The sequence below is a fragment of the Sylvia atricapilla genome, chromosome Z (assembly GCF_009819655.1).
Source record: "Sylvia atricapilla isolate bSylAtr1 chromosome Z, bSylAtr1.pri, whole genome shotgun sequence".
Taxonomy (NCBI): Eukaryota; Metazoa; Chordata; class Aves; order Passeriformes; family Sylviidae; genus Sylvia; species Sylvia atricapilla.
This window is the reverse complement of record NC_089174.1, coordinates 74654955-74780356: the sequence shown is the minus strand read 5'-3', so window position 1 is coordinate 74780356 and position 125402 is coordinate 74654955. Positions and strand designations below refer to the sequence as shown.

General features: G+C 37.2%; 2 protein-coding genes across 2 annotated transcripts; both read right to left on the bottom strand.

Annotated features, from left to right (window-relative positions):
- Positions 1–4264: 4264 nt before the first annotated feature.
- On the bottom strand, positions 4265–79069 carry ITGA1 (integrin subunit alpha 1). Its single transcript, XM_066339078.1, has 30 exons — positions 78638–79069; positions 50054–50174; positions 47841–47953; positions 46720–46808; positions 46519–46633; positions 45729–45856; positions 39696–39844; positions 37805–37955; positions 36058–36223; positions 32465–32538; positions 31349–31493; positions 30035–30177; positions 27833–27976; positions 25319–25573; positions 24721–24851; positions 22626–22789; positions 22289–22425; positions 21242–21352; positions 20583–20668; positions 20262–20397; positions 19197–19277; positions 17379–17455; positions 16619–16708; positions 15473–15575; positions 13676–13789; positions 12619–12723; positions 11393–11497; positions 10654–10746; positions 9064–9180; positions 4265–8319 (listed from the first exon to the last, which is right to left on the bottom strand). Exons 1-30 carry the CDS (start codon positions 78663–78665, stop codon positions 8275–8277), a joined length of 3516 nt encoding a protein of 1171 aa, XP_066195175.1. The 5' UTR covers positions 78666–79069; the 3' UTR covers positions 4265–8274.
- On the bottom strand, positions 67860–72543 carry PELO (pelota mRNA surveillance and ribosome rescue factor). The gene is made up of 2 exons (XM_066339745.1): positions 71672–72543; positions 67860–70525 (listed from the first exon to the last, which is right to left on the bottom strand). Exons 1-2 carry the CDS (start codon positions 72395–72397, stop codon positions 70094–70096), a joined length of 1158 nt encoding a protein of 385 aa, XP_066195842.1. The 5' UTR covers positions 72398–72543; the 3' UTR covers positions 67860–70093.
- Positions 79070–125402: the final 46333 nt, after the last annotated feature.

The following is a 125402-nucleotide window of genomic DNA, read 5'->3' as shown; positions in this document are numbered from 1 at the left end:
CATATCTTCCTTCTAGACTTTCCTGTGTATGGGAATCACAATGACCAACTTCCAGTCATCAGTGGACCTTCTCAGCTAGCCAGGACTGACCATAAAATGATGATGAGTGCCTTTGCAAACTCTTCTGCCAGTTTCCTCAGTACTCTTGGGTGAATCCCATCTGGTCCTGTAGACTTGTGGGTGTCTGAGTGGCTGTCCTGGGTATAGTATAGGATGTATTCTATCACCATCTTCATGAACTGATGAATCCAATTGTTGTAGCAGTGTCTTCCCAGGCCCCCCTCCCTCTGGGGTGCCTTCTGTTACTGGCCCATCAATGCCTTGTGCATGACCCATAGATAACTCCCTCCAGGAGCTCTCTCTCTTTAATGGGCCATCAAGGACCCCCTGTATGACTCATCATCCCATTGTGAGATGCTCCGCCCAGGGGGAGGAGCCAAGCATTCTCACCTGGATATAAGCTGGGATTTGGGACAGTACAGGCAGCCCTTACCCACTGGATTCCCAGAGAATCAGACCTACCAGACCTGTCTACAGGATCACTGCTTCAGGAAGACCACCTCACCTGGACTGCTTCCATCACCCTGCTCAGGTTGTATTCTGATTCTGTCAGTGGTCTTTTTGTATTATTGCATTTATTTTATTTTACCTTTTCCCCCTTATCTTCTCCTTAGATTGTATTTCTGACTTGGAGCCTCTCACTCGTTTTTAGTTTCAAACCACAACAGTGGCCCAGCAGGTCACTGACTGCTTCCTCCTGGGTTGCAGGGGTCTGTTCTGCTCCTCATCCCTGTCAAGCAGCTCAAGGGGTTGGTTGCCCTGATGACCACCAATCTTTCTGTCAAAGACTGAGGCAAAGAAGGCATTAAGAAAATTAACCTTTTCCTCATCTTTGGTAACCATATTTCCCCCACTGTGTTCAATAAAGAATGGAGTTAATCCTTCATCTTCCTTTTGTTATTGATGGTTTTATAATACATTCCTTACCAGCTTGCAAAAATCTTATTCACCTTCTAAGAAAATTTGTCTTGGGGGGAACCAACAGGCCAGCCCTCAAGAAGTGGAATAAAATCTGAAAGGTCATAGAAGACGGTCCATCTGGTGAGAGAGGCCATTAGGCCATATGCAAAGGTGTGCATTTTGCACCTTTATAGATTTTATTTGGTTACTAGTGCTTTTTCCTCAGGTCCTAGGGCCAGTTCTGCTTGATATCTCCACCTTGATAAGTGGTTGGGTTCACTCAGTCATTTGCAGATGACACCAAGTTGGGCAGAAGTGTTGATCTGCTGGAGCACAGGCAGGCTCTGCAGAGGGATGTGGACAGGCTGGATCATGGGCTGAGGCCAGTGGTGTGAGGGTCAACAAGGGCCAGGGCTGGGTCCTGCCCTTGGCTCACAACAGCCCCAGGCAGGGCCACAGGCTGGGACAGAGGGGCTGGAAAGGACCTGGGGGTGCTGGTGACAGTGACTGAACATGAGCCGGGCTGTGCCCAGGGGGCCAAGAAGGCCAATGGCATCCTGGCCTGGATCAGCAATGGTGTGGGCAGCAGGAGCAGGGCAGGGATTGTCCCCCTGTGCTGGGCACTGCTGAGGCCACACCTCGAGTGCTGTGTCCAGTTCTGGGCCCTCACTGCAAGACAGACACTGAGGGGCTGGAGAGAGTCCAGAGAAGGGCAATGGAGCTGGGGAAGGGTCTGGAGCAGCAGTGCTGTGAGGAGCAGCTGAGGGAGCTGGGGGTGTTTGTCCTGCAGAAATGGAGGTTCAGGGAGACATTATCACTCTGTACCGCTGCCTGACAGGAGACTGTGGCCAGGTGAGGGTCAGCCTCTTCTCCCAGGCAGCCAGTTACAGGATGAGAGGACAGAAGTTCAAGCTGCTTCAGGGGAGCTTTGGGGAGATTTTTTTCACAGTCTGGATGGTTAAGTGTTGGACTGGGCAACTGAGTGAGACAGTAGAATCACCATCCTTGGAGGTGTTCAAGAAATGACTGGACATGGCACTTTGTGCTGTGCTTTGTTTGGTGTTGTCAAAGGGTGGACTTGATTATTGTGAAGACCTTTTTGAACCTTAATGATTCTATGATTCTAATAACTATGCAGTGGCAGCATGTTATAAGGCATATATTACTGTCTAATATTTTTTGGATCAGTACTACAGTAGTTTTCCAAATACTGGGAATTCATGATATAGGAGGCAAGACTCTGAGATAATTTTGGTAGTTCCTCCAAATAAACAGCAAAAAGCAATTCAGTAGTTTGTGAGATTCCTGAGAGTTTCAAAACCTTCATCCCCAGAACACAGGCTTTTTTTCTGGCTAACAGGAGCATTGGAAATTTTAATTGAACTTTTGCTAAAAGTTTTGAGATGCAACAGCATCTATTCTGGCACAGTGTAAAATGGCTGAGGCTGGAGTAATAGGCTTTTGTCAATGAGATTTTATGAGCTGGCATCCAAGAAAGTGAGTAATTAATGGCTATTAATTTGGACCACGAGAAAAGAATACTGAGAAAGATTTCTTTATGTGTTCTCCAAAATTATAGAAAGTAATTTACTTTTCTCAGACTAAGTCTACAGTCACAGAATTGCTAAACTTCATATGCTCTTCAGGGAAAACTGAGAATATCCTGTTTTTCATCTTAACCATTCTGATGAAGTGAAAATGTGTTGTAATGGAAAACAATAGGAAGAAACTTCCACTAGAGAAAGAGATTCTATTCCTTTACCCCAGGAAGAATAATAATACCCTGAACATGAATAAATCTTAAGGACCATAGGTAGTACTGAACCAGATATGTGAAGCTTTGCAATAAATATTAACTCCAGTATCAAATGAAGCTGAACTGCATCCAAGAAGCGTGATTTCACCACCACTGAAAGTGAAAGAGTGGTTGAAAAGGATGGACAAAGTGTGCCAAGACAACCAGCTCACTAGATCGGTAAGTTCAAGCTACTTTGAATACTTCTCTTCCCTAACCCATTTCTTTGAAAATTACCAGGAGATGCAACATTCAGTGAGCCCTTGAGGAATGTCTGTCCTTTCTGAGAATGCTCAGAAACTGAGAAAAGGAGAGCAGAAGGATAAGAGCATGAGCAGGGAAAAGCAGTAAACTAGCTCTATGCTCCACTGTGCTAGAGTCAGAATCAAAATCTGCCTTTCTCAGGTCTTTCACTCATTTTTTTTTAATTGAATGAACAAAATCCAAGATCTCTGTCAGCTGTCAGCCCTCAGTCTTTCTAACTAAAACACGATTTCACTGATAATAGCTCATTTTATCATCCAGTTCTTAAAACAGAATCCAGTTGTGCTGTCTAAACTGTGGTATCAGCCAGCTGTTACTGTTACTTCATCAGCACTTTAATCTTTATGACTCTTTATTGTTACAGGACTCAAACCACACCCACTGCATGCAATGGCATTATCTCTGAACTATAATGAAATTGGTGAAGTGCTAAGGCCTGCTTCTGATAAACACAATGAATTATAATCCTGTTCTGCGAAAATCACATATCATATTACACTTCTTCCTGTGAAAAAGTGATTCTGGTTATTCATTAACTCCACTGAAAAGCAAATTAAACCAACCAACCAAAAATAGAAATGGATCTTTTCCCCCTGATCTTCATTGAAATGCGCCCATGGACAATGTTCAGCAAACCCTTAATGATCAGATACATACAGAGTGTTTTGGTAAGCACTCCCCCATGACTAGACAGGATGTTGCCATTAGAGAACTGTGATTCAGCATCAAAGTAGTCTCTGATGAAAGAACAGTTGTTACATATTTTTTTTTCTAAAAGTTAATGGTGATATAAAAGGTATAATCTTTGTCTTCTAGGAAGTTTTGATACAAACGTTTACTAGGTTTAAGGAAATTAATGTGAATCATTTATAATTATGCAAGACCATGAACTATTTGGGTTATACTAATAGGTTACAGAGAAATCGCTGGACAGGACAAATTATTAGAGGACCAAATGAACGTGTCTTTTGAGTTATATTTAGTTGTCATGTAAACAACTCTCTGCCAGGAAGTCATATGATCTTCTAAAAAGCTTTCAAACATGGATATAAGCACTAAGTCTATACATCTAATGACAACGTATTTCTGACAGTTTGACCACATCAAGCTCTCCTGGATGTTATGCTGTGCAATAACGTCTCTGTAATGCCTTTCTATTGACAGGTAGATGAATCTGTTTTTAGGTACTGAGATGACTTAGTATTACCTTACATCAATAACAAGGAAACAAACTACACAGGAGACTTGTTAGACTCTTAATTTCTTTTTTAATCAATAAAGCACATGGAATACTTTTACAGGAAAAAGAAAATGCTATGCAGAATGCTGTGGTTTACTTAAACAGTATGTAAATCCCCGTTTATTCCTGTTAAGTGGTATAGGTAAGAGCAGTACATTCTGATTATCTTATCTGCTTTTATTTTTGAATGGGTCATCATCTATACAACAGGCAATTAAAGAAATTAACCAATTAGATTATGTGGAATTCATTAGATGAGTATGACCCTAACTCCAGCCTCTTGCTGCCAGGTGAGATGAAAAACCTTGGCTTCAGTTTAAGGTTAATTCCTCTGACTCAAGCTCTGAAGAAGAGGAACACCATGGTCAAAATGACTCAGCACAGGATATGTACTAAAGGGCTCAGGTCAGGGTATGTGGATTGTGTCTGTAGTAATGGCTCATAGTAATGAGTTAGAGTGAAACTAGACAAGCAAAGGAGCTGCCCACAGAGCACAAGCAGCTGCTCAAGGAGAGTGCTCTAATGGAGAGATGCTGTTTCCTAAGTCTTCTAAAATCATGTATGGGATCAGCAATCTCTAGAACAACCTGATATTGGGACAGGAGTGTGCAGAGAATCCCTGCCCTATAGAAGAGTAGCTTGTCCATTGCCACTAAATTACCTACTTCAGTGCTGAAGTTAGGAACTGAGTTAGGTGGGAACTTAAGTTGCCTAATCTCTGGTTACACACCCAATTTATTATTAATTTTTACACACTTGTGCTTCAACAAAAATTAGTTATCTTCATAGTTATTAGTCACATTACAAACCAATGTGTCTATTTTTAGGAATAAAAATGATTACATGCTGTAAAATTAGGTTCTGGTACCTTTAGTGCCTGCCGAATTTAAGTGAGATGTTCCTAATGTTTGCAATATTGCTTTGCTCAAGGCATCACTTTCAGTAGGTTTTTCTGTTGTATATTATGAAAAGCAGTAAAATACTGCTCTTCCAGTGCTGTGTGGAAAGGCTACTACGGACAAAAAGAACAAATTTACTAATTGCTAAGAATCGTGTAAGAATAATGTGCCATAGTGCTATCCCCTTGACATACTTGTATGTATGTATGTATACTTATCTTTTAAATAGATACTATAATTGAAAACATGATAATAGGACAAATGTGAAAGGAGAGAAAGCATCATGAAAAAGGAAAGCAGTGTGGTTATATGAAGCTTATTACTGTTTTTACAGTGCAAAGAAAGTTTAAAATGAAACAATGATCTTAAACATACTCTACAGTGATAAATACTACTTACTCATTTTTGCATAGTCTTCATCTAGGGAAATAGACTATTCTTTTGACTTATATATTTTTCAGTTAGGCTGAGGCTTTAAAATAAGATATGAGAAATCATGGGAAAAATGAAAAGCTCTGGTTAATAGCTTATCATAACTAAATAGTGAAACACTTAAAAATATGCTGCATATGAATTGTGTCTTACACAACTTGTGAGTAATTTATGAAGCCAGAAAAAATGACCTCATTGTTAACAAGCTGAATGAATAATAATAAATACAAGTATTTCTTCTGCTACACTTCCTATGTGTGCATAGATTAGTCACAATTCCTTCAAAATTCTGCTCCTTCACAGACTCATAAGAGGTTAACAACACTGCCTTTTCAGAGATACTGTGAGAAAAGAAATTACAATTCAGATGTGTTCAAATGCTATGGTGACAAGTGCTATCTAAATCCTTCAAACAAATGGGCAAAATAATACATTTCCCTGAAGTAAAACCTCCATCTTGCTTGGGACTGAAATCACTGCTATAATTATGAGTTTATCTTCACAGTTCAACAGATAGATTTTTGGCTTCTTTCAGAATGAATGAAGCAGGGTTTCTATCCACAATTCCTCTATGTCCCTTTTTTGTTTCCATTCAATAATGTGTTCTGTTTTCAGACCCCCTTCAGGCAGGGTGCCCTTCCAGCTGTCCAGATGAGCACAACAGCCCTGCCCCACTGTCTCAGCAGATCTCCCAGGCTCTGCAGAGCACAGCCACCCACAGTGTTCCCACGGAGGGCTATGCCCTCTCCTCTGAGTCACACTGCTACCTTCAGCAGACTGCTGCCATGAAATAACCACCTTTCCCACAGACACCAGGAGAAACTGCCAACGCTTTCAAACTCAATCCTTCTTGTTGCATTCACATAAGTCAGCCTTTCCAACGACTACTTACTCTAACTTAAGAACTAAATAAAAGGAACTGAACAGTGACAGCATCTTTCAAGCAATGAAGCACCTTCTGGAATACTTTTGGAGTTTTACTTGTCAGCATGTTCAACCAAATCTATATTCTCTTCTTGAAAAAGAAGTCTTTATAAAATTTATTATTATTTTTAAGATATTACTATAAAGACAGTGATAACCAAAAACATTTTTGAAAATTTGGTGGTGGTTTTTTGTTTTGTTTTGTTTGTTTGCTTGTTTTTTGGATTTTTTTGGTGATATTTGTCCTAAGAGGAGGAACAATTTTCCTGGCTTCCTTAGCAACAAAGCATTTTGGCCAACACCTCCTCAGCATTTTCTGATCTACTGGCAATCAATACTGAGTCATGCTGAGGCAGCATCACACTTTGCCAGCATGCATACTTTTTCTTCTGTTAAATTCATGTGGCTCCAAGAAACACAGGAAGCTCTCAAGGTCATGGCACAGCCATGAGCCTCAGGGAGAGATCCTCATGGGAGGAAGACAAGTGCGGGAAAGAAAAGGAAGAAACTGAATGATCTAAATAGAAAGAAAAAAAAATCTTAAAAAAACCCTTTTGCTATCTACATTTCAGTGTATTCTTATATAAACTTTTAATCTTTGACACAAAATAAACATCATTTTTAAGTGCTTATTTAGTATGCAAATTCTTCATCACTTCTTAAACTCCTAAGTAAAAAAGATGAGCTGTGACTTACAATACTAGAAGAAGCTTGCCAGTGCTAGATTTCCTATCTGTGCTCTTTTGATAATTTTCATTTTGTACACTTTAAATTCATTGGATTAAATAGCTACACAAGAAATTTACAGTGACAGTTTATGAAGCACCCTGCTGGCTACTCCAAGATATACAGCAAGAGTCAAACATTCAGGGTGCCTCTAAACATTTTCCACATAAATATGGACATTTCAATTTGCAGATACAATTATGCCCCTGCTTATTTGAGTACAGCGTGCAATCAGATTAGCTTGAATGATTTGCGCATTTTTAGGCCTGCCAAAAACATATTTCAAGTTCAAACAGTTACATGATTTAATGGATCAACCCTTTATGGTCCACTTGACCATAAAAATCCCTTTCTTGGAGTATCCTTTGATCAGCTGGACATGTTAAAATAAGCAGAAAGAGAAATCCGCAGTGTTTCAGTAATTTCCACCCAATTTTCTGGAGGTACTTCTGTCTTCTGAGTTGCCACTGCATCAGCACACAGAATTTGGTGCATTCTCAAAGTTCACATGTTCTGCCTTGTGAATTGAGAATCTGCTTCCACAGAAATGACATTAGGAGGGAATTTTGAAAATGATGCATTTTCCTTTTGAAAATTGTAAGGTGATAAAAAAGACTGGGATTGCTACATACAAGCAAACCTGCTGCGTAATTTGGAATGAAAAATTATTCCACATACGTAAGTATATAAAAATACGATTACAAACTTTCTGTATTCAAAAATGTTAGAATCTTTGAACTCAGTTACTCTCCAGAAATGAGTAAGACTTAAAGGTACATTCTTGAAGATCACAAAATGCTGCAAGGTTGTTTATACTTTTTTTTCATAATTCATTTACATGATTGGTTTTCTTCTTGTTTCTCTGTTTCTTGTGTTTTTTTTGGTTTTGTTTTTTTTTGTTGTTGTTTTTTTTTTTTTTTTTTTTTTTGTGCACCAGCATTTAGAAGGCATTGTAATCATTGCATCTAAGTCTATAATTTTACAGTAACATTTTGGTGGCAGACCTGAGCAAAAATTTCTGCTATTTTTTTTTTTCATTTTTCCATTTTCTTCTTTAATGGCCTTTTGAAAAATCCAGCCTGCAGGAAAGAAAAAAACAGTGACTAAAACCTGCTCAAAGCATACAAGCTGTACTGGTTACATTCTCGTGCTGGTTCTTACTACTATTTTAATACTTGCACTGTTGTACAAAGTTAATGAATATTTTACCATGACACTGTTTTTCCTGGAATGGAAAAACCAAGTACAGTTAATATATAGTAGAGTGATTGTTGAATCATTCTTTTGCTCCTGTATTGTCAAGGCTTAAAGTCCTTAATAGTTATTTTTGTTACTCATTTGACTAAATAATATTTTTTTTATAATGTCAACATTTTCAAGAGATTATGCATGTTGAAATTTATAAGCTGTAACCTAATGTAATGATGAACAAAATATTTAGCCTGGAAAAGAGTGCCCACTTGTGGCAAGATTTACACCACAGGCCCTAGCACCTCTTGCACAACAGGGAAAAACCTACTTGACAAAGGTCACAGCCAAAGCTGATAGAAAATTTCCTGAATAAACACTTCCTTACTTGTGCTAAAATATCTTCTTATTTTTCTTTCCCTAACATAACAGCAATATAGGTTTCAATCAGGTAGCACTGCTCGCTCCACCATCAGAAAAATGCAGTGTAATTAGCTATTTTGTAATTTCTTCAAAATTTCACACTTTTTATTAGATAAAGATTATTGTCTTTGAGGTTCTAGTTATGAGAAAGAAACGATGGACAATTTAAGCATATTTGTTTATGCTCCTGAAGACAAAGATGTGCAGCTTACCTTCCACAGAGCAAATATAAGCAGTGCAAGAATCAAGAGTCCGGCGAAGATACTCAAGAGGATAACCCATAATGGGACTGTACCCGGTGGGTGTTCTTTGGAAATCTTAATCATGGTCTGCAAAGAGTTCAGAACATACGCAATAAATAATCTGTCCTTCTAAATATATCAAAACAGCAGCAGTGATTGATCAGTATGTAGTGATTTTCCAGGGTACCACTTCATTTCACCTACAGGAATTAGTATGAGGGAATTAAGAAAATAATTTCCAGCATGAAGAGCTGTGTTTACACAATACTTTTCACTTTTGTAAGTGCATTCATCTATGAGAGTGGCCCTGCTACAAGTCAGTAGTCATTGTTTTAAAGGACACGGGACCAAAATAACGAGCAGTAGAAGAATAAGCTAAGGAGTTTCTTCCGTACACTCTTCCTCACTCAGTGCTGGCCTTCTTGAAAGATGGAGGTAAGAGTAAGTGTAAAAGCCTGTGTAGACACTAATTTGATTTTAAACACGGCATATCTGGTGTAAACTGAACAGAAGTAAGTAATGTTCACTTTTAAATAAATGTGGCCATGTAGGAGTTTGAATTAACTAAAGAATTTATTAGAGACCAATTTTATAGTTCAAAGGAGCACCGAAGAACTGAACGCTAAGCACGAAATTAGGCCTCTAAAAAAGGTAAATCTGAAATTCCTTGTCTCTCTTTATCTGCAAGCCTCTCAGCTGTGTTTTTACTCCTGGACTGAATTTTAATCTATCACTTAAAATAAATTTCTAGATAAAAAACCAGCTAAAAATGGACCTCTGATTTTTGCATTTTCAAAAATTTTTTGTGTAAGATGTAGTTCACACTTTTCTATATTTTGGTGTATTACTTTAATTACTTTTCTAAATTTTGGAGTATTAACAATAAGAACTCATAATAAGACCTTGGCTTAAAACAATGGCTATTGTAGTAAATAAGCTCCTCCACGTACAAGTTATCATAAAAGACCAATGTTAAAACACTATAAATGTTTGGAATTGAGAGTATCAAAAGGATGAATAATACTTCTAATAAAATTTAAGATGTTTCTCTTTATATCTGATGCCGCTACTATCATACATATATCACTACTATCTATTTCCTTTTCTAAGAAAATCATAGTGAACTTCTGAAAAATAAAAGATCCTGTTTCGAATATATATCCTGGGTAACAAAGTGGAAAGAGAGAATAAATAAATAAAAAGTAAAGAAAATACATCAATTTTAATTGATCCAGAACAATTTTCAAATACTGTTGATTCCTTAAAAGAATTTTAATTATATTTTTAGTTTACATAGCAGCAGGAAGTATTTATATTACAGCAAGCAGAAAAAAATCAGATAGTTCTTATCCTTACCTAGGTACATTGGTGGGTAATGGGCTTTTGGTGTTATTTTCTGACTAATTCTGACATTTCTACTGTAACATGACATCACTTCTGTTTAGAGTAGGATAACGCATTACCAGAGGTAACAATCAGTTCACCAGTAATGGGTGAAAATGAGTGATTCCATAGCACAACAAGTTCTATGAAGAACAAATACAATTATCATGTTCTTACCTCCAGTTTTTGATGGTCATTTCTCAAAATCAGTGATGAGTTCTCACTCCTAAGTAATGCTTTCACAACAAGGGTTAAACTGTGAATACTGGCCTGAAAGGAGAGAGTAGTTACTGTGATTTACAGTTAGGTATTTTTAGTAGAAAATTCTGTAGCAATAAGAAAGATGAAAGAAAAACTTAATGCTTAGGGGGATGCTGAAAAACATGAAACTAAGTGAAACTGCTCATGTATGTTATCTTCGGCACACACATTGTTGCTTGCAAGACAGCAATACTGCTTTGAAAGGGTATATTGCAGAGATTTCTAAGAAATATTAATTAATCCTGGAATACTACTGTCTCTCTTCTGTTTTTTGAACAAAAAAAATCCTTTTTAGAGTTGATAAATCTTCACAGCTTAAGACTTACTTAAAAAATATGTGCTCCTTTTTATATCTGCTGGTTCAGACTTTGTGGATGCATTAATAGCTATTAAAAAAGGACCACCAATACAGAATAAGTAAGGAGTCTTCTTATCATGGTTTTAAACTCCTGTTAAATTATTAGTACCTTCTTTAAGGATAAGAAAGTGCATGTGACACAGTTTTAAGGAAATTTTAAAATAGCAAAAGAAACTACTTAAAATGCTAGAAGGGACGCTTAAGAAAATGAAAGACATGCTTTTAATAGACATTAGAAACATTGGCTTAAGTTAGTCAATCCCAAAAGTATTCTGAATACAAATAGAATTTACATACTTTTATGATGGTAGGTTTCCATACTCTCAATGAAACATTCACTTGATATACATCAGATGGGATCAGGGCACAATTAATAGAGGCACAGCTGTATGTATCACAGTCCTGTTTAAAAGGGACCAGAATGAGGTAATGAGAAGAAACTTTTTACGTCATTAAAATAAAACCATGTAAGCTACTATATATACAGATCACTTGCTATGACACCAATAATAAACTGGTATTAATGGTATTAATTACCATAGCTTTTTATGCAAAAATGACACTGTAGTATATAAAACAGGTTGAGATATTTATGCTGTGGTAGAATACTCAGTTTTTGCAGGCTGGCAAGCCCTGAGGAATCTCTGCTGCTGCAGATACGGAGTAAAAGTCATCACAGAACTTCTAAGGGAGGCACAGCTTGTAAAAGCAAGTGTTTTTCTACCAACACACCTATGGCTCTTCTGCAGTTTTCCAAATCTTGGGACTCTGAAAGTCTTGAAAACCTGAATCTCTCAAGCAGGGCAATATGTGTGTGTGAAAATTTAAGTAACTTCCTAGTATCACTTACTGGCTGGGAGTACAGCAAGATTATACTGTAAAAAGTTAGAAACAGTCACTCAGCCTAGACCTTTGCCACCTCTGTGAAGGATGATGATAAGCATGGTAAAATACTGCTCCTGTGACATGGTCTCATTTGCACCAGAAACTCCACTTGCACCTCTGTGCTGAGAAAACCTTCTCCCTGACATGCCAACGTAACTACTGCAGCAAAGCCCCTTTGTGACTTCTTCATCTAAATGTGAAGGGCTAGTCCTTTCCAAATGGGATCATCAATAACAGTTGCATGAAAAATCTTTCAGGTCACATTTTAATGTATTTTCTACTGGATGTCTAAAGAAGTTGAAAGGGAGATAAGAAGCATTTTAAATATTACTATTTATCAATTACAATGGAAACATAGTAATGAATTATTCAGCTGCCATATGTGCTACTGCTATTTACCCATTTTTAAAATTAAATAAACCCTGAACAATCTAAATTCAGTTCTACATAGAATTTTGCAGCCAAATAAAAACCAAACCCTAGTCAATATAAAAAAAGTTTTCTAAGCTATTTAAACAAAGTGAGTTTCCACATTATACGGTTTCAGAGCAGCTCTTATACATCTTTTTCAGAAGTACTCTGCTCCAAGATCTGGATTATGTCTGGGGTGAATATATATACATGGTGAGTAGGCTTACCATAATTGTATCTCTTGTAGGTTCTTTTATTTTTGACAACACAAATGGCTTCCCGATGCCAATCTTTAAGGGATCTACAGGGTAACTTGGTTGGCAGATGGCATTCTGTAAGCAGAAATACAAATAATATTCTTATTGTTTGAATATGCAATATATTACAAAGAATTATCTGGAAACAAGTCAACATTAATAATATTTAATATTTAATAAGAATGATAATGTTTACTAACCACTAAAATAAAATAGCATATTGCAAGAGTGAAGAATAGGAAATTCAGATGTCCATGTACTGAAGTATTATTATTCAAACAGCACATGAAATATTTATGAGAAAATTTAACTTACCTGTTCTATTTAAACATCTGTACAAGCAAACAAGAGCTTTCTGCAAGATGACCATTATGTGAACCAGGAAGAGATGGCTATTAAATGAGCTAAACAGCTTTTGCACAGGAAGCCACAGAGGTTCTGCCCTAGCAAGCAGACAGGCAGGTTAAGTGCAGGATGTAGAATCCTCACTTGCAATATCCAGGGAGGGAGAGTGGATGCTGGAGCTTTGCTGGATCTCTGTGACTGCTCCGCAAGTAGCTAGGAAATCCTTTAGTGTCCTCAGGGTGGGAAGAAACTAGAGGGCTGCTAGTGCTGGAGAGCAGACATGCACTACAGTTAATTTCAGTACCCAAAAGAAGAGCAGTGACAGGAGGCTGGGCTCTAGATGTGCACAGCAGGATTCAAGCATTTGCAATAAGCACTGCTGACAATGAAGAGAACATGGGGCTCATATCTGAGTCTGGACCTCTCAGCACTTGCAATATAACAAACTAGCCTTGTTATAATGCAGTTATTTTTCAACATCATTTTAAATCTGCTTGTTTTCTTTTATGAAAATTTGTCCCTCTGTCTTGTTATCCACCTCTGTACATACTCTTAAAAAAGTAGCATCTTGTTATTTAGACCAAAAGCAATGCATAACCCCAAATGTTTGCAATTTACAGTTCCTTACAGCATAATTTTCAAATTTAGACAGATAATAAAAAAATAGAAATTCCTATCTTACCTGGGAATGTGACAATGCAGTAAGGTAGAGAAGAGGGTTTTTGGCAGCTGTTACATTTGGAAATAAGATCTGCAGTGTGAGGTTTGGCATTGGAAAGTGTTCACCTTTTTCAATCTATAAAAAAAGAAATATATTTTGACTAGTACTTTCCTAATTTTTCTAGTATTTGATTGTGAGTTTTTTCCTTTCCTGTGTTTTTGTTTTCTTTTGTTAATTTTTACATTTTCACAGTTAATTATGCAAAAAGTGCTTTATAGGGGAGAGAAGCCACTGTATCAGTGGTGGCTCCTGCTGGTTCCTCCTCAGCTGTGCTTAGGTAATGCTCTTGCGCTCACCTGTCCCTCTCCTGTTTTGTATGAGAAGACAACAGAACATATCTGTAAGCAGCAGCTCTTCCTGGAAAGGCCTGCTGTGACTGAGGATTGGGCAACCACCTAGATGGAATTCCTGGCAGTGGAACTGGTGATTCTGTCTCTGAAGTGGACAGACTTAATAATGCTCAAGAGCCTTTTAAACTTTTCCCTTCTGGCTACTTATTTGTGATTAGCTGCTTGCAAAAATGACAAGATCATATGGTATATGGTATGTTCTGCAATCCAGCAGCTTTTTGGCTCAGAAAACAGTTTGGCAAATTAGATGAGTAATGCCTTAGAAATCCACACCAGACAAGAAGAAAAGGTAGCTGAATAAAACAGTGGCCTAAAAGACTAGGGAAAACCCCCTTTGTCATTGCTATTTAGTGAGAGCAAGAATTTTACCATATCCCATTTTTTTACAGATGAAAGTTGATTTAGAGCTTTTTTTGTTTTTATATTGGACCCTTGTCCAGTTTTGGATTTTACAGTGGGAAGCAGGATGCTCTCAAGAAAACAAAATTCGGTTTTGTTGCAGCTTTGGATTGGACTTTTAGTCACAGAATCACAGCATCATGGACTAGTTTAGGTCGGAAAAGACCTTAAAGATCATCTAAAATTCCAAGCCCCTGCCACGGGTAGAGACATCTTCCTTCCACTAGAAGGAGATGCTCAAACTTGACCTTGAACACTTCCAGGGATGGGGCATCCACAACTTCTCCAATGCCTCACCACTTAATATCCAATCTAAACCTACCCCTCTTTTAATTTAAAAGCCATTCCCCCTTGTCCTATAATTACTTGTCTTTGTCAAAACTGCTTCTCTTGAAGCCTCCTATTAGATACTGGAGGGCCCCAACGAGGTCTCCACAGAGCCTTCTCTTCTACAGGTTGAATAGCCCTGACTGTTCCAGACTGTCCTCAGAGGAGTGGTGCCCCAGCCCTGTGATCACCTCTAAGGCTCTCCTCTGGACCCACTTCAGAAGGTCCATGTCCCTGTTTTGGGAGTTTTAGAGCTGGAGCAGTTTTTCAGCAGGGATCTCACAAGAGCAAAGTCCATTAAACATCCTTCCCATATGATTTTACTTTGCAGTATCCATTCAACTAGGAAGACCACATTCTTGGAGAACGGCATTTGCCTATTATAAACCTGACTTGATTTTGGAAATGGCTGCTCTAACCTGCAGCAGGGGTAGTACAAGTTCTCATTTACCAGGGCATTCTCTCTTTTCCCAGCTGAGGATAGAAGGTCTAAATTCCACAAGAACTACTCTGCAGGAGATGGACCATCTGACCCTCTAAATCACTGTATTCCAAATGAAGGAGGGAAAAAAATGTTTTAAGCACAAAATATGCACGTAGGGGGCTTAACATACTATATACCTGCTATTTATGTAATTCAAATTAAGATAGTGCCTATGTCATATTTTTTATTGTTTCTTACCCTATAATGTAGAGTAACTTCATCCCCGATCTGTTCTGTTGTGTTAATAGCAGTAGGGACAGTATCATTTGCTGCAATTATAACATGGTGTTCTTTGAAAACACTGTGGGTTAAGAAAACACACAAAAAAGTAAGTACATGAACTTCATAACCCCTCCCACCAGGAGTTATCAATATAGGTATTTTCATTATTTCATGAATTTCTGGACTAGTCTTGCAGTTAAGAGTGCATTGCTGCATCCACTGAAGTTCAACTGCTCTGTTCTCTGAATAGGTCTCACTTATTACCAAGTATATTTAGAATGTTTTGTTCAGATATAACTATGAAAAAAGAAAGTATTATTCTCAAAATTAATACATTAGGGTCTGATTTTTCTGTCCTTATGCTAGTTGTGTAGTCCCTTATCCCTTATTTCACACTGACATGTGAAATATCCTGACAGGCAGGATTCTGTAAAAGACAGAATCAAGCAAAAACAGAACTAAGTCAGCATGTTCCAAATTCAGCTTCATTCCCTATGGGAGAAATGCTGAAAGTGAGCCATGAAATGCATCCCAAATAAATTTTGTTTAATTATTTACACCTGCACACCACAAAATGTTATTTACCAATAATATACAGAATGCTTTTCAGGGATGGAATCTAACTGAATTCTGGCTGTTTCTGAAAATAAAATGTACTACAAGACCTGCATTAACGTATGAGCCCGAAATTAAAAAAGCAAATGCCCAAGAACCTAAAATTAAGGTTAATTTTTGAAGATGGAAATCAAACACCATGCCATGTAATATTACAGTGATACAAATTCATGGCCATCAGGAAGCTGGAAGTATCTGCTTTCTTATGTACTTGAAATATCTTTGAATGAATACAGCAAAATACAGGAACCAAGAAAAATATGCTGTTGTACTTGAAAACTGCAGACAAATTTAAATAGATAAAATAGAATTTCCTCAAGTTGAGGACAGTAGCTGCTTCATTATTTCATGACTTATCTTTTCACTGAAGCCCGTGCTTCTGCTTTATGAGCCTTGAAGCTGTTGTCTGTAGATTCAAAGCACGTTTCAAAAACAAAACAGCACTATATTCTTTGAACACCTGCAATTTACTGCACTTGCAAATAAAATACTGAGAAGTGTCAATACCTTACAAATATTAATCCTACTTCATATTTAACTGGAATTGTAACATGTCCTCTGTTGTCACTGAGGGTCTCAGGTGGTTCTTCACTGTCACTGAAACAAAACAACGTAACACAGATCAGACTGCTGCAGACACAACACAACTACTGGGTGGACAGGGATCTTAGAAAATGAAATACCTACTCTGGGTATGAAAGCAAACTACTCATTTCCAGTTAAGTACTGTCTTCTAAAAATAAAAACACTTCTTCCAATGACTAATGATTTAAGTCCTGCAACAGCTCCAGCTCATAAATGCATCTTTATTAAAATTACAGACAGCAGACGACTGAATGGAAACAGATCAGTTAAAAGCCACACCATCCCTGGATTTTGCAGGGCAGCAAACACTGTGGGCAAGTGCATTCCTTTACCCTATCAGGGACAACTTCTGCAATGCTCTTACTCTTCAAAGGCCAAGCTTTTTGTTAACTGTGATTCATGCTAAAATATGAAGTAATTCTCTAGGAGAAAAAACCTTTGCTAAAGGTAAAAGAACCAGAAATTATGACTCACTTTTGTAACTCTAAGGCTGTAGAGAGTATCAATTTATTTAGTCCACTCAATCCACTGCTAGACTGAATACATCTGTAAGGGTGCCAGCTCTACAGAAAATTTAATTCTTTGTTGTTTGTGAGTTCAGAAGCCACTTGTGTTTTATTATGAAACACAAAATCTTAGAACTTTCAGAAAAAAAAATCAGAAGGCAAAGGGTGCAACTAACCTTGTTGCATACACATGAATAGTAGCATTTTCCAGGAGATATGATGCGTTGAATTGGAATGATATTTTGAAGGAAATCTGTGTAAGAGAAATACATTACACATTTTGAAAAGAAAAAAAAAACCCCACCCTAACAGGGATTGTTATAATAAAAAATGTACAAACTTTTGCTTTTATCTAGGGAATTCTTATTCATATTTTACCAATTTTCTGTGAATCTGAATGAATCCACTATTTAGAAAAAAAACCAAGAAGGAAATCCAGTTGTTATCACTTATTAAACAGAACCCTCAAATTTTCACAAACCTCAAGAAAGAAATTTATGTGGTGTATTAGAAACACATGGCTAAATAGTTCTTAATTGAAAGCAATTGGTCTTACAAGCAATTAATCAAAACCTCTTTTTTCCTTCTAATGAGGAGGAAAAAAGCTTCAAAGCCTGGCTATTGCAGTGGAGATGAGCTGCCTGTAGAAGTCTGCTGGAATATCACTTAATATATAGTAGATATATATACTATATATCATTTAATATATATAGAATATATAGTAGAATACCAAAAAGAAATGTGTACAATGTAAATAAAGGAGAGACCACTAGGTATCAAAAAGATTTGCATTGTTATAATCAAGGCAAATCTATCATAATTTGGAATGACACAAAATTTAGGAACACTCTCCCAATGTTCTTCTTCATATCCTGACACTTAAGGTTAATTTTACATGAAGCAAACATTTTCTTATTTGTTACTGTATGAAATTTTCACTTAGATTTTTGCCTTTCCTTTTATGCATACAAATCTTTATTACAAAGTGGTCCACGGAAAGCTGTCCTAGATATTCATATAGCTTTAGAAAGGAATATATTAGGGATGTTTATCAGTGAAATCAGAGATGAATTGATTTCTGAATGCAAAGAAAACTGTGAAATTTCTAAATTTGGGGCTTTATAGCTACAAACAAACTAACAAGCAAAGCATGAAAGGAAAATGTGAAAAGTCCAGTAAAGCTGGGAATGGAACACTGTGGGCAGAGGCATTGGACAATACACTTATTTGGCTTCAAGAAGGTAACAGCTGACTTAATCCCTACAAGTCCAAGACACAAGCTGGAACGTTTGTGTGGGAGGCAGTGTAAGAACACATCTCTCATGATCCACCTTGTGCATGACAGAGAGGCAAAACAAGAAACTACCAGGAAAGACTGTCTTATTTGTATGCAAACTGATATTTCCCAATTCAAGACCTAAATCTTAAGCTAAGGCTTTTTGAAGTCTTAGCTTAACTAAAGCTCCCTCTCCATTCCAACAAGAGATACAGGCATCACTGGAACTGTTCAAGATGGAGTTTGATTTTAAGTGGACTACTTGCTGGAAAGTCCTCTCATTCCCCACAGAGCAGGGGTGACATCTTGATGCCTAACTTTGGTGCTACCAAAGTTAGCACTTCCACATAAACATTTTCTCTGCAATCAAGGGACTACATAATAACTAAACTTATGGGCTTCAGGCTGTGGAAAGCCTTGAGACAGACACTTCTGGCCACTTGTGAGCCACTTGTGTGTCACTTGCATTCTGACAGCATCCAGGATGGCAGTAGGCATCTATTACATCCTCACCTACCAAATCTGACTGCCCAGGTACTGAATATCTGATGGTTTCCCATCTGGCTCTGTGCAGCTGATGTCAAAGACTTCTTGAGGAACATTCACAGAGAATTTTTGGGATGAACACGAGAGAAAAGAACTTCAGAGGTGATATGAACTGCCCTGCACTTAGAACAACATGGGTTAAGGAGAACTTGCATGCAGGAAGAATTTTTACCTCTTCTGCAGGTTTTAGAAATGGATATCCCACTTTACAGGTGATGTTGTGATTAGATTCACAGCTATCTTTCTGTATATCCTGAAGGGAAAAAGACAGTGAAAACAAGGCCTTGAGTACACTCCTTTCAAATACTGACTGAGCATCAGAGACCTGTTGAACACATATACCACTGACACTTTTCACTATCAATATATTGTAAGAGTCAAAGCCTTAGCTGAACTAGAATAACAATATGAACAAATTCTGCAAGACAATTTTCATGTATGGACATTTATACCTATTACTTACTATTATGCCTTTCCAATGCTAGTGTTTGGAACATTCACAATTATATACCTACTGGACATAATGCAAATAAGTCATGGCGTCTAGCAATCAACATACCTATAATTACAAAGTTTTCAAATTTTGTAGAAGTTTTCCTAATGTAGAGATGAAAGTCACATTCATACTCCATCAATTATTCCCGTAGAATCAGCAAAAGTGCTATGGATCCCTGACTTCTCCTAATGTGCAGCATCAGGACTGCTGACAGAAAAGAAACTGCTCTAAATGCTTCCCATCTGAACTGAGGTGTGTTTCTACCATATCTGCTGAGGCAGGAAGGAAAACAGCCACTTTTGGAAATGCTGTCTGAGGTAGGGGAGATGCAGGCACTGATATATCCTGTCCTACCATGACAGTGCTTTTTCTACAAATGTGCAAAAGTAGAATTCTAGAGGCTCGGGGGTTCTACTGACAAAGAACAAGGCATTTCTGGCTCTCCAGATGTACAGGTGAGTCACAATGCTGATGTTTGTCTAAGAGGGGGGCACTTATTTTAGTGCCATTGTGAAATTTGCATCTGTATTTTATGGACAGGGCTGGCAAGAGTCTCCACTCATGTAAAAAAAAAAATACACTCCTTTAGAGGAGTAAGCAAGAAGAGCAGCCCTGGGAAATCTCTTTAAAACAACTGAAATGATGCCCAAGCAGTCAAATTAAGGTTTAATAAAAAGGCTTCTTCATATCTCTCTAGCATTATATGTTATGATAATTGTGATAATATGAAAAAAATCCTACCTCAATGCCAGCAAAAATAATATTTGGAGAATATTGAACCAAAACTCTGGTATTATAGGCACTGTCTTTTTTGTTCTTCACAGAGAGCTGGATGGTGAACTTATCATTGCGTGACTTTACAATGAATGGAGAAGAGCTGTAAAACAAATTAAGAATGTTGGACATCTTAACTATTAAATCTGTTTTTACCATAAAGAGAAACTTCTATCAGCCTCCAGACTATCTTGCTTCTGAATTAGAAAAGAAACCCTGGCCGAATTTGTAACTCCCAAAGAAACTTTGTAGAGATACCAAGCAATAGATTAAATCCAGTTTAGTTACCTGTCCCCAGCTATGCTTGCTTTTACAATCAGAACAAGATCTGAAATGCATTTATTTTTGGCTCCACAATCTTTTGTAAAAGGAATCTGCAAAATAAAAAAAGTTTATTCCTAATTTTATTACATTTATTATCAAATACTTGCATTTTAATGCTTTATCTCATTTTATGTAAGCCCTTCTGTTTAATAATCAAAGAAGTCTTCCGTAATATTAACCAGTTAAACATGCCAACATCTTGTAAAATTCTTGGATGAAACATCAGCTTTTTCATCACTCCTTTCTACATGATTCACCTAGATTTTGAAAAGAGGCATTGATAGAAGTATGAATGATGGCAAGCACCACCAAAGTAAATGGGTAACACTCCTCTAAAAACTGACAATAAACCTAAAACCTGACAATAAAATAGTTGGTAACTCTCTTCTACTTTCATTCAGATGAAGATAGGAGATATGGACAGCTTTGAAAACCCAGCATGGTTCACAAGCACATTGAATCAAGCTTTTCTTTCCTGAATACTCATTTGGAGGAAACACCTCCTGGACAGGCTCAATGATTCCCCCTCTCTAGCCAAACTGGGGGCAATAGTTTCAGCTCTTGTGTAGGCTATGATACTTATCTTAAATACATTGGTTATTGATACAGACTTTCTGACTTACGTATTCTGCTATTGAATTTGGCAAGTTGCTATCAAGAACAGGTCCACTCTCTGGATCAGAAAAATTAAATTCCAGCAAAACCTTTACTGAGTCCTGAAAATCCGGCTTATCCTAGAACATAAAGAAAACAAAATTGCTGTTATGGAAATTCACTTTAGTATCTAAGGAGGTTAAAAAGACCTAAAAAGTGTTGAGGTAAAATATTTTTCTGTCACACTTGCCGTTCTTGCTAGAGAAACATCTGAATGCTTGCAGTTGATGATGACACATGCAGTGTGCCAGGCATTCTTTATAAATATTTACTAAGGTTTTTGTGTATCTTACTACAAAATTTCACATAGCCTGAGTATGTCCGACAGAGTTTAGTTAAAGAATATCTCAAGTGTTGACTCACAGACTTTTCTCTTCTAGTTGTGCTCAAAGGATCAGCAAGATAAGCATCAGCAACATTACCTTTTGTGAAGTCAAACTTAGGACTGCTGTTTGGTGAAGAAAATTCTGGGTATCATTTTCCATTAGTTTTGCAATAAGATACAACTGTGAAGTCACTAAGCATTTTAAATGTGGGTAGCTTAACAGTATGCAATTCCATTCACCCCACACATTAGCTGCAATCTGGGCAAATTCACACTCACAGTTGCTAATCATGCTTCTGTTTTGCAGTGAATAAATACTCTCTATTCCAAACCTAAAAGTTTATTTGCTTATTTTATTAGGAGGAATTGAACCAATATGCAAACTGAAATTTTCTCTCATGCTCCTGCTTAGTTTTGAGTGCACCTAAACTGCTAACCATGACAGCTGCTTGATTCCAGCAAAAAAGGTATGCTTTTTCTTAAGACAGAGACATAGCTAAAAAGGCTGTACATATAAGTAAATTGTTAATACATGCATAAATAAATAACCCTAGGTTTTAAAAAAATTATGTACACTTCTTAGAGATTATTTCTGGACTCAGATATTGTTGTCCAATTTGCAATTAATGGAATACATACTTGGGTAACCCTAGTGTCAACACGAGAAAAAAACTTTAAATGATTTACTTGCCAACATGTAGAAGTTATGTTTCGTACATTCTGACCCTTTGACAGTTATATTTTTTTGCATTTTTCTCTCATGGCTTTCTGTGAACAGGCTTCGAGATATCTGTCTTTGTGCATCAAGGGTAATCCAATACTGCAGACCTGCAAAGGAGGTCAAGATCAATATTATGGAACATATTTGAAGCACTTTGCCTCGACATTCTTTTTTTCCCCAAATATCTTAGAGGCATTTTGAATACTGAATTTAGAAAAGCAGAATTCCATTTTTTAATTAATAAATGCATGTGAGTGTGGGAGTTTTATGGCTTAAAGCTTCCATAGCTTAGTGCTTATCTACTTACTGGATTCGAATATATCTTCTTTTGACTTTAGTCTGGTCTTAAAACAAATTGTGGCATCTATGCATATTGTTTTTCTTATATTTATCTGACAATTTTGTTGTTGAATATTGATGCTTTTAGGTATAAATTGCATGGAAACATTTACTTCAGCCACATCACGAGACCTTAAATAAAACACAAAGAAAATGCTTGGAAACAAGAGCAGCAATTTTTTTAAATTTAAGAATGAACCTACAAAATATGAAGCATTCAGCATTCAGATACAAACACAGAATCACAGATTCATGGCATTGTTTAGGTTGGAAAAGACTTCAAGATCATTTGAGACCAACTGTAAAAAACCGTATAGATAAGAAGAAAAAATTCCTTAATATTCTTTGGAAAATAACAGAAGCATAAAATCCCCAATTGAAGTGATATTCCTGTGGAACAGGTTGATGGCGCCATGCTGCAGCACAGTAGCAGGCACAGCATTGCCCATGTGCCAATTAAGAGGCCATCTATTATTCCATGTCGTCTGTCTTGGCTGTTGATGCTACAAGAACAACTGGCAGTTGCAATGCCAGTTGCACTTCTCTGGCACATTTTCAGTCTGCATTTGCCTTTCTCCATTTAGGAAGATTACTGCATGTCTGTTAACTGCCATCACAGAGAGAACTCATCAGACAACCAAAAAGTGAGCAACAAAAACAGGAGGCAAAGAAATGTCCGCAGTAGCCAAAACCTATAAAGCACTAGAGGATTTTTTAAAGGTCAGCTATAAAAAGGGAGGGAAAGCCCCTGAAGAATTGGGAAAAAGAGCAACATGATGATCTAGAAGAGTAATGAAATATCCTATACATACTAATATACTATATGCTATATAGTATATCCTATACCTATTACCAGTAAAAGAGGAATTGTGGAGGAAACAGATTTCTCCGCAGTGCTGTACTTGTTTCAGAAAAGATACCAGGTGAAATATTTCCAAAAGCATTTAAGGAACTCTACAGAGGCAGGCTCACTTTAAAAGAGACTGAAGGCATAGATCTATTGTTGAGAGTATCACAGATGAACATAATATTATAATAAGTTGGAGGATAGCAAGCCATCTCTCACGTTGTGAGTAGACAAACAGGCTAATATTTGTCCCTGTTTTTTTTCCACTTTAAATGTCTTTCACCCCTGCAATGCATTCCTGTCTCATTCCTTGTGTGTGATTCAGTTCCCTTTTAGCCATGAGATGCAGCATGTCAGTGTACTAAACCAGCAAAAAATTTAGCTGGCAAAGTAGCTTTACTCAGAATTGTGGTCTCAACAATGCAGTGAAGGGCATTGCACTGTGTTTACACATGGAACATTTAGAAAGAAACTTCCAGCTGAAGTTCAGAAGAAGCTGGGAGCTTGAGGATGGTAGCCAGCCTTGATCATCTACCAGGTGAGTTAGGTGAAACAGGATGGGGAAAGCAAGAAGCTGGATTAACAATTTCCTTACCAGAGACAGAAATAGTTTTAGTTGTGGTTTAGAAATAATGTTTAAGATTAGGATTTAATGTTTACAATTGTTTGTCTTCTCCCTTAAAAATTGTATTGCTCACTACTAGATCTGAATCATACTCTTATATAAAAAAAAGGAATTGACTGTTAAGCAGAAGGCTTAGTTTAATTTTACAGATTTTCTGTAGGGACTCAAATGAAAGTTTTCCTATTAAGAAATAAAATAATTTTTCTTAGTGACTCCTTTATATTTAAATATGTTCTTGACATTGTTGATAAAATATTATGCAACATATTGTGAAAAAGAGAGAAATTCAGGTTTTTCCCTATTTTACTTAGTGCCACACTTGGAATCAGTTACTATTTTGAAGGCGGTCTAGGAGGACAAGTTCTTCATATTAGGCTAGCAAGCTTTCTATAACATTTTTGTATTTATAACAGTATACGTTAAGTTTTATGCTCATTCCTCTAGAGGGATGTGAAAATATGAATAGTTGCAGTCAGTGTCAAACATGAGATGAAACCAACAACCTTACGAAGTCCAAGCAGTTATGCATGCAAGTTACACTGGTACCCAAACAATTTTTTTTGTCCTGAGAGTTTCTGTGAGTCTCCGTACCAGAAGAGGGCAGCCCCACCAAGGCCTCCAATGGTAACATCAATCAGCCCGTCGTCGTTTAAATCCATTTCTCCGTGCACAGACTGGCCAAAAAATTTCACTTTTTCCCCGTCTCCACCTGATGCAATACGCTGTGAAAAGCAAAAAGAGGTTAATGCAGTACACTTTGAAGGGTTTTGTAACAGTCAAGATGCATTTCATGGCAGTGAGATGGGGTTTAGACTCTTCAACTACATTAAATTTTCATTACAATACTCCTAAAACAGTTACCATGGTGATGAACACACCGTAAATTTTCAGATTGCAAAATATCTGCTTTTCTGGCTGTTCAGAAAACGTCAGAAGGTTTCTAATGAAAGCATGTGAATTTTTTTTAACCAATATTAAGACTTGGATTCAGTTAAATCAGTATGAGTTTAAAAGCATAAAGCAATTTTGAAAAAGAAGCTGTTACAACTGGTCAAGTAACAGAGCCATCCTCTGCTGGGAAGACAGGATTACATACATTATATGTACTGTATGCATTGTATACATTGTACATATTATATACATTACATACATTAGAGCAGCCAGCAACTTGTGGTGTTTTACTTCATACCTGTGAATATTTTTTACTGATTGCTTTGCCACGGCCATGATAAATATAAACAGCTCCCCTATGGTCATCTTCTAGGGGAGAGCCTATCACAATGTCATTGTAGCCATCCAGGTTGAGGTCCTTCACTGCAGCAATTGCGGTCCCGAAGCGTGCACCACAAGGCTCGTTCTTAAGAACTTTGCAGGTGTCCTGTTTTAATGGTGAGCAGCACGTTTGCTTCACAGGTTCAAGGCTCATCTGATATTCAAACTTTGTCTGTAGAAGAGCAGATTTAGAGTTTGTGAATTTCCACCCAACATTTCAGCAATGCAGACTTTTAAGAGCTCCTGTCCAGAAGACAAATGGATGAATTAAACAGAACTAGTGATTACGTTCACTGTAGAAACTGTGATTCTACAACTATAATTCAAGGGTTCTTTCTGAGCAGTGTGTGGCAGTAACATCCTTGCTCTCTTTCTGCATATTTCTCAAAATTAGAGGTTCACAGGAAAGCACAGTGTCATAACAATATTTGGATGCTATTGCAAGTAAACTACTTCATTCTTTAGGCAGTATAAAGAGTTCTTCTAAAGGCATTCTCTAAATCTGAGAAGTTAGCCAAGTTTCTAATGAAACACAGATGGTAATACTGTTATTCCAGAACAAAAGATAGCATTTCTTTTACAAAGACTAAATTTTGACTCCAGTAGACACATACACTGTGGTCTAACATACATCTTCTGATCCAGTGTGTATCCTGGACCAAAACCACACAGATATTAGGGCAGGTAAGCAATCTTTCCCATGAATGCCATGTTAGAAATAAGCAGTAGCAAGTTACTGCATCTCCTTTATTGGGAGCTGGATAACAGTAAGCAAAGGAAAAACAAATTTCAAACCCTACACTACTGGAGGACATGGAATTCTTGTTTTCTCATCAATCCTAGTCATCAGCAATTGTTGTTGGCAACATGCATGTAGAGACTGTAAGAATTCCTTGTCAAAAACATCCAGTCTCTCTAGGTCCTTTTCTTGAAATAGGATTTTAGGAACTCATCATTACAAAGGAGAGGAGAGGAGAGGAGAGGAGAGGAGAGGAGAGGAGAGGAGAGGAGAGGAGAGGAGAGGGAGAGGAGAGGAGAGGAGAGGAGAGGAGAGGAGAGGAGAGGAGAGGAGAGGAGAGGAGAGGAGAGGAGAGGAGAGGAGAGGAGAGGAGGAGAGGAGAGGAGAGGAGAGGAGAGGGAGAGGGAGAGGGAGAGGGAGAGGGAGAGGGAGAGGGAGAGGGAGAGGGAGAGGGAGAGGAGAGGAGAGGAGAGGAGAGGAGAGGAGAGGAGAGGAGAGGAGAGGAGAGGAGAGGAGAGGAGAGGAGAGGAGAGGAGAGGAGGAGGAGAGGAGAGGAGAGGAGAGGAGAGGGAGAGGAGAGGAGAGGAGAGGAGAGGGAGAGGAGAGGGAGAGGGAGAGGGAGAGGGAGAGGGAGAGGGAGAGGGAGAGGAGAGGAGAGGAGAGGAGAGGAGAGGAGAGGAGAGGAGAGGAGAGGAGAGGAGGAGAGGAGAGGAGAGGAGAGGAGAGGAGAGGAGAGGAGAGGAGAGGAGAGGAGAGGAGAGGAGAGGAGAGGAGAGGAGAGGAGAGGAGAGGAGAGGAGAGGAGAGGAGAGGAGAGGAGAGGAGAGGAGAGGAGAAGGAGAGGGAGAGGGAGAGGGAGAGGGAGAGGGAGAGGGAGAGGGAGAGGAGAGGAGAGGAGAGGAGAGGAGAGGAGAGGAGAGGAGAGGAGAGGAGAGGAGAGGAGAGGAGGGAGAGGAGAGGAGAGGAGAGGAGAGGAGAGGAGAGGAGAGGAGAGGAGAGGAGAGGAGAGGAGAGGAGAGGAGAGGAGAGGAGAGGAGAGGAGAGGAGAGGAGAGGAGAGGAGAGGAGAGGAGAGGAGAGGAGAGGAGAGGAGAGGAGAGGAGAGGAGAGGAGAGGAGAGGAGAGGAGAGGAGAGGAGAGGGAGAGGAGAAGGAGAGGGAGAGGGAGAGGGAGAGGGAGAGGGAGAGGAGAGGAGAGGGAGAGGAGAGGAGAGGGAGAGGAGAGGGAGAAGAGACTTATAAAACTAATAAAGTGAGGTGTATCTGGTATAATCCTCAAACTAGTCAGACATTTTAAAGCTGTTGAATGTATGCAGTTTAGCAGTAGGTTTCTAAGCAAACCAAAAGGATACAAGAGATGACACTTTTAGAATGGATGAGCTTTATTGTTCCCTAATCCATGAAAGCAAAAAAAAAGTGATAGAAAAGTAATACTATAAATCTGTATCTATGCTAAACTTGAGCCTGAGCTATAGGGTATAGTATTTATTTACATAATACACTCCATTCTCAAACAAGAGTTTGAGAATGAAGTTGAAAATGAAGTTGCATTATAATCTCAGTTGTCAAAACCATTTTCCCCAATTTTCAACAGGTCAACCTCCCCAGTTCAAACTACTGTATTTCTTTAAAATAAGGACAAGAAGGAAGTAAAGAACATGCTGCATTCCTGTTCAATAAAAACCATCACTTTACCTTGTTCAGATTATAAACATATACCTTCCCTTGCTCCTCTTTCTCAGTTCCCATATACATAGGAGCTCCAACAAGAAGAAGGTCTGTAAATGAGTCTCTATCAATGTCAACTGTGGTAATAACACCCCCAAAATATGATCCAATCTGTAGAAAAACATAAAGCATACATCAGAGACAAGAGTCAGCAACATCATGCTGCATTTCCTTTTCAGAGACCTACTTCCTGCTTGCAACAACATTTATTACCACTAGGCAGAAATTTTCTTTACTAGCTATGTGTTTTGTTTTTTTTTGTTCTGTTTGTCTTTGAAGCTTGTTTTCAGTTTTAGCATTTGTTGCCTGATTTTTTTTTTTTTTTTTATTAACAAGTGGGCCATTCAACTTTCAACTCTTCTGAGTTTGAAAGTGTAAATGGGTGCTATGGGGAGCAGGAGCTCTTAAGACAGCACTGGAATAAGGGTATCATGGGGAAGCTAGTTTCCTCTTCAAAAAACAAGTAAAAAAGCTTGGACAAAAGCTCTGAGACAGGTTAGTCCAGATAGTTGCCAAAAATTCTGAAGTTGTTAATTTCCAGAGGAACAAAATCTACATGAAGAGATGGATACATTCATAGATCAGGTACAACCTATAGGATTTATCTGATTACATTCAATTCACAGATAAGCAAGATACCCTGGACTTCCTTCATACTCAGCAGGAGAAGCAGCCTCTTCTAATCTAAAATACATCTCCTCTCACAGAGATGCTTCAAGTAGTCTCAAGATGTCTCAAACCTTAAAAATCACAGAATCACAGAATGTGTCAGGCTGGAAGGGACCACAGTGGGTCATCTGGTCCAACCTCCCTCCTGAAGCAGGGTCATCCCAGAGCATATGGCACAGTGTTGGATTATACCCTATTTTGACTCAGAGATGGGGAAACTGAGAGGCGTTTTGAAAACTTTTATTTTCAGTCTCATGTGAAGGGTGAGACAGTACAGATGTTACAGTTCACGCCATCACAATCAGATGCCAACTATTTCCTAATTACAATACATTATAAGCATTTCTTGGCCTATCGGCTTTTGCCACACAATTATTTAATGCCTTAAAGTCAATAATTTAAAATCACCCTTCGTGGGTCCTACTACAATGGCACCTTTCATAGTTCTATTTCTCCAAAGTATCTAGTCTTATTTGCAAGGCCATCATTTGAAACTTGTTTCCAGTTCCATTTCTCTTTCAACAATGTCTGTCCTATTCCATGGCATTTCTAAGTCAGCATTTCTTATCTCAAGGTTTGCATACAGATGCACATTATGTCAGGCTTTGAGAATTCTGTACAAATCTATTTCCCACAGCACAGGATTGTGTCCAGATGCTTCTGGAATATCTCCAGTGAGGGAGACTCAAAACCTCTCTGGACAATTCATCCAGTGCATGGTCACCCACAAAGTAAAACATTTCTTCCCCATGTTCATGTGGAACTTCCTGTTCATCAGTTTCTGCCCTTTGTCTCTTGTTGACAGACAGGGATGGGGTCCCCTCTCAGTTGTCTCTTCCTCAGGTGTACAGGCCCAGCTCCCTAATAACTACTTTAGTTTATTGACTCTAAAATGTTAGTTTAATTGACTGATTAATTGATTGATTGATTAGCTGAGTTGCAGACATCAGCTATATAGATGAAAATTAGGTAACCTGAATGCTCCTGAGAGAAGCTGATACTGCAGCCTGGGGAGATGAGAATAGGCAGGTCTTTCAGTTCTCATAAGCATAATATCTTAATAATACAATCCTTAATTATGCAATTACATGGGGATTTTTCCTCCTACCGCAATAGCTCTCAGTGAGCTGCTACTCAGAGTAACAAGTAACTGTTAACTACTTCAGTTTATCTCAGAAGATGCCCTTGCACAGAACTTTTATTGTCAAAACTTCTTCCTGCCAGTGTCATGCTCTTCCACTCCGCAGACATAAAAAATTGCGCATACAGAGACAGCAACCACTTTGAGACTGGTGAAGATTTAACCCTCAAAGACAAAATTTCCAAGGATCTACCATACAGTCCACTTTGTATTGCTAATTATACCAGAGGATCTGCCTAAATTTTCTTTCTGACCTTGCTTACAACTCCCAGTTTCATGTGTTCTTTGAACGAGTCATTTGAAATACTTATTTCTTCTGCTATATTCCTTTTGTACGTTAATTGTGAGTGCATACTTACTTGCTCTCCATTTAATCTCTGAATCACTTGCACCTCTTTTCCTTCCATCTTATAAATGATAACTTGGCCAGTGTGATTGTATCTTGGCTGCCCGGCTATGTACAGCACACCTCCAGGTGTCAGCGCTGAATTCACAGTATATCCTAGACAACAGAAAGAAATCAAGGTGCAATACACACAGAATGCATCAGAAATACTTGCTGTGATGCAGAGCCTTTGTAAGGTTTATTCCACAACTAGATGTTTAGCCCTATTCATGGTAGAGAGAAACAGCAGTTAATTAAAAGGCCTTTTGTTTGTTTGTTTGTTTTTGTCTACAGTCTCAGAGTGAGGAGCACCACTGAGTTGTTAAACCTGTTCTCAGGCTGGTGAGCCATGTTCACTTTGCCATTCTCAAACAATGCAAGAAATAACTCATGAATAGATGGTTGAAAAGCTACTTTCAAAGAACAGTTTTCACTGGCTCACTGTCAACCTCACAGAGTTTTCAAAAAGTAATTCTAGGGCATTTTGAAGGTACCTCTGTTCTGCTTAATATTAGCAACAATTTAACAACTTTGGTGAAGAGAGACTTAAAAATTTTGCAATGAAATCAAAACCGTGAAAGAGTTGCAAGTATTATGTGAGGATACAGACTTAATCTTTACCGAGATTATTTTACCAAAATTACTTCACCAAATTGGAGTTGTAATAAAAGGCAACAGCTAAAGACATTTGGCAATGAGGAAAGTGTACTTAGGGAAAAACATTAAAATATTCTAGCATTAATCCTTTGCCATTGGAAGTATGATTTGAATAAGATAACAGAGCAAAGAGAAACCATGAGGTATAGAAAGCAAGACCTAGAGAAGAGAGCAAGGCCACTAAAGCTTTTTGGTAGAAAAATAACCTACCAATATGTGAAACATTATTATAAAAAAAGATGTTGGCCTTGTTGGTTTTGTCCATTGAGTGACAGAAAACAGCCTAATTTTAAGCAAATATTAGGGCTTAGCATTGTATAAGACTTTTTAACTACCAAGGCATAGAAAAACTTGATAAGAATATTACACGAATCTGTGAAATCTTCTTTGAACAGATTAAACATCTCTTTTGGGGAAGTCTGGATATACTTAGGTCTGTGTTTGGACTTGTTTTCTAGTCGTAGGAGGTGTTATATATATATTTTTTTAAGAACATGAAAATCAGAGAGTAGACTTGCTCCTAGGCTTCTGAACTATGAAATATTCTGTAAGATACTCCTTTTGAATGAGCTTTTAGAGAGGTCTTGTAGCATTTGTTGAAAAGTATTGTAAGTTGGGCTATTTCTCTTACCTAGGTAGGCTGCAAGAGGTTCATTTCTCTCTGAACGCCTATCACGAAAGGTGTCATTAGTTGGCATTGAAATGCCACTGTCTTTCACCATGAGCACCGTGCCATTCCAGTCATATGCTCCAACTGCTCCAAGCATGATCCAGTCCTTAAGGAGTGTAAAACAAAAAGCCGGTTCTCTATGTGAATCATCTCTTCTCTGTGTGAATCATCTTTAGATATTCATGGTTCAGGATGCTCATGTTTGGCTAATGCTTCCTGCATACCTACATAGTTAGCCTTGCTTTTCCTATTATGGTACAGATCCTACAGTCACAGGCTCATAGAAAGGCTTAGGTAGAAATGTCCTCAAAGATCCTCCAGTTCCAACCCCCATTGCCATGGGCAGGGATGCTACTAACTAGACCAGTTTGTTCAGAGCTCCGTTCAACCTGTCTTTGAGCACCTCCAGACATGGGGCATCCACAGCTTCTCTGGACAATCTGTTACAGTCCCTTATATTGCTCCATGTAAAGAATTTCTTCCTAACATCTAATCTAAACCTCTGTTCCTTTAGTTTAAAACTGTTCTCCCTTCTCTATTGATAGCTACCCATGTAAAAAGTCATTCTCCCTCCTCAGAAGCCTCCTTTTATAAGCCCTCTTTAAATACTAGATGGCTGCTCTAAGATGTCCCTGGAGACTTCTCCAAGCTAAATAACTCCATCTCTCTGAGCCTGTCTTCACAAGACAGGTGCATCTGGTCATCTTTGTGGCCCTATTCTGAAATTGTCTTTCAAGTTAAAACATTGCCCCTTGTTCTCTCACTAAAGGCTCTGGTAAAAAGTTTTCCTCAATTTTTCCTAACACACTTTTAGGCTATCGTCCTGATAGAAAGTGCTGTGGGAACATTAAGTTTAGAGCTCATGTGAGATATATACTTACTCTTTCAAGGTTTTGTTGTTCATAAATGTTCTTTACATACATTTTACAAAATAGGTAACTAGCTTATAGGACACTCCAAAGCTTCCAACAGCAAAGAGGACTATACAAAGAAATCTGAAACTTATTCCAAATTCATGGAACCACCAGCAAAAATCTACTTTGTAAAATAACTTCTATTTTCAAACACTTTGTTTACCTGAGAATAGTGAGCACTGAAACCAGCTTGAGACATTTCCATTTCAAAAGAGGAGGCCTGCTGGTCTGTTGTTGCTATTGAACAGAAAAAAAGTTTCGAAAATAAATTTGTTCCCATCTTTAAAAGTAACTGAAGAGTGTTATGAAAATGAACATATGATAGTAAAGGACAGCATAATTAACTAATCTATTCAGTGAATATAGTTTACCATATATTTTTATAACAAACACAGAAATAAAGTCTCATGTTGAATGCTACTATTAAGAACGGGAATTTCCATTTTAAGATCATGTCTCAGAACTTGTCCAACAAAGTTTCTGGGCTAAAACTGACCAGATTTGAACTCAGGCTGATGGTAGGTATGTTTGGAATGTTTGATTAATATGGTTAAGCCATTTTCCACTTGAGCTAAGTGAACAATAAAACACCAGCCATGTAACCCTGGCCTTGTATTCAAGCAACTAAAGTTTTGTAGGCAGCTGGAAGAACTTTAAATGAAAAACACTTGATGTTTGTATGAATCTTTGCAAAAACAACATAGGAAAATTTCTGTTGTCCAAGATTCATAAGCCTCAGCAAAGTGCTTGGGAATGAAAATTCTGCCCAGACAATTACATGAAGACGTGATTCTTGTAAATGACTTGTATAAAAAAAAGCATCAGGTGATTTTGTACTAGCTTCAGTATCTTGTCAAGTAGTCATATGCTAGTTATTAAACTTTGATGGGCTGTTTTGATCCCAGGTAAACCTGAAATATCACTGGGGAAGAAAAAGTTCTGCCTTTTCCTCCACTTAAAAGAAAGATAAACAGCCCTTAACAGTCTAGGATTATTTTGCCACTCTAAGTGGCCAAGTAAGGGAACTATATTCTGCATGTTGATTCTTCCTTGAGAGCAAGTTATGCTAACAGGTAGTAGAGGCATGCTATGAGATCTGCTCTGATGCTGGTCCAGGAAGAATTCATGATTTGCTACCAGCTGACTGCTGCAGCAAATGTTCAACTATGTGAATGAAACTGAGCCATAGCAAGCCATGGTTGCATGAATTTCAGGCATCTGGACTGTTAAATAATACTGAACTTTTGACACTCAGCAACTAAACCCCAGTGGTTGCTCCCTGGGACATGATGGCTTTCCTAATTGTTGCAATTTACAGCCAGTCACAGGAAGAGACATGATCTCAAAGACAAAGTGTTTGACGTACAAACGAAGACTATCATGTTTCACAAGATAGCTGCTTTGCTAAGTCTGAAAAAGTAATTTTTAGGCATAGAACTCTTAAGATGCACATCTGCTGATAAACAATATTTTCATGCAGTGAAGGATGCTCCTTAATGAGCTGAGAAAGACAGGATTCTCACAGCCTGAGGCAGACAACAAAGCTGGTACTGTTGGCATGTGCAGCTCAAAATACTACTTAGATAATGGCCCTTAGCCTAACTTTCCATTCAGTTTTAAACTGCCAAGCATCTTACAAAGGGTATTTTGTGAAACAACATTTGTGCCTGCCTACGGATTGGCTAAAATATAAAATTGCTGTCAAAAGCAATGTGCATGCCATGAGACACAGAGGCATATGAAAAAGATTATGTGTAAAAAATCCACTGGCTGTCAAGCAGGAGTTTTTGTTGGATTTGATTTTTCGAATGTCTCTCAATTTTTCTTTATGTTTTTTAAAGAACCAAAATGAAAATAAGAAATCCAAGGGAAAAAAAAAATGGAATGTACTACTACATTAGCAAGAAGCAATTTAGATAGAGAATTTAAACAGATTCAGATATCAAATTTCAACAACCGAAGTTCTTGTGATGCAGAGAAGCTACTATGTACAGTGCTGATCAATCTCCAATTAAACACATTTAATAAACTGGCTTGTCAGCTGGCTGGAAAGCTGCATGGTACAGAACTAATCTGCTTGCTTCCACAATAGAAAAATGCATGCATGGACATAGCTGTGAACCCAAAATACAACTGAAAGGTTTTGGGATAGGACAGGAAACTGTGCCTGAAGAATGAGAATAAGTTGATTTAGTCAGCATTATCTAGCTCCAACCCAGTGGAACAGCTTGACCTTACTATGTTTTTGACAAAAAGCTAAAATCCTATTTTCATTTCTATTCTGATTATCTTGCAGACAGATTACATGATTTCTGGGACTTAGGTGGTGGAGGAGACATTTCATGTCTCATACTGCACGTGTCTTATATAGAAACCTTAGCTCATCTCTGAGTTCCTACAGAAAATTTGCAAACCAAGAAGCCTTTTGGCAGTAATGAAATTAATTATATTTCCAGAAATTCAGTCATGTTAGGACTTACACCCTTCACCTGTTGACACTTTAATTAACTTCTTATTCTATATTCATTATAGCTAATAGATGCAACTTACATTTTATTCTGGCAATGAAATGCAAACATTTTTCTCCCTTTTTTAAAAGTGAAAGGAACAAATTGATGACCAAGTTTTTAATTTCTGTTTGAATAACTATATTCCCACTGAAAGTATATTCTTGCTGGTACACAGTGACTTTAGAAAAGACCACTCTCCTCAATGAACTTTGAAGTACTCAATGACCCTAAGCAGGCCAAACTTTGAGCTTTGGAGAGATTAGATTCTCTTCAAATTAATTTGTTACAAAGCTGAGGAAACCAAATCATCCAGAAAGTAAAAAAAAAAAAAACAACATATAAATTATATTTCAATGAACTGTTTATTCCTGAAAATATTTAGTAATAGCTGAAAACATGAATATTTGATCAAACTAAACAATACACTAAAAAAACCCTAAATTTGTCTGAGAAATACATCTCCAGTATAAAAAAAAAATTAAAATATTCTCTCAATTTTGTGCATTCAAGTCAATATTTTCTTTTGTTCCAGCTATAAACTTCACTATTCTAGCTACTTGGAAAGTTGAAGTGTTGAAAAAATAGTCCAAATAGATGGATGTTTTCTTTGTATTACATGAATCCTTTCAGAGTTGGCTGGTATAATTTATAACTAATAAACTCTGTCTCCTGTTACCAGTAGTGTACTTGAAACAAACAGTGGTTTGGACAGTATTGTCTTGTTTGGATAGAGAATGTGAGCAGACATTATGAGAAAATGACTTTTCTGTGCTACAATCTGAATACTGTGAAACTTTCCCAAAGGAAAATTTTATCTTGTTAACTCTATACAGCAAGTCCATGCTAACTTGTACATCAAAATAATATGCTTTAATTAATAACTGACCAAAAAAGAGACCCTAAACATTTAGGCAGAAAAAAAAGATGATCATGGGGTAACTGGGGTATGATCTGGCAATGTTTTTTACCTAAAAGAGGGAAACTTCCTATTTATCACATTAAACAGTTCTGGTTATTTATGGTTTTGGCTATTGCCTCCACAGGCTCTAACTCCTATGAATATAGTCACATCTGTATCTACTATTTTGATGTTTATTACAAAATATTTTTATAACCAGCATGGAAGAAATAATTGCATAATAAATTTTACCAGCACAATGCATTTCAAAAGAAGGTAAAAACAGATTTCTTCTATTTGTTTCAGTTGAAATGCAGACATAAAGTAAAATTTTAAATAACATCATACCTTCCAGGGCAAATATTCTTTCTCCAAGAGCTTCAACAATGGTTAAAAGAGCTAATTCATCTGAGACATTGAAAAAATGCTTTTCAGTAGGCTTACTGGCAATTGATCTTATTTCCTCTACAAATTTCTCAGTACTTAAATTTCCTCTGCTGTAGCTGCCAAGAATCTAAATAGAATAAAAAAACAAACAACAAAAAACCCAAACCAAAAGTTAAGCATATATTTCATAACCTGTTTAAAAAGATATCATTGAGGTAGATTGTCAGAGAATGGTGGAAAATCATATCGAACTTAAATTTGTTCTGTTAAAACTTCACTCAAATTGATTTGAAACCACTCTTTCTCAAGGAGAATAGAACAATATGATGACTCAGTTGTTTTTTTGAAAATACCATTTGACAGGAAACACAGCAACAGCATGGTGTGATGTCTGCTATCTTCAATGGTACTTTTCACAAAATTCTAATAATTTATTCCCTGATTTGTTGAAGTAGTCTATAATTTAATAAAAGAACAATAAAACACTTCCCAACTCAGAGTTGGAATTACACTGGCTTCTGCATAACCATCAGTTCTTATCATAACATGCTATACATGCAATTAATGGCAAGTTGATTAGGCATAGAATAGTTCTTTATTCTGTAAAGATTTACCCCATAAATACATACAAGAACAACACTTACATTCAGTGTTAACTTCAAAACAATATGAGAATTCTGATTTGGTTTGCAATTTTAACACTGCTGTAACAATTAGGATACCTCAGAAAAAAAACCACCTCCCTTCTCTAATCCCCAGACAACCAGATTATTTATCATATGAAAAAGGGCTTTATAGACTAAACTTGATTTGGGAAGGAGACAAAAAACCAAATTCCTATGCTCTATCATCTCAGCCCATTGGACCAATTGAAATTTGGTTCTAAACAAAGATTTTATTGGTAAAAATTGTTGCAGTGTCAAGGGATCGTTTCCTTCAGTTGTATCTAATTTTATGAAGACAACCACTGAAAATCTGTGTTCTGCTGGACTCAGCTTTTGCTTCATATCTTTCTTCAAATTAAGTATAACATCTTTCTTTAGGTTTTATGGTTTCATACCACCTTATTTTACCAAAAATAAGATGGCAAAACAAAAAAGAAGAGAGTAATGAAGAGGCAACAAACCAGTGTCCCTTCAAAATTAACAACAAAATGTAGATTGGTATATAAAATACACATGTATAGTGGAGTATTAACACTAAGTCCATAACTAATGCTTTCATATTTTTTGATATGGGTTAACCTCTATTCGCATTCAGCTACTGTTTGCTTAATGTGAAAATGACAGTTATAGAATGCAAGGATACAACACAGACATAATGAACGTGTATTTTTTTGATGGCTTACATTTGCTTTTTTTAAAATAGGTAATGTTTCTATAGAAGTTGCTAAGAATTGTATTAGTCCACTTTGCTCAGAATTCCTTTTAACAAAAAGGATTTGATTTAAAACTGTTCCTCAAACTCTTCCTCCTTTTTCCTCACACAGATATACAACTGTCATCACCCGGAAGACAGATAAATTGCTTTTCTTATATGCTATAGAATCAGAGAGCAAATTTTTAATGGGTTTTTTTCAGCTTTTTCCTCTCTGAAATAATTATATTTCCATAAAGATTCTGTGAAATGAACTTCTAGAACTGAAATTACATTTAGAAGATGAACCATGCTCTTAAGATTCTGAATTTTCCCATTAAATTACACTTACAGCAATAGCAAATCTCTGAATGTTTTCATCTTCACAATCATCAATCACTTCTTGTAATCTGTAGTTGTCATGTGATTCCCCATCAGTCACAATAACCATTACTTTTTGTACTCCTCTTCGTGCACCACGAGCCTCAGTAAAAGCTTCTTCCCTAAAGGGACGATAAAGCGTTTTGGAGAAAGGCAACGTCAGCATTTAGCATATGCATCATATTTGCATAGCCAACCATAAACTAAAACATTTTATATTAACTAGGAAGCAGGAAATGGAGATTAATGTTAACCATGAACAAGTACAAACAACTGCAATTGGAACTTACATGACAGTTCACAGCCAAAGTTTCACAAGCATTCATTCATCATTCATTCACTTCAGAGCAATAGCAAAAAATACAAATCTGGATAGTGAAAAATTCTTCCCCTCTACAAATAAACTTCTGGCACTTTTAAACAGCTTTTGGCATCTTAAAAAAAGACCCAGCCAACACCTTCCCTTTCCAAAAATCCATGTAGAAAACCCTCACCGACTTCCATCCTACAGCAGCACTTCAAGTGGTCAAACTGTTTACTCAGCCACCAGCAGACCTCTGCACACCTATGTTAACTAACACTGGGTGATGGGGATGTGGCAGAAATAGGCTGTGGGTAAGTGGAGGCATGTTAGGGCACCCACCTGAATTCTACAGTTGCAGATGGGAAAACAGAGTCTGAGGTTTTGGGCAGTTGCTAACCCAGACTCTGGGATCTGAAAAGGCAAGGTTGGATGAGGGCTCTGGAGGAGAACGAAGGAAGCAGGGCTTCCTCTTTTCAGAAAAATACCACTGAATTCTAGGACTAGCCACATGAGTGAAAGCTGAACTTTACCACTGAAAATGGCCAAAGGGTGATGACTGTGAGAACAGAAAAAGCTTTTGCTGACAGTTTCTGTATATACAAGCCTACAGTAGTTTGTGGTACACAGGGGCTTTCTGAACTAGACGTGGTTTCTGAATACTTGGCAATTCTCTGCTGGCTCTGCTTTCATGAACTTGTTCAGACTCCTCAAGCTTCTACTTGCATCTCAGGAAAACCTTAATATATAGGAATTCAGCTGTACACCACATCAAGAAAACTTTGGTCAGATAACCAAACTGTTCATCAGAAGGATGCTGCATATTTCACTAAATGGTTGTTTGTAAAGAGTGAATGCAATCTTCTGTGGAATAAAAGCATGCCCATGTGCTAAAAAAACAAACACACACAGAAAAGAAAAAAGATACCAGGACAACGTTGTACAGTTCGAAATTTTCTGAGAGAATTTATATTTACTGTCTCTTCTATGAAAGTCAGATTAAATTTTTCTCACAAAAGAAGCATTTCTAAATATTACTATTGCTACAACAGGTCCTTAATCTTCTAGTGATCTATAAGCTTCAAAACATCAGATATAAAATTTTTAGACATTTTGACAAGTGTAGGCTCAAACATTGTAATACTCAACTTTAGAATGAAAAAAAAATTAACATTAAAAATTCTGTTCTTTTGTTTTTCCTCTGAAAAACTTGATTTTCTTCATCCCTCTATACACATAGTTCCTACCTGCTCTATGTGGACATCAGATATTGTCAGCCCTTTGCTTAGGCCTTTGCTTAGCAACAATCTTGTTCCATATCTATTATATTTCCCTAATTAGTCAATTCAGAAGACAGCTGCCTTTCATATGCAATTGCTCTAGGTGCTGGAAGAGTCTGCTTCATAAACAATGAATAAATAACCTTCCTCATAAATAATGGTTGCTTAGCTAACATGAAGTCATATGCTAGCCATGCCATGTTTTTAACACATAAAATGAGACTCCCCACACTGCCTGTGGCTGTTTCTCCCCTGTGCAGAGCAGCATCTTGTGCACGTACCTGGCCGTGTCTATTCCCAGGGCTGTCATGGTCTGTGTGCCGCCCCGCTGGCGTATCCTGGAGGCTGCAGCCATCACATCTTCTGTTGTTGAGTATGAATTCAGGAAAAATTCATGGACTACAGTCTGTCCATACTGAACAATTCCAACCTGAAACACACAGTTCATGTTTAAGATGAACTACCTTCAAAGAAAGCATCCCTGCCTCTTGCAGCAGGGTAAATGTCTGTTTGTACTTACAGCCAGGAGAAGAATTTAACTCTTTGTGTTTCTATCAGTATGAAACAGCTATATGAGTTTGAACAAGACTAGCTAGATGATGGACTCATGAAACATTTTGAAGTTTCTAAATTGCTTTTATTAAAAACTGGAATAAAGCCAAAAGCTGTCTCAAGTCCTTGGTCTTCCTGGCTTGAGGCAACCTGGATGGAAGCTTGGTTCTCCTTTAGGCCAAGGCAGACCAATGCCCCAACCACCAGTCACAACTCCTCATAACTGTTTTCCTTATAGCGTACAAAGTCATGGCTCAGCCACAGCTCTCTTCATTCCACTCAAATATAGTATTTCTATATCCAATAGTTTGTTTATTTAGCCTTAACTGAGCTTAGAAGCAGGAAGACCCAATTACTCTTATCTTGATGAAGACAGCAGGGACATCCGTGACATACATGTTCTCCCAGCAGTAGGTAAAGTATCACCGGACAAGTACCAGAGGGTAAAACATGAAGGAAATGGTGGCTTTGGGTTGAGGGAGAGTAATGTAAAGCCTATAGATGACCTTAGCAGGACAAGTCTTTGTGCAGAAGATCAACACAGAGGACTGTGCAATAAACACTAATGCCTGAGGAAACTTGCTGCAAAACCAAGAGTGGAATAAAAAGATGAGCAATATTCTTAAATATTAATAAATTTCTCCCATTCATCTCTGTCAGTTTTAATATTTTGGCAGGTTCTTGACAGCTTTTACTGGGAAGAAGCCACACAATGTTCCATTAGCATATTTCAATTTTATGTTACACATGGCAATTTATAGGTGTTATTTAGGATAATGCAGTTTTACATGGCATTTATGTCTCACTCATCTATTATTAAAGGCACTCTAGCATTAAGGTATTGAAGATCAATAAGACCTCTGGGATATTTCTGCCATCATATTACCTTAGAAGTGGCTTAGTATGTACTTTACAATTGCTTTATAGTTGCGGGGTTTTTAGGTATTTTCATAGCCCCTCAGCTTCTGCACAGTACTTGTTTACTTGTAGCAGAACGGTTAGAATTAGATAAATATTTCACAGTAAACATCAATAACATGATCATTATGAAATGCTAGTTACATATCATTATGGGACTATAATTATAGTGGCAGGTGGTAGCAAAATCTATCCCAATGAATTTCCATATATTTTTGAAAACACAGTCAAATCTGAAGAACTGATGTAGGCCCAAAATGACGACAGGTAACTTTGCCGCCTTTCAGATATTTGTCTCTTGGAGGAATGCCCTCTTCTAACTGTAGCAGAGAGAATGCACAGGCTGCAATGTTCCCAGGAGCAGCAGGCTATTAAGCCTGTCCAGTGTTTACAGAACCAGCCAGGGCTGACACTCTGTATCATCACACAGAGCACTGGCATGGCACTGAATAAATCACAAGACTTTTTGACCTGTCCCCTCCAAGGCAACTATTATGTGGCGTGCATATTATCTAAATTGGATGCTGTTTGTCTTTTAAAAAGACTTCGGTGAACGAGGGATGAACATGGAATTTGCATCGTGCTTGATTTTCTGGAGGAGGAGTAATGGCTTAAGAATTCCATGTGCCAGAGACTATAGTACGCTGGGAAGCTGTATGGTGTGGATTCATGGCTCCTTCTCTGCAGCTTTTGAGGTACCAATAATGAAATAATCTAATGACTGCTGCCAGTATGAAAACATCTGCCAGTCTTTCATGATCTTAGAAACCCATATCGGTGTTGTCATTTTCCTAAAAAAAGATTACAGGCTGACATTGATTGTATCATTTCCTGTTTGAAAGGAAACGTCCACGATCACAGCAAGTACACATTTTGAACACTTCCTTCTCAGGAAGTGAATGGGAAGAACATCTGAGTCTGAAAACTGCACAGTACAGCATAGCTTGTAAATCAGGAAGGAAGAGGGGCATGTGGTTATCTTATGGGATACAATTGTCTTGTGCGACCCTTCCTTAGCACTAGCTTTGAAAATACTGGTCATCATGTTCTACATAGTCCATGGCATCAAAGATGAACCATTCCTCAATAAAAGGTAACAAAAAATCTGTGAGAAAATGCTGCTGGGCCTCATGTTCTAGTCTCCTATAGGATCACAGAACAATCACCTTGCAAAATTACCGTCTATCAGAGAATGATGAAAGTTTGAGCATTTGTAGCCTTTTCATCTTACGAAAAACTAAAAGTGGCACATCTACATGATGTAAATGGGCCTTTATGGGTCTTCAGCAAGCCCGTAAGAATGATGCTTACAGGCATCGTATGTTTTGATTTGCTTGTTTAATTTATATCTGGAAAATGCAATAGAACGACACTGAAGGACATAATTCTGCTCTACTTCAGAGAACCTATTATTTTTCCCAGCATTACTAACCATAATCTATTGAACATTCTTGTAATTCTTAAGTTTATGTTCCCTTCCCTAGCATTCCATGGCTTTTACATTACACAAGGGAATAATTCTTTAATTGTCCCCAGTTCCTGTGAAAAGTGTTGTACAAGAGAACATAGAGTGATGCACTGTTCTACTTTTATTGGAACAAAGCAGTTCTCAGGACTGCAATTTATTGTTGTCCTGTAAGTGAATACAGAGCCTTGTTTGGAAAGTACATACTGATTTTCCTGATAAATTATTAAGCTAATCAATTTGGCAAAACCCAAAAACTAGAATAACAAAATCAAAGGAAAACCATTTGATGCATGAAATAATTTGGTACATTTCTCTCCACTCCCCAATGGTGAAAACCATAACATGATTATATGTTCTGGTTTTCAGCATTGGGATGTGGAGAGAAACTAAAAATATTTTTGGATGTACTAACACTTATGTATAAGAAAAGCAGAGCTGCCTTGGGAAGCATTGATGGATAGTATCTTTTTTTCATAAGGAGATATTTTTGAAGACATCTGAACAAATAAACAAAAAATTAATTCTTTCATGTTTTGTTTACTTCGAGACACAAGTTACTTGTAAACTCTTGCAAAAAAACCTTTCTTCATCCTTAATCTTTGCAATACCCCTTAAATATACTTCTATTTCTTCTGAAGTCAAAACTTCAGAAGATATTTAAGATATGACATGGCATGACTTTTTAGTTTACTGATAGTGTCTCCCTTTGGAGACCCAGTAAGGTACAGGCCAAACATTTATAACTGCCTAAGTCATATATTAACATAAAAATAGAAACAGTCTAAAGATTTCTGAAGGCCTTTCCAGAGTAGCTTTGAAGCTAGAATTGAACTTATTCAAGTATTCTGCTTCTTCTTTTGAGATAAATCCACAGAAAGCTACTCATATGTAAATGATTAAAAAACCTACCCCATCCATATTAAAAAGATAATTATCTCCACAACAGTTAAAAATGAGGCAAAAAAGGCCAAGAAAAATATTTTCATTTTGTTCCTACTTCTGCTATTTCTACATAATTCTTCCTTCTTTTTCCATTTACTTCTTTTATGCCAAAACTCAAGATATGCCGCCTAATTATCAGTATGGTGTTGTAGATTATCTGGAGAAGAGAAAGAGGAAGTGAAGGAAAAAAATTACCATATTCATATAAATATACCAAATTTATACCATAAATTTACCATATAAAAATTCTGCATCTGAAACTTCAGGCTTTCATTTTCAGATCTGCCAAACATGAGACACTGAGTAATTTCTCTCAACTTGCTACAAGTCTAATGACCATTGTTCACAAAGGAGGTAAGTGGGGAAAAAAAATTTCAAAAGCCTCTAATCAAAACACAGTTTTGAACAAGTCACACCCAATCTGCTAAGGAGTTATTCTGTAATCACCTCATTCCTTTCCTGTGCAAAACAATCTTAAGTCAGTGAAAGTCCACTGATTTCTACATGCTCAGTAATAAAAAATTAAATTGGAAAAATCAATTTAAAGAGACAAAAAGTAAGTTATTGTTCCTGGGCTTATCTTCTGTGCTCCCAGAGGAGAGGGGATAAATAAGCCTGCTCTGTTGTTTCTCCTTTTCCCTGTTGTATAGTAATTTAAACATTTTTTTTCTGAGAAAGGACACAGTGTGGGTGAAGGATATAGTATCAACTCATTACTAAATTTGGATGCACTAGGGTTTCCAAGCAGGGGCACTCAGAGGAGAGGAGAGAGATGAGATGTGCTCTGGGGAAGGAGGAAGGTAAGAGGGACTGAGAAAATTCCACTGAGCTTTTGTCGTCCATTTCCTGTTTTTCAGCCTCTCTCCTCCTTATCCCTTTTTTATCTGCCTCTCAAATGTTTCTGCTCTGTAGCAACCAGATGCCAAAGCTGACGACTTGAAGTGAGTATGTGCATGTGTGAGAAGAGGGGTAGCTATGCCAAAGTGTGGGCACAAGGGATTTTGTAGGTGGAGATGGGAGGCTGCTGGAGTGCAGGCCAGAGAGGGACCTTTTGTGCATGAGCTGAGCCACACAGATGAGGCAGTATTCCAAAAATGAACATAATAGAGGTGTGGCATTGTAAAAATTTAGGAGTTGCTGGATGAGGAAGAGGAGTGAGGGTGCAGTAGAGCTGATTCCCTTGAATACCACTCCCATAAAGACCTTTGGGTAAAAGACAGTGATGATTTCCATGCAGTCAATGCGCCATACTGGGAAGTTCACATTAAAGTATTTTAAAATGGCACATGTTTGAGTAATCATCTGTTTAAGGCAATAGAAATTTTTTTTCCTTTCTGCTGATTTTGACAAAGTGTTTTTCCTTCTTCCTTGCAATATCCGAAGAAAAGGGTGTTTAAAATAACAGGATATGATTGTGAAGTTGACAGTTTATAAGTTATTTTATCAGGCAGTGTTCAATATAGACAAGAGAGGACCCAACTGAAATGGAAAATTATAGGGGTAATACTCTGCAGACAGAGGCATCCTTTCCACCTTCTCACAGTCTCCTTTGTGAAGGCAGGAGCTGAATGTTAGGAGCTAACCCTAAGTTGCAAAACTGCCTGTAGCATGTAATTTATTACAAGAGATCCTGGAAAATCCTTGATTTTCAGAGACAGAAAATAAAGAAGGGAAAGGAAGAAACAGTTTCTTCTCTTGCTATTAATAAAGCTTTTTGTGTTAATATGTATCCCAGAGTCAATGTTTCCTCCTTCCCAGTGTTCTTTTAGGACTGATATTTACATAATCTGTTCAGCAGCCTTTGGGACATATGCCAGATCCTCAAGGGGGTAATTGGTCATAGTTCCATTAATTCTGATAGAACCGCACTGATTTATAGCAGCTGGGAATTTGGCCCTCTCTACTTATTATATAAATTAAGCTCCTGCTATTAATAACATGCAGCTAAACAGCCACTTGTTAATTAGGATCTAAAGCTTTAAAAACTGCATGCCCAATGTTCCACAGTGCTAAGAACACTGCTCCAAAAAGCTTGCAGTCAAAGGCTGCCCAAACCGCGCATGTGTGCTGCAGAAGAGCAGAAATGACCTTTGTGCAACGAAGTACAAAGGAAGACAAGAAGAGGCTGTGGAGAGGAAGGAAGTGGGAAAGGACAGTGTTCAAGCAGCCTCACTTAATGCACTTAACTTTTGTTTCTAGGTTAGAAAGTTGGTTTCTCCAGACTGCCTGAGCAGTGGGGGGAGGGACAGCCTTCCTGACATTGCTGTTTGACGACTGAGTACTGACTTAGTTGTGGTTTCAGCTTTAGTATCCTGCTGCTCTAAGTTCTTGGAATTCAAGAGGTCCAAAGATGACACTATTATACCGTTTCCTGTAAATTGTTTTGTTCCACTCAAATTAAAAAAAAACACCCATAAAATATCTACCATGTTACCTGTGTTTGCTGAGGACCTATATCCATGTTTCTCAGGAGGCTGTTCAGAAAATCTGTGACACTCTCCCATGGATAAATGCTGTTGGACCCATCAAGGACTATGACGATGTCCAATTGGGTTTTACACTCTGCAACAGAAATTGCCACATAAGAATCAACAGCAACAAAGATCAGACTTATCTCACAACTCCAGCTACTTTTCTCACTAGTAACAAATCATATATCCCTCTGCAGTGGGGCTGAACTGACATGTTTAATGCCATCCATCATTCTTCAACTTTTGTATTATATTTCACATGGCTTGTGCTCCCTTTATCAGCAAGGGGTTTTCTTGTGAGCAGAAATTTAAGAATGGAAGAAGATCACATAACTGGAGTTTTTGCCAGTGACCCCATACCTTCCTCAATGTCAATCTATTCTACAATTTTTCCAAAAGACTATGTCTTTAACATTTGTATGTATATTACTAAGCTGGGTTTGTGTTAGGTCTCAATATGCTGTCATTATTTAAAAGGAGTCTTTTGGCCATAAGTTAAAAAAATAACCAACTATTTTTAGCAATTGTGTTTGGATGTTACATAGCACTGTAATGATTGTTTATACTGAGATAAATTCCAAAAGTAGGAAGAATTTAGGTTATATACGGACAATGAAAACATTTACTTAACTTGGTAATGCTGGTAGCTAAGTTAAGCAGTTCATTTTTTTCAGTATGCCTATGTGTATACATTTGTCTTGTTTGGCACTATTTATTTTTAGACACACAGGAAAATTCCTGAGGCATGCATACCTTGCACAGACGGAGCAATGGCCTCAACAGTTTCAAAAGTGGAGCTGACATTAGAACAAACTCCAGTTGTGTAATGCAAACGTCCACATTTATAAGCATAAAGTGGTCCACATGCCTTTAAAAAATGAAAAAGGATTAAATGTTTTTGTTATGATACCCGAAAAAAAACACTTTTAAAATTAGCAAAAAGTCTTTTCTTACCAGAAACCCTCCTTTTGGGTTAGTCACTAAGGTTGTTCCAAGAGTCATGTTTTCTTTTACTTCCACAACATTAGGAACTGAAGTAGAAGCTATAAATAGATTAAAATGTTAAGCATTTGGGAACATGAAAACAAAATGTTAAATTATATATCCCCTAGTATGGAGCTTCCAGCTTCTAAAATAAAATCCAGACTGACACTGGTTTCATCAACTATTTTAGCACCCTTCCCCCTCTTTCTTCAATTGCAACAATCAAGAAAAAATTCTGAGACTGGCTTTTATCCCAGAAAATTTGTCTGGGTTGCTGTCTGAAATAGTTTTCTTGAACGGCAAGAAAAGAAAAAAAAAAAAGTAAAAATAACAGCACAATGAAAACAAGATATTACTACGCACAGAGTTTTGTTAATTAGGAAAAAGAAATATTTGGTTTTTTACCTTGTCTTGCTATGACTGACTTAATAGCTTTCCTATTTGTTACTATTATGTTACATTACTGACATTTAGGTTTTCAAGGAACACAGGGAAATAAAAAGCATCACAATAGGTATATTTAGTGAAGTTATTAAACTTCACTAAATACATAAGTTATTAATAACTATATAAGTTATTAATTCCAGTTATATTAAACTGGAATTTCCTTTCAGTGTACATCAGGTATCTCTTGACTTGACCATGAAAATGATTAATATTCACCTTTGGCATACTAAGATGCATCCGCCCAGTTACATTTTCATCAAAAGCTTACTAATAGCATTAGGGAGGCTCTTGGCTTCAGAGAGCTTTGGAAAGGGTAATCCATGAAATTATGATCCAAGGTCCTCCTGGCTCAATGGCCACTACTGCCAACCACAGTCAATTAATGTCAGTCATAATAAAACTTTGATAACAGAACCACATACCCATTCTAAAATTATGAGCATTTTTTTCCACAGGATAGTGAGAAGCCTTAAAATAAAATTATTTTTAATGTTACAAACATGATTTCCTTCACATTTAGCTTTGGAGCCTTACGAAAATTTTCATTAGAAAAACATTTCTAATGCATACTTACTAGCTAAAAATCTCCTAAGATCTGACCTCTACTACTCCTCCATGTGACACAGTTTTATTTCCTTTCATACCTGGTAAGTTCAGTTTTGTGCAGGGTGATGGGCTGTCCCTTCCTACAGGGCATTTGTAGACATCACCTGTTCTCTTCTCAGGCTGGCCAACTAGTGGTGAACCAATAAGTACCCTGCAAATTAAATAAGTTAACCTAAATGTCTTCTTTCTAACAAGGCATGAAAGTCAGCAAGTTACAGAGAGAGCATAGCTGCAGCAAGCTCCACACTAGCAGTATAGGATGGAGAAAAAGAAAATTATCTATATACCAGTTCAAATGCAAGAGAAATAATAAGGACATGAAAAGGAAATGTACCTATATACCCAATTACAGAACAGAATAACATTTTAAAAATACCAGAGGAAAATAAAAGCAATAAAAGTGGGTAGATGACTACTCCTAGAAGTAATACAAAAGGATAGATAGGCTTTATTTAATATGTCCTTGATCTTTACAAGACCTTAGAGGAAAACCTGTTTTCAATGCTCAGAGAGCGATTGCCAAAGGAGAGGCTCACAAGCACTCAGAGGAAGAATTTAGTCTTAAATATTGTGGAGCAGCATTGTAAAAGACATGTTCTTCCCTCTCACTAACAACAACAACAAAAAAGTTATTAAAATAAATTTCAAACTTGTAAAATGCAGTGAAGCTGAGTGTGCCAGACATCCCCTGGGAGGTGATCAACAGTCATCAGGTTCATGCCCCCATGGTGTTCTTTTCTTAGAAAAAAGAGCCCCATGAAAAGTGTTACATGGCCTGAAGAGCTATTTTATTTTGTCTTTTTGCATGAGGGAATCCCTGAGCTATTGAGAAACAGCTGCAGTCAGGTTCAGAGACCATTTGTTGCTGGAAAGCTCCATTGGTGTCCTACAGGTAGCATTATATCAGTATAAAAATCCTCTCAAGGCTGTTCTGTGTAATTTTAACTACCAGCTTACACATTTTCTCCTTTAAATACTGACATGCCGAAAGCTTGACAACTTACAGGAGCTCTGAAGTTCAATTTCAGAGATGTCCAGATCTAGCAACTAGTTTATATCACTGTCTGGCTACTGGTAGAGCCACCATTTCCAGCTCTTATTATTGTTTGCTTTTGAAAGGTTTCAGGACTGCTTACAACAATACAGCTTATTTTCAAAAATCCCAGCTCCTAGAATGGATTCCATTTCCTGAAGGTCTAAATTAGCTCAAAGAAGGTCATTACTTATATTCTCTGACGACCCTCATACAAATGTGTATTTAAACATCCTACAATTGCAGCAGTCAAGAACTAGCACATTCAAAAGCAGGCTCTGTGTTTTCATTTCCCTGAGCACTTTGTTGCAGTGGTGCTCAGGTTCTCAGAGTCTGGCAGACTCAGCCCTTGCAGTGGAGATTGCTCACCACAGAGCAGTCTAGCCTGTCTGTCACACACCCTCCTGCTGCCTGTCACTCCTGCATGCCTGCAGGAGTCCCTGGGTTTATCAAGAATTATCAAAAAATCTCTGAGAATACCAGAGCCAGCTGCAAAGAATGATAGAGATCTCTTTCCTGAACCTTTTACCGTGCAATTGTTATTTCAGTCCTCCAGCCCAGTCGTTAGACTCTGGGGTTTAACAAGGGAAAAGCATAGGCAGGTGTTTATCAAATGACCAAGAAGCAATGGTATGAGTGAGCATGCCAAAACACAGCCTCTACTTAGAACAACAGGAAGGAAAAGAGAGGTTAAGATAAAGGCTCCAGGTCCCAAATGCAAATATATTACCAGTTGCAAGACATACTTAGCCCTTCAAAAGGGAAGAGAGAGGGAGTACTCTACTAATTAATATTTTGACAGGTAAATCTTTCAACCAACTGAGTTAAAAGACCCTGACAGAAAACTTTAGAAAAAAACACTTAATACAGATTATTTAGGTAAAACAGGGGTAATTTCATTGTAATTACATTGTAATTATAGAAGGAAAAGATAAGGATTCCTTTTGGTAAATGGAAAAAACAGAACTCAGGCAAAACACAGTACTTTCTCAGCTCCATCGATGGAATTTACCCATTATGTCATTGAGGAGATAATTGGAGTTATGCATGCGGATGTTTCTTTTCCCCCAGTCTTTCCAGATTTCCTAAGAACTATGCATAAGTTTCAGAAATATGCCTTACAGAATTTGATCCAGCTTGAAGACAGAAGCACAGCACCTGAGTCACTGAATACCTGAGAATTTGGAGTGTTCAGTTAAAAAAAGAAAACGAGCTTACCATTTCCCTTCCTCATTTTCATACTGCTGGACTGTGTACCCGAACATATCTTCCAGAGGCCCACTGAAGGTCAGTGCATTTTTCACATCAACATTGGAAGTGCAAACAAGGTGAAAGAGAGCTTTAAAAGAAATAATATTTAAAAAAAAATTAGTATGTAGCAGTACAAATAAACCCAACTGCTTCTAAGAAATCAAGCTTCCATTATGACTTAACGAAAAGTACAAGACATGTTGGAAGTGGCATTTGGGGCACACATATCAGAGCTTGTAAGAGATTTACAACATAGTTTCTCATACATAGGTACACAAGCAAATTCAGAGTTGTTAGCAACTGGACTTCTGTATCCAAAACATTTTTCAAACTCCCACCACTCATTCTAAAATCAATTCCAACTACAGCAAGTAAGACATTATCACCTTTAAGAATAAATAACTTTTTAGTTTTTTATTTAGTTTAGTCATTCTTTTAGCTCTGCTCATTTCTAAAGCAAGAATTTAACAAAAAATGTTCTTTCCCTCACTCAAGTAAGTTTACTTAAATTGAGAAATAACTTATTTTTAACAGAATTTTTTTGCATAAAAACCACTCAGGAAAAGAATGAGGAAAAACTCTGAGATTTATTTAATTTTAATCTATATTACAGAAAAAAAAAAGATATCGTTGTCTCTTAATTCCTGCAAACCATTTATGTTTGGAAAAGAATAAAACAAATTTTCCATGCAACAATATGCTGATCTCCAAAGTACCTGTATGAGATTATTGATACTTGTGCATTTAGGAAAAGTTGCTATACAATGGTGATCTTGAACTATGAAGAGATCAGTCAAGACAGTGTATGCTGCTTCTATAGGACTGATCTCCTACAGCCTAAAGTTCAGTGATCATCATCAAGGAAAATACTGCAGAAGTTTGACTTTATAGTGAGTTTCAGAAAAATTTGAGATATAGGGTAAAAATCCAGCTTGAAGTGATACCTATAACCAACTGCAAGGCTCATTAAGAAGCAAAAAGCACTGTGTATATATAAAAGTAAGGCTATTTATCTTTTCTTTACTTAGTATTTCTTACAGTGATCTCTTCCATCTTTGTCCTGTAAATAGTTTCAAAACTAACCACTGACTCTGCTGCTACAGAGCCGTATATTTAATTCACAGGAGTCAAAAATCAGGTGAATTTGTAGGACATTGAGACTGCTTAAAAACACAACACAAATCTAATTTAATTTTAAAGAAGGATTTCATGATCATTTGCTGACACTTAACAGTTAGGTAAAAATACCCAAATACCCAATATTTGCTGCATGTCAAAACATCTAAATAATGTCCAGTTAGTAAAACACATCTGTGTTATTCACCATTGAGTTGACAAAATTCTCATGGAAAGCTTGTTACTATAATTAAACTCCCAAGTGGTCAATGCTAATCTGTCTCTCTCAGCATCTTATTTCCTGAGTAATGCAGTAAAATTATCACAGAAGACCATTTGTCATTCAGTAGGTATTTCCAGTTTCACTGGACAGCAAAAAAAGGAAAAGTTTGTGTTATTTTAGTTTTTCTTCCTCCAGTCAGAGTCAGGAAATATAAAAATGTGAAAAAAACTAAAACAGAGATTAATTCTTCAGAAAATATTTGTCACAAGTGATAAGAAAAAATTAATCACTGACACCCTGATGGGAAATAATTTGTTGGAAAGTAATTTTGTCTCTCTTAAACATGTATGCTTAAAGAAATTCAGTCACGTTATCACTAGTTCAAATCTTCTTTTGATAAATTTCAGTAAAAACTGGAATTTACAACTGAAAGGGTATAAACAATCACTATTATTACTTTTCAAACCATATAGGCATTGTGACTGTGCCATTTACACTCAGAATCTACCTCCTAGACATTGAAACAGTACTAATGAGTCACCCGCTAAAGCAACTAAGTTTATTGTTTAGTTCAAGAAGAAATGTAGAAGCAAAATACACCCATGTCAACTCCTCTCTCAATGATCTCCAGAAGCCTGTTCACTTTAGCCTTTGAACAAGAAGGACAAAACATCCTTCTATAGGTCTTTAGAGGCATGCTCCTCTCCTTTCTCACCTTATGATGATGTTCAATATCATGATATGAAATACTGAAGGCCACAAATGACAGCCCACTTGCTTTCTCCTAAAGCAACCAAAGGTTACATGAATACCCTGTACTCTGTTCACTTCACCATGATATCCTCTACCAGCCTCTATCATCTGCTGATAGACGAGGAGTTTCATCATGGTGATGTAGTATTGACAACTATGGATTTTTACTCCGTGGTGATTACAGGAAATGGTCTTGAAGTTTCCTGAATTGGTTGTGTAACATTCACAAATATCATAACTTTAATGCATGGGTTTCTCATCGTCCTAGTTATAACAGCTGAAAATACGAAATGCTAGTAAGTAAACTAGAAGATGAATAAAAAATGCCAGCTATTTACTACTAGCCACCCAAATCCTCATGCTTATGAGTGAGATCAAATTAGAATCAACAGTAATAATGCTTTCTTCTAAAAAAATAAAGCTAGAACAACCGAAAGAAGATAGACGGGCCACACTGGTCAGAAATAAAATTGAGGTGGTGACTCCACACAGCAGAACAAACCTGTAGACCTTGTTGGCAGAGAATGTTTGGAGGCTAAATGTAATGAGCTCAACGGGGATCTGAATAACTCAATGGAAGACAAAATCACAACAGTTTACAACCCACACAGAATGCACATCTGGTTCAGGAAATCCCTTTAGTTGGAAGAGGAACTTTACATATGCGTGGTTACTTTTTGTCTGTAGCTATCAGCTTACATGTACTCCTGCAGACATGATACTGGACAAAACATGATCTTGATTTGATCCAGTACAGCTGTGCTCGTGCTCTCTCATCTTTCCCTTCCATCTTAGCCAGAAGTCAGACACTTTGAAGGTTGACTTCATGCACAAACTGTCTGGCATATTTTAATATGCAAATGTATTGGCCTTCTCTGTTTTCTATATGCTTTGAAACATCAGGAGTATAATGTTTTTGCATTAAAATAAGGGTCATGATAAGCAGTGTAAAATTAACTTACAAATAATTAATGTTCTTAAAGGTAGCTTGCTGCATTTCCCATAGATCCTGTAAAAGGAAATCTTCCAAGCCAAAGAGATGTTGAAATCATTAGATGGTAAATGGAAAAGTGGAGTTTATGGTGACCTACATTACACATCTAGCTAGCAATAATCTGTTGATTTATGGCAACTTGGCTTTAATGCTTTATTACATTTTTTTAGTAGAGCGAACAATGTACACAGGAGCTAATGGTTCGGAGCATCTACAAATATTAGTGACTGTGAAAGTTATATTATTAATAACATCTACCTTGAATTCTTTCAAACTTCCAATTTCTGTCTAATATGGCATGCATTTTTTATTTCCAGTCAACTTGTGTATGAATTAAGAAGAGTATTGGCAGAAGTGGTGGAAAAAGGAAAACTATAGGGAAGTTGGAGAGGATTCTCTAATGAATTATGGGAATTAAGGAGAAAAAACATTTTTCATAAGGCACATAGTATTTGACTTAATCACAAATAATGTATGTAAATTAAGATTTTGAACTATTAGTTGTGTTAACAGAATGACTGTGAACAGACCAGTTCAGAAATGCAGAGTATAAAAGTTTCTAAAAGGTTAATACTGAAGTTACAGTTTTATCTTCATGTTCTACAAGAAATGAGGCACTGCAGAAAACCTAGGACAATGTCCCTTTCACTACTGATTTACACTGAGCAGAACATGAGCTGATGCATGTGCCATTCTCTGCTTAGCACAGCTTGTACCTATACATGAAAGGTTAACACTCAGTCACCAAGACGACAACACAAATATTATTTCTATTACAAACCTGGAGTAGTAGCTCATACTTGTCCAGTAGCCACTAATAAATTCTTTTCTGTTTTATTTAATGAGTTCTTTCAACTAAACGTTTGTGCTGTCTGGATAGTTATTCCACCTCCAAACCAGATTTTTCTGGGACTTGTTCAAAAGCATATTGCCTGGCTGGCCACAGAATCAGCACCCTTATTTTCATAAAAAAATGGACATAAACATAACCCAAACTAGAACAAAGCCTAACACCTGATCCTATCTATGAAAAATAGATCACCACAAACTGCCTACAATAAATGACATCACAAAGACCAACTTAGACGAAATAAGAGAGTTAATTGAGTTAGGATATTTTAACTGCGTTTGGTCTGTGGCAAATAAAAATTGCATCCTCTATAAATAGAGATTATCCCAAGAAATACAAATGTTTTCTTTCAAAAACAGGAAAAGATAAATTTACACTTGGCATTCAACAGGGCTAACACATTGGCTGTGTACTATTTCTCCCTGCCAGCATGTGGTCAAAAAGGCTTTTTGGTTAATTTCACACCTACTGATAAAGCAATTCAGATGTTTTTATCAATTCATCTGCACTTTGCAGAAGACTGAAACAAAGCAGCTGTAGGTGCACCAAGGAGCATACCAAAACAAGCAGAAATGTTTTTCGTAAGTATGCACAACTGGAAAACACTGGGAAATTAAAAGAAAAAAACAGTTGAAAAAATTAGACTGATGCCATCCTGGAGTATAAGAGAGAATGCAGAAATTTAAGTAGAACACTGAGATTAAAATGTTTTAAGGAGTTCTTGTATATTTAGACATCTTGGAAAAGAAAAATGAAAAATAAAAATAAAAATTGCCTTAATGTTCATACAGTGTGTGTTACAATCCATGATGTCGTAAAGATATTTTAAAAACCTGCAAACAGAACAGGTGTGCAATACAGCAACAGGGAACTGTGCACATGACCAAAATGTACTGAAAGCTAAGTGACATTAGAAAATATGTCCTAATTGTAAGACAGAACTGGCTGCCTTTAAAAGTATTTTACATCAATGTTGCAAAGACTATCTGTCTCATGATCTTAGAAAACCTATGAAACTAGCCAGCATAAAAGGATGTGAGTGAGGTGCTGGTAAATGTGACTCAGTGAGGGAAGCATTGCTGTGGCCTCCCATAAAAGCTTATTTTCAAAATGGTGACAAATGGTATCATGCTCTGCAGTTTGAAAACTCTTTCAACCGAGGAAATAGATACCACTGTGTGTTGGCACCTGCAAGCCACCTCTTGGCTGGCTGCAATCAAGCCAGCCACAGAGAACAAACTGTGTCCTTCAGTACGTGCAGCACCAAGCCTTGGGAAATAGAACTTCCCTGAAGCTGGATCCTTTAGCTGCATCAACACCACCCCATGCACTCTTGGGTCAAGGCTGAGCTTCATCTGGCTGGTAGCAATGAAGAGTAAACATGAGTCTATTTGTCAAGTCATATCTACAGAAACACTGTTTTTAAAGTAATGGCTCAAACATGTGAAAGAGGATTATTTGCTGGACCAGCAAATCTACACAATTTTTTTTGTTTGTTTCACTTGTGATAATATCACTGCAGAAATACTCAGCCTTTTCCTATGAAAAAGAGACATGGCATGCCAAATGGAAGAAAATACAACAGCATTGTACAATTGCCATCTGTGAGTTCAGGGGCCACAGTGTTCTGGTCTTACACCGGAAGGCCAAGGAGGCTGAGGCAGGAGTTCTTGTTGCATTCAGTTCTGCCTGGCTAAATATCAACATATTTCAAGTAAAGCTGCACATATATGGAAAAAAAAAAAAATCAACTTCAGGAACTTTTTCAGTAGTGCTTAAATCGAGCCCTTTATTTTTCTGGGCTACAAAAGAACTTTTGTATGATTTTGCCTTCAGCATTTTTTCTTTAATCTTTAACCTTTGAAGAGCAAAATACTGACTTTTTGGAAAGAGTTTGAGTAATTAATAAACCACTTCTTATTAAAAGTAGATAAATACCCCAGAAGACCAAGAAATATACATTGGAAAGTAATTCCAGACACAGTAGCCAAATGCTTTTCAAAACCAATTAAATGCTTTGTACAATCCATTAAATAAAGCTCTCTTTGCTGGTTTTGTACTAAGTATTTTGTGCTGGAAAATTTCATAATGCAGTATCAAGTCTGAAAATATACTGAATCAGTGCTTTGTAATGTGGTACCAAATGGGTAACACGATGCAACAGGCAAAACTTTTGGAAATATAAAGGCAGAGACCAAGAATATGTTCCCCATTCAATTAGCAGTAATCAAGTTTTTTGTTCAAAATTTAGAAAGTGGTCCTCTCATCATCACAATTCTTAGCACTTTGCAGTTTTTCACAAAAGAAAGAAAAAGCCTTAGAAATATGCAGTCACATACAAAAACTTTACAAGGTCTGCGTCTCAACTCATGCAGATGTACAAAGTCTTAACAAATTTAGCAGCTTGATAGAAGTGAAATAACTCCTACAAAATGTTTTATCTTGTCTCCAAGAATTTCCAGTCTATCTTTTGGACGTTCTTCCATCAACACTTTACTCCACACAAGTCCCTGCAAATCCTTGTATTCTCTCGATGTCCATCTCCTTTGCTAATAAAGACCATTCCTCACGAACACCCCACTGGAACTTTCATTTCCTAACATACAGCTTTATGTGTATTTCAGGCAGAAACCATAGCTAAAATAAACATGTATGTTGTTTTCTGAAACAAAACCCCTCAGTAAGAGTAAAATAGGACATTCAATTTGGTTTTCTACAACCACTTGTTCAGTTATGACAAATCCCAGCCTTGCTGGCTGATGTTCTGTAATATTTCCATTGTGTAGCCTTCTTGAAACTAGCATGGTAGGTCAAGTACACCTTGTGCTGCAGGAAACAAGATACCAAGCCCCAAAGCCACTTCTCCCATAGGGATTTTTCATTTGACTTCACACAGTTAGTTAGGCTGTTTTTCCACACAAGCATACTTTATGTACTACAGGTCAATTTTGTTGCTCTTAGCCTTAAAAAACCTCACTTAAGTAGATACAATATGAACCTTGCTGTTTCTTTTAAACAAGTATGATGGTAATTGAATATCAAGAGTGTTATTTTTCTTATCATGTGAAATAATTAATAAAAATTTCTAAGTATTCAATTCATGTTTCCTACAAAATTAAATTCTGTGACATTTGCTTAATGGGAGGAAGCAAACCTAATATTTTTTTTTCATTCTTAAGCAAATAGCTGCCATACCTTTTCTATCTTATCAAATCACATATGTGTCACTTCAATGTTCCTCTAACTTTGTGTCTGTGATCCAACTTAAAGATATAGCTGGCTTGTGCAATAGGCAACACAAATGATTGAGAACATCAACCCATCACTGTCTGATGATATGGTAAAAATTACATGACTATCCTTACACTGCCATTTTATTATGGTTAGCAATTGGTTACTGTAAATGTATCTTTGAATCAGAGATGCATTTCACAATACTGAGTTTACAATGCAGAGTTTACTTCAGAGTTGAAGCTCATGAAAAAACACATGCATGGCTGTAGAATTATGTCAGAAATTTCAAGGCAGAGATGTTAAATGTAATATATGTTCAAGAGTAAGAGTCATTTGTGATTCAACTGAGGGTTTTTTTTTGAGAAGATGGAGACTGGTGAGTTGTCATTATGTAACATGGCCTACATCTTTCACCATTTTAGTATGCTAATGTAGGGACTAAGGAAAAAAAAAGTCCTGAATACTTATGAATCTGGTGAATCCTTTGATTTGAGGAAATCACTACTTGTCAGTGTTCAAATATGAATTGCAAATGACATTGTCTACATATTTTTCTTTTGAATCCATGCTTTGTATTTGCTTTTTTTCCTCAGCAACTTGCAAGCTATATTTGAAAAAAACCCCTGTCAAAACTGAGAAAAAAAAAGCTAAACATTGCAGGCAAATTAACGTGCTTCTGAAGGTAGATATATTGCCTCTGTGCTGTTATTCACATACAAAAAACCTAAATAGACTTCAGAAGAATGTGAACCATTGCACGAGAAAATGGTCACACAAATAAGTCACTCTATCTGATAAGCATACATTTCACAAGTCTATTCCATCAAATTTAAACTCAATTGTCCAAAAAATGCCTCAGGACAGAAATTCCTTTCAAACTTGGTGGGAAATGTGATAGTCTAAGAACTGATGCAAAAAAAAATAATGCCTAACTGAAAACTAATGCTGCCAGGACTGCAAGTGTGCTCCTTTCTCTCCCTGAGAAGGGACGTCTCAAGATTACTCCTATGAGGAATTCAAAGACTCCTTGCAGCAACACACTCTCAATAAGTGATTAACAGCATGCTAATCTCTGACACCTTAGCTAAATGATACAGAGGATTGATTATGCGCATACAATCCTTTGGACATAAGCGCTGACCAAGTCTAGAGCAAGGAAAGGATCTAGCTGCACCTAGATTGATTCCTCTCTGAGAGGAGTTTAGAAAGCAAGACAGTCCTTTCTGAACCTGATGACACACAGAAAGGCCCCCGTGACAGCTTTATCTGTCTCTGCCCTGTATGCTGATAACAGTCAAGTTACTTTGTTACTTTGACATCGAATCTTCTTAAGCCACCATCATACTTACCACTGAATTTTGACAACTCACTGTTTTGTATCAACAACATATATTGGTGTTCCACTCATGTGAGTGAAGTACATCACTCCATTTGTGACATGGATGAAGGAAAATAATTCTTTTGCCTACCTTGGTTCCTTCACCCTTTCATTTCCTCCCCCAAGACTGTCAGGTAATTTTTCCCAAAGTCTAAAGGTAGTACAACTTTTTCCATTCCTTTACTTCACAATGACAACTAACTCCTGTCTTTCATCATTGTGGGCTGAGCATAATCATTGGCTTGCTCGAAACCAAATCACTCAAGGCTTCAGGAGCATAAAATGCTCCAAAAGGAAGTGCAAATATCCTGATACGACCCACTCACATCCAGCTAGCTAGAACATCAAATCTAAGCCACTTTTTACTAGTACAACAAAAACCACCGATTGTCTCTATAAAATGCATCAGTATCAATATAGCTCTGAGCCAATTTCTTTTGGAGTGCAATGGAAGGGAAAAGATGGAAGTTTACAAATACCTAGTTTTTCTTTTGGTCTTTAACAATTTTGCTACACAGAGACTGGGCCGGGGGAGGGGTGGGGGACGTGTCTGGAAAACCCAAAAGCAAGAAGAAAGTTTGACCAAAAAAAAAATGACAGAGACAAGTGGGGCAGAGGCACACTTCAGAATTAAATCTCAGACATGTATATTAAAAGTAAAAATCAATTTGCAAACTATAGCCAAGATGTATGGAGATAACTTACCTATTATTTCTCATAATAAAACAGCTATCATAATTTTATACTAACACAACAGAAAATTCACTTTTAGCTGAACCACGTTCTAGTAAGAGGAAACTTCTATGTTTCTGCAGCTTCTTATGCCATGTCTACATAGAGTTCTGTTTCCCTATTTGTATGTCTTCCCGTAATATAGCAGAGACCTGAAAATTCTTAAACTTCGAAGCGTTTCTTAGCACTAAGGACATAGTTTATTCTTCAGAAAAACTTGTTATATAAAGCTAACAGGTTTCAGAAAAAATGTAAATCAAAATAACATTCACTAAACTGAACTCCATTTAAAAGCCACAGAGAAATACAACAGTTGAACAGAGAAAACATCTTCACTAACGTGAAGTACCGTAGCAAAGTTGAAACAAATAAAAAAAATAAAGTAATTGTATGTGCAGCTTTCTGAGAGAAAAACTGCAGAGCAAGGCATAAAATCTACTGCTGCTAAAGGCAACATGCTAAAGGAAAGTGCTTGACATGGAGCTTGGACTGTCCAAATTCAAATAATTCCTTTTTCCTATTGCCTTTGTCAATTCTTTGCAATGCATCAGATGTACTCAATGAAATCGTTCAAGATTTATTTTTTTAAAGCTTTTTCTCCTATTGGTAACAAAAAATTACTATAGTGAGAATATAGTTGATAAGAGATTGCTATGGAAAATAATGGAAAATAAGTCACATATTCACTGAAATGCTGGAGTTTCTCCATGAATGGTCCCCAGATGCTAGTGCTCTGACACAAGGCCAGATGGAAATGCCTCTTCATCCCCAACTGCACAAAACTGAAATGCCCGCAGGGAAAGCCAGTCTGTCCCGCAAGAGCATGAGGGAGCAGGCACTGCCTGTTTGCACAGATCAGGCTGCCCTGCTCATAGCAAAGTCCTGACCTGGTTTCAAGCATGCACAGTGGCCACTTTCTACTAGTAGACATACAGAGCTCTCCTGGCTTGAAATCTGTGACTTTTCAATGCTAAAAGAGAAAATAATCCTCAGCCAGTTTGTTTCCTTTGTTGTCTCTACCCATGTATTAACTGTGAGGAGAAATCTTTTATTGTACTGGACAATTTAAAGAATACGGCTCTGTGACAACATAAAGTTTACACCTACAACTGAGAAATCCAAGCAGATAATGTGGAACTGCAAATTACCACAGTGATAATTAAATACATTTTTTCATGGATTTAACCATAAAAATAGCTGCCTGATCTAGAAAAGGCTACAAAAACACACACACATATCATGAAAGACACTCCACCCCAAGGAAAAAAAGTTTACTAATTTGGTCAAAGAAGACCAAAAGAATAGTACTGCACTATACAATCATAAGACTGCTGCAAAAGGTATTTTGCAACTTAGCTCATTTTATGGTCTAAAATAATCACAAGGATTTCCACAAGCTTGATCATGTCATGCGAGTGTAGCTCACCTCCAGTCTACCTGTGAGGTGAGCATAATTTACAGGCAACAGATAAAACTGAACTTTCTGTAAATGGGTTCCTACACCACTAAGCCAGGAAGGGGCATAGAGTGTTCATCTGTGACCGTGAGAAAAAAAAAGACAAAATCAAAATGCTAGGTTTCCATTGGTATCACTCATTAAATAAAAGCAGAAGATGCACCTCCAGCAAGAAATAATTATGAGGGACATGTTTAGAATAGAATATGGTCAAGACTGGTGACAATTTCATTGTCATTTTACAGTGCAGTTGGAAAACAAAGCAATTTAAAAAACTGCAGTAAAACTTTATGGGCTTTTCATATTCTTCTTTTATGTGGCGTATTTTTATAGTCAAGATACCTTTTTTTCAAGGGAAAAGCTAATAAATTCTCCAAAAGCAGCTTCATCATGAATTATCAATACTGATCAGCAACGTAGTGAAAACTATCATAATCTGCATACCAACAATATCTACTAATTTTTGAAGACTCTGGCACTCAAGTATCAGTAAGAGCATGAACATCTCTTTGTGTATCACTGCTGTAGGGCTTTTTCTGGTAAATCAGTTGAAAACACTGCAAAATTAAGTTGAAAGCACTGCAAAATTAATCTTAGGTCATTTTACTGCAAATGTTCATTTTTATTGGTCAATAAACAATTCAGGGAAATTTGAAACCAGTCATGAAGAGATCATAAAAGGAAGGTTTGTTTCCCTCCAAAAAATTAGAGCTGGATTCTAGAGGTAGAAAAACATCCGGCTTTTTAGATGCAGTTTAAGATAGATTTTTCTACATGAATTACTGGCACTACTCAATTTAATTTCCCACCCACTGCACTTAAGTACACCCATGATTTTAAAGATATCTATCTAGATCAGGCCTATTCTGAAAGTGTCCTCATGATACCCGAAGTTCCATAAAGAACCTGTTACTTTTTCTTTCAAACATCTGCATCACCCTCACAGAACCACCATCAAAGTTCAATAGTGAGGAAATTGTTCAAGCTCAATTGAAGTTCACAAAGCTAAGGTCAGTTTTGGGGTCATTTAACAGTGACTCAGTCTTCTGAGTGAACAGTCTCCTAAAGTGCAAGTCTTAAAAAAACGACCTCCTAAAAAGGAGGGCAAATGAACCTTATGACACCAACTTATATCCTACAACACTCCTGTTGCATACATGTACTACCTTACCACAGATTTAACATCAGTCTTATGCAACTAGCACCTCAACTACAGTTCCAGCAGCAGAGACTGGCAGATCACTCCAGCTCTTTCCTCCTGTCCAGCTATGAGGCAGCACAGCTGTGCTGATGCTGAACTCTTTTTATTCTTCTTTAGTCTACAGCTCTTTTGATACCACAGTTGCCTTTGAAAGAAACAAACTATTCCAAGCTGTGCCGATAGATACAGAGGATCAACTCATAGCTGCACACTTCAGAATTACTGGAGAAAACATGCTTTCAAAAGGAAACACATTTAATGATCAATGACTTCAGTCTAATGCCTGTTTACAAATGAAACACTCAAAAATTATTTTTAATGACATTTACAGGTCCTGGAGGACATCTAATTGGCAGAGAAGGAAATAAAGTACCCATTAAATGCTTATCAGGTACCAAATTTAAGCATTTTTTGCATCATTACCTCAGACAGCTAACCCCTGTCTGACAGGTGGTCAGTGTTGTGGTGCAACCTGGTATGACTGTGATAAGTTCACACTATGAGAGGTAGTGTGAACATATGTGCTAAGAATTGAAGATATAAACAGGGCAATACAATGCTCTGATGAAATAAAAACAGCAAGTGTTCTTTCTGTTCCAAGCATGGGTACAGGACTGTTGAATTGATTCCTATCTGTTCCTGGCAACTACATCACATTTCTCAGGGTAAACAAAAAAGTGACCTTTCGCTCTGATTTTTTTCTGACTGGAAGTCTGTTCCAATTTCTCATTTCTTCAGTTGTAGGAACTTTCTGCTCTCTAACATACATTTATTTCTTGCCAGTTCTTATGTCAAAATAAATGTGCTTAATGTAGGGAACAAAGTAGTCTTGAAAGTGTTCTAGAAATAAGCAAAAAAAGCTAAAATTTAAATTACTACTGCTAAAGCCCTAAGCAGTTTTTTAGTGACTATTTCCACACTCTTTCCAAAAACCCCACATCAGTTAAAAATTTGTATTACCTATTTAGACAAAAAAAGACAAGTTTTCAAAATTAGGAAAGGGTGGGCTCACAGTACTCAACATAAATTGTCAACATTAATTTTGTTTTTTCTGAACACTTATCTTTGTTCATAACAAAACACTTTGTCTCATAAGAAAAATACATGGGACCATGTAAATCTACACTTGGATAAAACAAATGCAGACAGCTTGAAACAGTTTAGGCAGTTATAATTTACCAAGATCACAATGCTTTGTACTAGTAGAGTTTTAACAACTGTTTTTATTCCGGGGCTTTCAAGGCAAAAGGCCTAAAACCCTGTCATTTGACTGATTTGACTTACTAGTCCATTTATCTCAGTTGAAATGACCTGAAAACTGTAAAAAACCACCAACAAACCTTGTTACAAATGGTTCCATCTGTCTTTCTCTTTTTCTTTTCATCAAGTTCCCTCTCAAAAAGCCTGTAAGGTTTATTTCAATCAACTTCTGTTGGTTTGAGTTTTTTTTTAATGCCTGACTAGAAATTTTTCCTTTACTTACCACACAGACTGCCAACACAACACAGTGAGGTGTCTGTTTCATAAAGCAGCATTTTTTAAAAAGAAGGTAGCTTTCAGACAGGTATGAAAGGAAAACAAAGACAGTCTTTCACAAGCCTCAGATTCAGCAGTAGCAGGGTGGCCGGAAATTACTCCATAGTGAGAGGATTAGCAAGGTCTCAGTGTCTCTAGGCTCCATCTCAGACTCAAAGCACCTCTCCCCCAGACACACACACAGAGCTTAATCACATCAGCTGGCATCTTACCATCAAACTGTGCATGAGTTGTTAGAACTGAGTACAGATATTTCAAGCATTCACTGCATCTCCCCTTGGGGAAGAAGTCACATACTCCAAACAGTATCTCATGTTTTCCATTAAGCCATATCTTTTCATCTTTCCTCACAGCTCTGGAACTTGGAAAAGCTCCCTCAGGAGACAGCTGCTCTTTTTCTGCCTCTCACCACTGCTGTCCCAGTAGCTCCTACATACAGCTTTTGCAGCAAGGGCAGCCAGTGTCCCAGGAGACTTGACTGGCCTGGCAGAATGCCAGCGTTCACCCAGCGCTGTTACTGCAAAGTTCATTTCAACTTCTCTTAGACAGTCTAACTCAGAACAGCAATTTCCACTTAGGAGAGGAATAAATTATACGGAATACACCAGTTCTCTTTACCAAATGGAATTGGTCTTATGGTACCTGTTTGGGAAAGACAAACAAATGCAGTTACTTAACTTCTCTCACACATAAATTAAACTTTTTATCTGGAACATTTGAACACTGCAGGTCAAAGAAAAGGCAATTTTCTTCAGCAAAACCTGCTGTAGCTTTCTCAGCTTCAGAACCATTAAAGGAAATGTCCATGAGCATTTAACAACTGTCAGACTTCCTGAATTTATCACTTGCTACCAAGTTCCTCCTACAGTAAACAAATCTTTGAGTCTTGAAGATAATTATCAACCTTGCAACCTGAGCCAATCCTGTAACTACCAAAGCAACTACAAGCCAAAATCAAGTTAGCTTTTTCTCTTACTAAACACACACACACACACACACACGTATACAAACTTTTTCAGCAAAAAAGTGTGCTAAAAGTATTTGCCCTAATCAAACAAAAAGTAAGGCTTGGGAAAGAACCTGCCCATCTTCAAAAGCAGATTGGCTAGTAGCCCTCAGGTCCAAAATCTTTTTGAAACACAGAATGCTATCCAGGGCTTTTTTCTGAAAAGACTACAGATGCAATGTGTTTGGTAGGAGAAGTCCTAGCTTTCAATTATTATCCTTTCATGTTACACCAGAAATCTGAAAATTGCCTCCCTCATCCAATAAGACACCATGCTTCAACCAGTTGTAATTTAGATATCTCAGACAAGATACAAAAATATGTATTTGCTCAATGTGAGAGTTGAACTTACCAATGACACTGACAGAAGAGGGAGCATCTTTAGCCTAATGTTTACTACGAAACAGAAAATGGCCTTAAGCTTTGTATCTTCTGTTCCATTTGACTTCTTAAACCCCTACACTCTTTCTTTGCTATTCCAGGCTTGGCTTTGACTAGAAATTCCATTTTGTACCAGAGAAAACACTTCCATCATGTCTGGTATGTACATTCCTAAAAAGGAGGACCAGCTTCAACTAATTAACATTCTCTAATGGAACAGCTGCTTTTCCAGAGGATTCATTATGAGCCCAAATTTGACTTCTAAGTAATTATTAGAGCAGCATGACAGCAATTACATTAGCTGTGAATGTAGCATTTCCCAAAAAGACGGCAATAAATTAAACACTGATACAGCAAAACACTGACAAAAACCTGGCAGGGCTTGAAAGTTGCTGCTTCATGTTGCATTTCCCAGAAGACACTGACTTGGAAGGAAGGACTGCTCTGATACCACTCCCCTCTCTGTTTCTTACACAGCCCTCAAGTGGGACAAAAGGAAGAATTTTTTTCAGACAACAAAAAGAAAAAAAAAACAACTATGGTTTCAGAAACCTTTTCCTCACACTTTTCTTTAGGCTAAGACACCTTAGTTGTCAATTTTTTCACAAGAAAGCTATAGAGCATCTCGAAAACAGCCAAGTTCACAAGCTGACAGGAGATATGCAGTTTGGTTGTTAGACTAAAGACATCTTTCCTTTAGATTCTGTATCCTGCAAGCAGTTACCCTCAAAGCCAAGTCAATGCCCTATTTGAGTCAAGCATAAAATATGTGGCAGGACTAAACATTGCACTTATTCAGCAAGTCTTTGGGTAACTGTCACACAAAGAAGCTTCACAGCCTGTGTTTACTCTTTCCACTGCTGAAAAAGCCCAGGCTCAACCCCTGTCTGAGCCTGAATTAAGAATCATAATTATCTCAAGACGCAAACAGATAGGCATTTTCTTAACCCTAAATCTGCAGAACGTCAAAATACTTTTTTCCCCACACAAAATCTATGAACGAAACAGTCCCTAAAAACAAGTTGTGGCTATCACAGAAAAAAACAGATACTGCAAAATCATCTACCGTGATGCCCTGTCACCACTCTCTCCCCACTATCTGCTAAATAAAACCAGAACTGAGAAATCTTCAGATTAAAGCAACTGGTGCAAGAAGGGAAACTAAATCTGAAGTTTTGTCCATCTAAAAAGCACGTAATTTCTGAAGTAATTCCTTCATTTTTTTATTATTATGTCTCCTATAGGGATTCTGATTTTAGGTTATAAACAAAGATTCCTAGTTGTAAGACTTTCTAATTGCTGCTTCACATTTTAAAAATTGCTTTCTTAGGTCTTCTGTAGAATCAATAGACTACACACTCTAGAAATATGGCTTCAAGTAACACATTCTAACAGTATTGCGGGTTTCCTGCAAAACTCCGTCTTCTATTCCTTTATGAAACAGGCTCCTTTTCTTTAAAAAGAGAGCTATGAAAAACTCACGGAAAAGTGAATGGACTGGGTAATCTGAGACACATGCATATGAGTACATTTTCCTAGATGTATAATCCAGCTTTTAGAAAAATTTGAGAGGCTTAAGTGATATAGCAGTCCAATGAGGAGTGAGCTATAATATAGCTTCACTGAACAAGGCACACCAAGGTCAGCAGCTCAGAAGTTGTAAGAAATTTTTGATGGGTTAGTTTTAATACTCAGGGTTACTTAATCTGTGAGAAAACAGTAGCATATGAAAATTTAGACATTTGCACAGCTTCAAAAACATCAAGTCTAGTCCCATCACAAATTAAACTGAAGAGCTGTGGGCTCTTGTTACATTTATGATCCAAAGATCATTTATTACCAGCATTTTACTTACACAAGGGTAAAGACAGGGGGAGGAAGATGACAAGTTACCTAGCCAAATACAATTAAATGCTTTACAGTTTTACTGAAGGATATATCTTTTATTCTGCCCTGAAATTAGTAGAATTATTTTGGTCTCTAGCTGGCTGTGACCTTGCATTTTGCACCAAGCTTTAGCTGATCAACCACCACAAAAAACATATATGGGTAGTGGATTTAAATGCCAAAGGGGACACAACTAACAAACTGGGGCCTGTTCCAAAATACAAATCTGTGAGAGGCAAATGAATAAATTAATAAATTTATTTGAATCACTGTATAACACAGCAGGATTCATGACAAATCTAATTTCACACTTTTCAAAGCTTTCATCCTATCTCAAATTTAACAAGCTTTATGAAGTCCTAAAATGTGTTTTTTATTCATTTTGAACACTGAAAATTGGAGGCTAAGCTACATTATTAATTCACAGAATTATGTCAGAACATAATCCTAAACTAAATGGGGGTACTTCAAAATACATTTTTTTAATGTGTGTTTAGTTCCAAACAAAAGACATAAAAAAATATTTTCCCATAGCTTTAGCAATCACTCCTTTGATCTGCTAATAGCATGCCTCTTCTGTGAAAGCGTTATCTATACACACACACTAAGGTCTTCATTGAGCAAGCAGCTTTGTCAATAGGGACTTTCCAACTAATCAAAATTCCTTTGATTAGTTGGAAATATAGAAGATACCAGCAATCCTGGCACTTGGCCAGGTCAAGCATCTGCAACTAGTGAACATAGCTCACTTTCAATACCAAGCCCTTAAGCTGTTTCCTGAAACAGGATGCATTTGTATACATAGTGATTATATATTTATTTTACAACAAACATGCTTACAAAAAAAACCAAAAAAAAGACCCAAAACCAAACCAAACCAAACCAAACCAAACCAAAAAACAAAACAAAAAAAAAAAAGAAGAAAAAATCCCACCCTTCCATACTTTGGGCAACTCCACGTATATTTCTTTCACAGATGTAACAACACGATAGCAATAGTAAAAAAAAGGAAAAATACACAAAATATAAACTCAAGGCAGAATTTTAATTCTAAGTATTGTCACATTTTCTCAGCAGATGAAACAAAAACCAAAAATGCAACAAAATGGCCACTTCTTTTCCTTGATGGTAGCTAGAGGCACAAAACACAAAATTGCCATTGTAATCACATAGTACACAGCAAGAACTCTACATAACTTCTGGTTTACAATGGAATAACTGGAACCCATCTGGTCTGATCAAATAGCAATCCATCCCACAATCAAAGAACAGTTTGATTTGTCTCTCTGAGAGTTTGTGGAGAAATAAAGTAAGAATTTCTGGTATACTACAGATTAGAATATGTAATTTGTGTACAGATGCAACAAATTGGCATTATTTAAAGAGAATATATCACTTTACCATCCCATGTTACAGAAGCTTCGAGAAATTAACGACTTGTTTAGATATGAATTTGTTTAAGGCCTTAATTTGATGCATATAATTAATATCTCCTGGTCAATTTCTTCTGCTTGTTTTTTACATTAAACTAGGTGTAACAGGAATCACAGTGCTTTCTAAAGAAGTGCATAATAAACTTACGCAAATTTAAAAAAAAATTAATTCAAGCAGTCTTAGCTGCTAAAGAAAGACTACCTGAGGATTCTATAACTTGTAGCACCCAATACCACTCAAGATAAAAATTTAAAGCCTAAATAACATACCTTATGTGTGCAAACTGACTGTAAACAAGTGTCTCAATGGGCTTGCTTGTCTTCAACAAAGTAAGAGTGGAACTGTTACAGCTTTAATATAAGCTCTGTTACAGAATTTCTTGTACTGATGTAGAAAATGGGAGATGGCTTTAATTCAAAAGTACTTCTCTATCAAGAAGTTTAGACTGGAAGTTTAGAAGTTTCAGCGACCAATAGATACTATTAAATTCAGAGGACTGGCATCCATGAACACAGAGGACTAACCTTAAAAATAATTTTCCTAAAACTATTCTACCCAGATCGGGAGTTCTGGTTCTTTTAATTTTTAATGTTCCACTCTTACAACACTGTCCGTATTACAGAATTCTTCTGTGGTTCCTTTTCTCACCTTCCATCATGTCTAAAAAAAGAATACCTATTGACACACACAAGTCACACCACCAAACCTTGGGCTGAAACATCACAACCACAGGTTATGTCTGAACCTGAAAGTAGTTTTTGTGTCTTCAACCTAAGATTTACTGCCTAGTGAAGAAACAGAACTCTTTCTGCCTCTCAATACTTTGAGCTGATCAAATAACTGAAAAGGTACTGAAAATTTTTACAATTGCCATTATCTTAAACTGAAGTTTGATTTATAATTTAATCATCTTTATTTCTATATCGTGGTTTATCTATGTTTTTAAAGAGATATGGAGACAGAATACCAGATTATGAATTTACCTAAACTATTTGCTATCAACAGATTCCTTGCTGAAACTAGAGTCCTCATTTTCTAAGTTTTTTCTTATGCTTTCTCAGAACTGGGTGCTAAAAAATGCCAATTTAGCAGAATACAGTAAATGACACCTTGTTAGTGTTCAGGACAATTTCCCAAGTTAACAGTATTCAAAAAAGACAACTAAATGGGTGCATTGAGATTCACCATCTGTTCTGCATCTCCTATCATGTTAGGGAAGAAATGGTTAGCTTAAAGAGTCTGTTTGCTGAAAGACTGTTTCAAGTGTTTCACAGAAACATTTAAGTGGTTAGACTTAAATCACCACACAAAGCACTAAGAGATATTGACCCAATTCCTTTGACACACCTTAGGAAGAACAGGGAAGTTCCTGTGAAGATCAAGCACAGTTTTGACAGTTCTTCCAAGAAGTTTACATTTGCTTTGCAATACTCTTTTCAAGCATTTGTACAGAAATAGTCTAATGTGAATTTTTCTGTTAGTTTACTATTTTTTCTTACATGTTTCACCAAGTTAGCAGCCTGTCTTAAAATGAAGACTAAGCAGCACCGGGGAGCCAAATTAGTTTCTTGTACTGTTGGTGGTCCAGAACTGCAAAAACAGTCAGCTCAGCACAGCATCCCAGTAACTATTACCATAGATCAGATATAAAGTAGTGTGCTGAGTAAAACTATGTATATGTATGTATATGGGTATACTATGTTTTACTATTAAAATTTTTAATTACATGTCATGGTACAGTATGCACATATTATTCAGGTTGGGAGGACCTTCAACATCATTTCAACATGACACAGAAAAGAAACTGTGGAACGAAGTCACTGTTATCAATCCTCTTCAGAGCTAGATTCATCTTCCTGGTCAGAGAGCTCAGCAACAGGGAAGCGCAGGATAGCTGCCACCCCAGTCAGCTGGCCCAGCTGCTCTCCAGACACGTGGAGGCTGGAGAAAATGCGAACTGTGCCCATGTTCTCCCGTACGCTATCTACCAATTTAACGTATCGGGCACGTGTGGCCACGTCCTGGTGCCGAAAGAGCTCATCACTGATCAGCAGGGTATCAATGGCCATGGCTTCATTGGCCTTCTCCACATGTTTCAGGCCATAGAAAGCCCGGTCAGGCTCATGCTGCAGCATTTTATAGAAGTCATCTAGGGCTTTGACCTCACCAGCTGCCTTAGTGTCAGAAAGACGGCTAGTTACAGCGGGGTCGCAGAGTGCTTCCTTCAGTGCGTATTTATGTCCTGAGGAGGAGTGGACCTGGAGTGGAAACAAAGTCAAAGGTTTGGTGTTTTTGAAGAAAAAGGACCATTTTCTTGGTTACCAATCACAGACATCTTCTATGATACGTAATATTAATCTTGATAATCATTTGGGGAACTTATCGCCTTCTTGAAACACACATGATTCTTTTCTTAATCTCTCCTGCAACCCAAAGCCTACAGCAATTCCCTTACACTGCCTTTCAAGCAGCACAGGAAAACTGCCTCTCTTATTCAAAGGCTGGGTTAAATATATGAGCTCAACAGCTCCCAAGGTAAGGTTACCTGAAACTACCAAAAAACCAAGACCTAAGTTTAAGTCTCTATTTTAAAGCATTCAAGAAAAGGAAGGCCCCTCAGCACTGCGTGCATACAGTGTAAAAGCATCAACTCTGTGCAATTATGATGGTTGCAAAACTGTGAGGTACATTAAAACTTCTCTTTGTAATCACTTTGCTGCACATGGAAAAAGAGGGTTATTGGTGCACTGGGTGTCCTAAGTATTGGGACCAAAAAGCACTGGGACTCACCTCACTATCCCTGTCCCCAGATCACCCCAGGCCTACTCCAACCTAAAAATTATACAAGTATTCTTATCAAAAACTATTTTTTGCTCTGAATATGACTATTTCAGTATAAGGCTAAACCCCCATCTACTTAACCAATGAGATGACTAAGAAACAAAGAAAAAAATCGCAGCCTTTAACCGGGCGTACAAAACAAACTACAAAATTGTAATTAATTTTTGCAATGCAAAATTAACTAACCTATACCACATCCAGGTACTTTAAAAAAACTCATCTTTATAAAGCTGTTATTAAACATGCATGCTATACAGTGTGACAGAGTAACAAGTGCAAATTATTTTCCAACTTATTCTTCACACTTAACTGAAGCGTAAATGTGCCTTTACAGGCAGTTTGAAATATCTAACACTTTCTCTACTCCATATTAAGGCATCCTGGGTGGGAACCATCCTCATACCGTGCGTAACTCCTTCATAGTTTGGGAGGCATGAGAATAATTTCCTTATGATGCTCAGACAGAAATTCATTTACTTTAATGACTTATCTCCCATTTTTTACTATCACACGAAACCCTCAAGCCTCTTTTTACCCACTCTGGAGACTGCTTAGATCCTTACCTGTAGGAACTTGGATCTGTTCTCCAGCAGAAGTTTGTTGTCAGTCTTGACTGCCTGCTGGAACATGTAGTCACAGAACTGCTCCCGCACGAAGCCTGGGCTAGCCACCAGTACACACTTCACCACCTCAAAGTTGATATGCCTCTGGATAGCTTGCACCACCTGCTCGTAAAACCTCTCCAGTGCCCGGTCGTGCTGACTGCAGTTCCCTTTCCGCTTGCGGGGGATGTTCACCTCCACCTTGGCACGAGTAAGAGTCATGCTCGGGGTGACCAGGCAGACGTGAGCCAACCCTTCCTGCATAACCACGGCCGCCACATCCGCGCTCCAGGCAGGGTCGCAGGCCTGCTCGATGCGCTCCAGCACCACGCTGTCCCACTGTTTCTTCGCAAGGGTGAACTGCCGGTTGGGCTCCAGCTCGATGGTGTGATAGGCGCCCATCTTCACATACTCGTTCTCTTGGATGTTGGTGCCCTTTACCCGCAGCTGGCAGGCCTGCGAGTCGAAGTCGATGGTCTCCACGCAGAGGGTGAGGGTGGTGCGGATGCGGTTGCTGCCCACGCTGCCTGTGGACGATTCAGTCTGAACCTTGCGGATGGTGGAGGCGCGCAGGCTGTCACCCACCTGCAGCAGGTTGTAGGTGTGCCACATGTCCTCAGGCTCCTCGGGGATCAGCGTCACCTGCCCTGCATTATCCTTCTCCAGGTCCTTCCTCACCAGCTTCATCTCGGCGGTGCCTCCCGTCGCACCCCGGCTTCCCCTGTGACACGGCGGCAGCGGGCAGCAGGCCTGCCGCGTGAGGGAGGGCTGAGGGCTGGAGCCGGTGGGACCGCACTCACCGACGGGCGGACGGACACCGGCGCGGCCTTCCCGGCGCGGCCTTCCCGGCGCGGCCTTCCCGGCGCGGCCTTCCCGGCGCGGCCTTCCCGGCGCGGCCTTCCCGGCGCGGCCTTCCCGGCGCGGCCTTCCCGGCGCGGCCTTCCCGGCGCGGCCCCGCGCGCCTGCCGTCAGTCCCAACGCGCACGCGCACCGTGTGCGGCCGCCACCCCCCCCCCCCCCCCCCCCCCACGGCGCACGCGCACAGACCCCGCTCCCTCCCAAGGCGCCGCCGGGGCGCGCCTCGCCCCGCCCCGCCCGGTCACGGCAGGCACGGCGCATGCGCGGGGCGCCGCGCGCGGGTAACCTGGCGGCGCGTCCCGAGGCTCCATCCTGCGGAAGGAAAAATGCCGGGGCGGTGTGGGGGCGTGGGACTGAGAAGCAGCCGCGCTGCTGCCGGTGCTGGGAGCGCTGGGAGTCGGCTACGGCCTCGCCGAGGGTCTCCCCGGCGTTCGTTCGTCCCCTCCAGCGCTTCCCAGCGGCGCTCCAAACTCCTAAAGTCTCCTAACACCGTGCCACACGTTTCAAAACACGAGAGGAAAAACCCAAACCAAAACCAAAAGTTGTGCCAAGCAGTTGTGGAAAGTTAGAGGCGCAGATGGCGAAAGGGGCGAGAGGCACAATCCCGTGGCTCAGCGAGCGCCAAGGAGCCGCCCCCAGCGCTGACTGAGGCGGGGCTCGGCGGCCAGCCATGGAAATGGAAACCTGAGACACGCAACATCAGAACATCAACTGTTACTTGGACGCTGCTCTTAAACTGAATTCCGGTTTAAAAGGTTTTAGTTAAACTCGCAAGTTACACTTCAGCCGGTACTGAACCTTAACCAGCTTCCTTCAGTTCTGAGCTGCTAGGGAAGGCAGACAAGCATGTTTCAAACGAAGCTGGATGTTCAACATATAGAATTAAGATTAAGACATCTTGCTAAAATGCCTATCAGTCCAATGATACTGCAGAGAAAATGGACTTGAACCATCATTACACAGGTGAATTTGCAGGCTAGACAAATTTAACAGGCCAGAGATAATGAAAAATTGTGTCACCATACAAGAGATGAATATTGGAGAAGAGAAGGTTATGTGAGACCTCACAGCAACCTTCCAGTATCTGAAGACGGAAGAGAGGAGCTGGAGAGAAATTCTTCATCAGCAACTGTAGTGACAGGGCAATAAGCAATGGGTACAAACTGAAAGAGGGGAAATTTAAATTACTTAATAGAAATTATTCTTTGAGGGTGGTTAAACGCTAGAATAGACAATAGTCTAGTGTCTAACCCTTGGTTGCCTGGGGAGGTTGCATTTGCCTCAGCCCTGGTACTGACTGGACAAGGTCCTGAGAAAGCTGGTCTAGCAGGAATTGTCCCTGCCCATGGCAGGGCAGGTTGCAACTAGATGATCTTTAATGTCCATTCCAACCCCTTAAAAATCTATAATTCTTCTATTCTAAGTTCTGTACCTTACTTTCGAAACAGCTTATGACACTAAAAACTCCATTTAAGAATTAATGTTGCAAATTTAGAACAAGGAAAAGAAAGAATAGTGAAAAAATGCTTGCATGAGAAATTATAAAATAAAGACAGGTTGAGAAAGTAGGCACACTAATGTGCCATGCTAAGTGTGTCAGGGTAATTGCATCAGATACATTAAATTTGGAATGACTGCACACTCAGTCTGGGAACAGAAAAGCATGAGGGCATATTCTTACAGTAGAAGGCTACAAGGAAGTTTCTGGTTTCTATTAGATATTTTTAAAAAAATAACAATAAAAATTTGCAATCCACTGTGGATTATGGAATTTGCTGACTTGGAAAGGCTTTGGAGTCAAGAATTTAGTGAGATATGAGGCTACTGTGAGCAAAAATAATCCCATATTTCCCATTATTGTGTACCTATAAATTTCTCTGAAGTATCTAGCTCTAGTCAGTTGTGACAGGACAGTGAACTCAGATCTGGTCCAGTAATGTGCATTCCTTTTCCCTAAGCTTGATACTGGTGTAAAAACAACTTTATCAGATATTACATAATAGGATTTATTTATCAGACCTCATAGTCTCTTCCTGTGAGTACACATGCTTAACTCTCTTAGCATGAATAGTTTCACAGAATCAAGCAGGACCACCCAAGGGATTATAACACAAGCACATGTGTAAGTAACTGTTTGTTTAACTTGATCTTGTATGTACTAATAATTTTGCATTAATGTTAAAACATTAATACTGAGGCGGAGAATTTCTACATTCAGCTTTTCTTCAAGAGAGAGTGTGCATTCAACTTTAAGAGTTCCCTTCACTTATCTATATAAATGCTGAATGGTGAATTTATTGCAAATTTTCTTCTTCACGTTCTTTGCAACTATAAAATTGCAAGGGTTGATCTCATGCTATTCTTCCAAGAAAAAATAGTTGTGGTGCATATTTAAGTGCACAATAAAATGTGTTTTATGTTTTATTCTTTTGCTGTTGTGTATTTATAAACTTTTCTTACTCATTCCAGTGAAATTTTTACAAGCAGTGTCACATCCCTGGAGGTGCAGTATATTTTAGATAAAGGTTGCAAGTTGGCATCCAGTACGATCCAGTAGAAAATAAATTTTCAATTCAGGAAAATAGGTAACTTGCTGCCTTAAGAAACCCCCCACAATAACACGTTTGTGCACATACACACACCCCACCCCACATACCCCAAAAGCAAAAAACTCACACCAACCAAACAAACCCACAACCAAAGAAGAAAGACCAACTTTGAAACAAGGTTGCCACTCAGAATATTAAACTGACTGTTGTAGAAAGAGACATTTTGATACGGGCATTTTCTCAAAACACAAGTTGTAAGATTTATAGAGTTATGAACAGTGATCCACAAATATTTAGTGGCAAATGTAAACTTCAATGATGTATCCACTATAAGCAGGACCATTGTCAACTTACAAAGGAAAATATTTACTAGAGATGATGCTTTGCCTACTGGTAAAAAGTAAATATAGAGTATTATTTTTTGTTTGAGTACGTCAAAGTATGAGCAGTAGAAGAGAACCATCTCAAAAAAATTAGAAACCATAGAAGTTTCTAAGTTCATTCTAATTTTGCTAATGACAGGGAGAGAGATGAATTTGACCATGGCAGAAGCCTAAACAAGTGGGTAATTTTAACTCTTCATACATTTTAACAAAAAAGTTCAAAATTGCATAGCCTTTTCTTGTCTTGGTAAAAGGTTGAGACTATGTGTAGGACCTAACAGTTCTTGCAAAATGAATCACTTTTTAAATAAAATTTTGTAGGTATTAATAATTGCAAGAATTTTGCATCCATTTTTGGACCTTTTTAAGTACAATGCAAGAAAAAATGAAAATGGTGATGGCATATGTTCTTAGGGATTTTGAAGCCATGCTGGTTTGTTCTGAAAATGTTTGAGACACACTTCCCTATATCTTCAATTTTTGGCCAACTACATTATGAAGATGGGTTATGTACAGATTTTAGACAAGGGAAGGTAATTTTCATAGGAAATCCCATCTCCTCCATATTACAGCCAATTTAAATAGAATTCATGCAAACATGCTTATGCTTTGGATAAGAAAAACTAATAGGAAAGAATCTCTAATATTGGGGGAAGTCTGCTAAGAAATGTTGGACATTATTGTTGCAAGAGCAAATGAAGATAAAAGAGACAGATGGAGAGGAAAACTTGGGAAAACATCTCTTGTCATGCTTTGCCTTTGTTCTGTGGCTGTCCTGCCTCTACAGGCTCTGAGCAAAGACCACTTCATTTTCTGCATACAGTTTTGTCTTTATCTATTTATCTTTACCTTTTCTGTTACAAAGATGAGTACAACAAGACCATCATCAACAAGGAGAGAAGTCCAGGAGGGAAAGGCTTTGCATAACACTGTTAAGTGAAGAACCTTTTAAAGGTGATGGAACCCTTTAGACTGACTTCTTCATTCCTCATCTGTTTAAATTCAGGGCTGGAGAAAACTTCAGCAGATCCCTAGTCAACCCACTTACATAGAGGCCAGCTGAAGTAAACTCAGCCATCCCTTACAGCTGTTCATCCAACTTCATCAAAAGTCCTGGTGAGAGATTATACAGGGGCGGGGCTTTTTTGGCAGTCTAGCAATTCTTTACCTGAACAGTAAGAAAATGCTTCTGAATATTCTCTAAGATTTTTGTATAGTCAGTTATGTTGATTTTCTTTGATTGTCCTTTGTTGGATTTGGAGCACCAAGTATTCATCAAAATCTTTGGAAACCAACATATGTGATGTGGAAAGTCATGACCGACTGCTCTCACAAAACAAAGAAACACTGACATCTGAAATAATATCCTCAGCAATAATACTTGAATAGAAAGATATATTTGAAATGTTCAACATTTTGCCCTTAGGTTTTTGTTTTTTTTTTTTTTTTTTCTACTAGATAAACAAGTCAAACTTATTCAGTCTTTTGTCATAGATAATTTTTCTCAGCCTTTTTCAGGCTTCTCAATTCTCTATGTGCTTTTGTTCATTTGCATGTCAGGCTTTCTTTGGTCAAGATTCTCAGAGGTCTCATCAAACCAAACCAAATTAAAAAAAGAACAAAAATCTATATAAATACACAAATGTACATAACATATCTATATACCTCCTTTATTCTAGATTTTTGTCTAGTAGGACCTGCCAGATTATTTGCCGTTTTTTTCCTTTAAAGAAGAGCAGCATGTAATTTTTTTAAAATTATTTTTTAAAGTCAGTATACTTCTTTTTGTGAGGAAAAATCCTTGTCCATATTTTTATGATATTTTGACTTGATTATGTAGGACTACTTCTCTTGTTTTTCAGAGACAATTTGAATCCTTTTCCTGGTATCTGCAAAGCCTCCTCTTATTTCTAAGTCTATTCTCTTTCCCACTATTCTTTTAAAAAATAAACCCTCCATGACACCACCACCAAAAAAGGAATCACCTGGCAAATCTGGATGAGACTTGGTCATGGAATGTTTTCCTATCTGACAGTAAGCTTTTTTTTCATTACTGGTGAATTATCTGTCAGCATTACCAGTGGCAACTCTACAACTCTGAAGGAAAATTGTGGCATATTATATTGTTGCTGTTTTACAAAGCGCCCTTCTTTGAAAGAACACAAACAAAAGCTTGGTTTGGAGTATGTCACTGTAATAATAATGAAGATAGTTAGGAACAACCAATAAATGTGGCATGCCAAAATACTATATTCAGATTTTCACATTTTCCTGTATCTATTCTGTCTTGCACAATAAGCACAGAGGCAAGAGGGGAAAACTCTAGTTTTGCCTTTTCCCCACTTGCTGCTGCCTGCATTTGGACAATTCTTGTGAAATTGATTTCTTCCCCTGTTTCAGGGGGGAACTGCTTCAGGTTCACTGGCTGCTACTTGCCTGCGCAAGAGCTGCTGGGGAGTTCAATGTCCAAGTTCCCAAGCACACAAATCCCAGCATTGCCTTAGCTTCTTTCCCGCTCCTTGGATTCCCGTGATTTCAGGTCCAAAATGTTACTACAGACTGACTAGCTAGGGAGATTGATCCTTGCTGCATTATTTTTTCTAGAAAAAGCAAGTAAGTCACTAACAATCAATGGGCCCCTAAAAGGAAATATTACATATTTCATCTCCGGATGAACTCATCTTTCTGAAGTGAGGGAATGCCTCCTCACTTCCCTTTTACCACTCAGAGGAAAGCCAAACAGAGGAAAGCAAAAAGTCTACCCTAGTTGAAAAAAACCCGTTGAAACCAACCAAAACCCAAACCCACAAAACCAAATAAACTTTTCTTCCAAGCCGGATTCAATTATAGTATGCCTTCTGAGCCATTCATCCTCATCTAGTAACAACCCCTTGCCTCCAGATTCTAAAACTGGTTTAGGGATTAAAGTTCCCAGAGAGAAGCAAACTGAGGAAGTCCCTCACGGCCTGCGGCTGGAGGGCAGCTCCGGGAAGGGCACTCCCGGGGAAGGGATCGGAGAGGGAGGGCGCCGTCCCTTGGGTGCCAGACCCTACCAGCTTCACCCGCTTCCCGCCGGGAGCAGGGCTGCTTTAGGGACCCGAGTCTTCACAGCAAGGCAGAAACAGGGCTTTCCTCACCTGTCAGCATCCAGTAGGAGGCAGCCATGCCTGGGCTTCTGCGAGCCGGGGGCCGGGAGCCCGTGCGGAGGGCAGCGGTGGCGGGAGCGGTCCTGCCGCCGGCGCGCCCGGCGGAGCTGCGCTGCCGGTGGAGCTCAGCGCTCTGCACCGCCCGTCCGCCTCGCAGCCGAGTTAGGCATTTCCTGTTTGTTATCCAGTCTTTACGTTGCTTCTTCGCATTAAGAAGAATCTAGCTTCCTCCCACCGCACACAGTTTCCCCACCCCACCCCTCTAAAGGTCTCTGAGTTTTGGAAGCCTCCCCGTTGAATTAGCCCAGCGTTAGGATGTACAAATAAAGCCAAATCTCCCCCACTAAATACTCCGGCTGCAGCTCTCGGAGAGCACAGCAGACCTTAAAGGGACATCTCCCCGTTCATAATTAATAAGTGTCTCCCGCCGGCCAGCCCCTGTCCCAGTAGGGCAGGAGCGAGCTGAGTGTGCTACACAGCCACCTCTCTCGCCTTATCAACAGGAGAAACACGTCGTTGAGGTAGGGGGTGTGTTTGACTGCTCAAGTTTAATTTCTCTGACATCACCCCTTAAAAACGCACTCTTACGGCCGGTCAGTTGCCCGCAAGAGGAAGCCAGCCACCCCCTCCCCATTCTCCGCGGCTCTGGAGACGCAGTAACTCTTCAGACAGTGGGCGATTTTGTCGAGACTTTGCGTCCTCCTGTGCTTTGCTGCGTAGAGGAAATAAAACTGCCTTTGCCCTCGTCTATCGAACGTTTGCATGGCATGCCTTCCCTGCCCCTAAAACGATTTCACCAGTAAATAACTGAATAAATAGCAAAGGTAATAATCAGCCAGATTCAGAGCTTTGAGCAGGGATTTTCAGGGTTTGTTGCACACACAGGAAAGGAGCAGTTTTGCGGGACTTTTTGAGTTTACCAGGCTGATGCTCAAATGTAGTGGGGACCCCTTCAGCAGTGTATGAGTTCCCACACTGGACTTGGTGAAAAATCATTTTATTGTTTATAAAACCAGGGAACCCAAAGCAAGAAAAAGGAAAACCAAAATATAAGGATTTGGAAATTATGGTGCTTCTAGAAAAATCCTCTATCATTTCCTTGACTTGGAGCAAAGGATTTGGTGAGTAAGTGGAAGCTAGTGGAATTTTGGCAAGTTCCTTAAAGACTAATAAACTGCAGCTTTTAATAAGCACTGTAATAGCTTATTGCTTCTTCCAACTTCTGTCTCAACTGAGAGAACACTTAGGGTGCACCTTGTACATCTGTGGACATTTTTGAAAAAGGCACAATTTAAAAGCTAGCTTTAGAAGCAGAGATCCTTAGTGAGACTACTCAAAGCTGATGAAATTAAGCACATGTGCAACTTCTGTTGAATGAGAATTTTAGCTTGGTTGGTGCCAGTTTAAAAGACAAGACACATTTTTTCCAGTCAAAGGTTTTAGGCATAGAATTAAAGGAAATGGAAATGGCATCCAAACTAAAAGAAGACTGAGTTTATGGAAAAACTGTCATTTCATTTTTGCCAGTCAGTTGTGTTACTACTACTGTTATTCCAAAACAAGGTTTGTAACCCAGAGTGCTAGAGCCAACAGCAAGCAAAATTGATGTTGTAGTTTATTACAGGGTTTCAAGTCTGGGTGCTGGGTGGTAATCCACCAAGTCAGCACCGTCTGGGTTATAAAGCTGGGGGTTTTTTTCATACCCTTTTCAAAAATATATTCCACCTGCTTAGTACAGATGGGCTGCTGTATTTTCTTTAAAAAAATCAAAACCAAACAACCAGCCCAAACAACCAAATCTTTGCATTCCCTGTGTCACTATGCTTCAACTAAAGGCTTGCTTTCAGATCATAATGAAGGATTTTTTTTTTTTAATATGTTATATCAGAGAATGAAGCAGGGGAACTAAGGACTTTCTCTTGGACTAAAATAAATTCAAACCTATGTGAAATTTATGAAGCATTTGATATGTATATGTGGACTGTACCTCATGTTGAAGAATAGTACTACTTGAGAATAAAAATAAATATTTTTGATGAAGAGTTACTCTTTATTTTTACTGAATTATTCTTAATATTATTATTTATTAATTTGTTTTTGTGGGGGTGTCCTGTATTTCTTGCATCAGGCAGTGTCAAAAGGAAAATATTAGAGAAGATGAATTGCTGGACTGAGCTAGCATTTCTTTCTAGCATTTCTTATTTGTCTGAGCACATTCAGGAAAGTAGAATACACTACAGACTTACAGACAACTATCTGTTTTGGAATGTCAAACTAGAAAAAACCATAAACACTCCTTTTCCCAGCTCATGTTGCTGTATGTGCAGTAGTTCAAGCGATGTTAGTGATGTGTTGCTAAATTTTCTTCTTGGAGTTTAAAGTTTCATATATTAGTAGTAAGGAGCAAATCTGTTTTAAGCAGGAGTCTCTAGATGAAGCTCACTCAGGCCCAGAAGTATTTAAGATGTATTTAAGATACTAGATTATTTTAATGTGAGGAGGACAAGTATTTTTATTTTCAGTGGATTGTAATAGTATACAAAATCATTACCCATGATGATGGATAAAAGAAAAAGGTCAAATTAGTTTAAAGAATATAGTTGGCTTGTATAATTTATGTCTTTCTAAGATGTCACAGAATGCTGAGGAAGGATTTTTTTCCTAGTCCTATAAATTAAACGTAATTTGTGATTTTGAACTGTGCCTCCTAAGTCAGTTTCAGCAACTTGTTTTAGAATACGTGATGTAGCATAAGTACACCAGTAGTTCCATGAAATCTGATGGAAGTATTTGTGATTAAAAGTTTCTTTAAAGATTTTGAAAAACTGTATTTTGAAAAGACAGCAAAAATTAAAAATATCAGAAAGACACAAGTCTTTACCCTTCTAGGGGGTGTTCCTGCAAAAAAAAAAAAACCCAACCGATGGAAATGAATTTTGTCCCAAAGATCAGGGCTGAAGAAAGAGGAACCAAAACTTTTCAAGTAGTTTCAAATGCAGGAAGTCTTCTACAAAGTGTGACTATACACTATATTACATAGAACTCATTTTTTGCAGAATTTTTTCTTCCCTCTTAAAGAGGATATGAGCGATTTTATTTTATTTTGCTTGTTAAGTGAAATGGATCTTTAATCTGTAACACAAGAAAGGAACACATAATGCGAGACTGACTTCAAATAGCCAGAAGCATGTCCAACTTTCTTCTGTTAAAGGAATAGTATGACAGCATCAATATTATAAGAGAGATGTTTCTGTGGTGCTCACTGTTGTTACACTGCATTATGCACTGTATGGAAAATACTACAGAATGTGTTCATATGGCTTCTGAGTGAATATTTATAATTGACAGCACTTACTATAATCTTGGATAGTTTACATTGCACTGTAGATTAGTGGTTATTCACATTTATGTTTTTTTCTTTCACTTGCTTATTCACAGTCTCCAACGTGCCTTTCACCTTGATGACTTTGTTGTTCATTTTCATAGTCTCCATTTTTTCCTATCTGATTCTCAGATCATAGTAGAATTCACTTGGCATAACTTGTGGGTCTGTAGTCTGATGTTTATTATGTCTGAAATACTCAAGGGCTTCTTCTTCAAGTACCAGATCTAAGACCTTGCAGTATTTGGTATGGTTCCAGAAGTACTCTGTGCATAAATCTTTTCATGTTTTACAGCTCAGCTTTTAACTGATACTTGATATTCTTGGAGAATGCCCATGTTTCTGCTCCATCTATATTAACCAGTGGTACAAATGTGCCAAAAATCCTTTTTGCTATACAATAAGATCTTTATGAATTTTTTGTTTTACAGATTGTGCTAATTTAATTAATGTTGGTAGAAAACGTTATAGCAAATGCCCTTTGTGTTCTGTGTTAAACTTATTCTCTATAATATCTTTTATTTTTTTCTTGTTATTTTTTTGATTATATATCAAATATCATAGTGTAACTGTAACAACAGCCTGTGTTCTTACTGAAATTTCTGATTTTCCTTCTTTACAGATTTCAAGTGTCTCACATCCTCAGGTCTGCTGCTTTTCTTTATGCATTTTCTCTAGGTGCAAGTTTTTTATATTCATTCCAGATTTTTAGAGGTCAAAATTAGGTGTACCACAAAAAATCCAGGATGACCAGAAAGAGATGAGTTTGTACAGTATTATTTACTGCTATACATCTTCCACCAATCTCTTTAATTTTTGATTGTTGCTTTATAATCGTGTAGTAGGATTTTAATATTAAAACAGGTTTCAAGATCATTGCAGATTATTTGCCTAGCTTTTTATCATTTTTGATGCTATTTCTATTTCCTTTGAGTCAGTTTCTTGCAAATTTAGTTCCAAGTAACCATTTTGTTTCCTGCAAGAGGGAGACTTTCTTCTTGCATATTTACTTACTTACGTATTTATTTGTAAGTTATCTTTGAGCTCTGTAGTACGTTACCAGACTTCAGCCTGAATATGTAGCTCTTCAAACTCTACACTACAGAACACTGTCTATTCAACATGCATGAGGTACTGATTTCTCTGGCCTTTCAACTTTTTGTATTGGAGCACTGTTTCTGCAGCACTGAAGTCACTCTAGTATGGCATTGAGTCTGAGGAGAATGGAACTGGTAATTTCAATTGTCGGGGCATGAAAAACAGAAATTAATATTGTATTATATAATATCAAGGATCTAGGAATTGAAATATGTTTAGAGGATTTTTGACTGATGTTGTGTATAATAACTCAGACAGTGTTGATCCATCAGTGCATTAACTCTACTGCAATATATGAAGATTTGCAACGAGGCCTGAATTTAGGGGTGGAGGATTAATTATTGTCATTAATACCTTGGGTTTTCTGCAGTGCACATGCATTTCTTTTTGTTTTTATTACTGCTTCTTTATAATTAAGTGTTGGGTTGGTTGTTTTCCTAATTTTTTTTTACTGTTTTTAACACTCTGCTTGTGATATGTTGTGTAACGAGTGTTATTAATTACTCAGATTTCATTTATGAAGTTATATAAAAGAATAACTTATTTGGAGTGTGCTGTGAACGGAGGCTAATTGATCACACTAATTTCTTAAAATAATTACATAGTCTGCAGAATTTTACATTGTATTGCATTGCACTGTATTCATTACCTTCACAGCTGGTCTGCATAGTATAATTACTTGTTACTGTTTGGTTACAGAAAAAGGTAACTTTGGTTGTAATAAGTCTGTGAAAACTAATTATATTCATTTTTTTTCCTTTCCTAATAGGTAGAAACATTATCCCCCTCCTTTTTCCTTGATGAGCACATTCTTTTTCAATATCTATTATATTGCTGTTAAATTGCAAATATTTAATTATTTAAATATGGATCACTGCCCAAGATTTCCTTCAATCTTCTTAATCAAGAAGAAAAAATCCTACTTTTTTGAAGGAACACAAGTACGGTCATGATGACAGCCCATGTTTTATGGCCTACATTAAAAAAGCAAAACAAAACAACAAAAATCAACAAACCAACCGAAACAGCTCCAAAACCAACAAGCAAAACAAACCTACAAAAAACTCATGAGAAACCCCAGCACAGACACACAAAACCTACACTAAAAACAAACAATTCACCGCAGCAGAGCAGTACCCACTGCTTTGTAAAAGAAAGAGAAAGATCCCTGTAGTGCAGAAACTTCAGCTTTTTGCGAGGATTACCTATTTTTTAACTGTGTGTTTTAAGACAAATTAGAAGTTTGCAACAATCTACAATGAGGAATATATTGCTACATTTTTAGTGAAGTTGCAAACCAGGCTTCTGCTGGGATTTGAACTCCTGTAGTTTGCAGTAACTCTGTTTCAGGGGTGCTACAATAATTTTTATCTGCAGAGACCGGTGTTTCAGATCCCACTACTCCATCTACCTGTCTATATAAGTAATTTGTTATGTGGTCTGGAAGTCTGGATCTTTCTGAATATGGATCATATTGAAATAGTCGACAGCTGACAGAGAAGGTATATATCTATAATTTTGTTAGAATATTAAAAGAACACTCAGCTTCAAAGTCAGAATTATAACTTGCTGTTCATTTTCACAGTGAAAGACTTCTTAAAAAGCATCTCCAGTTTCCCAGAGTCATATCAAAACCAGCAGACTTCTGTCTAACTAGCTGCAGTGTTTTGTTGAAACTAGTAGTGTGTACTGGAAAACTAAGGTTTCTTCAGGCCAGAAGCAATCTGCAGAACTGTAAGTCTGGAAGCTGCTGCAATGAACATTTTCCCCATGCAAGCTGAGTTGTGTAGCTCTTGTCATGAGATGTACTCTCATCAAGTGACCAGTATATTAACACACGTGTCAAATGAGTGGATACACAGTTATAAGCCTTGTCAGATCAGTACTACGCAGATGTACAGACATTGTGCTTTTGCATATCATCCCTTTTAGATATGATAGGCATGAGTATGATTATATATGAAAAAGATGCTACCCCGAAGTCATGAAAAGGGGTGACAAAAGACAAGGCTCCCAAGACAATCCATGCCAGGACCATTCTGCCTACACCATCACCATAGGCCTTCAGGTAACCAGGAGAGTCTTTAATGTGACCGAATTGCCACTGGATACACCCACTCATTTTAGGTTCATTCACTTATATGGGAATACCCTGAGGATCATATGGAATGCATGTTGTCCTAGAAGAAAGGACCAGAGACCAAGACTCATCACCAGAATGACAACTTAGTCTTCTTGTCAAAGGACCTGAAAGAACATTTCCCTTGCAGTGTAAATGACCGTGAGTAAATTTGTGCTGGTCATACTCTGAGTGCATCTACAGCATCAGGCTCTTTAGTGAAACTGAATAGTGTCTGATCTGGAGGTTTGATCCAGATGCCAAACTGCTTCGGAAGCACAGTTCTAGCCATGCAAAAAATGAAATGCTAAATGTCCAGAAGATCTCATGGATAGACCAGCATCCAAACAGAGTAATTAACTAAGTTTGGAAAAGAGGTGAAAGCAGATTTTCTAGATAAAATTTTGAATTTAAGTATACGGTTTAAGTTAGGAATTGCTTTACAGTATCAGTGGATCTAGATCATGGGGCAATCATAGCATTTGGTTCATTTTTAATTTAAAAAGAGAGGTTTCTTTGAATATTTTAATCAAATGGAGGCAATATTTGCTGATTAAAAACCCCAAGAAGCTGTGTTCCATTTCTGCAAAATGATTCTTGAGTGTGACAGATATAACTTTAGGAATTCCTTGAAATTTTTTAAATTGTGTAGTCATAATGAAAGAGGAAGTTCTGCTGAAATATAAGAAGTTTATGATTAGGAGCTTTTTGTTAGTTTATTCATTCTCCGTGAGAAACAAAACAGTTGTTCATGCTGTATTATTCTCCTTTTCAGTGGCTCAGCTACTGTGATACTATAGATTTGTCATTGCAATGCCATTGGCGTTTCTAAATATGCCAAAATATTTGCATATCTAAAGATTTTCTATATGTTGTAAAAGTATAAACTGAAAAAATAAAAATGCACATATTTTCTCCAGCTCATAGGAAATTCTGATTTTAGAGATGAGAATTAACTCAAAATTCAAGAGGCAAGTTGTTTGTTACAGAGGGAATTTAAGAATTCATGGTTAAGACTGTATTAACCAGGAATCCCAAAGATGGATGTGCAGTGTTTTACTGTGGATTCTATTGTGGAGTGGCATTTAGTCAGATGATACCACATTAATAGTGACAGATTCAGAGTGACCTGAGGGTGGATTTGTACACAGATAGAAGTTAAAAAAAAAAAAAATCATAACTGTCTTATTTCATGCCATCTAAAGAAACAATTTTTCTTCTTCAAGATGTTTGTCAGCATAAGAAGCATGAGCAATTTAATGTATTTCTGCAGCCTAAATAACTTATGTTTTCTCTCTAAAGAAATTGTGTTACCTTCATCAGAGTTGTTTTATGACAGTATATCAGTGTCCAAGTATCCAGTGACCACACTGGGTTTATTAAAATTACAAACACATAAGCCAGAGGCATAGTGGCTTATTAATGAAGCAGTGGATGTGTTACACCTGGATTAAATTTTGTTTACTGTCTATGGAAATCTTACTTCTACAATAGGGCCAGGCTCAGAGCCAAGACCTTTGTTCAGGTCAGCACATTTTGCAGAGGCTTTAAAGTTAGCTCAACAATCCAAATAACTCCCTGTGGAGCAATTCAGGACAATATTTCCCAAACTCTGCAGCCAAACTAGCCTAGTTGACCTTGTCCAGAGCTCATAGGTTGCAGCTTCTCGATTAACTCAGTCTGGCACCATTATCAAATACCTGTGCACCTAACATACATTTATCTGCCTGACATCTTGAACACCTTTAGAAGTTTTCCAGGCTCTAATGGAAGGTCTTGCGTCACCAGAACTGAGTTTTGACTGCTCAAAGAACTGGATTTGTTTGCTTTCAAGAGTGGTCTTTGAGTGCTCTTATTAAAACAAAATGAATGGTCATATCACTGACCATGTTTGTTCTCAGACCTATTTAATCTGATTTTGCAGTCTTTTCTGAAAAATCTTTCCTTATGGCCTTTTCTAAAAGTATTTTACTCAGCCAAAGAGGAATTCATATCTCAGATATCAATAATCTATTTCTTCTAATAATCTCTTTCCTCAGTAGCCAGCTAAGTCATTATCACTCCTCAGCTGCTTAAAAAAAAAAAAAATCCCCTCCCCCAAAAATCTGTAGAAGAACTTTCCTGAGACTTTGAAGCATTCTTCAGATGACTTCTTTTTCAGGAATGGTCAAAAGTTGTATCTCACCAGCTGTTCCCTCTAACATTTGTAGCCCATTCTATAAGTTGATTTAGGGATAGTAATCACAAACCTCCAGGAACACTGTTTTGTAGATCAAGAACACCTTATCAAATGTGTTTCCTAGGCCCCTGGATTAATGGTCTGGCAAGGAGCTAAAGATTTCAATCCCAGTTTCCAGGTTTATAATTACTTGTATGACATGAATGCTGGTGGACGTGGACACAGGCAGGTTGCTAGATACACTGTGCCAATTAGGAAAACCAGGCCTGCAGTGGTCACCATACCAGCTGGTTTCCCTAAAGTGTTTCTTCTGCTTTGGAGTACTGGGTGGTGAACTGGAACAAGAACAAATTATACTTCACATCTGTCTGAGAAGATTCCACTTTCAACATTTACCCCACAAGAGAGTTCCTGGCAAGGGGTAGAAAGAAGTGTACATCAAATCCTTCAGGCACTGCCAGGCTGAGAATGAAACATGCTTCCGTATCATTGGGAGCTGCCCAGTCATACAGGATGCAGGAATTAAAAGGCAAGATTACATCTGTGAAACTTTATCAAAGGAAGCTAACAAGAAAGATTGGACGATGTTTCAGGAACCACAAGTAAGAGATGACAACAAAGAGTTATAGGAACTGGACAGTCTTTGTGAAGGAGAACCAAGCGTTCATGGTGGCTGTGTCAGTGTGACACGGGTGTCCTGATACCTCTTTAGAAGAGACCATGATGGAAAAAGTGAAGAAATACCAACATCTTCACAAACTTATTCAGGAACTTACAAATGTAGGCATTGTATTTCAATGGGGCTTTCCCCTTTGAACATGAAAGAGGTACCACAAAAATTACAAAATTTTGAAGGTCTTGAGTCTCACCAGATCAAGGCAAGAGAAGAGAGCCTGGGCCTCCAGAAAGCTCCTTGCTTCTGTTGATGTTGTACATATGCTTGCAAGTAAAGTATGTACTACCTTAATTCAAAATAAATTTTCAGTGAATGCTGTGAGCACAGGGCAGCCATGATCCAGCTAACACCAGGCCTTGATAGCATGTGGGGACACCAATGGACTCATACCATGATGTGTCATGCACCATCAGTCTGAGACAAAATTCTTCTGATTTTAGCCAGGGTGGATAGACCATCTGTACTTAACTCAGAAAAGGAACATGTGTAAACTATATGTTTGATAAGTAGCCATTCCAATAACACATGGTGTAACATTTGGAATTATTCTATAGCTAGTTTTATTCTTACATTTATACTGGTTTTATTTGTGTATTTGGGTCATGTATCCAGCTGGTTTATGGAGCAGCATGAAGGCCTTTCTAACTAGCAAGATAAAGGAAAAGATACACAGACAGGGAAGTTCAGACCACACTCATAAGTGTCTTACAGTCATAATATCTAATTTAAGATAAGACAGCCTTGGCTGCAGCTATGGCAACAAGATTTCCAGTAGTGATTACAACGCTGAATCAGTATTGAGTATTTCACATGGGATATAGCAAGGCTGGGAAGAAGTGAGCTTTGAAAAGTCACAGGATTTCTGCTTTTTAAAACAGTCACTAGAACTAAAAGAGAAAGAAACTTTGAGATCAAGTTTTTACTGTTTTTAGTCATATGTACAATGCAAGAGGAATTTATACAGGAAATTATGTAGCAGTATAGGTACATAGTAAGATTTTCTAAAAAGTGTGAGCATTAAAGGTAGTGAAACCGAATTTACTATTTGAAATTTTGCACATAGTATTAGTATGTGATGTTTTGTAAACAAAAATCTAGGAATATATGTCAAAAATACTCTGAACTTGATCCTTCTTTAGTTATTATCTTTTCTGAAATTTGTCTGCATAAAGAGCTTGGTTGACAAATTTGCAAGGTATGGCTTTGTGAGTCAGATTGACAGGAAATTCATATATTTTGTAGAAATAAAATTAGAGTAATTAGTATATTGATGTAAGACATAATGATACAAGCATTATGATGAAAATCTTTTAGAACTGGCTTCTTATATTTTATTTACCTCTTCCTGATAAATTATATTAGAATAATTGTTTTACATTATTTTAGCATTGTTTGGACATTGTTTAGCATTTTGGAGGAGAAAAGAAAGTTGTAAATACAGGTAATTGCTCAGTTTTGTATTTTCTTTAATTAATTCAAGATAAAAAATATTTTAAAATATACCAAGCTATTAAATCGATCAGTTTGATGTAATACTTTGTATATCATGTATGCATGATATGCAAAGTATTAAATGGTTCTGAGAGTTTACATTACAAAAAGGTAAGTTACTGTGTGTGTCTCAAGACATACTTTACTGACTTTCTTCAAATCTTTAGGTCTGCAAAATATATAAATGGCCTGTCACAGTGAAGGAATTTCCAGTGCTATGGCTATAAATTTGTTTTAGAATGAACAGACATTAAGGTCAATGGAATTATTATGGTTGTTATGTTTGTTTAGTCCAGCCTACTGTAGTATGCAAAGTTATCATTAAAGAATGCTTTTTAGGTCAGATAAAAGTGTACATTTATATAATATTAAAAAATACCATTCCACCAGTTTAAGAAACAAATTTAAATTCTATTATCTTAGATATATCTGAACTATTAATTATTGGTTTTTTAAACAGAGTTTAGAATCTTCAGATAGGTTTTCAAATCAGTGAGGTTGAGGGAGAAGTTAGAAAAACAAAGAAAAGGAATGGCATTAGAACTGATACCCTTTTACATAAAAACTTCTAATTTTTTTTTTTTACTTTGAGCATTGCCAATAACTTTTGTGTAAGCAGGCAGTAGTTAAGCTTAACTTAGGTCTGTTTTTCAACTTTTTAATGGATTTCATTAGACAGTCATCAGCCAGTTTATGAGAGAGAATATATGTTTAAAAATAAAACAAAGCATAGTATGTCATTAATGAAACACAGCCTCTTACATTAAAACATTGCAACCAGCTCTTAAGCTAGCTCAGTGTGTTTCATGCTGTTAAAAACTAATTTAAGCCATGGTTTTACTTTGACTAAGTTTCGAGACGTGATGCAAAACCAGGTTTTTGTATATGTATATATGTATATATATATATAGATACGTATATATATGTATGTATGTTTTATATATATATATATATATGTATATATGTATGTATGTATGTATGTATGTATGTACAGATATAATGCCGACACTACATTTGGGTTAACAAGTGAAAATGATTGGATTTGAGTAGGAATTTCAAAGAGGAAAGTGAGAAGATAAGTTTTGCAATATATTCCAAAGATGAGGAATAGTGTGAAGAAAAGAAAAGGAGTGTAACCTTGCATAGCAGTAGGTAAAAGGTTAAGCTATAAATATTAACATAAGTCTGTCTATTATGAACTCAAGCTAGTTTCCTGTTAACAAACTGTTTTCTATCCACACTCCAGTATATTAAAAAAAAAAAAAAAAACCCAGAGAAACAAAACAACACCTACTATATCTGTAAACATTAACTTAAGCTCTGTTAATGTTTGTCAGAATTCCACATGTAAATGAGTCCTGTTAAAGCAGCTGAGGTCATAGGGTAGCAGACATACACAGGACAGTGTGACAGTGTATAATTTTTACTTTTTTTCCTGTCATGACCTCACAAAATGAGTTCATAAAGATTGGAGTATGGGTCTTTACATAATCATAACAACCAACAGAAAGGATTCATCTCTGTACCTGTGAACTAGAATTCTATTTATTTTTTGGTTTATTGCTTTGTTTGAATGACAAATTTATCTCGGGAATGACAGTTAAAATTTCAAGTAGAAAACTGACCATTTCTCTTGAAGAAGGGAAAACAAGCTCTAAGGTACACACTTTACATTGAAAGATTCTTGTAATTCACAAGGATCTCAGAACTAGATGTCTTTACTTCCAGCTGTACTAAGTTCTAGTTGTAAAATTTATTGAAATAACTGGTGATATCTTTTCCTGAACTGGTTAGTTTAGGCTTTTCTAATAACCAGTAAAGTGAATTAGGTTTTTCCAGTGTCTTAAAGATACTGTGTCATAAGAGGTCTGAAAAAGTTTAGATAACCCATGACCTGAAATAGTCTTTTTTCTCTATTGTCTGTAAGCCATTCTGGTGGACAGCTGAAAGGTAGAACTCTACACTGTGGGTGTATAAATGTAAGAGTTGAATTCATACTGGAAATGAAATCCTTAATTTAGAAAAATCCATGACTTATCTTTTGATAGCTTCATTTGGAATAGAATGTCAACACATGTTCTGAAGAGAATGTACACATTATATAGAAGATAGCTTGGATTGCAAAGACTGTTTTCCAATTTTCCATCCATATGATTAATGTCTAATTATGGATCCATTGGTAGGGAGGACATCTTTATATTGCCTTGTGGCCCACAGAAATGTAAAAAGTGAAGATTCCCTTGTTCAAAGAATCATGAAAAAAGAGAAAACCAGTTCTGACCTGATTTAGTCAAAGAATGTCTGTGGGCATTTTCAGGGAGATAAATGTGCTCAATGTGTGTCTATAGTAGTCACCAAACTCTTTTGCATGTGTTGACAAAGCAACACATTTGTTAGCATAATTAGGAGGAGAGGAAAAACCTCCACTTTCTTTAAGGCAGACTACAAAACCCTCTGTTTTCTACATATCTTTGTGGTAACTGATAGTATCAGAGTTCATTGTTTGGATTACATGGGTATTGGTCAAACATTGTTCTAAAGTGAGATCTGTTAGAGAAAGAGAAGAAAAAAATGAATGAATACTGAAGAGGAATAAAGGGTGCCATGATATGGAAAAGACACTGGAAATCCACTAAATAGATTTTCCTTTCAACTTCTCTCACATGTTTATTTGTCTATGTTGGTAGACTGGAACACATGACACATGGAGAATTCATCGTCACAGTGCCTAGTCTTTTGTTACATTCCTTAAAGGAAGTATTTTTCCATTTTCTTTTTTTGTCCTTGTTAAGGGCCCTGCTGAAATGCAAGAGAATAATTTTGAGTAACTGTAGTGACCCTGTTCGGTCAAGGAAATGGTGTATTCAAAAGATAACAAACAAATTCCCTATTCAGCTTCTAATTTGCTGATTTTAATCACTCTTCTGGAGTTGAAGATTGTGCAATTATGCTGTCAGTTTATCAGTTCTACCACATATGTGCCATTTTCCCAAGTAATCTTTTAACCTAGCAGTCAGTTTCAGATGATTCCATTTGAGGGAGAAGCAGAGGACTGAATATGGACTCACAAGTCTGGGGAAATGTCATGTTAAATTACATACTCATCTTTTCTACTAGTTCCCAAATGGGAGGATGTTAGAGTCTCAATCAAGAAGCATACATGATACCAGACAGATAATTATCATGCTTCAACATAGCAACAACTTTTTTATCATGGCACAAGGGAAGGTTTTTTGATAAGAGATGTGGGTGAAGGGAAGACAGAAGTCATACTAGGTGAAGAGCTTTCTTTGCAAAGCAAAGACACAGAAAAACAGCCATTTCCCTTCCCTTCCCTTCCCTTCCCTTCCCTTCCCTTCCCTTCCCTTCCCTTCCCTTCCCTTCCCTTCCCTTCCCTTCCCTTCCCTTCCCTTCCCTTCCCTTCCCTTCCCTTCCCTTCCCTTCCCTTCCCTGCCCGCCTGCCCTTCCCTGCCCTTCCCACCCCACCCCACCCCACCCCACCCCACCCCACCCCTTTACTTATTCACAGTACCTTTTTTTTTTTTTTTTTTTTTTTTTTTTTTTTTTTTTTTTTTGGTCAGATTACAAATAATTCATCTCATTTATAATGAAAAATGTAGTAAATATTTTTTCTCTAAAATTGAGTTTGGGTTAGACATTGAAAGGGGGAAAATTGTTCCCTTTATAAGAAACCCAGTTAAAAGACAGAAACTTGTGGTGAATGCGATGGAAATCTTTGCTAAGTGGACAGACACATAAATTCAGGGTTACCAAACAGTTTGGTAGACTAATGAAAAAAGATATTATAACTTTCTAGCCACTGTTGTGGAAAAAAAGGATAAATTCTACCATTTTCAAGAGATATACATCTGCTGTTTAGACATACCATACTGAAAAAAAATTATAAAAGATATTTTGAATACTTGATTATAGCAAAAAAGCTTTTTAAGATACTATTTTAAAATTGCAGTCATTAATTGATGAATAATACATGTTTTTTCCTCTGTTGATTTTTTTTTTCGCCTTGAGATAGTGAGTGAAATGCTCTGATTCAAGTAACAAGAGAGTATCTATGATAACTTTAACAGTATGATTATGGTATGATTTTTTAAAGTAGATGGACAATTTGGATTCAAAGTAGTTTAACTATTGAAATAAAACCCTTATAATTTGGGCTAAAAGATTACTAAAAGATGGCCTAATTTGGGCTATTTTTAGTGACTCAAATACATAGTTACATATACTGAGTTATATTGTATTTCTAAACAATATTTAGTAATGTGTACTATCTGCTTATGAGAATAAGCTAATGAAGTAGTTTTCCAAAATCAATTTTTAGATGCAGCTTAGCAGCTTCTTTTTTCCAGCAACTTCCCTAAAGCTACACAGTTTTTCTCCGATTTCTTTCCGTAGCATGGTGTTACGGGTTATATTGTGATACAGGAGATCCAGAAATGCAGAAAAGCCAACACAATAGCAAGAGGGCAAGATGTTATTTATAATTTTTATCACCAGCTTTATTGGATCATTTGTGCTTTATTTCCTGTTACAGAGGTCAGCATAAAAGCAGATGCTATAATAATTAATAGATTGTTTTTTCCCACCTATGAAAGGCCATGGAAATTTTCATACGAGCTTAACTTCTAGCTAGAACAGAAATACTTGAAGGAAAACCATATTCTATATTTTGCTGTAGGAATTAAAATGTGGGAGATGTATATTTTCAAAAGAATAATGTTTAGTAAGAGGTGGAAAAGCTTTAAATGCTTTATAACAAAGCACATTCCTTGTAAACATAGTTTTCAGGAAATTTCGTATGCAAGCTCTCCACGCCTTTTCCTGACAATGCATTGTATGATATCTCTGAAACCACAGTTCTGTATCCCAGGTCTAACACTTACAAGGATTATAGTTATCTTAGACCAATGGAGGGTCAAAGTTTAGTATTTTTTGTTTAAATAAAAGTCACTGAGGAGTATTACATAGATGATGGTTGGATTTAAAACAATGTGTAGAAGTCAGCTCAAAGTGGGGGAGCTCAGAGTGTGCCTTGAAGTGTGGTAGAATTTGCTTTTTCAAACAAACCACTGAGCATCTCATGCTCCTTATGTACTTGGCTGTGCAAGTATATATGCAAGTTTTATATTCCAAACTTCTTGGAATATAAAAATGATTTTCCTGAATTAAGTTCATAGAATATCTCCCATAAGAGATAAAATCAATTCAATGAAATTTCCCTGGATTTATTTTTTGTTGAGACAGATAATTTTTTTCTTATTTTCCCAATATGACAGAAGATGTTAAGCTTTTAAGATGTTAAAGCTTTTAAAACCAAACCAGGTACTTCTTTACCTTTTAAGAAACAGTATGTCTAAAATGTGCATTATTTGATTGTTATAAAATCTCATTGAGATTAATTTTTGTCTGGCATAATAAAATTATGGTTTCTCCTATGCAGCCTAGTGAAATGGAAATATATTCCTTTGAAGGCTGTAAAGGGACACAGAATCTGAAAGGCAGACACAAATAAATTAGATTAATCCTTGGATGAAATCCAGTGCCTATGTATTGCATATTAGAGACAGAATTTTTATTCTTCATTTCTCTCACCTTTCTAAACAATCCAGACCCTCAAATTTGGTAGAGGGTTTCTTAGTAAGTCATGCAATTGCATTTTTTTGCTAAGATATGTCTTCTGCATTTAAATGTGTCTGTCTAATCTAAGCCATTTGTCAAGGCTCATTGGATAGTCAGTGAAATGAAGTTCTTCCATAGCCATATCCAATCTACTTTTCTGAGATCAGTTCTCCTGTACCTTCTTTTTTCCATGAACCTTAGAGGGAGCCTAACTGCAATCTGAGAGCACAAAATTTAAATGGTTAAAAGTAGGGGCAGTGAAGTTTACATTCTATTATCTTTCCATGTTTATGAATTACATGGAAGTATTACCATTATTATTGTTAAGAAGGTGTGGTTTAGTATCAGCTACATCATAATTTGATATGGATGGGCATTTTTCTTTATTGGTTGTTTCCTCCATCTTTATTTCCATAGATTTTGAGAATTTTTTTTATCATCAAATCCATTTTAATCAAAATTTACGAATGTGTTATTGGAAATTTTTCAATGCTTTGGGTGTGTTTCTCTTTGTTCAAGTTAATTAACTTGGAAGTGAAAGTAGCTAAACAATACCAGACCTTGAATAAACCAACATGATTTTAACACAATGTGAGTGAAATTCTGATCCAAAATAAACAATATGGTAAGTTCTTGAAATGATACAACATATTGTGTTAACCAGTAAAAAAAAAGCTCTGTATTAATAACTCCATATTTGAACACTCAGGATAAAAATGTTTTGCACCTTTGCCCAGGTGTTTCATCTGTCAGGGATAGAAAAATGCATTTCATTGCTTGTCCTCCAGTTTGTCCTCCACCTGCAATGATTTATTAAATAAAAACCTGATACTGTGTTTCTAGCTGGGTAAACATATGGAAGACGAAATTAGATAAAAAACATACCTACTAAAGTTTTGCCTTGAACTGTAATTTAATCCATGGGTGTTTAGAAGCTGGACTGCCATAGAATGATGTGCTATAGGAGGGCTTGAGAGGTTTTCAAACAGCTAAGCAGGAATTCTGAACTGAAATCACAGGAATTTCTTCATTGAAGATGAAGAATTCGCAATTGGCTTTTCTGTTTCAATGCTTGCATAGACCTGAAGAATATTTTCTGGCATTGATATGATAAAACACTACATTCTTTAATCCTCAGGTTTGTTTGTCCTCAAACTGGGTCAATGTTCTATGTTATATTAGGCATGTGGTTTAAGTGGTGCACTTGACAGTGCTAGGTTAATGGTTACACTCAATGACCTTAGAAGTGTTTTTCAACTAAAATGGTTCTATGATTCTATGTATATTTGCCAAAAATGGTCTTGTCAATTTTTGACATACGAGAATGTAGTGAAAGCTATTTTTAAGGCTTCCTTTACTGTTGAAAAAGGAAGTTTCTTTAGGAACTGATTCTTCCCACCTTACAGTAGTGGTTAGGAGAGCCTACACTGTCAACCTACTCTCTCGGAAGTGAAAGCACAAGGAGCTAAAATAGTGAATTTTAAAACTCATCTGACATAGATGTCTGACAGTGGTAAGATTACTTGTACCCCAAAGTTCTAGATGCTAATAACTTCACAGATAGAATCTTCCTCTTGCCTTCAGAAGCAAGTCTGTTTAACATGTAAATATTAAACAGACTAATCCAGTCCCTTTAGAAAAATTGTACTCAGAGCTGTTGGACTCTCATTTGAGACAGTCGTGTCCTTTCTCTTCCTTGAAAACTGTCAGTAACTTTGGTACAATGTTATTTTTAGGTTGGTAAATACTTTCTTACTCACTCTGTTAATAGTTATATAGGGAACTTAATAGTAAAAAAACTCCCGTTCATGTGTGTATTACATCACTCTGGCTGGAGTACAGTAATCCTCACCAGCTCATGTATCTTTAGAGTCCCTGAAAAATCGCTAGTAATTTTTGTGAATATTCAGAAAAAAATGCACATTTCATAGATGAAACACCAATCTGTGAGAGTTCTCACCCAACAGGACAGAAAACTATTGTCCCTGAAGACCAGTTTCAGGGAAATCTCGGTCTCCATCTTAATATGAGTAGGGATTCATAACTGGCATCACAGACAGTCTGAAAACCAAGTGTGGTGTGTACCACATCTTCAGAAGCCGTGTCAGTTTCTGCTGTAATGCTTCTAGAAATTCATCCTTTAGGTTTTATTGCCATAGCTTGCATTGGCTGCAAATTTTAGGTAGACTACTTTAAGAATCAACGGAATCAAACTGTTACAGTTTGGCTGATAATACCTGACCATTTCTTCTTATTCATGCTTGATAGGAAATTCTAGTGGTTTTTAGGATAACTGCAATGCAAAATTATAGGATTTTTTTTCTGCATAGATTCTGTTTTTTGTATGCATTTTAAAATTTTTGACTGAAAAATCCCCTAAACCCATACGACTCCCAAAACCCATCAAGAATTAGTCCCATTATTTTTGTCAATTGCTACAACTTCAAACATTAAACAATGGAACCACCAGCCTTCACTCTTCCTGCTAAGTCACAACCTTAGAAACATGGGTATGCTAACAAGAAGATATTTTTGAAATAGTTGAAAACACTGACATTCTTAAAAAGCAATAATTTGAAATAGCCTATGAACTTTAAAAGCAACAATATCATTTTAGCTGACTGCTGACTCCAGCGTGGGAATCCTCATTGCTGAGTCAAGTACTGACCTCTAGTTTCCTTTTACAAGAAAGTTCATTACAGATGAACCTAATTTTGCAATGTTGCTGTGGAAAAGACTATTTGACCTTCAACAACAATATACTGCCTTGTCTTTTCTGTTGTGTAATTAATAAATATTTGTTTTCACTAAATCACATTTATATTTGGAAGAATTACTTCTTGCTTATGCAAATAGTCTTTTCACACCAACAGAATTTATTCACTTAAATAAATATTATTTTAGTAATCAAATCCTGCATGACTGAACTCCAAATATCAAATGCTTTTCTTTGGATCTATATATGATATGAATGAATGACTATTTTATGATTATTGAAGTAACCTACCATTTTAAAATATCCAGATTTTAAACCAAATTTTCTTAGATTTCCGCACTAAGTTTTGTGTTTGCTACAAAGAATTTTGTATGCTGTCATTTTCATTCAAAAGAAAAAAAATTACTATGTGACTTAGTTCCTATTAATTTCAACCCAACAAGACTATATCCCTACTCAAAGTAGAGGGCAAAATTATAGGTGATGGGATGCATCTTAAATCTTTTCCTTAGGTGACTTCAAAGATTATGAAATTCTCTTTTTGATCTCTTCTTGAAAATTAGATTTATGTGGTTAGGCATTAGCACAAAATTAATTTTGTTGTCTATAAATTCTGTCTTGGAGCTTATAAAAGATGACAGAGCAAAGCTGTAGCCAAGTACTCTAATAAATCTCTTTTCAGTGTGTCACACTTTTATCAATGGCTCAGATTAATTTCCTGTTTCATGGTTTGAATATATATGACTTTTCCTTGCTCCATGAAAATTTCTGTAATCTGTTACCACAAAGCACCACTTCTGCTCCTAGCACTTTGTCCTACATCTTTGTTAGGCCATGCATGTGGAATAGCCTTCCACTCATTTGATCCTGGCCGTTCTCTGTCCCACTAACTAACAGCTGGATGTAAGGCCCCAAAAGCCTTGCTTAAAAGGGGTCATGTTTTTTTACATACTCTGAGTTAGACACATGGGAGAAATACCAACAATATATCCTGAAGAGGTCAAAACAACAACAACAACATAAATACTGGTAACTTTAGAAAATCTGAGAACTTTGGCAAAAGGTTTAGAACAATATTCAGTCAACATAAGACACTTCTCAGGACACTAACTTAATCAGCTTAGCAAACTCTAAGACTGTCTGATTTAAAATTATGCAAAATTCTGATAAGAGGGAATAAGAAAGAAGAGAAAGAGAGAAGAGATATAGTAAAGAAAAAAGCATAACTGCCACTCTTGGTTCCAGCAGTATTCAGCTGACAGAGGTTCCAAGAGGAAGTAGGGTCAAGACACATGCTTGCCTTGCATTTTAGGTTGAATACCCTTTGGCTTTCCTTGGTCCTGTCCCAAGGTGGGATTTCTGGTCTAGTGACCACTTAGGAGCTGGATGAGAGGCTTCAGAGGTGGGATATGGATCATTATCTTCAGTGTGCCGGTGGCTGGTAGGGCTAGGATACACTTCAGGGCTGGGGTGGGGTGTATGGGGCAGTACACCACCTCACCAGAGCAAGGCCTGTCCTGCCCCTGCCTTGACACCTGAAATATTTCAAGCCAGCAATCGTTCCAGTCTCTCATACTGGAACAGTTGGATTCAAGGATGCTGGCAAAAACAATTGCTGCTTATTTGCAGCTGAAGTCTGACACTGCAAAATCATAAGTTGCATTTCCCAAGGGTTTTTCTTATCCCAGCTGGGGACTATAGATGTATTTCAATGTGGGCAGAAATATCTAGATGGAAAGTTATTTTTAAGAATGCATGACATTTTGTGGCCTGAGTGAAATAGTGTCTTCTGAACTTATTAGTTATCTGATTCTTTTCAGGCCTTATGTTGTGAGAAAAATTGACGGCAGCTATTAACAGTCAGAAGTCAAAAGAGAGCCCATCTTCCATAACAGGCAGGTACATCTGTGAGAGTGCAGTACACTGGTGCTTGTGTACACTGGTGAGGGAGATTGTTGGTGATCTCTGAGACCGGTATGTGAGGAGTCAGGAGGGAGGCAGGGAGAAAGACGGGGAGAGAGAGGAGAGAGAGAATTCTGGGGAGATGCCATGGGCATGGTACTATCCTGCTCACCACAAATCACTCTGTTGGGATTTTTATGCTTTCCCCCACTCTCCAGTATTTCTTTTTAGTGTGGTAGGTAAGGAAAGCATGAATTGCCATGAAGGTTTTTAAAGATGTAAATTGTCAGGAAATTAAAGATTTTTAGAAGCTTAAATGAAGTGTGCTGTATAGCATATATATATATATATATTTATATGGCCCTGTTTATTAAATTCTAAGTATAGCTATATGGCCCTGTTTATTAAATTCTAAGAGCAAACTGCTGACATTGTGGACTGTGTGAAACAGGGCATGTTTAGTGAGGAGACATCACTGAGGGCAGTGGAGTCCCTATTCTGTGAAGGCACACCTGCAAGTCTGCTGGAAGAAACACCAGTACTTTCTTTCTGGATCCTGGGAAGCTTCAGAGCCCAGATACCCTGTAAACCAGGTTGGTATAAAGCACCAAACAAACAAACAAGACCAAGCAACCAAAAAAAGGCCAGGATAGGGGCTGTGCAGCAGGAGTGCTTTAATCTGTCAGAAGGACACGACATCTTTTAGCTTGATCAGGAACACCATTGCTAACATAAGTAACTACAGGTCATGTGGGCTGGATTGCAAGACTTAGTACGGAATGCTGGTTCCCTGTTCTTTGGTTTTACTTTTTTAAAGGGAAGTATAATTTATTTTATACCTGTTTCAAAAGACAGGTATACTTCTTGAGTTACAATAACAAATAATGGTAGTTAAAATACTGCTGACAATGAAGCCAAGAATTAGGGAGCAGCAATCCACTAAATAAATTGAAGAAAATTACTATTATCATTAATGATAGAATGTAAGCAGTATCTTTAGCAAGTAAAAATTTTTTGTCACTTCTAGGTGGTCTCAGGCCGGTTGCTTAGACAACTTTAATAATCAGCGACACTAGTGGGGAATAACTATACTGATTAATGAATTCCATGGCTTTGTTTCTTTCCAGTTCTTCTACAAAAATCTGACTACATCTCCAGTTAAATCAACAGAGTAACAAAACTTTTTCATTATTTCTTCTTCACTCTCTGCTGACAGTAAATTCCCAGAAAAATAACACAACATGGTAGGCCTGAAACCAATATTGTTGACCTCTAGGAAATCTGTTCTACCCCTTTCCCATTGGCAAAACCTGACTATTGGATCAAGATTGTAACTTAAGAGAGGAATATAATGTAACTTTGAATGCCTGCTGAGTTGTACTGGCTCTTGTTTTGGTTGCTAGCGGGAGAGTTGGCTTTTATAAACAAAGATATTTTTCATTACTTCATTGTCTTCATTTTTGCATACGACTTCATTTTCCTTTAGTGTCAGTTATAAAATCTAGGAGCTTCTATGCTCACTTGACAGATGATGTTCACTTCCATTGTGAACAACAAATATGTTAGGAAAACTAATTTGGAAATATCTTAAACATCAACATTATTTTTCTGAATTGTTGCTCTTACTCATGTATGGGATACATATATATCCCATTTAATTTAGTTAATTACTTTAACTCATGTATTACCTAGGGACAGGCTTAGGCACAGGTGACTGATGCTGAACACTGAGTGATGTGTGCAGTATTCTCTGACACCCCTAACAAGCCCACTTCTTTCTGAAATTCTAATGCAATAATTTCTGCTCTTCCTCATCCTCCTAGGGAGATATTCTGATATTGTGATGTCTCTTATTCCCATCTGGAGCACACAGAGGCTCCTTCAAGCTTTCCCAGATCTTTTCTTTATTCTGGCTTTCAGTGAACTCTTTCAACTTGCTAAAACTCTCTCCAACTTTTCCCAAACTTCTGCCCACTTCCAGGACTTCCTGGACACCTCCTAGATACTTACACAAAAATACTGTGCTGCTGAGCAGGAAGCTAGTTCCATTCAAGTATCAAAGTTTAAAGAGCAATATACTGGAATGTATAAACTTGGATTGAATAACAGTTTGAAGATTACAGGAAATGCTAATTTTTTTTACAAATGCTTCCTGGTCTTTATTAATTAGAAAATGTAAGACAAGGGAATTCTGCTGGGAGTTACAATAGCTATTGCCATACCAAAAAAAACTAGAAAATTGAATTTGTTTTAGTGTTCAATGATATATATATATATATATATATATATATATATATATATATACACATTTATATTTCTCTGCCTCAGAAGAGACTCCTTACTTTAAGGCTTGTAGCCAGAATCACTCTGAGGAACGGAAGTCAATACTCAGCTAGTTTTCAGATGGCCTTGAATGTGATAAGACCAATTATTTTCACTGTGCTGAGGCATCACAATGCTAAGCAAGAGGAGCATATAATTATTTGTCTGGTGTATCATGCATTTGTTTTACACAATGGTCTGTCCACACTTTCATGTTCTTGGTACATGTCTTAAACCTGTACTAAAATAACTGTAAACTCATAGGATTTTTAGATGTTTTTCTCAGTGCAGCCGGATGAAAATTTGTCTCATTCAGAAATGAGTTAAAGTGGAACATAAAGATGTAGACCTATATTTAAAACAGAAAATGCCATTTATTAATTTTCATTTGAAAATGAACTCTGCAAATTATATCAGAAAAGAGAGTTCAGAACCATGCCTACTTTTAACTGGCTTTCTTCCATGCTTCACATCAGAGGAGCTGCAGTTACAATATTTTGTGCTTCTTCACCTGTTGCAAGAAGATTTCTGAATTGTAGACTTAAAACCCAAAACAAACAAAGTGGTGAAATGGCACTTCAGTAGCATTGTATTACCCTGGAACGACAGTAAAGGCACTGATGCATCTATCTAAAACTGCAGCTGAGAGTGTTTCAGAACGTATGATAGTTTTTTTACTCAGCCCTTATTTTTAAAACTGAAGTTCACCAAGTGCAAGCCACATCATGTGCCTTGATGCAGGAAGCTATTTGGATATGAATTTGAGTTTCATTTTCGGGGAATGCAAAGAAAATACAGGTATGAAACTACTCAAAGGAATAGAACTATGGATTCATCTTTTGCATTTAAATATTTTTATATTGATAAGAATTTCCTCAGTGGCTGTGAGGGCTTTTTAGAAAATATGACTGAGCTATCTCCCTCCTAGACCAGTTATACACCAAGCTGCTGATGCAAACCATGGGCAGCAGCAGACCTTTCTGTGGGAAAGTCCAGGAGTCACATTCTTATAGGATTTTTAGGTACTGTTTTTAACCATTGGTAAGATTTTATTTGATCTTAATTTGTGCTTTGTTCACAGAAAGAGTATATTCAGGAATCCTGTTAGTTGTTCAATGAAAATGTCAACACAGGAGATGACAGGACACAAACAGCTATTTGCCTTTCAACTTTGCTTGATTGACTAGTTACTTGCAGCTCTGGACTAGAATAAAAACACCTGGAATAAAACTGCTTTGAGCAATTATGTGATACATCTAGGTTTCATACCAATGTGCATGGTATATCTAAAAGACTTAGTATAGTATAGTACTGACTCTGCAGTACTCCTTATTCAAAGTGACATCAATTTCAGCAGAGACTTTAAGCAAAAAATGGCTCTTGACAATCCCATGCTAGGCCATTGCTAGGCCATTGCTATTACTCCATTGATTTTTTTTTTTTTTTTTTTTTTTTTTTTTTTTTTTTTTTTTTGTGTGTGTGTGTGTGTGTGTGTTTGAGTTTTTTTGGAGGGGAGGGTTGGTTCTTTTTTTAAGTAAGCTTCTCTTTTATTCTACACAGGAACCCTATTTGGTAAGAAAAAATTACTCTAAAGCAATGATGTTTGAAATGTTAGAAGAGGCCCTGATTTTTCATGTCATGCATAATTGTGTTTGTTTTTATACAGATCCCCAGGAACTATTACAGTTTTTATTCTCAGCCTTTCAGTAAGCCAGAAAAATGAATGTGGGAACCATCATGCTAAATCAGACCAGTGCTCCACTGAATCCATGTCACTGTCCAATCTCTAATTAAAACCAAATGGTTGAAACTGGGACACATAAAACTACAGAAGATTGTGTTTATGTCCACGTCTTCTTAACTATTTGTCTGATCACATCTTAAAACTCTTAGTTAATGTTAGTCTCTGCTTTATAGTTGACAGCTGTATTTTAAACACTGTCTATGTGGCATTATTTTCTTATTTTAGCTTTTCCATTAAAAATTATATAAGAATGGATGTAGCAAAGAAATCAAAATAGTATTAAGCTTGTGTTTTTCCTAGACTTAGGAAATGATTAGTTACCACATGCAGGTGCTCTCAGAGCACTAAAATATTCTAGACCTGCTGTCAGACCAGAAAACAGTAAAACACTGCTGAGTTTCTGATTAGACATGTTTGTCTAATCTGATTAGGTGACTCTTACAGAATTAGATATGTAATTGACATCATTCAGGTTTCAGTCAGTTGGTATGGCACACAGAAATTCCAAGAATGTGTACAACATTGTGAGTGGGACTTCTAGAGTTCATTAGTGTCTGTCCAAATGGCAATGAGACAGCTCTAACATTGCTGTGCATGGTGTGCCTGAGTCTACACACCACTTCAGTACAAAAGCTTGTCCAGGAGAACTGCAAATGATATTTCTGATTACTCTGAAGTGCCATGCCAGCTCCTGCTACACCAGAAGACAATTCATGTATCTCCAAGGAATTTTAGCTGAAAATCAAATGGAGACTGTTTATTTTTTCAGATACAAGGATCCACACAATATCTTCAGGTACAAAGATATAGATACCAAAGATAGTTATTTTTCCATCTACTGGTCCTTCTTTTACTTATAAAAACCCTTTTTTTTTTGTCTGTAGATATTCTGTCTAGTAAATTCCAGAAGTTTTAAGTAGAAAACAATTATCATTTTCATTTTATCACTAATCTATAGCTATAAAATATGTTTAGTCTTAGGTAATAAGATTCTGCAACATTTTATTTTTAGTCATGCCATTACTGGTAATTATAACAGTGCTCAGATAAGTGATTAAATATTAATGTCAGTCTTTCATATTTATACATTGCCTGTACTTCCTAGATATCTTTATAAGATTTTTAGTTTGAAAATTTGCCCTAGTCTCTCAGAATAGAAAAAGGATCAATAATTTCATAACATTATATAATGTAGCAGGAAACCTATTTTCTGACCTGACTGAAAAGATAATTTATGCAGTCTTCTGACTGTCTCAGTGCGCCTGAAAAGAGAGGAAAGAAAAAAGCAAAGAGGAAGGGAAAGAGAATCCAAAGCCTATTCCAAACATCAAATGCTAATTGCAGCTAAAGGAAAGCACCTGAATTTCTGCCACAAAAGCAGAAGAGTGCTGCCAGGAGCGTTGCACTGACCATTTGACATTTTAGCTGTCAGCCCTGCAGAGTATAATCATAGGGTATATTTAAGTTCTCCAGCAATTGCAAGTCTACTAAAAATGTAGTATTCTGACAGCCATCAAGCTGAAGGAATGACAGGTAAAAAATACATATGAATATAAATTGCATGGTGCTTTTTGTTATAAAAAGTGATTGAGCTTGCATTTGAGTAAGCTTTTTTCATTCTTCTCCTTTGAAATCCTTGAAGTCACTAGGTAGCAATAACACAGTGTATTTGTTTTATGAAGCTATTATGAGTATTTAGCTTCATAATGACAACATGTGCACTAACTAGAGAGAAATTTTTTCACTGTTGCAGGATGCGAGTATGTGCCTATGAAAATGCTGCCTTTTTCCTCACCATGTCACACAGATTCAGGGATAGTTGAGAGGTTTGGAAATCCATAGCTGTCTTTCTTTCTTCTTCAATTGGAAGCTATCTCTGCTAGCAGCAATAACCTCTGCTTCTTAACATGATAACAATCCCAGAAGAAATGCCTTTTATGCAATGACTCCCAGATCAAAGCCACTGAGTGATCTATGTGGCAAAGCCTAAAGAAATGGAATAAAATCCATCTTGGTGCCACAGGGTAGAATCCCATGTCACAAGCAAATAGCAGTTGCCTATGTCTATCCTTGTGGAATTCTGTTTGAAAGCTTATCTTCAAGGGCTAGGGTATTTAGGTGGGTCCCTGCCCCACACAAAATTGATACATAGGTATGATATGAAGCAAAGTAATAATTTTACTAAGACAATAGTCTTCACATCATGCAAGAACTTTACAGTTAAAAGTCTCAAGTAGACAATGCTATACAGGCAGAATGTTAGAAAATTGACTGAAAAACATATTTTTAAGCCACTAAATCAGGAACAACATTTTAGTTGTAGTCTGAATCATAAATTTTCTTTCTCTTCAGCAAATACCTTCTTGAAATATTTTCTTCAACTTCATCTCACTAGTGGCAAAGGATCAGACATTAAGAAGATCCTTTATGTCTATACTTGCAAATATATAGCATTAAAAAAAGCTGTGCTGCAAGTCAGTCTCAAGTTTGGAGTACTCTGGACACAACTAAATGAGATTACTAAAGTAATTGCAGCCTAAAATAATGAACGCATTTATTCTTTCAGACTGAACATGCACTGCTTACTTTGTATAATAGCTCAATTTTTGCTTTAGGGCACTTTATTGGGTCTTGGAGGTGTAGTTTACACACCTGAATATTAATTTCTGATTAATTTTTTTGGAAGTTGTTTCTAAATAATGACATTGAAATGAAAATTTTGTGTGTGACTTGTTTGTTCATTTGAAAAGCACAAAAAAATCTCTAACTTGCTTACAAAACTGGTTTTGCATTAGATGCATATACCTGAGTTTACATGAAAATCATGTCTAGTTTAAAGCTAAAATAGTGTGTCCGTAATAAATTACTACTGCAAGATTTATGAGAATATCAGCCCCAAGACATGCCAAAATGAGGACTCAGGACCACCTACTGCAGCATTTTTCTTGAATAGTAAGTGTGTAATGAAACTCACCCACCCTTCAAGATTTGCCTAATGCCAGGACCACTCAAAGGCTCAAGAAATTGTAGAACTAAGTTCAGCATGAATATAAGAGAACACATCTTTTGTTCTGATGTGAGCAGAATCTTGAGAGCAATCACAACTACCACAGACCCAGACTGAGGGCAGACACTGGGCTTGACTGTGGTATGAGATGTGTTCATTCTCTGCTGTGGCCACAAAGCTTCCACAAACAAGGCTGAAATGGAGATGTATAAGGATTTTAAAGTTGCTTTTCTGATAAAAAAAAAAAAAAAAAAAAAAAAAAAAAAAAAAAAAAAAAAAAAAAGACAGAATGATGATATTAAGTGCAGGGCAAGAGGCCACATACAATCCCATAACTGAATATTCCTGAGGGGGAAGAGAGAAAGAAAAACAGGTTGACATGAAGAGGTGCCCCCATATTAATCTTAAAGCAAGAATATGTTGTGACTACTAATTTGAGATGGTTTATTCCCCATCTCTAGCTGTTAAGTTTACAGATCTCAGCTGGGCCTATTTGGTATTTATCCTTTCTCTAGGGAGAGAAGGGAAAAAACAGAGTAGAGACTTCCCAGTCTTTGAAAGCCCAAAATAATAGCTGTTACACTACACATTGGCTGACCTTTGTGAGTGAGGACATGCCTCCAACTGGCTCAGATATTTTCTCAGTAGAGATGTCAGTGTGCTGCACATACTCCACGTTACTGAAGGAAGATTTAGGCCCTTCTTAGTAATCAGGAAGCAGCTTCCATTTTCATGAGAAGATTCCCTCGAAACTGCACCTGGAGAGTTCACTTTGTTTAAATTGTGTGACACTGCTAAACCTAACAAATAGTATTACTTCATAAACTAAACATGTGCTTTATTGCAGTAGTGCATCAAGAGCTGATGCCTTAAGACAGTTCTTCAGATAACCCTGTAAATACTATAAAATGATTACTTCAAAATATGAAAGCACAAGACTGTTCCTCATGCTCTGTGCTATAGACTTTATGACCAAGACTTCAGCTGCATCTGGTCTAGCCATTTTCTTTCAATTTCAAAAATATGATAGTGAATGTGGCTTAAAAACTAAGACTGATTTTTATTGTGAGAGTATATCTGCCTAAAAACACTCTTCTCCATAACAGTGCATCAGCCACGATTTAAGGGCTGGGATCAAGTTTAATAAGGCTGTATCATGGAGAGAAGAAAGGAAAAAGCATGATAAAAATTATATCAGCTTCAAAATAAAATTTCTTCATCTCCAAAATGTTCTACTTTTTGGGCCACATAAATACATCAAGGAAAATGAGGGCAAATATCAAGGAAAGAAATATTATTTATAATTCCTCTTTGAATGATACTGAACACTTACTATTTAGGTAGCAACAAGAAAAAAGTGTTCTATGGCCACGTAAAGCACCTAAATTAGTAGAAGAAGTGCAAAATGTCGAAAGTGATGGAAAATACCTTCCCTGTATTGGCATAGTGGTAGGTTACATTTTAGATCCCAGTCTGCAATAAGTTAAGAAGTCTTGGAGGATCCATTTACATCTGCCTGGGATGGTATGGATGGACTTTAGATAAAAGTTCTGGGAGTTAAATGAACTGGAACTCCAGTCTTGAGGATGGTGTGTGGAATATCTTCCTTTTATAGTTACTGGTCGGATAAATATGTTCTATTCTGCAGCTGCTATATGGCCACCTCGTATCCATTTTCAAGTTCTGACAACCAATGGTGTGAGGTTCAAAATTATTTTGATTCAAGACCTCTTCTACTGCAGTATTGATTTTAGTGAGGAGAATAAAAGGGCGCTGAATTCTTTCATCTCCAACCAAACACAGCAGAAGTTGAAAGCCTGCAGACTGGACCTTTTGAAGATACCGATACCAGCTGAACATCTTGTGGGAAAAATCTTTGTGCTTACATGACCATGCTGCTCTGTGTTACATATCTTGGAAACATAAGATTAATGTTGTGCAGGAAATACTGTAACAGGCCAGAAAATTAAACAAACAGCAGTCATTCCCCACTCTCAGCTATTTCATCAGCTTTCTGCTATTGTTACAGATGGCTTGACTAAAACCAGAAAGAAATGAGACTGAGCACCCCTCCTACAGGAAAACCTGCAGAGCAGTATAATGAGTAAGGAAATCTCTGCAAATTCTATTAGAGGGTTCTTCTCAGTGATTCCAAACAGGGAGAGGAGGAGGCAAGGTTCGCTTACAGGAGCACAGAAAATTCCTGTGGGTATCAGCTACAGACTGATGTCAAAGTGATCCCAGGAAATCAATTGCAGAGCAAACCATTCAGACATGGAGATATCTAACAAACTTGCACAAAAGATTATCCCTGGGGAGAAGCCTCAGGAGTAGTCACACGCATTACTATTATGAAAGAAGTTCTTTGTAGGTTTTTAAGGTTAAATGACATCAAGGCCCTCCCAAAATAAAAACAAAACAGATCATTGGGGAAATTGTATCTGATTGTTAAAATATCAGAAAAGTGCTGCCAGTGCAAACACTCAAAGGGAGATTTGTCTGAGAAACCATAGGATACAATTTATTGGGCAATGGCCTGTGCACACATCAAGCTGCTGTCTACTTGCTAATACTGGGGTCACGAGGAGTGGAAGGAAGAAATTGCTATAAATAGAGTGACCATAGCATTGCAAGTAGAAAGTTCAGCAAATGAACTTAAATCTCATGAAAATGTGATTCACAAAAATAAAATTTCTGTTCTGAATTACAGACTAGGAGAGGTATGTATTCCTAAAACTTCTTAGAGTTTCAGGTGTGTATGAATTCTCTGTATGGAGAATACTTCACAGTTTACTGAGCATGAAGAGTAGTCATGATAATCCTAACTGGTCATGGTTTGGTGTGTATATTGGATTTGTGTGGCAAGGTTTTGATAGCAGGAAGGTTGCAGGTGTGGCTTCTGTGAGAAGCGGCTAGAAGTTTCCCCTGTGTCTGATAAAGCCTGTGCTAGCTGGCTCCAAAACCAGACCATCAGCGATGGCAGTAGCACCTTTGGGATATTTTAAGGAGGGGGAAGGACCCCAGTCCAATACCAGCAGCAGTCAGAAGTGATGAATGAGAATAAGTGAAACAACTCTGCAGGCGGGGTCAGTGCAGGGGAAGGGAGAGGAAGTGCTCCAGGTGTGGGAGCAGAGATTCATTCCCCTGCCACCCATGCCAAAGGCCACGGTGAGGCAGCTGTGCCCCTGCAGCCCGGGGAGGTTCCCAATGGAGCAGTGTTCCCCCTGCAGCCCATGGATACCCTGTGAGAAGGCCAGGCTGCAGCAGGCTCCTGGAAGAACCTATGGGCCCTTGGAGGGAGTAGTTTTGTGAAACAGGTTTTTAGCATTACTTATTACTCCACAAGGCATACATGCCTGCTCCTGAAGGACTGTGGCCTGTTGAAGGGACCCATGCTGGGATAGTTCATGATGCATTGCAGCCCATGGGAAGGATTCATATTAGAGAAGTTAATAAAACACTCCTGTGAGAGGAGCCCCAATCTGGAGCAGAGTAAGAGTGTGAGGAGTGCTCCGTTGGAGGAGGAAGGAGCAGCAGAGATGATATATCTGACTGCAGCCCCCATTCCCTGTAGCCCTGCACTGCTTGGAGGGAGGAGTTCAGAAAATCAGAGCAAAGTTGAACCCTGGAAGGGAAGGTGTTTTAAGGTTTTTATTTTCTCATTATCCTACTCTGAGTTTATTGATAGTAAATTATATTCTTTTCCCCAAATGCAATCTGTTTTCCCTCTTTTGATATTTGAGTGATCTCTCCCTGTCCTTATCTTGACCCATGGACTTTAGTTTTATTTTCTCTCCTCTGTCTTGCTCAGGAGTGAAATTATATGGTGGAGGTGGCACCTGGTGTCCAGGTGAGGTCTACCCACCACAAGGTGTCATAAGCAGGGTGAAAATGTATGTCTTCGTTTAAATTGAAATAGAAAATGCTACAGCGTGACAACCAATTCATGAAGAAGGAGGAAACATAAAAATTCTTACTGGAAAAAGGAGGGCAAGAGAAACATGTAAACATTGTGTGAAACACCTGAGAACAAATCCATTCTGAAAGTAAAGACTGGCTGTAGTGTGAAGACTTGTCCTTTCTTAACCTGCAGCACTGGGATGAGATCTGTTGTTAGTGTTGTTTCTGCCTTTAAGATGTACATATTAAATTCATGTACAACTGAATTCTTCAATAACTGATAAGCCACAACTGCATGTGAAGTGTCAATAACATATCTAATTATTACCTTGCTTATAAAACTAGCACTTACAACCTCTGGAAGACAAGTAGAATGACCTAAGTTTTTCATCAGGCATTTGAGTTTCAGTTGCTAGAATGGCAGACTGGTATACCTGCACCACCATACATCAGTTTATCAGTATTTTTATTTATTTTAGAGTTGAGTCATTTCTCCACATTTGCATTCTCCATTGGCTGCCATTATCCCATTTTCAAACACTGGTCTTTTTCCATCCTGCTTTTTGCATTTACAAGGAGATTCCCAATGTAACAATGCCACTCTTTCCAGCCAAATGCATTCTGTTTTTTCATCTGTGACGCTTCCAAAATCTTCTGCAATAGTTATGTTACTGATGTGCAGAGTATTAAGATGATAAAACATATCTTTGTTGCCTGTACTGCTTCATCTGACTCTTTCCATCTGTTGATTCCTGTAGACTGCAAGACATTTTTAGCTGGGATCGTAATTTTCTTCTGTGTTTGTAAACAACACAGAGCTGGGATTCCAGCAGGGTTCTCAAGAGCTGGTAAACAGCAACAGCACCAAGCAACAACAAAATAAAGCATGCAGTAGAAATACTTTTGTTGATGACTCTGTCTTTAATGGAGAAGATAGTAAATATTTTTCCTAATTTCTCTTTTTTTTTTTTTTGTAATTAAGTGAATGGTGTTAACCAGCATGAATAAGCTAAAAGTGCTGCACTAAAGGGATTTATGGCCAACATGTGGTTTAGAAGTTGCTTGAAATATTTTGAGGAAAATAGCTAGATGAAAATCATGGGGTTTTTAATGAATTAAATGGTAGCTGGAATCTGTGCGGGTAGTCTTTAATGAATGGGAAAGTAAGTGAAGATACTAGGGGGTGATATATACAGTGAGAGAATAGGAAGGAAGCATTGTCTAAAGTAAGGAGATAGTTGTCAGAAAATGATATTAAGTAGTAAAGCAGATATGGCAAACAAGAAGAAATAGAGAATGGAGTTTTGAGGGAAAAATAGTCACAAAGTAGAAACAGATATGGGGCAGTTAAGAGTATAAGTATTTGAAAATATTTAACATGCCTGTCTTTCTGAAGAAAATGTAGGAAATTTAATAAATTGAGTATGGCCTACTTCAGCAGTCAATTAAAACAGCAGAAGAAACAAATTTAAGGGTGGTTTGTTTTTTTATAAACAAAACAATCAAAGGAGTCTACAAAAAAAAATTTAAAGAACCAAAATTTTAAATCATTGTTACTGTAGTTTTGATATTAAAAAAGAAAGAAAACAAATGGAACATATTTACATCATTTTAATCTATAAACCCATGTTCCACATCTAAATGTAAAAGATGAAAAACTGGTAAATTATTGGTGAGACCCGAAACCCAAAACACAGGTATTAACTTTGTTACACAGATGACTGTTTTTGCCTGATTTGGAGGCGCACTTATGTTAAGATGCAGATATTCTAACATACTGCTTTGGATATGTTTTTTCAACAGGAATTTCAGAATTTCTGTGAGTGATCTTAGCAGGTAAGCGGACAGTACTAACAGAGAGATAATCTCATCAGGCCCATGGTCCATCAAAGACATTTCCTTCAAGAATATCAGAACTAAAGGAAGCACTGTGTAATAAATACTTCTGGTATATCATTACAGTATTTATTTATTAATTATGAGTTATTATTACTTATTACCTATTACTTATTAATTGTTATTAATTTGTAATTATGAATTACTATGTTCCATTTATTTTCTAACCTTGTTTTTATTTGTGTATGTTTGTTTTATGACTAATTCTTAGTTTTTGTTTGTTTGTTTGTTTGTTTGTTTTTGTTGGTTTTTTTTTTAGTACTCTGTGTGTCAGCCAGTCATGGAATAGACTTTTGACAGAGAATTTAAACTAGTCTTTATTTTTTCTGACCGGTAAGAGCTGACTAAAAGTTGGCAAATTGAGTAAAGAAGCAACTGCTCATATGCATCTCACCAGTCAAAAAAAGATCACCCCACATTATAGGACAGATTCTTTGTGTCTGAAGTGCCCCCGAATAAGCGTCCCTGTATACCTATAGCCTGGACTCTGGGTTAAGCACCTACAGTGGAAACTTGAGATAAGATAAAGGAGGTATTACTGTCTGAGTGTTATCTCAGACCTATGGGGAGGTTATCAAAGCTGGGGAAGAAGAACATATCACTGATAATGGACACAAAGAACGCAGAATTTATGGGCCACCAACTCAGAACTCACAGACCCAAAAGCAGTGAAAGACTAAACATGTAGACTAATTAGGGAAGAGGAAGTAATTTAACTGTTGGAGTAAGAGAACACTGTTGCCAATGATCATTAATTCCTTTGTTTGCTAGGACGTACTATGAAGAGTTTTGAACAGTCTCAGGTTACCCACTATTGATAAGCTCTGAGGAAAGAAGCACCAGTAGGACACTGCTGGATCCACAGTCATGTTGATCTGTATCTCTGTCACTGTCTCTCCCCCTGAAATTCTTTCCATTTCTCTACCTCTCATTTTACTGTTAAACAAAATCTATTGAATTTGGCATATGGTCTCCTTTACACCTCATTTCAGGCAGAGGCAGCTCTCTCTAATCAGATCTCAGTAGTCACCATGCTGAGAACGTGACAAGGAATATACAGTTTGTGAACTGTCCCTGTGGTCTATCCTTTAGTACTATCCTTGCTTTCTTGATGAAAAAAAAATTGGAGATGATGTTTCAAAACGTTTTCTCCCTTTATGTTTAGTTTTGCAGCAATAAAAGTCAACCTAAACATTACCTAAGCCTTCCCTCTTTGAGTTTGAAGCCATTCCCCCTTGTCCTGTCACTACATGCTCTTGTCAAAAGTCCCTCTCCCCTCTTTAGGCCTCTTTTAGATACTGGAAGGCACTCTAAGGTCCATCCAGAGCCTCCTCCAGGCTGAATAGTCACCAGTGTCTCAGCTCTGCTTCACAGGGGATTGCTCCAGCCCCGTGATAATTTTCATGCCCTCCTCTGGGTTTATGCTAATAGGTCTGCTTCTTCCCTGCATCGGGTGTGCCAGAGCTGGATGCAGCACTATAGGTGGGATCTCACCAGAGCAGGGCAGGGCAGAGGGGCAGAATTGGCTCCCTCACCCTGCTGACAGTGCTGCTTTGACTGCAGCCCATGGTGTGTTTGTCTCTCTGGGCTGTGAGTACACACTGCTGGGTCATGTTGAACTTCTTGCCCACCCCCAGTTCTTCTCCTCAGGGCTGCTCACAATCCATTCTCTACCCAGCCTGTATTTATGCTTGGGATTACCCTGACCCATGTACAGGATCTTTTGCTTTACATAGTTGAACTTCCAGAGGTTTGCATGTGTAAACCTCACATATACAAATCTTTGAGTAATTTGTACATTTGCACAGGGACATGTTCTGCTCTCAGAGTGCAGAAAGAACATTCTTCTCTGAAATAACATTACCCAAGGCCTTAGTCTGAGTTGACATCTTTATTTTTGAATAACCTGTTATTTTGAGCAATAGCAGTAAGTTTGTCTTAAAGCAGAGGTTAATAATCTAACTGTGTTTGTATTTTTTAGGCTAATAAAACTAGAGACTCTGAGCGTGTTGAACGATTGAAGAAAACATAAAATCCTGAGCCAAGTATTTAAAGAAAGATAGTAAGGACAAAGATATTATGATTAGTAAGTACTACTGAGGTGATACATTGTAGCTTATGATTAGTTTTCTGGACAGCAAATTGGGACTACTACAGTCAATAACAAAGAAAAATAATGACATAAAAAAGAGCATTCTGGCAATAAAGAAATAGATGAATATGAATTGTAAGATGGTTAATCAAAAATTCCTTTGGTAGCTTTAAGGATCAGTGGTGTTACAAAGAACACTTAGAATTCTTATTGGAATTCAGGGTTTCTGGATAAAACTCATCATTTCTACCAAAAGAATGGAGGGTTTACTTCTGTATAGAAAAGAAACAGGTGCATTGTAAAAATGCGTACTGCTGATTCAGTGGCTTTGCATTAATTATTTTTACATGAATAGGTTTAAAAATTGCACAACAATGTAATAACAAACTGAAATTCTTCCACAAGACATCAGAGAGTACTATCTATACATCTGAAAAATTCAGAATAGAGTAGAATTTTGTATTACAAAAGATGTTAAACAGTGAAATGGAAATTTTAGAGATAACTCCTGTTTGTTTCATTGGCTTTAGTCCATTTGGGATACATCAAGACAAAAAATCTACATTTGAAGGCAATTATAAGCTAATGAAAAAACCCCATAAACAATTAATAGAAATACAAAAGGTTTTTAATAACAATAATTCTGTCTTAGAATTTAGACATTTTAAAGACAGTTGAGAATTTTCTGCTTCTATTTGTGGGGAGAATTTGGTCAAATTTCAGCATCAGAGACATTCTTCTCATCATGAAGTCCATATTTAGGCACAATTTCAAAAGCTGATGATATACTTGACAGAAAAATTTATCTCTGTGCAGCTGATGCAATTTGAGTTTCCCATCGACTCCAAACAGGATTTGGAAGGGGCTGTGTGTGAGAAGGTAGCTGCTGATCTCTCTAGCAGACTCATTAATCTTTGCTGCTTTTTAAATTAGTTTTCCATCACTGCTAGATCAAGCAGTTTCAGTTCCTTATCATGCAATCAGACCAAGAGATTTCTAGCCTAGATGTGCTAGAAAAAGATAACTTGGTTTAGATAGTCTAGGCAAAATCTATGGATTTTGTAAAATATAAAACAAAAATATACAATTATAAACAAAATAACAAAAATATACAAAGTAAAATAAGCCAAAAATAAAATTAGCCTCAAATCCAGTCTTGGTGTTATTGAAAGTATCACTTAGCCAGGTACTAGTCAAAGTAGATTTATATTTGCATAGGGAAACAATTTTGAAATGGCCAGATAGGGAAGAGCATTTTACTTTTGCAGTGTAGCAAACAATTTCCTTCTGTGCTTCCTCTGCCCCCACTTCCTTCACTCCTTGTGTATAATGCCATCCTTTCCCCACTTACATTTTCAATGCTGTTTTCTGGAATAGAAAACATCTCCCTGTTTTTTTGGCCTGAAAAACAATAGAGAACATTAGGAAAATTGTATGCTAAACACATTTTGGATCTGAAATGTCCTCAGAACATTTTATTTCTTATGAAACAATAACGTGAAAATCTTGATGCAAATAGAAACGTCTAGTTCTGGGGAAGCAAACCAAACGATCACAGATTTTTGGCAGAATTACAACTTGAAGTATAAGGCCTTTGGCTTTGTGTTCTGCTGTTGGCAGGATCCAGCTTTTTTCAGTGTCTGTCAGGCTCTGTAGTTTTGAGTTAGATTTCTCCACTTCATCACATGAATTAATTTATCTCAAGCTTCTGTTTCATGCAGTGCTTTTCCTATAAATGATTAAGGTGCAGGAGTAAGGTCATCATTCACTGAATTGCTACACTTCTGCAGAATGAATTCTCATATAGTATTTTTATTTATATTTCTGTTGAAATAAGTGAAAAAGAATGAGAAGTTTTCCTGACAAAAGGGATATGACATTTCTTTTTTATAGGTATTACAGAATGGTATATATTAATAGATTAAGAAGTAGCCAGTTTTAGGAGTAGTTCGGATGTTCAGATATCTACGCTGGCATAGTGTTAGACTATCTTGATTTCTACCTCTAAAAGATGAGAGCAATCAGTCCTTAAGAGCTGATGTAAGATAAAATATAGTGGTGCAGCGATGTTACGTATGGTTAATTCAGTTTTGCTAATGCTGTAGACTGTCGATAATGTAGATAACGTTGTAGGATTTAGGGGAGGCAGTGGAAGGAGAGAGAAAGAAAACGGAAACCAATTGGACCAACAAATTTAAACAAGTTAGAGAGAATTCATAATGCAATACCTGATGAGAGCAACTCCTTGCCAAAGGATATTGTGAATAATAAAAAATTTACATGGATTCAAAAGGAAAATGGAAAACTTGATGGAACAGAAATTCATTGAAGATTACAACATGTATAGAAACCATTTCAATGTCATGAAGAGCTGAAAAGACTCTCAGGTTTCAGGGAGGGACAATGTATGTCATACTCTCACCTATACTAAGGTGTATTTGCCTGTCAGCCATACTGGAGACCAGACTGTGGCTCAACAGACTTCTGCTGTTAAATTCCTATATTTTAGGAATTGAAGTTTAATATTTATTAACACAGTACAATGAATATAATAAATAACTTTCATGTACCCTATGTTATGTATTTATAAAATATTCCATAGCTGAAACATAAATATAGACCACAAATATGCATAGTCCCTCATTTTTTAAAATTTAATATTCCATTTAAAAATACTGACATCATTGTGTCATTATGTGTCTACACATGAACAATAATTAAACTACTAGGAAGGTTTAAACTAAAGATGCTTAGAAGATTTTGATAGAAGAATCTCTATGCTTTGTAATGGCTTCATTTGTCCAGAACGAGCAATCAGAGTTCTCTGAACAACAGATATCTTCACTGGGGCATTTAGAATAGAACCATTTGAGAATTTTGGTGGCATTATGAATGCTTTCTTCAAAAAGCCCCAACATTTCTCCAGCCTAAACAGAAATACATATGGATAAGTACCTTTACAGTTAAAATCAGAGCAGACAGTAGGATATACCCATATGGAATAAATTGTGGGACTGTATTCCAAATATATTTGGCAGTAAGATTATGTATGTATGTATGTATGTATGTATGTATGTATGTATGTATCTATCTATCTATCTATCTATCTATCTATCTATCTATCTATCTATCTAATCTTCTATCTCCAAATATATTCCAAATATTCCAAATATTCCCTGCCAGCTCCATGAACAAATCACTAAAGGTTTTCCAAACAGAAAACATGTGGTCAGTGATATATTATTTTGGATGCCTTTCTGAAAGCGTCCCATAAACCCTTTAGCAACTTTTTTGTCTTGGTATGAAAAACAGTGCCATGCATTATGGAGTGAGAACTCATTGATTTATGAGCATTTCAAAGGACCAATTCATTTGGTTCATTTGGTATGTGCAAGAACAAATTCTAGAAAAGCTCATATGTCTTTTACACTTTTTTTTTCCCTTGAAACATTGAAAATTTGAGTTTTAATATTTGAAACTTACAAGAAAATGTATGTTGACTTTAGTTGTTTTCTGAAACCTGGTCCAAACATCTTGAAATCAATGAAAACTTAGATTTGATCTTGGTTGTTCTTGGATCAGCCTTTTAGTAATCATAAAGTCAATATAGACTTTATTTCAAGCAGGCTGTGTTACCTCAAGACTTTATATTTAACTCTGTATTTAGAGTTAGGTTGTTTGTTTTAACGTAAATTTTATTTTAATGCTTATTCTGCACTCTGCATGTTTAAATTGGTTTCTTTTATTCTCTTTTCAATTATTAATGTCTACTTTCTATCAGAGTTCTGCTGTTTCATGACTTTAATTCCTCTATTTATAATTTATTCTCTTACAAATTGGCAATTCTGTTTTTTCCTTGTAATACCCTGTTTATGTGTAGAAGCATTTGTGAAATATTTGAGTTGTTTCACTGTAGTATTTATTCATGAGGAATCATGTAGCAGGTAAGTCAATGATGACTGAGTGGAGGTCATGTCTTTACTCTTTCCTTTTGTAAAGTAGTATCTAGTGGGTGTGATTAGCAGTGAATTTAGTTGAGCATCTGTATTTAATCAGCAGTTATTTCCCTGTTTCCTAGACTGGTTAGTATAACCCTTCACCACTTTATCACTCTTCTCTTCCAACCAGTCAATAAAAGGAGGTTTTTTAGCCTTCTCCTCTATTTTTGTGGCCAGCCTTGATAAAACTTAAGTATGTGATTTTCTGTAAAGAAGTAATAAGATGAGCAAGTGATTAAACAAAACTTTTCAAATCTTTCTGGAAGTTTTGTGAAGCATGGGCAATAGTGAATCAGCAACACAGAGTAGGTTGAAAGCATTTGAAAATTACCTATATTTAAGTTCAGGAATTAATTTAATTTTGCTCTAATTATAATTTCAAAAGAGCTGTTTTCATGGCATTTGGCATATTAATGACATTACCTCATATCAAGACTTATGAATTTGTCTTAAAGGATTCTCAGCCCTGAACAACAGTCCTGTCTACTGTCTGGGACAAAAGTGCTTAATCTCATCTCCCATAGAGGCAGTGGATCAAAACTGATTTCCCATATATCCGTGGAAAATCACACAAAGAAACACAATATATCTTTTGAAATAATCTCTTGCAGGAATAATTAGCATTTGACAATTAATAAATTAAAATTTAATTCCCTGTTACTTTCCTTGGAGCTAATCTCGCATGTCTTGTTTAATTATATCCTGTTACCCTTCTGCTCTCCATGTCTCTGCTTGCCATCATGTCCAAAAATATGTAAGGATTTTTATCCTATGTGTAATACATATAAAACACCATCACCACAAGGATCAGGTTGGATTGGCCCATTTGACTATGCCCAAAGACATGCACATGAGAAATAATCGGTAAAAATATCAGCAATTTTTCCTTCTTGTAGGTGAGAGGTTCATGAGACCCTGTGGAGATTGATAACACAATGAAACTAATGGCCTGTTCAGTCCAGGTCATGGGAACTGGGAAAGATGCCAAGAAAATATTTAAATAAGGAAAAAATGTTTAGGAAGTTTACAAGTTAAGAGTTCAGAATCCTGTATCAAGTGTTGTGATTTTAATATGTCATAGAACTGTCTTCTGTCCATGAAAATGAAGAATTTAACAATGTTCTCTATGGGGGCTAGAATCTGTCTCCAAATACCAAAGATCTGAATTGCCTCTGAGCTTAAACCCTTGAGGAACCCTACTTTTGAAGTGCAGTGGAAAATAAAAAATTAGAATGGAGGAAAAATAATTCAGAAGAAAAGTATTTTTTCACTCTGCAACATATTGCACAAGTATAGACAGTAAGGTATCTGTCATCCCTTAGAACTTGGGAACAAAATTACTTGATAATAACGTTCTCCTCCAAAATCTTTACTTCTTTCATAAGAGTCTAGAGAGAGAAGAACTGTAGTTCCTGGATTGTGAAATAAATTTTAAGTCTTTATCTTTAATGAGATTGTGTTACACATTACCCCAATTTTCCTTTCACTGAACTTCAAGGCACAGCTGAACGCTACCATACATGTCATTAAGGAATGTCTGGGGGCTGTTTTTTAAGAGGGGGATGACAGAACTATGTGTGGTGGTTTCTTTTTTTTAATATATTTTCTTATCTGTTTGGACATCCATTGCATCATAAAAGTGGCTCAAATTAAAGTTATTCTGCTACCTTGTGGCCATAGCTTGAAATATCATATGTTCAGTGGTTTAATTTATAAAATTGTCCATGATAATGATACTCATGCCATTTGTTAAACTGCATCCGGAATACTGTGCTTGATTTTAGACCCCTCCCCAGAACTGCAGGTAAGCCCCTTCTGCTGAAGTCTGAGTGTAAGACATGGCAAATTTTTTTCCTTACCCTTCTTCAATCTCACATAGCATAGACACAGAGGGTGGAGGGGAAATTTGCACTGCAGTAGTTCTTTTGCCTGAATATATTTCAAAATTGATGTGAGCAGTCCAAGGTCAATGGAAAATGTCATACATAATCCTGGAGAACTTCAATCTGTGACAGCTGTAATACTTACATAAGAAAGAACTCTATTATTTCAGGATCAGAACTTTATGTACCTGAGTGTTACAGAAATCCCACTTTAGACACCCTTTTAAAACTCTTCATACCTATCCTATTTTTGAATATTTTTTCTCTTCTTGAAATAAACAAGCCCCATTCATTTCAGATTAATCATCTACTAGGCACTTGCAATGACCATGTATGTTATGTTTCTTTATCAGTAGAAGGTAATACAGAGTCTAAAGCATTTGTCCAGTCTGTGTGAATAATTGATCCATGGGGCTCTTCAAGGCACTTCTGGAAAGTTCTATACATGCTATTTTAGACATGACAAAAATGTGGTTTTTGGAAAGCTGAAAACTCATCCATTGGTCTCTTCTGCCTTTTCCTGAGGGCTTTTTTGGTGTGATGTCCATCCTATGCCCAGATAAACATTTTCTGGTAGTAAACAGAGACTGTATAACTAATTTTAACTGAAAAGTTTCCATTCTGATTTATTTAAAATGAGTTTAAATGACAAGTCATAAAAATTGCTATGTCAAGGTTTTGAATCTCTAGACATTTCTAATTACCTAATTCTGAACAGATTATGCAAATTTTATTTAAATTCCTAAGTGTTCAGAATGCCCATTTGTGGTGCCTGACTGTAGCTGAAAGCATTGCTCACCTATTACTCAAATAGTGTAGAAAGTGAGATGAGCCTCATAACCATAATAATAACAGTAATATAATTCCAACATCCAGGGTCCCATTCTGCTCTAGGTATTTTGAAAAGTACTTTATATAACTCTGTGTGTTACTCTATATTTAGATGACCTCCAAATATCTACTCTGACTGAAATCAGCTTTAGATCTGTCCTGGTATTTGTAGCTATTTATAGCAGGAACTGTTTGAATAACTTCATTAGTTTGTAAGATAATGTAAAGTAGTGACTGAATAGCATTCTAATTACATCATCTTTCAAGCCACATTCTATAGTAATAATTTATTTGTGGTAATATTGGTGATGATAATAAATTACTGCATTGAATCATTGTTGCTTAGGATAGTCCATATGGGCAGAACAGTCCTTCCATTATAATCTTCAAATTATATTGCATTGAATCAGATTTGCTGAACGAACTGTCTTCATCTTGTACTTTATGTTGAAATCCATTAGCAAAACTTCTCAACATTGTTATCCTGCAAGAGTTTGCAATTATATTTAGAGATATCCAGTGTCCTGCTGGATAGAGTCCATTAGAGACAGAGCTGTTTAATGTAAGAGAAGAAAAAAGCCTCAATTATTGAGTTATTGTTTTGAAATTCCATTAGAGGCCCTAAGTCCTAATTTTAGTACTATTTTGTAATTAAAACATTAAAAAAACTCAACTTTTGAAACTGAAGGGTAAAGTCTCACTTTCTATGGGCAAACGAACATCAAACATATGTAAGTATAGATGATTGACATACACTGAGAAATTAAAGAAACATTATGCAGCAGAAGTTGTTTCAGAATTCACTTTCATTTGTGGAAGCTTCTGATAAAAGAGGGAAAAACTTCCATTCATATAAGGCATTTATGTATGGAATGACACTACCATGCAAAACAGAAGGCACACAATTGCAGATTTGTGTGGGGAGACACTAAGCACCATATTTGTACAAGAACATACATTTGTAAGCATTCTTTTATATCATTATACATAGGATATATTTGGTTGGCACACAGATTATTATTTCATTTTACTGTAGGAAACTTACAGTACAGATTTTACCTTACTGTGAGATCTCTTTCACAATATATCTCATGGCTTACTTTTGGTGGCAATACAGATCTGTAATGTAGAAAAGAAATCTTAAAAATGAAGGACATGTACATTATTTATTATGACTGTATCCATAATGGCAGGGTAACAGAAATAACCTTGAATGACACCAATCCATGAATCCCAATCTGCTTTTTCCAAACTTTTAAAACAAATGTATTTTTCTTAAAACATGACTGCTGTGTGGCTTGGATTTAAAGGTATTAAGTGTGTATGCTAATCCCATTCAGATTGATGTGTTAGTACAGAAATTTTTGAGTCTCACTGATTTTTGACAGCATTTTAACTTTTCTTTGTCCAGTCTAGAGCAAGAGCTCCTTAGCAGGGAAACAGAATATTACTTTAGTGTGGATAGCACTGGATAAAGATATGATGTTTAAGTGTGTGAATTAGATATGAAAGTTATGTATTTCAAAAGAGCAGACTAAATGACTTTTCTTTGGATGCATATATCAAATCATAGATTAAAATTTTTCCACCATGAAAGAAAGAACTAGAGAATCCTCTCATCCAGAATTTCCCATACATCACGTTTTAAGCAGATGGACAACAATTGCATTCAGCTGTTTCTTCATACCTAGAATCATCTTTACATGTCTAAGTGAAATCTATTTTCCTTTTATGTCCCATTATCTTAATTACTCATGGAGTCTGCTGTGAAAACTGTGCTTATTTATTATAACATCTTTGTGACTATCTGGTGATTGGAGAATTTTTTTTTTTAATTATTCATCAGTGTAAGCTAAAGTCAATTTAGATCAAAAGTTTTCCACATGGAGATATTTTGATTGTAATTATAGTTTGATCCAAAGAGTGCATTCATTTCAGACTTCTTACTCAATAGGTCATGGACCTTAGGATTTAAGATTACTTCCCAATTTCAACCACACTTAGAAGCTGAAAGAAGTCTTAACAAGAAGGAAGTTTCTATGGATTTTGCTCATACAGCAGCTGAATGTCCCCAGAACAAAGTGAAAACAGAACTCAATTTCTACACCTTTTATCTGGCAGCAGATGGCTGCTGGTCAGTCCTGCAGACAGCCACAACACTGCTGATTCTTTTCCTGGCAAAGATAGGAAAGATGTGTGTTGGATTATACAAGTGAAAAAATAGATACAAATTCTTCTGAAGCAAAGTTTCACTGACTCTGTTTACCACAAAACCACTTTAATTGTTAAGGTTTCATTCTTAACCTATAGTCAGCAAGTAAATGATTAGCTCCAGTTTATCTTTGGCATCTATCACATCGGGCAAATGTTATCACGTTGGATTGTGATAGAGTTGATATAATTTCTGCTGATCTTACATATGACTGTATCAGGCTGGCAGCTGTGCAAATTGCATTTGAGCATGCTGTACCTATATTGTAGCCAGATTTCCCTGTTATGACTTAAGCTCTGTTTCAGTATTTCTCACTGCACTTTGTCTCAGCGCTTAAAATATACAATTGTAGAAAAATTTCAGTGAAGAGGACCTCTATGGGTCTTCTACTGTTGCCACCTAGTGCACAACTTACATAAAATCTCAGTGTATGATTTACTGTCCAGCTGAGTTTCACAATCCCTAAGAATGGAAATCCTACACTGTTTACAAGCAATCCCTTCCAGTCCTTAGCACAACCATGGAGAACTATTTTTAAAATATTTGATTACAATTTCATCTGTTGAGCCTTCTGACCCTTATCTTTTCCCCTTATGCATCTCTCAGATGAGAAGGCTAGAATGCACCTTCCAGTAGAAGAATGTGCAATCAGATCCTCTTTTCTTCAGGCATGCATACAGATTCCCCTCAGATACTCTTAACAGCAGGTTCTGTAGTCCTTGATCACCTTGGTGGCTCATCCTCTTCTAAATTGTCTCAGATTTATCACTTCCCCTTTTTAAGAATCACAGAGTCATGGAATGGTTTGGGTTGGAAGGGGCCTTAAAGAACATCTAGTTCCAACCTCCCTATTGTCTGCATGGGACATAGACTTGGTTGCTGAGATCCCCATCCCACCTGTCCTTAAACCCTTCCAGGGATGGAGCATCCACAATTTTTCTATTCCACTGCCTCACCACCTTCACAGTAAACACTTTTTTTCCTAATATCTAGTATAGACAAACTCCCTTTCAGTCTGAAGCCACGAAAGTTTAGCTGTTTAAAACTAAACCCAGTATTTCACATGCAGCATTGTAAGTTTCTAGTACTTTAGTGTCATCATTTCATCAGTTCTTTTGGTCATGTTGTTGTTAATATGGCCCAAAATATGTTTCATTTTCATGTTGCAAAGGTACACTTTTCACTCCCTTTTGACTATGGTGAACATCCCTCATTCACAGTTTAACTGTTATGAGGCTCAATTTTTAATATGCACTGAAAAGCTTGTTCTCAAAGGGAGAATCTTCTTTATTTTTCCCCCTCAAACTAAAACAACAAAAGCAAATTGAAACACTAACTAAACTACTAATCACTTCCAGGTGTTTTAACCTGTGTGTTTACAGGGAAATGTAGAGTTGAAGATATTATTGCTGCTGCTTTTCTTGTGTCTTGTCTCCCTTTTTACTGTCTGTCTACCATAACAAAAGCATTTATTCATCTGAGGCTGACAGGCTCTGACTTCAGTCATGTGCTCCCTCATAATTTAACCCTGCTTTGGGGGTCTGGTTTATGAGCAAAATTGCAGAGAACTGCATTCCTGTGTTAAGAACCTCAGGTAAGAACTACTGTTTTACCATTCATTTTACCAGCAGGCTCGTTAGTGAATAGAGTCCTTCTGACTGGTTGTTTCTG

Excerpts from the sequence above, each read along its gene's own strand:
- PELO (XM_066339745.1), bottom strand. The coding sequence starts at position 72,397 with ATGAAGCTGGTGAGGAAGGACCTGGAGAAGGATAATGCAGGGCAGGTG. Across the intron at positions 70,526-71,671 it reads ACAGATCCAAGTTCCTACAG|GTCCACTCCTCCTCAGGACA; the intron begins GTAAGGATCTAA and ends TTTCCACTCCAG.
- ITGA1 (XM_066339078.1), bottom strand. The coding sequence starts at position 78,665 with ATGGCTGCCTCCTACTGGATGCTGACAG. Across the intron at positions 24,852-25,318 it reads TCAGTAAAAAATATTCACAG|CGTATTGCATCAGGTGGAGA; the intron begins GTATGAAGTAAA and ends TGCTTTTCACAG. Across the intron at positions 20,398-20,582 it reads GCAAGCATAGCTGGGGACAG|CTCTTCTCCATTCATTGTAA; the intron begins GTAACTAAACTG and ends TTTGTTTTACAG.